Source organism: Lepus europaeus, chromosome 6 (genome assembly GCF_033115175.1).
Source record: "Lepus europaeus isolate LE1 chromosome 6, mLepTim1.pri, whole genome shotgun sequence".
In the NCBI taxonomy this organism is placed as follows: domain Eukaryota; kingdom Metazoa; phylum Chordata; class Mammalia; order Lagomorpha; family Leporidae; genus Lepus; species Lepus europaeus.
In genome coordinates, this window is record NC_084832.1 from 85677970 (window position 1) to 85821136 (window position 143167).

The 143167-nt window shown below is 43.6% G+C and overlaps 3 protein-coding genes and 1 pseudogene across 16 annotated transcripts; 3 read left to right on the forward strand and 1 right to left on the reverse strand.

The window, feature by feature from the left end:
- Positions 1–11040: 11040 nt before the first annotated feature.
- On the forward strand, positions 11041–66224 carry PEX26 (peroxisomal biogenesis factor 26). Of its 3 annotated transcripts, XM_062194474.1 has the most exons (7): positions 11041–11177; positions 11352–11663; positions 12923–13063; positions 13817–14112; positions 16261–16407; positions 49244–49324; positions 66151–66224. In XM_062194474.1, the coding sequence occupies exons 2-6, from the start codon at positions 11434–11436 to the stop codon at positions 49282–49284; spliced, it is 855 nt and encodes a 284-aa protein (XP_062050458.1). In that variant the 5' UTR covers positions 11041–11177; positions 11352–11433; the 3' UTR covers positions 49285–49324; positions 66151–66224. The 3 variants fall into 3 exon arrangements, with proteins under 3 accessions (XP_062050458.1, XP_062050457.1, XP_062050456.1); XM_062194473.1 differs by lacking the exons at positions 49244–49324; positions 66151–66224 and adding an exon at positions 19761–22683 and having other exon boundaries at positions 11295–11663; XM_062194472.1 differs by lacking the exons at positions 49244–49324; positions 66151–66224 and adding an exon at positions 19761–22683.
- Positions 53451–72809, forward strand: TUBA8 (tubulin alpha 8). The gene is made up of 5 exons (XM_062194471.1): positions 53451–53544; positions 66151–66373; positions 67810–67958; positions 69210–69890; positions 72497–72809. Exons 1-5 carry the CDS (start codon positions 53542–53544, stop codon positions 72788–72790), a joined length of 1350 nt encoding a protein of 449 aa, XP_062050455.1. The 5' UTR covers positions 53451–53541; the 3' UTR covers positions 72791–72809.
- A 16659-nt stretch (positions 72810–89468) lies between these two features.
- Positions 89469–138256, forward strand: USP18 (ubiquitin specific peptidase 18). 12 transcript variants are annotated; one of them, XM_062194475.1, is made up of 14 exons: positions 90277–90548; positions 94634–94694; positions 94810–94866; positions 115076–115340; positions 117196–117292; positions 118905–119050; positions 121906–121985; positions 122954–123100; positions 123496–123591; positions 124048–124215; positions 127462–127593; positions 129012–129061; positions 135286–135335; positions 137325–138256. In XM_062194475.1, the coding sequence occupies exons 4-14, from the start codon at positions 115181–115183 to the stop codon at positions 137354–137356; spliced, it is 1158 nt and encodes a 385-aa protein (XP_062050459.1). In that variant the 5' UTR covers positions 90277–90548; positions 94634–94694; positions 94810–94866; positions 115076–115180; the 3' UTR covers positions 137357–138256. The 12 variants fall into 12 exon arrangements, with proteins under 12 accessions (XP_062050469.1, XP_062050471.1, XP_062050464.1 ...); XM_062194478.1 differs by having other exon boundaries at positions 90277–90426; XM_062194483.1 differs by lacking the exon at positions 115076–115340.
- A 1385-nt stretch (positions 138257–139641) lies between these two features.
- On the reverse strand, positions 139642–139713 carry LOC133762592 (U2 spliceosomal RNA; annotated as a pseudogene).
- Between the last annotated feature and the right edge of the window lie 3454 nt (positions 139714–143167).

Genomic DNA, 143167 nt, shown 5'->3' on the forward strand with positions numbered 1-143167 from the left:
AGGCAGAAGCTTTTCCTTTTGTTGCGTTCATTGTTGTGTTCCAAGTGGCTTAGAGAAGTGCCTGGCACATGGTGGGTGATCAGTAGGTGAATATTGAATAAGAAGTAAAAACAGTGCACTGTTTTCCCTTGCGTTGCACCATCTTTCCTTTTGCATCCTCTCCCGCAGTGGGAAGCCTCCTGAAGGTAAGATCAGGTCTTGCGGTTTGCCTCTCCCTCAGCATCTAGCCCAGCGCTTTCAGCAGGTGCTGTAAGCAATGCTTGTGGACAACAATAAAGATAGAACTGGTGGAAGGAGTCCTTGCATGCCTTTGCCACCAGGAGGGCTCAGCAGCTCCAGGAAGGAGAAGAGCAACCCCTGTGCTTGCAGAACTGCTGGTCCCCTGGTTGGGCTGGCCACAGCCCCCGCCTCTGGAATGTGTGCTGCTCCTGCCACAGAGCAGTTCTTCACGGGGATTCCTTTCCCAGCATGGCCACCATCGCATTCTAGGCTGCTCAGATTCACACGCAGGGTCTCTGACTTCCTGGAATTGCAGCTGCCAGACTGCTTTTGCCTGGGTCTGCTGAACTAAGTGCTGGACTTAAAAGAGTGAGATATTCTAGAAAGATTTATGAAAAGATTGTCACTTTGGCTGCTACATTTCAGACTTGGGTGGACGTTCTGGTGATAGAGTTAAATATCCCGAACTTACCTCATCCTCTCCCTCCCTCTGTGTGTGTGTCTCTCTCTCAAGGGTAAGGCATTCTGTTCCTTTTCCAAAACCCAGTCCTTCTCCATATTTGGGAATCTGGAATGGGCACTTGAGGCGCAGCTTAGTATTCTCTCGCTGTCTGCTGGGAGCTGTAGTTCCCAGCTGCTTTTTTCTGGCCATAAGTGAGCTGTCCTTTCTCAGGAGAGCATCTGAAAATAGGAAGCTTGTACACAGTGAGCTGGAGGGTGCTATTAGGAAGGCTTGCCTTCTATTTTCAGATCCGTGAGAGCTGGTTTTGGGCAAGGCACCACTCTTCCAAGGCTCAGCTTCCCAACCTGTAAAATGGGAATAATTATATCTCTCTTTTCCTACCTGGCACATTGTTTGTTGGGTGGGGTAATTAGCAAGCACACATTAAGTGCTTTGAGCTCATTCCAGCAAGGTGTAGTTTATAAATAAAAATTGTTATCTTTAAAGGGGAAAATACCAATTTTGATTACCTAATTGCCTCCTTAAACCAACTCTGCCTATATGTCAAAAGATGATATTTAATTCCTTGTGTATACCTTCCACCCACTCTGTTTAAATGGTTTTCTTGCACCCCATTCTATTCTGTTTCATCATCTCTAGTTTCGTATCCTCAAGAATAATTAAGCTCTGAAAAAATAGAAATGAGACAGACCAACTTTGCTCTGTGCCAGAAGTGCAAGAGAGGGATGATTTAGAGCTTCACAAACTGCACCTTCTCACCTCGTGCATGATAGGACAAAGAGCTCAGGCTCCATGGAAGGGGCTGGCCTTGGTTCCTGCTGAAGAAGGAACAGAGATTTCACTACAGCAGGAGGATTTTTGAAAGAACCTAATGAGAACTCCTCTTTCTGTGGACTTGAAAGAAGTGGTTTTGGTGCCCAGCACCTTTAGTTAGAGAAATGAGACTGATGCAATGTAGTGAAAACAGCAACAGAGGTAGAATCAAAATGGACTTAAATCCTGACTCTGAGACTTGAGGCAAATCACTGAATCTCTCTTGCCTTGATTTCCTCTTCTATAAAATGGAGCTAACAATGCATGTTAGAGTGCTTTGTAAAGCGCCTCACAAAGACTAGTTGTGATAAGAGGCAGCATAACGCAGTAGTTAATGTAGGGACTTTAAAGTGGTTAGAATTCCACTTGGATCAGCCCTGGAAATTTGATCAGATTACTTAAACTGTATGCCTCAGTAATATTCTCTCTCTCTCTCTCCCCCTCAAAGATTTATTTAAGCCAGAAACCTTCCACGGCAGCAGCCAAGAGGGGAGCTCCAAGAGAGACAGACTCTGTAATATTATCTTTAAGCTGACAGTCATGAAGATTAAGTGAGACAGCGCATGTCATGGCTCTAACACAGAGCCTGGCACACAGGAATTTCTCAATACAAGTAGTGATGACTATTTTTACTGTTATCATTGCAGTTTACTAGTATGTATCTCAGCCCTGATCGTCTTACTCTGTGATGATCAAATAAAAAGTGTAAATGTGCTTTTTCCATTGTAAAGCACCATGCTTTGCTTTTGGGTGATTAGAATTAAAGGCACAATGAGGTCCCAGAGTTTTGCCAGCTGTGGAATAAGATAGGGACAGAGATGTAAAGTGGCTTTTTGGTTACAAAGAACTGTGAATATGTGAACTGTTAGTAACAGTAGGATTTTTATTTCTTGTTTAGGCAAGTAGTGGGTAATACCAACAGTAAGAAAGATTTTGTTTGTTTGTTTGTTTCTTGTTTAGGTAGTGGGTAATAACAAAAGAATAAACAAGATTCCTGCTGCACACTGTGAGTGAGAAGTGACAGGGCCACACAGTCTTAACTGATAACACATACATGCTACGAAGGATATTCATCAACATGTGAAAAGTCGCCCTTTATGGATGGTGGGACTTCAGATGATTCCTTTTTTTTTTTTTTAGTACTTTTTTTGTCTTTATATTATTTTTCCTTTGAGAATGTATTTTTTTTTTTTTTGACAGGCAGAGTGGACAGTGAGAGAGACAGAAAGAAAGGTCTTCCTTTTACTGTTGGTTCATCCTCCAATGGCCGCTGTGGCCAGTGCACCGCACTGATCCGAAGCCAGGAGCCAGGTGTTTCTCCTGGTCGCCCATGAGGGTGCAGGGCTCAAGGACTTGGGCCATCCTCCACTGCACTCCTGGGCCACAGCAGAGAGCTGGCCTGGAAGAGGGGCAACCGGGGCAGAATCCGGCGCCCCAACCGGGACTAGCACCTGGTGTGCTGGCGCCGCAGGTGGAGGATTAGCCTATTGAGCCGCGGCACCGGCTGAGAATGTATCATTTTTTAAAAAAACTTTTATTTAATGAATATAAATTTCAAAAGTACAGCTTATGGATTACTATGGCTTCCCCCCCATAACTTCCCTCCCACCCGCAACCCTCCCCTTTCTCGCTCCTTCTCCCCTTCCATTCACATTGAGATTCATTTTCATTTCTCTTATATACAGAAGATCAGTTTAGTATATATTAAGTAAAGATTTCAACAGTTTGCACCCACATAGAAACACAAAGTGAAAAATACTGTTTGGGTACTAGTTATAGCATTAAATCACAATGTATAGCACATTAAGGACCGAGATCCTACATGAGGAGTAAGTGCACAGTGACTCCTGTTGTTGACTTAACAATTTGACACTCTTGTTTATGGCCTCTGAAATTTCCCTAGGCTCCAGTCATGAGTTGCCAAGGCTATGGAAGTCTTTTGAGTTCACCGACTCTTATCATTTAGACAAGGTCATAGTCAAAGTGGAAGTTCTCTCCTCCCTTCAGAGAAAGGTACCTCCTTCTTTGATGACCCGTTCTTTCCACTGGGATCTCACTCGTGGAGATCTTTCGTTTAGGTCATTTTTTTTTTTTTTTTTTTTTTTTGGCCAGAGTGTCTTGGCTTTCCATGCCTGAAATACTCTCATGGGCTTTTCATCCGGATCCGAATGCCCTAAGGGCTGATTCTGAGGCCAGAGTGCTGGAGAATGTATCATTTTAACAAAAGCAAAAAAAAAAAAAAAAAAAAAAAAAGACTGCAGATACTGAGCAATCAGATCTTAAGTTGTAAAACACTGGGAAAATTTATGAGACTTTAACTCCATGGAATGTTTCTTAGATATGGGAAATGGGATTTCTGGAATAAATAAGAAGCAGTTTGTGAAAATCATGATATATGCCTGTGAGGAGAAGTCAGAGGGCAACATGGGGTCCACGGTGGCTCTGGAAAGGGACGAGGGGCTACCTTTTCATCTGTGTTTTGTATACTAAAGTCACAGGCTCTGTGCACACAGTTTTCTTTGTTTGCTATGGTAACATGTGATTCCTGTTTTTCCGCCTCTATTCTTTCTGATCCCTCAGACTCTGGCTGTCAGAGAAGAGGACTGTGAACTCGCCCAGTCATTCATGCGACCCAGGTAACCACCTTTTGTCCTGAGGGATTAGGGGAAGGGTGAGGTCACCTTACTGTAATAGACTTCCACTATCCCACTGCGTTTCAGACCCAGATGCACAAAGGATAAACATACTTCCCAGCAACACACAAAATGGCAAAGACGGTGGCAGGATGCCTTATCATTCATGATAATCTTCCCAAACAATTCCCACAGGCAGGTCTGCACATGCAGCCCATCCCCAATGACGACAAGAGACAAGGCTGGGGGAATGGGCGGGCTCTTTGCTGCTGGCACCACCACCAACAGAGACTGTCCCCAGAAAGTCCTGGTGGTATTTGAACTTCAGCATCAAAGGCTGTGTTATGGGACAGCTTGGGATGTCCGTATCCTATTTCAGAGTGCCATCAAAGGCTGTGTTATGTGGCAGCTTGGGATGTCTATCCAATTTCAGAGTGCCTATTTGAGTCCCAGCTCCTCTACTTCCAGCACAGCTTCTTGCTAATGTGTTCTGGGAGGCAACATGAGATGGCTGGAGTTCTTAGGCCCTGCCACTCAGATGGAAGGCCTGGACGCTGTTCCTGGCTCCATGTGGGAAGTGAACCACCTGGAGATTTCTATCTCTCTTTCTCTCTGTTTCTTGCCTTTCAAGTAGATGAAAAATAAATAAACATTTAAAAAAAAAAAAGCCTGTGTTACTGTGGAGCAAGAACAAATAGGGCCTGACACAACAGGCCTACGTGAGTTGTAAAACCACACGACTCCAGGGCCTCCATTCACACAGCCTCGATGTGGTTGCCACTTCCGAGAGTTGTGCTGTGTGAGTCTCAGGAAAGGTAATTTTTCCTGAGCATATTGATTTGCAGAGAAGGAAGTCTTTATCAAACCAAGTAGATTGGAGCTTGGCTGACTAGCCTTTACTTTCAAAATGAACTCAATGTCATTGGTTACAAAATATGCTCAGACACCTCTTTCCTTACTCTACTGATTTTTTTTAGTGTTCCTTCTGGTGTCATTCTTACTCCAATGTCTTATTTTCCTTGACCATAGTATGATAAGACTTCTTCCAATTCTAAAATTCGATGTCTCAGGATGATTGAGTTTATTAGATTATTTCCTAGGATATAAGAAAGAAAACTCTAGAAAGGACATTGCAAATTACACATGGGCAAGAAGGCAGGCTGGAGCTCCCAGTGTCTGAGGATACCTGTAAGTGTCTCTTTTTCCAGGGGCAAAGCACATGTCTTCTCAGCTTCCAATCCCGATCTTTTTACACAATGCTCATCAGCAAGGGTGCCTTAACATGAAGACTGACTCAGAACAGCTCAGCAGGTGGGCGAGTCTGGAACATTGCTTGGCCGTTGCTTTACACTGTGCTAGACAGTATAGGGGTCCTAAAATGATTAACTGCTCATCCGTGTCCTCAAGAAGGGCACAGCTGAATAGGAGCACAACACAAATAACTGTAAGAAAAGATGGAAATTGGAAGGACCCACAAGAGAGGCATTAAAAAAACCTAAGCACAGTTGGGAGTTTGAAGGAAAGAGAGATTAGCTTCAGTTAGGTGGGATCAGGAAAGACTCTAGGGAGGGGAGAGCAGCTTTACCCCTTCCACAACAGACGCAGAAATGAATCATCCCCAGTGGGTATCCAGTACTGGTCTGGCATCATGAAGATTTGTTCAGCCCTCTCTGAATGGATCTTCTGACTCCTGGAATGGGTGAGAAAGGTCTCCCCATCTGGCCTACAAGATAAATGAAGGAGAGCTATTGATAGCACTTTGAAGAATGGCTCCTGAACAGGGGATCTCATGTAAAACTTCCAGTTATTGCCCCAGCTTTGCCATGGAAACCACATGTTTCAAACTTGGGCACTTGGGCAGAGTTTTTGAGCTTTTTCTATAAATAAGGATAATGCTAATAGTAACAGTAATGGCACCCTGTTCACAGGTGTACTGTCAAGTTCAGATAATACAAGTCAAATTATAGTCTGTGTTATGTACTCGTTATAAAGACAGACTCTGGAGCCCAAGTGCCTGGGTTTAACTCCTTCCTTGTTGTGCACAGGTTGTGTGACCTTGAGCAAGCTACTTCACCTCTCTGTACCTTGGCTTCTTCTTTTACAAAATAAGGATGAAACTAGGACCTTTGTCATAGAGCTGTTGGGAATTGAACTGAGTTAACAGGAAAGCACTCAGGAGAGTACTTAGCACACACTTGACACTGTACCATGTAAACTGACCCATTGTTACTATTTCTGCAAAGAACTCCTTAGGACTATGATTATGACAGTTACTTCTTAGCTGCAGAAGCAGAGTTCTGCTGTGTCTATATGGAGAGAAGCAGTCAGGAAACATTGAGTTCTCCCCTGAATTTCAAGTATAGGCTTTCTAATAATAGCCATAAAAATGCCATCTAACTGACCAAAGTCTGGAGCAAGGGAGGCCCTCCCTTTGACCATCCTCTCCACCTGGCCAGTGCTTACTTCTTTAGCTTGCTTCTGGACAAAGTTCCACAGAGAGTGTGCTCCTGCTGTACGCAGAGCTTTGCCACACACATTCCTGGACTGAGAGGCTCCAGCCGTATGGTATGTGTTTGAGAAGGCAGTCATGGATGCTGTTTATTGGTCCAAAATGTGGACCCAGCATGGAGAGGGCAAGACAGTCCAGACTGAATGCAGACTTGAGCATCTCTGGCCTTTACCTGGAAGAGTCAAGGCTTGGATTCCTTTGAGAAAAAGCAAGATTACAGACTTTTGGGGTGAAATAAGAATCTGACTGGGGCACAGAGAAGTTTGGTGACTACCTAGAGACCACCTGGCTTCCTCTTTGAAGGAACCGGGATTCCAACCAATGTCTCTTGACCTCTAGCTGAGTGTTCTTTCTGCACTGAAACATCGACTTTGAGTGAACGTTTGATCTGGTGGTTAAGACATTGCTTGGGATGCCCACATCCCATAATTGGAGTGCCTGGATTTGATTCTAATCTCTGCTTCTGATTCCAGCCTCCTGTGAATGCACGCTCTGGGAGGCAGCAGATGATGGCTCAAGAAGTTGAGTCCCTGCCACCAATGTAGGAGATCCAGATTGAGCTTCTGGCTCCTGGCATTGGCCTGCCTCAGACCTGGAATTTGTGAGGATTTGGGAAGTGAACCAGTGGATGGGAGCGTGCTTTTTCTCTCTCCCTCTTTCTCTATCTCTCAAATAAGTAAATACAAATATAAATTTTAAAAAATTAGAAACTTCAACTCCTCAGTGGCTAAAGCAGGCTGAGCAAATCTGCATCCTTAGATTAAAAAACTTCTCCAGGCTGGAGCCGTGGCTCACTTGGCTAATCCTCTGTCTGCAGCGCCGGCACCCCGGGTTCTAGTCCCAGTTGGGGTGCCGGATTCTGTCCCGGTTGCTCATCTTAAAGTCCAGCTCTCTGCTGTGGCCCGGGAGTGCAGTGGAGGATGGCCCAAGTGCTTGGGCCCTGCACCTGCATGGGAGACTAGGAGGAAGCTCCTGGCTGCTGGCTTCGGATTGGCGCAGCACGCCGGCTGTAGCAGCCATTTGGGGGGTGAACCAACGGCAAAGGAAGACCTTTCTCTCTGTCTCTCTCTCTCTAACTCTGGCTGTCAAAAACAAACAAACAAAAAAACTTCTCCAAATACTCTGCCAAACAGAATGAAGAAAATCAAGTTCCAGAGCTTGAGTCGGGACTTGAGGGTAGTCATAGTGGGGTTCCTGGCGTCTCATGTACTTGGTTAGTTTTCCCAAATGGAATAGTTACAAAAACACACTATCAGCCTGGGCTAGGTTTCACAGGTCCAGGAGAATGGTCATTGTTTCCCCTCCTTGTTTATCTCCAAGATGAAGAAAGGAGAGGAGGGTAGGTGGTTTTAGGTGTTTATATAACACCTGGTTTCACTTCCTCAGGTATAATGAATCTGCCTCTTCTCAGGATTTTGCTGTCTTCGCTTGAGAAATCCTGGGTAGTCAGGCATGAGGAGGTGGTGTTACATCACAGCAGCCACGCGTTCAGGAATCAAGGATAACCTGTGCTAAAGGCTAGCTGGTTACATACAGACCGCTGTGAAGCCCTGGGTAGTTAAGTGAGGTGAAATGTACAAATGGAACACAATCATATCTTTATATAATTTCTAGCACCTCCTGCCTGAATTGTCTGTACCTCAGTTTGGCTACCCTCATCACTAGACAAATTTGTTTTCCTCAGGGTTGCATATTTTAAGGCTATGCTGCCATCTCCTGGAAGAATTTGAAATAGCAAGAAATTGGCTTAGGGAAGTTGGATGTGGTGCTTCTGTGGGTTAAGAAGCCACGTGCAAGGCCCGTGCTGTGGTGTAGCTGGTAAGACCGCCGCCTGCAATGCTGGCATCCATATGGGCACCAGTTCAAATCTTGGTTGCTCCAGTTCTGGTTCAGCCCTCTGCTATGGCCTGGGAAAGCAGTGGAAGATGGCCCAAATCCTTGGGCCCCTGCACCTGCATGGGAGACCTGGAAGAAGCTCCTGGCTCCTTACTTCGCATTGGTGAGGCTCAGGCTGTTGTGACTATCTGGAGAGTGAACCAGCAGTTAGAGACCTATCTCCCTCTTGGCTTCTGGCTCTCTGTAACTCTGCCATTTCAAATGGATAAATAAATCTAAAAAAAAAAAAAAAAAGAAAAAGAAAAAGAAAAGAAATCACATGCAATGCTGGTATCCCATATTGGAGCACTGGTTCAAGTCCTGGCTACTATGTTTCCCATCTAGCTTCCTGCTATTTGCCTGGAGAGGCAAGGGATGATGGCCCAAGTACCTGGGCTCCTGCCACTCATTTGGGAGACCCAGATGGAGTTTCTGGTTCCTGGTCCAGTCCTGGCTGTTGCAGCCATTTGGGGTGAGAACCAGCAGATGGAAGATCTCTGTATCTCTCCCTCTCTCCCCATAGCTCTGCTGTTCAAATAACTCTTTTAAAAAATTCTTAAATAAATCTTAAAAAGGGGGGGGGGGGGCGGCGCTGTGGCACAGGGGTTAATGCCCTGGCCTGAAGCACTGGCATCCCATGTGGGTGCCGGTTCGGGACCCGGTTGCTCCACTTCTGGTCCAGCTCTCTGCTATGGCCTGGGAAAGCAGTAGAAGATGGCCCAAGTCCTTGGGCCCCTGCACCCCTGTGGGAGACCTGGAGGAAGTTCCTGGCTCCTGGCTCCTGGATTGGTGCAGCTCCGGCTGTTGTGGCCAATTGGGGAGTGAAGCATCAGATGGAAGACCTTTCTCTTTCTCTGCCTCTCCTCTCTGTGTAACTCTGACTTTCAAATAAATAAATCTTTATTAAAAAAAGATCTCTCCCTCTCTGTAACTCTTTCAAATAAATAAAATAAATCTTAAAAAAAATTCTTCAGGATTGAGGAGGGGCCTTTTGCAGGAGCAGACACTTTTAAGTGAGGTGGTTGTGTTGGTCTCATCTTGCAAAGACCCACTTGGGCCTATTTTGGGCACTTCTTCTACCTCTCCAGTTTTTCAGGAGAGACTTCTGAAATCATTTCTGAGAAACGGAGGTAGTTTTCTCTTTTGCAAGTCCAGTAATCATTTTATTATTAATGATCTTCATCATCTGATGTCAAATCTGAGTAAGAGCTGATCAAAAGGTTGGCAATCTCAGCATCAGACTCGACACTTTCTAGGAATCTCGCCTGCTCTGGAGTTTGCTGCAGATGAGTGAATATTGCCTGGTGAGATAGAAGGGCTTAGCGGGGAGCTCTTCACATGAAGAGTGAACCCCACTGACAGAGGCCAGGCCTGAGCACGTGATCACAGCTTCTCTCGGCTTTGACCCAGCTCTGGGCTTGCTGTTAGAAAACAAAGTCAAATGCAGATGCTGTTGTTGGAATACATTCCCTGATTGCTGTATTCCACATTCTTGCCCCTGTGTGAAATAAGAATTCAAAGCAGAAGCAAGGGTCAAGTTCAAGAATAACAGCTGAATTTATGTTAAAAGAGTGCATGTTCAGATGCCGGCGACCCCGTGATGAGAGACATCAACCATAAGAAACTGCCTTTGTAAGCAAAAGGTAGAAAGAGCCATGTGCCTGTGAGAAGAGGGAGCCCCCAGTGGAGCGGACCCTTTCTTTGTGTAGGGGGTGGTGCCCTAATTGCATGTACAAATGGGGTGGGGCTCAGTGTGTGTGATATTCTCTGGAAAGGATTTCATGTTGGAACTCAATGTACAGTTGCTCATCATCTCTTCTTATTTTATATGAGACAACAAAGGCTCAAGGAGTTAAACTTACAATTGCTTGTACCATGATTGTGCATCCTCTCTGAATGGAAAGTATTGACCTTGTTCTGTCCCTGAAGAAATAATGACTTAAAACACATACCTGTGTTTTTGGTTACTTCCTACGGCAACTAGATAAGCCTCAATTGCCTCATCTGTAAAATGAGGTAACAGTTGTCCTTAATTCACAGACTCAAGAATTAAATGGCACGCAAAGTGCTTAACACAGCATCACAACCTTCAAGAACTAAGTGTGAATCGTGCTGAAGACAGTTCGGAAAAGCAGCCAGCTGCAACCTTGAGTTTTCGTGCCTTTCCTGGTCTCCCCTCCCGACGTCCTGCCTGCCATCCTGACACAAGCTCAGAATTAGAAGCTCCACCTCAATCAGTGGACTTCTTTCTGTCCAGCTTGTTCTTGCACTCGGTTACTGAGCGGCCTTCTTCATTTCCCAATATAATTCCGGTTTTGTTAACTGCTCGACTGCCCCTCTTTCCCGTTCCCAAAGCCGGCAGGCAGGTAGGTTTTCTCCTAGGACCGTGGCCGTTTCTGCGGCGTGGCATTCTGGGAGCTGTAGTCCAAATCCTCCCATCTGCTTTTAGAGAGCGACTGAGCCGAGAGGCGGAAACTACAAATCCCAGCGTCCTCCGCGCATCCGGAGCCGCAATGCTATCGCGGGCTGCGAGAGCCGGAAGATGGCCGCGCCCTGTGCTCGGTACCCGCAGTGAGGCAGTCTTGGCACAAAGAAGCACGGAATGCCACTCTTCGGAGCTCAGGTGCTCGGGCACATGTCGTGAGGCCGGAGCAGCTAGGGCCAGGTATTCCGAGAACGTAGTAATTCTGTAAACCTGAGGTGAAAACTGGTTCCCGAGGTGCCAGGTGCTTTTGAGCCCAGCCTTTGCCTCACAAATGGCCCCTTCCTTTTCGTTCTGTAGGAATCGACCCAGGAGAGGGTGGTGGGTAAGGATATGAGGACTCCCCTTTTCTCCCAGGCCGCCTCGGGACATCCTGGAGCCTTTGGAAAGGCGGGTTACTCTGGCGTCTGAGGAGACAGCCCCCGAGCCCAGGCAGGCTATGAAGAGCGACTCTTCGGCCTCTGCAGCCCCCCTCAAAGGACTCGGGGGGCTCCTGCGGAGCAGCGAGCCCGTGCCCTCCGGCCCGGCCTGTTCTCTCGCCGTGGATCTGCTGGAGGAGGCAGCAGACTTCCTAGTGGTGCACCTGGACTTTCGGGCGGCGCTGGCGACCTGCGAACGCGCGTGGCTGAGCCTGGCCAGCGAAAGTCTGGCTGAGGAGCCCGCCCGCACGTACGTGCTATGTTCCGTCCGTTTCCGGGCCGTTTTGTGGAGGGACTTAACAAGGTCGCGGCATAGCTTTCCTTTCCAGATTGCTCACGAGGAGCCTCATAGCTCGCTTTTGTGAGTGGCCGCTTTCAGAGAACCTGGGTATTTATATTGTGTCCATTCTATAGAGGAGGAAGCTGAGGCACTGCACAATGAAGAAGCGATCAAGCGTGTTACAGTTTAGTGGGAACCCACGACCAGTTCTTGTCACCTTGTTGCAGTGTAGACTGGCGTGATAGGAAGGTTGAATGAGTGTTAACGTCTCCCAGCTGCCCCTTTTGCTCTTGACCTTGGGGAATGGGGGTCAGGGAAGGAGTAGTTATGGTTTGAACTATGAATCTGGAGAAAGCCTTGGTACTGCATTGCTCCTCCTAATACCTCCATCCTTACCTGGCAGTTCAGGGCACCATTTCTCATGGATTTTAATGGTGCAGTAGGCCATACCAGGGAGGTATGATGGGTAGAATAGTCAAAGCTGACCCCAAAGAATGAACTAGGGAGGCCTGGCTGTGTTTTTAGGTGGCGATCGGGTGCTTATTGCAGTAAATGCAAAAGGCTTTGCTTCTGGGTGTCTGGAGGCAATACTGAAAGGCCAGTTTTAGAGTTCCTGTACTTACAGTTAGCCAGAAATCTTGTTCGAAACTCTTTTATTCACTAAACATTTAGTTCCACCTTTTTCTTTAAAAATCTTTTTAAATTGAAATATAGTATACATACCAAGAAATGCACATAAGTGTACAGATGAGTTTTTGTCTTCTGAGCATACTCATATTCAACATTCAAACAAAAAACAAAGTATTACTAATACCCTGTGAGTCCTCACTATCCCCCCAACATTTCTCCTTTTTTAAATGTGGAAAGCAGGAGTATATTGTTATTTACTTGGTGCTCTACCTACTTACATCCACATACCTGTGCTGAAGTTTCTCCCCCCACCTCCCAGCCCCTCTTATCCTTCCCATTCATTTATTCCTGATTTTACCTGGATACCAGGATATGTATTTGCCAACAGCTGATTTACGCCAAAAGTTTACAGGAACTTTCAGCTCCCAGGTGAAAGGGCAGCCCATGAGACTGAATGTAGGGCCCAGTAGAATACTGATGGGGAGGTTAGAGGTTGATAACTGTTGAGGTAGAAAGTAGAGAAGAGCAGTCCTGGGGTGTAGGCGGGCATGGAAATGGAGGGGAATCCCTTCTAAACAAATGGGTCTTTCTGCTGACAGCTCCTTGGAGGTGAAATGCTCCCTGTGTGTTGTGGGGATCCAGGCGCTGGCAGAAATGGACCGGTGGCAGGAAGTCCTCTCCTGGGTCCTTCAGTACTACAAGGTCCCTGAAAAGCTACCTCCCAAAGTCCTGGAGCTGTGGTATGTTCCTCTTGATTGTATAGTCTCAGTCCTGAAGATTTCATGTCCTCTCCTGAATTAGGATCTAGTATCTCCTTTTTCCCCTTCCCTACCACTTTCCTACAAATCTAATCATTTCTTCTCTTCCCCCCGACCCCCTTTTTTCAGACCCCAAAACAGCAGTAAGGGATGAGGGAGGAGGAGTTTAGGAGTGGGGTAGAGAACAGGGGACACAGGATGGGAGAGAAGTGGGAGGAAAGAAATGGACAAAGCTGAGAACCTGCCTGCTACTTTCTAGGAATTCTTGCTTATTTTTTTAAATTATTTTATTTTATTTATTTGAAAGGCAGACCGAGAAAGGTAGAGATGCAGAGATATCTCCCATCTTTACTTCCCAAATGCTCACAGGAGTGTGAATTGGGCCTGGCCAAAACTAGAAGCTGGGAATTCAATCTAGCTCTCCCATGAGGATGGCAAGGATTCAAGTATTTGAATGCACCTTCCAGGGTGTGCATTAGTTGGAATCAGGAGCAGAGGTGGGATTTGAACCCAGGTTCTCTGATAGAGGATACAGGTATCCCAAAGTGGTGTCTTAACCACTGTGCCCAACATACCTGCCCGCCCAATTCTAGTAGTGCCGGCATTCTGTAGGAAAGGGCTGGAGGACATGGAAAGATTGGGTAGGATCAGCATAATAGTTATGAGAAATGAAGCAACTGTGGAGAACTGACTCTTTTCTTTGTGGGGGGTGGGTTGGATTATTTGGGGTTGCAGCATTCTTTTATACAGCAAAATGCAAGAGCCTGGAGCCATGCTGGATGTGGTCCGTGCCTGGCTCCAAGACCCTGGTAATCAGGACCTTCCAGAATATGGAGCCTTGGCAGAACTTCACCTGCAGCGAGTGCTGCTGCCTCTGGGCCACTTGTCAGAGGCTGAGGAGCTAGTGACGGGCTCTACAGCCTTTGATGAGGAGCAGCGGCTGGGTGGACTCCACGTCATTCATGCAGCGAGGCTGCAGCAGACACAGGAACACTCAGGCTCTCAGCAGACCCAGGAGCTAAACCAGGAAGGTAGGACATTATTCCTGTGTGTTGTCTTTAAAGTGGAGTTGTGGGCTCTGTCTGCACCTGTGTCCAACATGGCTCTCCTGGGAGCTTGGGAGCAATTCTTTGTATGAATAACTTCTGAATCACAGGAAAAGACCTTACAGACCCTCTGAAGTTGGCAATGGAAGGAGAATCTTCATGTGGAGAATATTGCTGGGTCTTTTTTTTTTTTTTTTAAAGATTTATTTATTTCTTTGAAAGGCAGAGTTACAGAGAGGCATAGAGAGAGAGAGAGAAAGGCCTTCCCTTGTTTCACTCCCCAGTTGGCAGCAATGGCTAGGGCTATGTTGATCTGAAGCCAGGGGCCAGGAGCTTCCTCTGGTTTCCCCATGAGGGTGCAGGGGCCCAAGGGCTTGGGTCATCCTTTACTGCTTTCCCAGGCCATAGCAGAGAGCTGGATCAGAAATGGAGCAGCCGGACTCGAATCAAACTGGCGCCCATATGGGATGCAAGCACTGCAGACTGGGACTTTAATTTGCTGCACCACAGCGCTGCTCCCTGGGTCTTATTTTTCAGAAGTCACATTCCCATTGGGGTTTGATCAGTTACCTTTCTAGGGTCCTCTCTTTAGACTTTACTAGCTTTCTTGCTTCCATGATGCTGGCCTGGGTGGGATATTATTCTTCCTTTAAATGCTGACACGCTTGGGAGTAGCCAAAGGAAAATAAGAAACAGATAAAATAATTTGGTTACTTGACTTAGAAGATAAGAATTATCTTTAACTTTGGGTCTTCCTGCCCAATATCCTGCCTGCCTTCACATACAAGAGCTTTTTAGGGTTTTCTCTAGTGGTTGATGTCCAACCCTGATCATTTGAGTTTTACACAATGGATTCTGTAGGGAAACCACTATGTAGACCTGATACTAACTGCCTAGCTAATGTTATACAAGGCATCCTTAAACTAGTAGGAGTGGGGGTTCTTTTGTTACCAGGGTTAGGGACTTTAAAGATCCTCTACCTAGACCCTTCCCCTGGTCCTTGAGTCCTTTTAGCTATTTTCCTTGAGTGCTTATTAGCCTGTGTGACTTCCAAGGGCAGAAAATTCACTCTCCTGTGTCAATGGACAGTTTTGTGGGGAGTTTCTATGCTGAGTTGAAGTTTTTCTTCTGGGAGTTTTTGCTCACTGATCACTTTTTTTTTTTTAATCTCTTGGTAGCCTATAATAACTTCTTTTATTTAAAAAATATGAGAACTCTTAGCTTAATTAGGAGACTGACCCTGTTTTCTGAAATATTTTTTCTCTTAAAATTTTTCTCTTTTAAACTTGTCATTTTATTTATTGTTTATTTGAAAAGCAGAACAGCCTTGTGAGAGAGACAAAGGCAGAGACAGACATAGATAGATGTAGACATAGACCTTGCATCCATTGGCTCCCAAATGTCTGCAGTAGCTAAGGCTGGGCAAGGCTGAAGCCAGGAGCCTGGGACTCCATCCTGCTCTCCCACAAGGGTGGGTGGCAGGGACCCACGTACTTGAGCCATCACCTGCTGCCTCCTAGGGTGCACATTAGCAGAAAGCTGGAATTAGGAGTAGAGCTGGGACTTGAACTCAGGCACTCCTGATGGGATGATAATGAGATGTTGGCATCTCAAGAGATGTCTCTGTCTCTCTACCTGTCAAATAAAATGAGCATACAAATGGTGACTATAACTATACTTTGAACATGGAGTGGAGTCTTAAACCCAGGCTCTTTGATATAGAACATGGAAATCTTGACCACTGAACCAAATGTTCACTCCCAGAGTATTTTGCTTTGTGTGCTGAAGAGGTGAACTTGCTGAGATAACATCATTGCTATGCAGGCAGGTTGTGGGCTTCAAGGCTGACCAGTGGCTGCCTCTACTGCACCTCTTGGAGAGGAGGGTATGGGATGCCAAAATGCCAGGTTTGCCCAGCTGAGTAGTAGTTGTCTAAGTTCTCTCCCAAAGTGGTGGTAGTGTAGAGTTGTAGACTATCCTGGAAACATTTTTTTGAGTTTCCTTTAGAACCACTTTATGACTTATGCAAGAAAATCATTGTCATTACAGCTCTTACTGTAAAGCTCAAAGCTCCGAATCAGGGAAGCTGATTTTCCTGACTTACTCTGAAGTTTTGCTTTGTCCCCTGAGCAGGCTCTCTCTCCCACAAGTTCCAGTCACTACTGATGTTGCTTCACCAGCTTTGGGACTCTGCAATGAGTTACTTCTTTTGTCTGCCCTTCAAAAAGAGCCTCCTGGTTGCCTTGATCCTCTGTCTCTTGGTGGTGAGGTTTGATCCAGGTGAGTGATGGAACTTGTCTCCCCTCCCACCCTTCCTGGGGAGGGGTGCTTGATGGGCTGGGTGAATGGGTGCAGGTGCTTGCCAGCACTCCATTCCAGGAGCCACATCCCTCCCTGAGTCTCTACAAGGAGGAATTGCTGGATATAAGCAAGAGTCAGTTCCCCTGAAAGAGAGAGCAGTCTGGACGATATCCACCCTGCCCTAATGGCCTTGAGCACTGGATAAGTCATTTAAAGGTCTGATTTCTCTGGGGGGGAACTCTGACTAGAACCTCAGAGTTAAAATAGAAATATTACTCATAATAATGCCTAGAAAAGTTGTTGGTTCGGTCAAATATTAATGTCCAATTAAGTGCTAATTCAAGGGGCAGGCATTGTGACAGGATGGGATATAGCTGCAGCTTGGGACGGTTGCATCTCACTATCTGCCTGGGATCTGGGTCCGCCTTTGTGGGTCGAGTCCTGCCTCTGATTCTGATCAAGTTTCCTGCTAATGTGCATCCTGGGAGGCAGCAGGTGGTAGCTCAGATACTTCCGTTCTTGCTAGCCACATGAGAAACCTTGATGGAGTTTCTGGCTCTTGGTTTCCACCTGGCCCAGCCCCAGCTATTGTAATTTGGGAAGTGAATCAGAGGATGGAAGATCTCTCTCATGCTCTCTTATTCTCTCCACCTTTAAAATACATTTTTAAAAATACCTACTTACAAAAACACAAGTATTAATTCAAAACATATTAAATTGTAAATAAAGTACTCATACATTTTTGAAAATGTGGACAATATAGAAAAGTATAAAGAAGAAAACTGAAATCACTTACAAGTCTGCTGCTGTGATGGTTATACTTTCAGTCTTTTTCGATGGCTGTAGATAGTATTGACAGTTTTGCACATCATAAGTACTCTTTCAAGCATGGCTTCACATAGCTAAGTAATATTCCAGTTTAAAAAAACTAAGATAAGTAACTCAGTAGCCTCTGTTGTTAAACATTTTTTTTTTTTTTTTGGACAGGCAGAGTGGACAGTAGAGGGAGACAGAGAGAAAGGTCTTCCTTTTTGCCGTCGGTTCACCCTCCAATGGCCGCCACGGTAGGCGCGCTGCGGCCGGCGCACCGCGCTGTTCCGATGGCAGGAGCCAGGTGCTTCTCCTGGTCTCCCATGGGGTGCAGGGCCCAAGCACTTGGGCCATCCTCCACTGCACTCCCTGGCCACAGCAGAGAGCTGGCCTGGAAGAGGGGCAACCGGGACAGGATCGGTGCCCCGACCGGGACTAGAACCCGGTGTGCCGGCACTGTTGTTAAACATTTTGATTGTTGCTGTCATTTCTCCTTCCCTGTGAAGTAGAGATGAGCTCCATAAGTGATGTTTGGGAACATCCTTTGCTATTCCTGAGGATTAAGCCCTCTGCAGTGTGGCACTGGGCCAAGGTTAACTACTCACTCTTAGGTATTTTTGTGTGTGACTCTATGTAAGTTATGACCTTATCTCTGTTCCCATGGATTTAGACATAGAATGGGATTATACAACTTTCAAAATTGAAGGAAAAACTAGACACCCTTATTCTAGTTCCTTCATTTTCTTTCTTTTTTGGTTGAGAAACTTAAGAACCAGAAAGGTAAAATGACTAGGCCAGTGTCACACGATTGTCACATTTTAAAACTCTCAGTTCTTAGTCTTTAGATCTTCTCCATTTCCCCCTCTCATTCAACTAACTTTTTTTTTTAAACATAGCTGAGAATTGTCCTTTTAACCATTTTGTTGTTGAACACATTAAATAGGAATTCCCTCTGAATATCTCTGTTTTACAAAAATGTCACTAGTTAGCTCTCAGAAATGCTAAGGGCAGTTTGTTTTCATTCTGGTTCACCCTCGGATTTCCTACTTTGTTCCAGAAACTTGATAAATACTTAGAAATTCTTTATGGTTCCTTTCAGCCTTTTAGTCTCATAAACTCTGATTTTCAGGATGGGGCAGCATGAAGCCATTTGAGCTCGCGGCTTTCAAGGCTGCTCAGAGCTGCTTCAGAAGTGCCCTGGACCAGTGGTCCCAAATTCCAATTGCAAGCTTGACTCCATGCACTGTGATGCTGTGGGAGAGAGCAACCTACCAGTGGCTGTGATCTGAACCTGGTGGAAAGCATAGCACAAGGGTGGGCTGTCAGTAGCTTTCTAAAAAATAGTATTTGTTTCTTATTTAAGAAAGAAATATAAATTCCCTTTTATTAAAAAATCAAAAGTTTGGGCCGGCGCCGCGGCTCACTAGGCTAATCCTCCGCCTTGCGGCGCCGGCACACCGGGTTGTAGTCTCGGTCGGGGCACCGATCCTGTCCCGGTTGCCCCTCTTCTAGGCCAGCTATCTGCTGTGGCCAGGGAGTGCAGTGGAGGATGGCCCAAGTGCTTGGGCCCTGCACCCCATGGGAGACCAGGAGAAGCACCTGGCTCCTGCCATCGGATCAGCACGGTGTGCCGGACGCAGCGTGCTACTGCGGCGGCCATTGGAGGGTGAACCAACGGCAAAAGGAAGACCTTTCTCTCTGTCTCTCTCTCACTGTCCACTCTGCCTGTCAAAAAAAAAAAAAAAAAAAAAAAATCAAAAGTTCACCTAAGGAAAACAAACCAATCCAGTACATTTTACTTAATTTTTAATATGTTAAGTATGACAAAATTAGGTAATACTGTCAAATGGCATCAACTTTAAAAGGTATAAGAAAACACAAAATGTAGTGAAAAGTCACTCCCAAAATTCATCTCCCTGGAGACAGCTATTGATGCTTTTTTATCACAAGCTAGATTATAATATTATACTTCGAACCTTTTTCGCAGTAAGTTTAAGATTATTGAATTTAAGTGAAGAAAATATATCCCAGCAGAAAGTGAAATTATTTAAAAGAGAAAGTGAAATTATTTAATTTATTTGAAAGATGGAGAAAAAACTCAGAGAGAGAGAGAGTGATCTATCATCTCCTGGTTTACTCCCCAAATGCCTGTAACACCTGGGACTGGGACAGTCTGAAGCTGGGAACCAGGAATTCAATCCTGATCTTGCGTGTGGGTGGCAGGAACCTAACTACTTGAGCCATCACCTGCTGCCTCCCATGGCATGCATTAGCAGGAAGCCGGAATTGAGTGGAGCCTGGCCTCCACTCAGGTACTCTGACATGGGATGCAGATGTCTTAACTGCTAGGCCAAATACCTGTCCATGAAATTCTTTGTTATTGAGGAAGATACAAATAACATTGGCACCAAAATAGGCTTTAAAATAGTCATGCATAATCCCAAGGTGGGATGGGAGTTGGGTTTGGGGCAGAGGAGGGAAAAAGGGGGAGAATTCACAGCAGTCTTCCCTTTTCCCTGCAGCTTCTCCTTCTTCCCTGCCCTTCCTCTACAAGCTGGCTCAATTCTTCCATTGGATCCGGAAGGCCAGGTTTTCTCGCCTCTACCAGCTCCCCATCCACGACTGAATGGTCTTCCCCATTCACCTCCACCCCTCTGTTCCACATCTGCCACAACCAAAGCAGAGTTAGCAGTCCTTGATGGCCTGTTCCCTGTTGCCAGCTGAGTACCACCTAATTCTAGAAAAAGCTGAGCTAGGTGACTGTCTTGGTGTCTGAGAGCCCTCCCGTTTGTACCCAACCCTGGCTGGCCTTGGTCCTGACCACTGAGAACAGAGGGAACACAACTCCTCAGGAATAGCATCTCCTGTGACCCAAAAGCCCTTCATAAAGGAGGTGTTTGGGAACAGGAAGAGTGCCCATGAAACAGTCCATCCTGGCAAATGCAGGATGCTATTCAGAGCGTTAATGGGGCTGGAAGTTCAGAAAAACCCTAATGGAATGACCTTAGTTGTTTTTTTTTTTTTTTTACTTCCTAGAAAGACTTACTGTTGAAATTGCCCCAATGGGCAGAATCTTATAATCCAGAGTGAGATCTGAGAGACCCTCTTTCTTCTCGCCTATGTTCCTGTCCACAGATAGGGCATAATTGTGTATCAGTACACAGTTCGATGTTCCTGCAGTAAGTTTGAAGCTGCTTGAGCCCTCTTACTGTTCCGACAGGGCATGGCTTTTAGAGTCACCCAGGTGACTATTAAAAGCAAAGTGAGCCTGCTCAGCGCTTATCACTGGGTAAAGTCATCTTGCTTGGTCCCTTTTGGTCTTCATCTCGGTTTTCCAGATTGTCAGTGGCCAAGTCCTGCTCCATTACACTCAGTGTCTCTGCACACTCTTTCCCTATTGCCAGCCCCTTCCTTCTCCCCTGTAAATGTTGTCCCATGACTGTTTCACCAGGTTCTGCCTGTATCCCTGCTTCCATGGTACACACCATGGCAGGTTCCCCCTTTCTATGTCCTATTATACTAGTTATGCTCTATTATTTGTATAATGTCCAAGTTTTTCTGCTCATGTGGCCTTGAAAAGTAGGCCAGTCCTCAGAATGATGAGCTGAAAATGGAACTGGGTAATCAGGTGATCTGGAAGGGATGGTTGGAGTTGGGCAGAGAAGACTCATGGGTTTTAAAAGCAGTGAGCAACAAAACCTTAAGGGAGGAGGCATGGGAGCCTTAGCACTTGAGGAGTTGAAATGGTTAGTGTTTTTCTCACAGAATCTTACATGTTTCTGTGTAAGTAAATGCAGTGCACTGCTGTGCTGTCAGGATGGGAAAAGGCTTCCAGCAGGGCCAGGCCTTTCTGTAGTTGAAGGCCAACCAAGTTCCCCCATGCTGGGATCCTAGTCAGTGCTGATGCCAAAAATATAGGAGGTGTTTAGTAGCTTTTCTGAAAAGTTGGTTGATTATCTGGATTTGTAAGCCAACATATTTTCTTTAGAAAAAGTAAAGTCCACAGACCCTTAGGATTAAATATAAATCCCTGGGGTGTGGCCCACTCTGTAAGAAACAAGTTTATACTTTTTTATGTGGGCTTATAAATAGAGTTTAGAAGACTGTGAGAGAGAAAGGGAGCTGAGTAAGGTTTGAGATCCCTCTTTTGCAAGGCATCTTAAAATGAAAATCTGGTCTCTTTTACTACCCTAGTTAAAACTCTAATGGTATCCCATGGCCATTCAGCTTCTTCATGGAATTTAAGGTCCCCGCCACTGGTTTTGGTTAACACCTACTATTGGATGTGAGACCTCTGTTCCTATATACACCACCCGCTGACTCCCCAGCCAGTCAGTTTTCTGAGCATGTAGTAACATGCTCCCTCAGGCCTCTGTACCTTTAGCTCATGTTATTCCTTCCTGCTGGTATTCCCAGAACTCGTTATTTGCCTGGGTAGCTCCTTAGCCTTCCAGACTTACTCAAGGATTACTTCTGGGAATACTTCCTGGACCTCCTTGCTTCTAGGCCCCTATTTCTTACCTTTCTGTGATAGTGACCTTATGATCATGGAATCCTTTGTTGCTTCTAGTAACTGAACTCCTTGAGGCTAAGGAGTGTAGCTTGTGGTAGTATTTGGGAGTCAGGCTCAGGTCTCTGCTCTACCTCCTGTGTGAGTGTTGGAAAATGATTTAACCTTTTTCAGTCTCAGGTTCTCATCTGTTCATTCTTCTTGTAGGGATTTCTGGATGAGAAAATGAGATGTATTTGTAAAGTGCTTAGAATCTTACCCTGACGCAAATAAGAGTTCCTGAGAGTGACTGTTGTCACCAATACCAGCTATATCCCAGTGCCTGCTGAGTGCTGGGAGTTAGGAGGTGCTCAGAAGTATTTAGAAGGGTAGATTGATAGAACTGGCATGACAAGAAGTCTGTGTGCTTTTGGTGAGCTGATGGGGTTTGTGCTGTGAAAACCCTGCTTGTAAAGAAGACTTGATTATGCCCACCTCATTTTTTACCCTCCCCTGAACATTGTCAGCCATTGTTCTGCTTCCAGGCTTTAGGCTCTAGGTCTTTTGTTTGTCCTGAGCTTTGCAGCACTGTTTGGTGACCAGCCCCAGCTCCCTACTTAGTCAGGTAAAGAACTTAGAACCAAAACTGTTCCTATGACTTTGACCTTTTCTAAGGCTGTGGGCTGGTACTCATATCAGTCTTCAACTCTGAGCTTAATGAAGTCAAAAGTGAAGAGATGACTTCTTTGTTAAACTTAAAGCTGCACTGTCCAATCAAGTGGCCATTAGCTAAATGTTGCTTTACAGCATTTGAAATGTGGCAAGTCCATACTGAGATGTTCTATAATTATAAAATACTGTAATTATACTGCTTTTCAAAGATCTAGTACTGAAAAAAATGGAAACTCAATAATTTTTTATAATGATTGCATGTTGAAATGGTAATATTTTGGATATATTGGGTTAAATAAAATCAATTAAAAATAATTTCTGTTTCTTTTAACTTTTTTTTAGTGATGCTCCTAGAGTGTTTAGAATTACATATATGGTTCACATTATATTTCTATTGGACAGTGCCTGTTCAAAACATATAACACACATCAGCAAGTTCAGGGGGGTGGGACAATCAGCATGCATGGTGGGATTTAGATGGAGGTTAGACCTGGAAAGATTCTCTATTGCAGATAATATATTAAACCTCTTTGTTTTTCAGTTAAGGAGATTGAGACCTGGATGGGTAAAGTGATTTGCTCAAGGCTGGCGCCGCAACTCAATAGGCTAATCCTCTGCCTTAAGGCGCCGGTACACCGGGTTCTAGTCCCAGTCAGGGTGACGGATTCTGTCCCAGTTGCTCCTCTTCCAGGCCAGCTCTCTGCTGTGGCCTGGGAGTGCAGTGGAGGATGGCCCAAGTGTTTGGGCCCTGCACCCACATGGGAGACCAGGAGAAGCACCTGGCTTCAGATCAGCGTGGTGCGCCAGCCACAGCATGCCGGCCGCAGTGGCCATTGGAGGGTGAACCAATGGCAAAGGAAGACCTTTCTCTCTGTCCACTCTGCCTGTCAAACAAACAAACAAACAAAACAAAAAAACAAAACAAAACAAAAAACAAAAGTGATTTGCTCAAGTCACACAACCTGAAAAAGACTAAGGTTTTTTGATCTTCAGATCTAGTGTTCCTTTCTCTATGCCAGGATTTTGCCTTACTTGTCCTAAAAACTCTTAATTTCTGTCACTCCCTGGCTGAAGTTCACTATTAATATGTAGCTATATCCAGGAGGGGTAACTTTAGCTGGAGTTAATTGGTTCTGTAGGGTTCTAAAAGAAGGAAACATAGAACAAAATTTTTAAAAATTTTTTAAAATTTATTTGAAAGTCAGCTATGGAGAGAGGGAAACAGAGAGAGAGAGAGATTCCATTTGCTGGTTCATTCCCCAAATGACTGCAATAGCCGGGGCTGGGCCAAGCCGAAGCCAGGAGCCAGAAACTTCATCCAGTCTTTCAGTGTGGGTCCCAGTGGCCCAAACAATTCGGCCATCCTCTGCTGTTTGTCCCAGGATGTTAGCAGGGATCTGAATTGGAAGTGGAGCATCTGGAACATGAGCCTGTGCCCATATGGGATGCTGACATCAGAGGTGGTAGCTTTACCCACTAAATCACAATACTGGCCCTAGAACAGGTATTTTTAAATTTATGGGTGTTAAGGAGAGCAGAAATGGGTACGCTTGCTCTGGTCATATGGGAGGCTGGAGGGAAGAGGTGAAGTAGAGAGGAAAAATTAGGCTGCTATAGGTGATTACAGGGGTGTAGGTGAGTGGGCAACAGAACAGACAGTGCCTGGGGGAAGACTTAGGATTCTGCTTCTGGAAAGGTCAGAAAGTATGAGGAAATACCTCGAAGTTTCATGGAGATGATTCTATTCTTTTGCATGTGTGTATTCCTGTGTATATGTAGACTGAAAATATTAGAGTTTTATGTATATCATAAGGAATTCAGCAGTTCAACAGTTACAAAAGAGTGTTCATGGAAAGAAAAGTCTGTTTTTTGCTCCATTTGCCATCCCCCATTTTCCTGTCCAGAAGTAGCTACTATTGCAAGACTGTTTGTCTTTCCAGAAATATTCTCTGATGTTAAGTTTTTCTTTCTCTTACGCAAATGATAGTATTGTACTACATCTTTCATGCACACTGAGCTATACTTTTCTTAATGAATTTGGAATATTTGTCCATACCAGTATATCTAGAGCTGCCTCATTTGTAACAACTGTGTGTTACTCCAATGTCTGGTGAGATCACAGAGTATATACCTTTCCCTTTTTATTTATTTATTTTTTAAAATTTTATTTAAGGTATAAAAATTTTAAGTATTTCACATATACAGATTTAGGAACATAGTGATACTTCCCATCCTAGCCTCCCTCCCACCCTGCTTCCACCCTTCTTCCTCCTCCCTCTCCTGTCGCCACTCTTAATTTTTACAAAGACTTATTTTCAGTTTACTTTATATTCATAAGATTAACCTTACACTAAGTAAAAATTTCAAGAAATAGTATGAAGAAAAAAACCACTGTTACTCAACAGTAGAGAAAAGGATTTAAAAATCATCTAATCTCAGAATGTTCATTTCACTCCAGTACATTACATTTTAGGTACTCTATTAGGTACTGCAGATCAGGGAAAATATATGGTATCTGTCTTTTTGGGACTGGCTTATTTCACTAAGTATAATAGTTACCAGTTGTATCTATTTTGTTGCAAAAGACAGGATTTCATTTTTTTTTTTTTTAAATTCCTGAGTGGTAGTACATAGTGTGTATATGCCATAATTTCTTTATCCAGTAATCATCTGATGGACATCTAGGTTGATTCCATATCATAGCTATTGTGAATTAAGCTGTGAAAAGCATGAGGGTACAGATAACTCTTTGATATGCTGATTTCATTTTCATTTTTCATCCTTGATTAAATTTAATCCATGGTATTCTTTTTTGTAGATAACTATGAATGGGATTGATCTTAAAAGTTCTTTCTCAGCCATTGCATTGTCTATAGTGTACAAAGATTACTGATTTTCTTGTGTAGATTTTATCTTGCCACTTTACTAAAGTCTTTCATGAGTCCCAATAGTCTCAGTGAAGTCTTTTGGTTCCCCTATATATAGAATCATATCATCTGCAAATAGGGATAGTTTGACTTCCTCCTTTCCAATTTGTATCCTTTGATTTCTTTTTCTTGCCTAATGGCTCTGGCTAAAACTTCTAAGACTATATATTTTTTAAATGATTTTTTTTCTTTTTTTCTTTTTTTTAATTTTTGACAGGCAGAGTGGACAGTGAGAGAGAGACAGAGAGAAAGGTCTTCCTTTGCCGTTGGTTCACCCTCCAATGGCCGCCGCGGTAGGCATGCTGCGGCCGGCGCACTGCGCTGATCCGATGGCAGGAGCCAAGGGCTTATCCTGGTCTCCCATGGGGTGCAGGGCCCAAGCACTTGGGCCATCCTCCACTGCACTCCCTGGCCACAGCAGAGAGCTGGCCTGGAAGAGGGGCAACCGGGACAGGATCGGTGCCCCGGTGAACCCGGTGTGCCAGCGCCGCAAGGGATTAGCCTAGTGAGCCGTGGCACCGGCCCATTTTAAATGATTTTTAAATTTATTTTATTTGAAAGGCAGTTACAGAGAGGCAGAGGCAGAGAAAGAGAGAGGTCTTCCATCTGCTGATTTACTCCCCAGATGGCTGCAACGGCTGGAGCTGTGCTGATCTGAAGCCAGGAGCCAGGAACTTCTTCTAGGTCTCCCACATGGGTGCAGGGTCATCTTCTACTGTTTTCCCAGGCCATAGCAGAGAGCTGGTTCCAAAGTGGAACAGCCAGGACTTGAACCAGCCCCATATGGGATTCTGGCACTGTAGGTGGCAGCTTTACCCACTACACCACAGTGCTGGCCCCCCAGGACTAAATTAAATAGCAGTGTTGAGAGTGGGTATCCTTGTCTGGTTCTGAATCTTAGTGGGGATGCTTCTAGTTTTCCCCATTCAATAAGATGCTGGCTGAGGGTTTGTCATAAATTGCCTTGATTGTGTTGAGGAATGTTCTTTCTATACCCAATTTGCTTAAGGTTTTCATCATGAAAGGATGTTGTATTTTATCAAATGCTTTCTCTGCATCTGTTGAGATAGGCATATGATTTTTGTTTTTCAGTTTGTTAATGTGATGTATCACATTTATTGATTTGCAAATGTTGAACCATCCCTGCATGCCAGGGATAAGTCCCACTTGGTTGGGGTAAATGATCTTCCTGATGTATTGTTGGATTGGAATAGCTAATATTTTGTTGGTGACTTTTGCAACTGTGTTCATCAGGGAATTTGGTCTGTAGTTCTCTTCTCTGTTGTATCTTTTTCTGGTTTAGGAATTAGGGTGATGCAGGCTTCATAGAAGGAGTTTGGGAGGATTCCGTCCCTTTCAATCATTTTAATAGCTTGAGAAGAATTGGAATTAGTTTTGTTAAATGTCTGGTAGTATTCAGCAGTGAAGCTATCTGGTCCTGGTATTTTTTTTTTGTTGGGAATCTTTATTACTGATTCAATCTCTGTCTTTATATCTCCTTTAGACGCATTAACATTTGTTTTAAATAGCCAGGTGCTCTGTATTTGGGTGCATATACATTTATTATAGTCACATCTTCCTGTTGAATTCATCCCTTAATTATTACATAGTGCCTCTCTTTGTTTTAACAGTTTTTGTGATAAAGTCTATTTTGTCTGATGCTAGGATGGCTGTACCTGCTTGTTTCTGCTTTTTGTTAGCATGGAATATCTTTTACCATCCTTTCATTTTCATTCTGTGTGTATCTTTGTTGGTGAGGTGTGTTTTCTTAGGCAACAAATAGATGGGTCTTGTTTTTTAATCCATTCAACCAGCCTGTGTCTTTTAATTTGAGAGTTAGGCCATTTACATTCAAGGTTACTATTGTTAAGTAATGACTTGTCCCTGCCATTTTTCTCTAAGTATTCGTATCATTTACTTTGCATTTCCTTTGTACTTTTCCTGGGAGATGTTTTTGCCTTCACATTCTTTCATAATGATGACTATCTTTCCTTGCTTCTGTGTGTAGCACATCCTTAAGCATCACTTGTAAGGCTGGATGAGTGGTGACAAGTTCTTTTAATTTCTGTTATGGATGGTTTTTATTTCACCTTCATTCATAAATGAGAACTTTGCAGGGTACAGTATTCTGCATTGACAGAGTTTTTCTCTTACGACTTGAACTATATCTCTGTTCTCTCTTAGCTTGTGGGGTTTCTGATGAAAAGTCAGCTGTGAGTCTAATTGGAGATCCTCTGAAAGTAATGTGGTGTTTCTCTCATGCACATTTTAGAATTTTTTTTTTTTATGTTTTACTGTGGAAAGCTTGATTACAATGTGTCATGGTGAAGATATTTTCTTATCATTTGTATAAGATGTTCTATGTGCTTGTGTAGTTGGATACCCCTTTCTTTCTTCAAATTAGGGAACTTTCTGTAATTATTACACTGAGATGGCCTTCTCTGCCATTCTCTCATTTTATACCTTCAGGAACTCCCACGACCTGTATGATTGGTCATTTGAAAGTATCCTATAAATTTCCAGCACTGTTTTTAATCTTTCTACTTTCTTCTTCTTTAAGTCTGATTAAAATATTTCCAAAAAATTATCTTCTAGCTTGGATATTCTTCTGGTTTACCAAGTCTATTATTAAGGCTTTCCACTGTGTTTTTTATTTGACATATTGAATTCTTCATTTCTTTTTTCTTTTCTTTTTTTTTTTTTTTTGGCAGGCAGAGTTAGAGAGAGAGAGACAGAGAGAAAGGTCTTCCTTCCGTTGGTTCACCCCCTAAATGGCCACTACAACTGGTGCGCTGCGCCAATCTGAAGCCAGGAGCCAGGTGCTTCCTCCTGGTCTCCCATGTGGGTGCAGGGCCCAAGCACTTGGGCCATCCTCCACTGCACTCCCGGGGCACAGCAGAGAGCTGGCCTGGAAAAGGAGCAACCGGGACAGAATCCGGCGCCCCAACTGGGACTAGAACCTGGGGTACTGGTGCCGCAGGCAGAGGATTAGCCAGGTGAGCTGCGGCACCGGCTGAATTCTTCATTCCTAATATTTCATTTTGGTTTCTCTTCAAAATTCAGTTCCATGGGAGAATTTTTCATTGATGTTGTATATGGATTTAATTTGTGAATTTGTTTCTCATTGCTTCTGAGTGATCCTAGTCTTCACATTTGAATATTGAAGTGTTTTTGTGTTCCTTTGTGGGGGTGGGGGAGGGATCATGTTGTCTTCTTATTGTTATTTCTTGAATTTCTGCATTTACTTTCAGGCACTTATGGAAACACGTGTGGGTTTTTTTTTCCTTTGATGGCTTTTATCTTGAGCTATGCCTCTGTGGCTTAGTGTGGTGTCTGCTCTGTCAGTGAGTACCCAGTGGTGTGTGCTGGGTGTTTTGGGAACTGTGGTCAGTGCTCCAGGGTGAGGCCAGTATCTTGGGTGACACCCAAGTTGGGCGCGGTAGATCTCTTGTTAATAGATGGGAGAGTATGGTAACCTCTGTTGGTGTCATCACACCATCACCTCCTCTCCAATGCCTGGGTTTTAGCCTATAGTGGATGCAGTACTCATCTGCTCTGCCTTGAACTGCAGAAAGGATCTGTGCGGTCATCCCTGTGAACATGGATCCCATTGCAATCACCCATCCCAGGCAATCCAGGAGCTCTGAACAGCATGTGGTGCAGCTGACTTTGATTGCCCAGAGACCCAGCTATACCCTGCGCTCTCTCATGCAGTCACAGAGTTCCCACAGTCTCAGCACTTGAGGCTGCCACTGTAACGGGGTACAGAGGATCTGCTCCAACCCACTAGTCTGTCCCATCCGCAGAGAGGCAGAGACGTTCCCAGAGCCAGCTGCCTGCGGGTGTGCTGCCTAGGTGGTTTGAGCCCGGGAGCCTGTGATACGTTGAGAGGCTGGGGACACCTCATAGTCTTCTGTGGATGCCCAACCCCCTGTCAATCCTTCTAGCCAGCTCAAAATTGGTGGGAAATGTGAATTTTTCCCTCTGCTAAAATTCCTGGGTCACACATATGCGGAAGAGCTGCTGGCTGAATGTTGTCTTCTCTTTGCCAGTTGCTGGTGCTTGTACCTGAACTGCTGACCCTGGTACTGCTGAAAAGATGGTGTCTTACCTCAGCACATTAAGAGCACACACAGAAGAGTTTCCATGGCTGACACTTATGCCAAAATGGTGTCCACCCTTTCTCAGCTGGTTGCTGAGTACTGTTGTGGGAGGGCTGCAGGCCAGACTCACGCCATGCTCTCCCTCTGCCTATATCACCAGTGGCACAGTTTGCTGCAGTCTAACCTCACCTCAGTCTCTAAAGTTGGTGCTTTTTCTGGCTCTCTGCTGGGGTCAGGTGTTGTGTCCATTTTGGTGCTGTGCATCTGCACCTTCCACACTAATCCATGGCATTTCTCTTCTGGAGAATTTCTACTGCAGTTTTCTCTGTAACTCTCCCCTGAGAATGTACTTCTTACACTTTTATTTCTTCGTTGTTTTACTATTTACCTCTAGCCTAGTGTAGTACGTGCTTCCCTTTTCTGTCATCTTGGAGTCTTCTCTCCTTTTAACTATGTTGAAATCTCCACCCTTTCTACATCCTAGAAGCACAGCAAAAACACATTTATGGTTCAGAGGTAATGGTTCTATCTTTTTACTGTCCTGGGCAACCATAAAGCAAGGTATTCAGCCTCTATAACTCCCACAGCCACCCATGGGGAGATAAGAGCAGGCTTTTTGTCACACTCTGGACACTGTTTTTTTTTTTTTTTTTTTTTTTTCTTTTTCTAAATCTGGAATGGACACAAACAGCCCCTGCATCTGATCAGAAGAGCCAGAGAAAATGGGAGAAAGAGAAAGGCTTGACAAGAACTGCAAATAGGAATCCTGCCTGTCTGCTGCCCACCCTTATCTCCATGCCAGGAAGACCTCAGGGTTAACAGACTCTGCCACTTTGCTCTCTGGTTTAGTTAAGCAGACTGGCTGGTCCTGGCTGAGGTCTCCCTTGCCACTCTGCTGTGGAACCTCCTTGGAGCTCAAGCAGAGAGTGTTTCCCAGAAAAATGGAGGACCCATTTTGTTCTGTCTTGGAAACCTTAGTATTTTAGACTGGTAAGAAACTAAATTAAAGGCAATGGATACAATACCTTTAGTGGACTAATCAACCCTTCCCTGTGCCATTTACTTAGTGATGAAGTAGGGACCCAGATACTGTTTGCCAGACTCTAATCCTCTTGTGAAAACAACAAATATTTTTCTTAAAGCATTACATTCAATAATCCCTCCTTATCCACGATTTCCCCTGTGTCAGTTACCTGTGGTTAACTGTGCATTCTAGTGAACTCTGCATATACAACAAAACAAGAAATTTGAGGGGCCTGTGCTGTGGTGTAGTAAGTTAAGCATTGCCTGTGGTGCCAGCATCCCATATGGGCGTCAGTTTGAGTCCTGGCTGCTCTACTTCCTACCCAGTTCCCTGCTGATGGCCTGGGAAACAGTGGATGATTGTCCAAGTGCTTGGCCCCCTGCACCAGTGTGGGAGACTTAGAGGAAGCTTCTGGCTTCAGTTCGGTACAGCTCTGGCCATTGTGGCCATTTAGGGAGTGAACCAGTGGATGGAAGATCTCTCTCTCTCTGTCTCTCCCTCTCTCTGTAACTCTGCCTTTCAAGTATATAAATAAATCTTTCTTAAAAAAAAGAAACGATATTTTGAGAGACAGATCATCCATATAACTTCCATTACAGTATAATTGTTCTATATTATTTTTGTTAATTTCTTACTGTACCTAATTTAGAAATTAGCATAGATTTGTGTATATAGGTATATACTACATGAAGGTACTTCAAAAAGTTTGTGGAAAATTGAATTTAAGGTGCAAAACATCTTGAAATCTGCCTTTTGAGGGTTTTTAAAAAGTTCATGGGAAAAAGATGCTTATGAAAAAAAACTGCATGGATTTCATAATGTTTGCACCAAAGTAAATTTCCATGAACTTTTAAAAATGTATTTATTTCAAAGGCAGAGTTAGAGAGAGGAGAGAAAGAGAGATCTTCCATCTGCTGGTTTACTCCTCAAATGACTGCAATTGTTGGAGCTGGGCCAATCTGAAGCTAGGAGTCAGGAGCTTCTTCCGGGTCTCCCACGTGGGTGCAGGGGCCAAAGCACTTGGGCCATCCTCCACTGCTATCCCATACACATTAGCAGGGAGCTGGAACAGAAGTGGAGCAGCTGAGACTTGAACTGGTGCCCATATGGGATGCCGACAATGCAGGCAGCGGCTTAATCTGCTACACCACAGCACCGACCCTTCCATGAACTTTTTGACTTGTATTTGTATATAGGGTTTGACACTATCTGTGATTTCAGGCATGCACTGGAGATCTTGGAGTATCCCCCAAGGATAAGGGTTGTAAGGAAGACTACCGTATGTATATTCTAGAAAATGTTACAAATTCAATAGAAGAAAATACAGGATTTATGATGCCACCACTGAGATAATCTTTTATAATATTGGTAGATTTTCTTTCAATTAAAAATTTAATATAAATTTTTAACTGTGGCAGCCTGAGTACTTGAGAACTGTAGAAAAATGTGGCAGTTTGGGGCTGGTGCTGTGGCGTAGCGGGTAAAGCCACTGCCCACAGTGCTGGCATCCCATGTAGGCGCTGGTTTGTTTGAGTCCCAGCTGCTCTACTTCTGATCCAGCTCTTTGCTATGGCCTGGGAAAGCAATGGAAGATGGCCCAAGTCCTTGGGCCCCTATACCCGCATGGGAGACCCAGAAGAAGCTCCTGGCTTCTGGCTTTGGATCGGCACAGCTCCAGCCATTGTGGCCAATTGGGGAGTGAACCAGCAGATGGAAGACCTCTCTCTCTTTCTCTCTGGCTCTCTTTCTCTCTCTCTGTAACTCTGACTTTCAAATAAATAAATAAAATCTTTAAAAAAATGTGGCAGTTTGCAGGACACAGTAGTTTGTGATGAAAGGTACTGGACATGCAGCTGGGCATTCTCTGCTTGAGAATGAAGTGATCTGGGAAAGGGCAGGCTAGGGGAGAAGTAGGTAAGCAGCATCTGTTCCAGTCTATAACGATGAACTGAACAGCTTGGGGTGTTATAGAATCATGCAGTGTTCAACCAGTGCCCACTCTCATCAGCTGGGCAGTTCCAAATAGGTGGGGTGGGGTTTTTATAGCCTTTTTCTAATTTTAATAGTACTGACCCAAACTCATATTTTCCAATAGCCTCTGAAACTTTTTTATTTATTTATTTATTTTTTTGACAGGCAGAGTGGATAGTGAGAGAGAGAGACAGAGAGAAAGGTCTTCCTTTTTGCCGTTGGTTCATCCAATGGCCACTGCGGCCAGTGCATCGTGCTGATCCGAAGCCAGGAGCCAGGTGCTTCTCCTGGTCTCCTGTGCAGGTGCAGGGCCCAAGCACTTGGGCTATCCTCCACTGCCTTCCCAGGCCTTAGCAGAGAGCTGGCCTGGAAGAGGGGCAACCGGGATAGAATCCGGCGCCCCAACCGGGACTAGAACCCGGTGTGCCGGTGCCGCAAGGTGGAGGATTAGCCTGTTAAGCCATGGCGCCGGCCTTAGCCTCTGAAACTTTTAACATCTTTTTGTGACTTTTGTGCCATCTGAAGTGGGGGTATCATGTATTAGATGGGGACGACAAACATAAGATGATATTCAAGAACTTGGTTGAAAAACAAAAGGACTTTTGCTAGAATTGTGTCATTTCAGAAAAGGCCACTTTAATAAGCACATCAACATTTTTTATATGGAGTGATTTCTTAGGGAGAAAATTGATGTTTATGGTACTTAGAATGTAGCCAATGGTTGTGCATGTGACACAGTGGTTGGGACTCAGCTTGGCGCACCGGGGTCCTATGTCAGAGTACCTGGTTCAAGTCCCACCTCTTGCAATCCAGTTACCTGTTAATATGCACTCTGGGAGATGTCAGTGATGGGTCAAGTACTTGGGTCCCTGCCACCCACCTGGGAGACCCCGATTGAGTTCTAGGTTCCTGGCTTCAGCCTGGCCTAGCCCTGGCTACTGGCAGGCATTTGGGGACTCTATCTTGTTGCTCTGTGTTTTAAATAAAAATAAACAAAATTGAAGAAAAAAAGATTTTCATCTTCAGAAAGTATAAGTTCTGGAAAAAAACATACATACTTGGGGCGGGTGCTGTGGCGTAGTGGGTAAAGCTGCTGCCTGCAATGCCAGCATCCTATATGGGCGTTGGTTTGAGTCCTGGCTGCTCTGCTTCTGATCTGGCCCTCTGCTATGCCTGGGAAAGCAGTAGAGGATGGCCCAAGTCCTTGGGCCCCTGCACCTGCATGGGAGACCTGGAGAAAGCTCCTGGCTTTGGATTGGCAGAGGCCCGGCCATTGCAGCCATCTGGGAAGTGAACCAGTGAATGGATGACCTCTCTTTCTCTCTGCGTCTACCTCTGTAACTCTGCCTTTCAAATAAATAAATAAATCTTAAAAAATGCATGCTTCATATAAAAGGTATATTTCCCAAATGCAGTAGAGCATCAGCCCTTCCTTGCCTCTTTGCTTCACCCCTTGTCTCACTGACCCATCTTTTTCTGTTTCCATAGCTTATTTTTCTGTTTCTTCTGGCCTCAGGACTCTGACTACTGCTTTTCTCTGTCTGCATTTCTCTAACTGGGTGAGTTTTTATACTTTGGTGGAGTCAATTCTCACTTTTATCTAAATGACTCCTAATCTCCAACGATATTCGGCCACTCAGGATTTGCCTAATTGTATTTTCAACTGCAGAGGAAACTTCGACTTCCCAGCCATATCCCCCATTCAGACTCTTGGTCTTTGTTAGTATTACTGGTTAGCTTCAACCTCAAACCCATTCATGCCTGATGCTCTTTCCTGTATTTCATTTTTCCTAGTCTGGTTGTCCTTCAGATATGAACTTAGCCAAATTTCTCCTTCTCTGAACCTTTTACTGGCAACTCTCACTGCAAGGGTACTTCAAAAAGTCATGGAGGAGAATTAAAAGAAGTTTATTTTGGTGTGAAAAAATTTTAAATCCATGAAAAAATGCATATTGTTGATACACTATACATGGATTTCAAATTTTTTTACACTAAAAGAAACTTATCTTTTAATTCCATTTTCCAAAGTTACCAGGTACTTTTCTAAGGACTTTACTAACTGAATTTTTTTTTTAAAAGATTTATTTGAAAGTTACAGAGGGATAGAGATCTCCCATCTGCTAATTCACTCTCCAAGAGGCTGCAATGGCTGGAGGTGGACCAATCCAAAGCCAGGAGTCAGGAGCTTCTTCCTGGTCTTTCACATGGGTGCAGGTGCCCAAGGACATGGGCCATACTCCGCTGCTTTCCCAGGCACATTAGCAGGGAGCTGGATCGGAAATGAAGCAGCCAGGTTTCGAAACTGGCACTCATATGGGATGTATTGCAGGCAGGATCTTTAACCCACTGTGCCACAGCACTGGCCCCTAATTGAATCTTACAACAAGTTAAGAGGAAGGTATTATTACCCCTATTTTAGAGATGACAGAACAGACGCACAAGTGCTAAGAAACTTGCCCAGTCTTCCACAGCTCTTAAGTGGTAGAACAGGGATTTGAACCTAGGCAGACCAGCATCAGGGTTCATGTTCTTATCTCCCCTTGTATCATCTAGAATGAGGCCATGTGTGTAAGAGACCATATAATAAGATTTTGTTGAATGAAGTTCATTAATTTGTTGAATGAAATTTTAGAGGGCCAAGGAATTAGAAGCAGTGGAAGCTGGTGAGCAATAAAGGTAAGCCTTAGGGCTGGGGGAAGGAGGAAGCATATGGAGCCTTGGCACCTGTTTTAACAGTCTCATGCTCTACCCTCAGCAGAGGGAGAGAGCAGGAGGTGTTCCTTTTCAAATGTGCCAGCAATGACAAAGAGCTTGGTAGGCGACCTTCTGTGTAGATATAAATACAAGCTGGTGGTTCCATCAGATGACTCATATGGATAAGCAAGCTTTTGGTTACCCAGGGCCTTAGCTGTAGCCCAAGGAACAGGCTGCTTTTTCTGAAAGGAGGCCACTTCAAACTGTTTTAAGAATTTCTGACTTTCCCTAGTCCATTGCTAAGCAGAGAAGCTGGTGAAATTGTTCCTTTACAAGAGCCACCTGGTAAAATTCCCTACCACCCTATCAGAGACAGCTTACTTACTCCCAGCTTCTCCAAGCTTTTGGACTTTGGCAGTGAGTGGCAGTCTCCTAGCAGGCATCCACTGCTGTGGAATATTCTGGAGATTATGCCTCCTTCCTTCTTAGTACTCACTAGGGTTCTGTCTTATTCTTGGATTTCCTGGTCTCCTAGGTTCAGAAGAGCTGAAGATAATGGTTAAAACAGGGATTATTGGCCGGCGCCGCGGCTCACTAGGCTAATCCTCCGCCTTGTGGCGCCGGCACACCGGGTTCTAGTCCTGGTCAGGGCACCGATCCTGTCCCGGTTGCCCCTCTTCCAGGCCAGCCCTCTGCTGTGGCCAGGGAGTGCAGTGGAGGATGGCCCAAGTGCTTGGGCCCTGCACCCCATGGGAGACCAGGAGAAGCACCTGGCTCCTGCCATCGGATCGGCGCGGTGTGCCGGCTGCAGTGCGCCTACCACAGCGGCCATTGGAGGGTGAACCAACGGCAAAAAGGAAGACCTTTCTCTCTGTCTCTCTCTCACTGTCCACTCTGCCTGTCAAAAAAAAAAAAAAAAAAAAAAAAAAACAAAAAAAAAACAACAACAGGGATTATTAATCTCAGGAGACATTAATTAAAAAAAATTTATGGAATAAATTTTTATTATTTGACATGCAGAGTGGACAGTGAGAGACAGAGAGACAGAAAAGTCTTCCTTTACCTTAGTTTACCCTCCAATGGCTGCAGCTGGTGTACCGAGCTGATCTGAAGGCAGGAGCCAAGAGCCAAGTGCTTCTCCTGGTTTCCCATGCGGGTGCAGGGCCCAAGGACTTGGGCCACCCTCCACTGCACTCCCGGGCCACAGCAGAGAGCTGGTCTGGAAGCGTGGCAACTGGGACAGAATCCGGCATCCCAACCGGGACTAGAACCTGGTGTGCTGGTGCCGCAGGCAGACGATTAGCCTATTGAGCCATGGCGCCGGCCAGAATAAATCTTAAAAAAAAAGGGGGGGGTGGTGGTGCTGTAGCGCAGCAGGTTAACACCCTGGCCTGAAGTGCTGGTATTCCATATGGGTCCCGGTTCTAGTCCCGGCTGCTCCACTTCTGATCCAGCTCTCCGTTATGGCCTGGGGTAGCAGTAGAAGACAGCTCAAGTCCTTGGGCCCCTGCACCCACGTGGGGGACCCGGAAAAAGCTCCTGGCTCCTGGCTTTGGATCAGCGCAGCTCCAGCCATTGCGGCTATCTGGGGAGTGGATGGAAGACCTTTCTCTCTGTCTCTACCTCTCTCTGTGTAACTCTGTCTTTCAAAAAAATAAAATAAATCTTTAAAAAAAATTATGTGAAAGTGACAGAGAAACAAGAAAGAAATTTTCCATCTGCTGGTTTACTCCCCAAATGACCATAAAGGTCAGGGCTGGGCCAGGCTGAAGCCAGGATCCTGGAACTCCCATCTGGGTCTCCCATGTGATTGGTAGGAGTCCAGTCACTTAGGCCATCTTCTGCTGCTGTCCCAGGTGCATAGGCAGGGAGCTAGATTGGAGGTGGAGCAGCTGAGACTCAAACTGACACTCATGGGATGCTGGCATCACAGGAGGTGGCTTAACACAGTGGCAACTAAGCTGGCCCTGAAATAGATGAACTTTTACAAGGATTTTTTTTTTTTTTTTTTTTTTTTTAGAAATAAGGCCTAAACCGATTGGAATAATTTTGCTATGTAGTGAGGGGTAGTGTGGAAGGTGTTAAAGAGTATGAACCCTTAGACCATGATGTCCAAGTGCATACCTTGACTCCCCTACATTGACCTTGAGAAAATCATCTTTCTAGTTCCTCGATTTCTTTACCTATAAAATAAAAATATTAGTAGTATGAGTATTCATAGGTTTGTTTTGAGGGTTAATGGTGCTAATATACATGTAACACTTAAGAAGTACAAGGTGTATAGTGAGCAGGTGCTAGTTATTGTTGCTGTTAATTAAGTGGGGTAGAAGATGGGAGGGGAGAGTCAGGAATGAGAGAACCCAGTGTCCCATACATATATATCATATATATACCAGGAAAACGGTAGCTGTCTCGACTCCTGGTGCTTAGCATAGGAACTAAACTACAGAGGTGGCTTTAGTTACTTAAAGAAATACTAGGCCTTTTTTATATGTTCATTGAAGAACATTATTTAATTTTCTTAATATGAAATACAAGACACTTCAAAAAGTTAATGAAAATGGAATTAAAAAGTAAGTTAATTTTGGTGCAAAAATTTTTGAAATAAATGTATATATAGGGTTCTCAAAAAATTCATAGGAAACATATTATTTAAAAAGCTATGCATGGATTTTAGAGTATTTTTGCTCTAAAATAAACTTAACTTTTAATTCAGTTTTTCCTCAAACATTTTGAAGTAACCTCCTACATTCATATGACTTTTTTTTTTTTTTTTTGACAGGCAGAGTGGACAGTGAGAGAGAGAGACAGAGAGAAAGGTCTTCCTTTTCCGCTGGTTCACCCCCCAGTGGCCGCTGTGGCCAGCGTGCTGCAGCTGGCGCACCGCACTGATCTGAAGCCAGGAGCCAGGTGCTTCTCTTGGTCTCCCATGCGGGTGCAGGGCCCAAGGACTTGGGCCATCTTCCACTGCACTCCCGGGCCACAGCAGAGAGCTGGACAGGAAGTGGAGCAACCGGGACAGAATCCGGCGCCCCGACCGGGACCAGAACCCGGTGTGCCGGCGCCGTTAGGCAGAGGATTAGCCTATTGAGCCGCGGCACTGGCCTCATATGACTTTTTAAAAAATACAAAAAGGTCTAGTATGAAAAGCCTCCCATTCTTTCATCTAGCAAGTTCTCACATTGATTCCCTGTCTCCCAGAGACGGCCATTGCTGTTTTCAATGTATTCTTCCAGAGTTTGTACAAAAACAAATTTGGATATGTATATATCCTATTTTCTCTCTTTCTCATATAATTGTAATATATTATGCCCACTTCTTTGCTTTTCTATTTTTCAAATAAATGGCATGACTTTTTTTTTTTTTAAAGATTTATTTATTTGAAAGTCTCAGGCCATCTTCCACTGCTTTCCCAGATGTATTAGCAGGGAGTTGGATCAGAAGCAGAGCAGCCAGGATATGAACCAGCACCTAGATGGGATACTGGCATCGCAGATGATGGCTTAACCCACTACACCACAACACCGGCCCCAGTGGCACAATTTTTGATGATAATAAAGCAAAATATGTAATTGTACTGTGGCCTTCTGTCCACAGGATTGAGTGGGTATGGGCACATTTCATTGTATCACATTAGATTTAAAAGGTCTATTAAAGACTTGCATGCAGAGTTACATAGGCAACTGCAAATCAGCACTTTCTTTGGGCTGTTTAAAATTATCATGCGCTAGGCCAAAAAAATGATATGCTCTCTGCCTTATCTTTTAGTTAAAGTTTATAGGAAGAGGAGGATGGGTGCTGGTGAGTGGGAAATAATGGAGTTTGTGAGGGACTATTTTGTTTGGCTAGAGACAAATGCTGGAGAGACATGGACCAGCAGGTATAAATCTGTGAAAAAGTGGCAAGAGGCCATTATAGGGAAACTGCAGGTGGGTACGATTTTGGGCATGCAAATTTCTAAAATGGACTTATGAAGCAGTATTGCTGTACTTAAAACCAAAAAATTTTAATTGACCAGAGTGAAAAATGGCCTGGTTCCCAGCCTGGCTCTGCTGCCACATGGAATGACTGGACTTAAGAAAGGAAATGCTTTCTATTCGATAAAAGGGCAAGCATTGTGTAGCAGGTTAAGCTGCCTCTTGCAACAATGGCATCTTATATTAAAGTGCTATTTTGAGTCCTAGCTACTCTGCTTCTGATCTAGCTTCCTGCTAATGTGCCTGGGAAGGCAATGGGAGATGGCTCAAGTATTTCAATCCCATATGGGAGACAAAGATGGTGTTCCAGGCTCTTGGCTTTGGCCTTGCCCAGCCTTGGTCGTTGCAGCCATTTGGGGAGTGAACCAATAGATGGAAGAACTTTCTGTTTCTCCCTCTCTTTGCTGCTCTGCCTTTCAAATAAGTAAATAAATCTTTTAAAAATTGCCACAAAGGGACCATTGTTATGGTACAGTGAGTTAAATCTCTGCCTACAGTACTAGCATCCAAAATGAGCACTGGTTCAAGTCCTGGCTGCTCCACTTCCCATCCAGCTCCCTTACTGATGTGCTTGGGTAAAGCAGCAGCAGATGACTAGAGTACCTGGGCTCCTGACACCCGTATAGGAGACCTGGATGTAGTTCTAGGCTCCTGGCTTTGGGCTAGTCCAGCCCTGGCTGTTGCAGCCATTTGGGGAGTGAACCAGTGGATGGAAGACCTCTCTCTCTATGCCTTTCCCTGTAACTTTGCCTTTCAAATAAGTAAAATAATTTTTTAAAGATTTATTTACTTATTTATTTGAGAGGTAGAGTTATAGTGAGAGGGAGAGAGTGAGAGAAAAGCCTTCCTTCTGTTGTTTCACTCCCCAAATGGCTGCAATGGCTGGAGCTGCACCAATCCGAAGCCAGGAGCTAGGAGCTGCCTCTGGGTCTCCCACATGGGTGCAGGGGCCCAAGCACTTGGGCCATTTTCTACTGCTTTCCCATGCCACAGCAGAGAGCTGGATTGGAAGAGGAGCAGCCGGGACTATAACCAGTGCCCATATGGGCTGCTGGCACTGCAGATGGAGGATTAACGTACTGCACCACCGTGCCGGCCCCCAGAATAAATATTTTTTTTAAATCCCATAAAAATAAGATAGCCTGTATATTCTGTTCTACATATTCATATGTGCTTACTATTTTGAGCTCTACATTTTTTCTTTTTTTTAAACTTTTATTTAATAAATATAAATTTCCAAAGTACAACTTTTGGATTGTAGTGGTTTTTTCCCCCTATAACCTCCATCCCACCCACAACCATCCCATCTCCCACTCCCTCTCCCATCCCATTCTTCATTAAGATTCATTTTCAATTATCTTTATATACAGAAGATCAATTTAGTATATACTAAGTAAAGATTTCAACAGTTTGCACCCACACAGAAACACAAAGTATAAAGTACTGTTTGAGTACTAGTTACACCATTAATTCACATAGTACAACACATTAAGGACAGAGATCCTACATGGGGAGTAAGTGCACAGTGACTCCTGTTGTTGATTTAACAATTGGCACTCTTATTTATGATGTCAGTAATCACCCTAGGCTCTTGTCATGAGCTGCCAAGGCTATGGAAGCCACTTTTATACTTAATGCCATTGGTTGAACTCTTTAATTAACACACAATTATTCTTAGGTGTTTAAATTTAACTGAAAAGTGATCCCTGTTGAATCTAAGAGTGACAATAAGAGAGGGAGGAGATGTACAATTCGGCACATGCTCAGTCAGACTTACCCATAATGGTAGAGTTAGAAATGTGCCAAGGGATTCCAATTCAATCCCATCAAGGTGGCATGTACCAATGCCATCTCACTAGTCAAAGGGATCAGTTTCAGTTCATAATTAATCATAATGATAGGATTAAGTGTCAAAGGGATCACACAAACAAGACTAGTGTCTGCTAATACTAACTAATAGAATTAAAAAGGAGAGAACAATCCAACATGAGAAGCAGCATACACAGCAGACTCATAGAATGGTAGATGTCCTAAACAGTACTCTGGCCTCAGACTCAGCCCTTAAGGCATCCGAATCCGAATCCGGCTAAAAAGCCCATGAGAGTATTTCAGGCATGGAAAGCCAAGACACTGTGGAAAAAAAAAATGACCTAAATGAAAGATCTCTGTGAGTGAGATCCCAGTGGAAAGAACGGGCCATCAAAGAAGGAGGTACCTTTCTCTGAAGGGAGGAGAGAACTTCCACTTTGAATATGGCTGGGTTGTATGGTAGAGTTATATTCAGGTTTCTGAGGAATCTCCAAACTGACTTCTATAGTGGCTTTACCAGTTTGCATTACCACCAATAGTGGGTTAGGGTCCCTTTTTCCCCCATCCTCGCCAGCATCTGTTGTTGGTAGATTTCTGTATGTGAGCCATTCTAACCAGGGTGAGGTGAAACCTCATTGTGGTTTTGATTTGCATTTCCCTGATGGCTAGTGATCCTGAACATTTTTTCATGTGTCTGTTGGCCATTTGGATTTCCTGTCTGGTACCAGATATCAGTGGAAATGCTTCCAACTTTTCCGCATTCAATAGGATGCTGGCCGTGGGTTTTTCATAAATTGCTTTGATTGTATACCCAATTTGATTGTATACCCAATTTGCTTAGAGTTTTCATCATGAAAGGGTGTTGTATTTTATCAAATGCTTTCTCTGCATCTATTGAGATAATCATATAGTTTTTCTTCTGCAGTTTGTTAATGTGGTGTATCACATTGATTGATTTGTGAACGTTGAACCATCCCTGCATACCAGGGGTAAATCCCACTTGGTCAGACTGGATGATCTTTCTGATGTGTTATTGCATTCTATTGGCCAGAATTTTATTGAGGATTTTTGCTTCTATGCTCATCAAGGAAATTGGTCTGTAATTCTCTTTCTCTGCTGCATCTTTTTCAGGTTTAGGAATTAAGGTGATGCTGGCTTCATAGAAAGAATTTGGGAGGATTCCCTCTTTTTCGATTGTTTTGAATAGTTTGAGAAGAATTGGAGTTAGTGCTTCTTTAAATGTCTGGTAGAATTCAGCAGTGAGTCCATGCGGTCCTGGGCTTTTCTTTGTTGGGAGGGCCTTTATTATTGATTCAATTTCTGTCTCAGTTATGGGTCTGTTTAGTTTTTTTCTGTATCTTCATGGTTCAATTTTGGTAGGGTTATGTGTCCAGGAAGCTATCCATTTCTGATAGATTTCCCTGTTTGCTAGCATACAATTCTTTGTAGTAATTTCTGGTGACTCTTTTTATTTCTGTGGTGTCTATTGTTACATTCCCTTTTTCATTTCTGATTTTATTGATTTGGGTCTTTTCTTTTTCAGTTAGTTGGACCAACGGGGTGTCAATTTTGTTTATTTTTCAAAAAACCAGTTTTTTGTTTTGCTGATCTTTTGTAATTTTTTAATTCAATTCTGTTGATTTCTTCTCTAATTTTAATTATTTCTCTTCTCCTACTAGTTTTGGGTCTGGTTTGCTGCAGTTTTTCTAGATCCTTGAGATGCATTGATAGCTCATTTATTTTGGTGCCTTTCCAATTTCTTGATGTAGGCACCTATTGCTATAAACTTTCCTCTTTTTTTATTTAAAAAACTTCTTTAAAAAATTTTTTTGACAGGCAGAGTGGACAGTGAGAGAGAGAGACAGAGAGAAAGGTCTTCTTTTTGCTGTTGGTTCACCCTCCAATGGCCGCCGCGGCTGGCACGCTGCGGCCAGCGCACTGTGCTGATCGGATGGCAGGAGCCAGGTGCTTCTCCTGGTCTCCCATGGGGTGCAGGACCCAAGCACTTGGGCCATCCTCCACTGCACTCCCGGGCCACAGCAGAGAGCTGGCCTGGAAGAGGGGCAACCGGGACAGAATCCAGCACCCCGAACAGGACTAGAACCCGGTGTGCCGGCGCCGCAAGGTGGAGGATTAGCCTAGTGAGCCGCAGCGCCAGCCGTAAACTTTCCTCTTATCACTGATTTGCTGTATCCCATAAGTTTTGGTATGTTGTGCTGTTATCCTCATTTACTTCCAGAAAGTTTTTGATTTCTCTTTTGATTTCTTCTATGACCCAGTGTTCATTCAGGAGCAAGTTGTTCAATCTCCATGTGTTTGCATATGCTCTAGGGATTCCCGAGTTGCTAATTTCCAGCTTCATTTGGTGCTGGTCTGAGAAGATGCATGGTATGATTTTGATTTTTTGAATCTGTTGAGACTTCTTTATGGCCTAGTATGTGGTCAATCCTATAATAGGTTCCATGTACTGCTGAGAAGAATGTGTATTCTTTAAGTGTAGGATGAAAAGTTCTGTAGATATCTGTTAGGTCCATTTGGTCTATAGTGTTAATTAAATCTGCTGTTTCCCTGTTGATCTTCTGTCTAGTTGATCTGTCTATTGCTGAAAGTGGCATATTGAAGTCCCCCAATACTATTGTGTTGGAGTCTAAGTCTCCCTTTAAGTCCCTAACATATCTTTTAAATAAACCGGTGCCCTGTAATTAGGTGCATATACATTTATAATAGTTACATCTTCCTGTTGAATTGACCCCTTAATCATTATATAGTGCCCCTCTTTGTCTGTCTTAACAGTTTTTGTGTTAAAGTTTATTTTGTCTGATATTAAGATGGCTACGCCTGCTCTTTTTCCATTTCTATTGGCATGGTATATCTTTTTCCAGCCTTTCACTTTCAGTGTGCATGCATCTTTGTTGGAAATATGTGTTCTTGTAAGCAGCAGATAGATGGGTTTTGTTTTTTAATCCATTTAGCCAGTCTTGTGTCTTTTAACTGGAGAGTTGAGGCCATTTACATTTAATGTGACTATTGATAAGTAGTGACTTTACCCTGCCATTTTTCCAAAGATATTTCTAATACATGTTTTGAACTTCCTGTGATCTTTTACTGGGAGATTTTCTCCCTTAACCTTCTTTCATACTGATGGCTGTGTTTCTTTGTTTCTGTGTGTAACACATCTTTAAGCATCTTTTGCAGGGCTGGACGAGGGGTGATAAATTCTTTCAATTTCTGTTTGCTATGAAAGGTCTTTATTTCACCTTAATCACAAATGAGAGCTTTGCAGGATATATTATTCTGGGATGGCAGTTTTTTTCTCTTAGTGCTTGGGCTATATCTTGCCATTCCTTCCTAGCCCATAGGGTTTCTGATGAGAAGTCTGCTGTGAATGTAATTGGAGATCCTCTGAGAGTAATCTGACGTTTCTCTCTTGCACTTTTTAGAATCTTTTCTTTATGTTTCACTGTGGTGAGTTTGATTACAATGTGTCATGGTGAGGATCTCTTTTGGTCATGTTTATTGGGGGTTCTATGAGCTTCTTGTACTGGGATGTCTCTGTCCTTCTCCAAACCTGGGAAGTTTTCTGCTAGTATCTCACTAAAAAGGCCTTCTAATCCTCTCTCTCTCTCCATGCCTTCAGGAACTCCTAGAACCTGAATGTTGGGTTTTTTAATAGTATCCTGTAGATTCCCGACAATATTTTTTAGATTTATAATTTCCTCTCCTTTTCTTTGGTTTGACTGTATACTTTCCTGTGCTCTGTCTTCTAAGTCCTATATTCTCTCTTCTGCCCCACTGATTCTGTTTTTAAGACTCTCAAATATGTTTTTCATTCGTTCTGTTGAATTCTTTATTTTATTTTGGTTTCTCTTCAATGTCTCAATTTCATGTTCTACTAAATTCTCTTTTCATTTTGATTCCTCCTTAAGATTTCATTTCCTTTTTTCTTTTTTTTGACAGAGTAGACAGTGAGAGAGAGAGAGACAGAGAGAAAGGTCTTCCTTTTTTTCCATTGGTTCACCCCACAATGGCCACTGTGGCCAGCGCACCACGCTGATCCGAAGCCAGGAGCCAGGTGCTTCTCCTGGTCTCCTCTGTGGGTGCAGGGCCCAAGGACCTGGGCCATCCTCCACTGCACTCCCGGGCCATAGCAGAGAGTTGGAATGGAAGAGGAGCAACTGGGATGGAATCCGGCGCCCCAACCGGCACTAGAACCTGGGGTGCCAGCGCCGCAGGCGGAGGATTAGCCTAGTGAGCTGCGGCGCTGGCCAAGATTTCATTTTCACAAGATAGATTTTCTGTCCTGTCCTGTAAGGATTTCTGTAGTTCATTCATTTGTTTTTGTTAACTTCTAAATGTTATCATAAATTTTTTGAATTTTGTATCTTGCATTTCTTCTATCTCATCATCTTCATAATCTTTTACTGGAGCGTCATGTTCATTTGGGAGCATCATGATGTCTTCCTTGTTCTTGTTTCCTTGGTTTTTGTGTTTGTTTGGTATTGTGGAGATATTCTTTGGTTTCCTCTTCTTCTTCTTCTTTTTTTTTTTTTTTTCTCGCTGTGTTGACTTTTCTCGTTATACTATGACCCTAGATTAAGTGGACTTTCTGCTTTTGGTGAATCTCTAGAGGCATGGTAAAATCTTCTCTCCCTCTTTTTTTTTTTTTTTTTTTTTATTCAGAAGGGAAGTAATTCCGCTTAGCTGAGCTGTTCTCCTTGATGGCACTCAGTGCCTGAGCACTAGCCCCAGTGGGTGTAATATTCATCTGCTCTGTCCCAAGGACCACACAAAAGATCCGTGCAGTCCTCAGTGTAAGCTCAGATTCCCCTGCAATGTCTCTCACCGGGTAGCCAAGGCTACCGAGTTTGTGGCATCTCCCACCAAGAGTGGCGTCTCCCATCAAAACTACTCATGTCTCAGCCACACCATGAGTTCTCCCACACACCCTCAATTTTTTTTTTCACAGTTCTGGTTCATAAGCTCCACACATTCACTAGGTCTTAGTCTCCTGTTATTATTCCCAACCAGAGTCAAGTTTTTCTGTTTGGCTGAGGGCAGGCACAGCCCCGAGATGGCGCTGTTAACGTATGTCCAAAATGGTGCCTGCTCTATTGTCTCGCGTGCCTTTGTAAGGTGTGTGGAGAGAGAGAATCGTGTCCATACCATCCCTTTTGTTTTTTTCTTTCCCCTAGTTAGGCTGGTGTACTTCCTCCATGGAGCTTCATGCCTCGTTCCCTCGTTCCTGCCGCTTTTCTGCCAGTGTCTCAGGCTCCTGCGGTTTCGCCTTACCTCCCTTTCCAGCACTGGTGCAGAGGAGAAGATTCTCGGCAGCTGGGCTCCTGAGCCATGGGCACAGTGTCCTCCAGTAGATCCACCGAGTCCCTCTAATTCTGGAAGAGTTCCCTCTGCAGTTTTTTCCCTAACTCTTCCCTGAGACTTCACTATCTCCACTTTTATTAAACTATGTTTTCCTGGACTATCAGTGAGCTCCCTCCCTATTGCGCCACCTTGGAGCCCCCCCATAGCTACATTTTTTTTTTTTTAAAGATTTATTCATCCATTTGAAAGGCAGAGTTACACACACACACAGAGAAAGAGAGGTAGAGAGAGATAGAGGTCTTCCATCTGCTGGTTCACTCCCCAATTGGTCGCAACGGCCAGAGCTGCACCAATCTGAAGCCAGGAGCCAAGAGCCTCCTCCAGGCCTCCCACGTGGGTACTGGGGCCCCAGGACTTGGGCCATCCTCCACTGCCTTCCCAGGCAATAGCAGAGAGCTGGATCGGAAGTGGTGCAGCCTGGTCATGAACTGTCTCCCATATGGGATGCTGGCATTGCAGGCAGCGGCATTACCTGCTATGCCACAGCGCCAGCCCTGAGCTCTACATTTTTAATATCATCATTTATTCAGCTTCCAACATTATCTATTTCTTTACTGTATATAATTGTTTCTTAGGGTTGCTGTAACAAATTGGCCCAAACTAATGGCTTAAAACAACTGATATTTATTCTGTCACAGCTCTGAAATACTGGAAGTCCAAAGTCAAGGTGCCTCCTTCTGAAGGCTCTAAGGGAGTCCCTCCTTTCTTCTTCCAACTTCTGGTGGCTCTCGGTGTTCCTTGGCTTGTGAAGACACAATTTTAATCTGTGCTTCCATTTGCACTTGGCCTTCTTCTGTGTCTCTGTGTCTTCTCCTTTTCTTTCTTATAAAGACACTTGTCACTGAACTTAGGACCCACCCTAATTCAGGATAATCTAATTTTGCAATCCATAATTATATCCACAATGATCTTTATTCCAAATATCATCATATTCTGAGATTTTGAATGGACACATCTTTGGAGGGGGTCACACTGCAAGTCATAATCTATATTGGCAGTCATGCAGTATTCCTTCCTATTAATATTCTGGTTATTTCAGTTCTTTCCAACTTTCTGCTAAAACGATTAACAACTCTAAATGTTGCATGTGAAAACCATGTGAAATCACTTAACTCCCGAGTAAACCAATTAAAATTATAATCAAATGGAATAGGTAGGCAGCTAACTATATCTGCTGAGCTGGAAGTCTCAAGCCCCCATGTTTTGTTATGCTCCTTGTTAATCTAAATACTGCCTTCCCTGGGATGCATCTGCTTCATCTAAGACTCAAGGGAAGTGCCATGCAAACATGGATATCAAGCTCCATGTGGAATCTTTAGAGGTGCCATATAACTTGCAGGTAGCACCATCTTCCATCCCCAACCTCATAAAAGAGAACCAACAACTGGAGGGCTCTCCCCTGAGCCCAGCAGACCATGCTTGGAGGTGCTGCCAGAAGCCCTCTGTCTTCCCTTCCCACCCTTTTGGGCAGTCTTCTGGCCCACTGTCCACTCATGACACGTATTTCTGTATATGGGAGAACCCATGCTGTGTGTGTGTATGTGTGTTTGCTTTCGCACTTTTTGAATAAATTTTATCAGTTTGTGCACCTTATACATGTCAGCACCTAGAATGCTTATCTTTGTGCATGACAAGAGCCTGGAGTGAAATTAATACCCTCCTTGTCCACATCAATAGTAAATTTTGTTGTTATTTTCTTGGGATAGTTTTGAAAAGTGTATTTATAATATCAATAGTAAGAACAATTTTCCTACTCTTGAAACATATTGCCAGGATATAATCCAGAAAGATTGGATCATATTGTATTAACCATAGCAATAGGGGAAATAAGAAAATGAGACAATTCAACCCGTTGTTTTAATTTCTTGTAGGGAAGTATCAAGAAAGGTGAAAATTATATTCAGAATACCAAGGCCTCAGAGAGAAGATAATGGCTACACTGCCTTGTCTTTCCTATAGTGCCACTTTATTGCACACAGACCTTTGGCTGCTTTTTCAAGGGCAGGCAGCTGGCAAAGTGGTTACCTGATCTGTAATAGAGCCTCAGGTACAGTGAGGGTGAGGGCTTAGGCGCTGGCTGGACTCATCTTGAGGCAATTTATGAAAAAGACACTTTTTTTCTTAGTACCCCAATCTTACTATTCTCTACACTTTGCTAGACAGTGTTTGGCTCCAGCTTCAAGTGCTCCCTACCTTGTGTTTTCACCGTCTCATGTTTCTGCTAAGTTCTGTGTGACCAACTGATATAAATTTAAAGTCCTACTCTCTCCCAGGGGAAGCAAGTTTAACAGGAATCAAAAGCTAAAGAGATGATACTCGAAAGTTGCCATTTATGACATCAACTAGTTGGGAGGAGTGGGAACAGAGGAAGAGTCAGGGCTAGTAGGAAAATACTGCTTCCCCCAACTAAGTACAAAACCATCCAGGTTTTCCAAGTTTTTGTTTTTGTTTTTTTTTTTTTTTTTTTTTTTTTGTATATTTATTTACTTGAAAGTTATAGACAGAGAGGGAGAGATCTTTTCTGCTGGTTAACTTCCCAGATGGCCACAATAGCAGGCCTGAGCCAGGCTGAAGCCAGGAGCCAGGAACCAGGAATTTCTTCCAGGTCTCCCGTGTGGGTGGCAGGGGCCCAAGTACTTGACCATCTTCTGCTGCTTTTCTCAGGCCATTAGGTTGGATCAGAAGTGGAACAGCCAGGACATGAAGTGCCACCCATATGAGATGTCAGCATTAGCTCTACATGCTATGCTATAATGCTGTCCCCCTTTCCCCACCTCCCAAGTTTGGCTTTGCAAGGAATACTGCCTGGGAAAAGGGCCATAAGAATTGGGTGGCCCCCGATTTGTCTTGAGGTAGTCTTTGGTGATCTCTTGATTATGGCTGCTATAACCATGTAGACCTAAAGGGAGCCCTTTATCCGTGCTGCTGTGATGAGAATTTCCTCCGTTCCCTTTGCTCAGTGCCCTGCAGCATACAAGATACCAGCTGGAATAGTAACTAACATTCAAATATGAGAGAACTCCAAAAAGTTTGTGGAAAAGGTAAGTTTGTTTTGGTGTGAAAGTATCTTTAGATCCTTGCAGTTTTTTTGTAATACAATTTTCCATGCACTTTTGGAAAACCCTTTGGATGCATGGATTTCAAAAATGTTTGTACTAAAATAAACTCATCTTTAGGTTCCATTTTTTTCTGTGACCTTTTTGAAGTATCTTTATGTGAATGTACATAGGTGCTAGGAAATAACCAAGGTTAAATTCACATGGCAAGAACCTGCATCTAGATAATGTAATTATCTAATGTGTTGGTCAATTCCATCTTTAACACTTACCCCTCACAGCACCAACCTAGACATTTAGAATAAGGGAACAAGCACACATCCTCTCCATCCAAGGTTTGCCTTTCCAGGACCGACTCTATAGGTCATGATTAAATGTTTGAGCTCAGCCTGTGGTGTCGGATTCCCTGAGTGTAAACCCCAGCTTAAGTTTTAAGGAATTAAGACTTCACATTCCTAAGTCTCAAATCCTTCATTTGTGAAAAGAGGATAATAAAGTTTTAATTTCAGAGGTGTGATGTGAGGAGTAAAGGAGACAGTATGCAGGACTCTCCAGTGCAGGGCATGGTATATAGAAAGTTCTCAGTGTTAGGAATATTGTATAAATAAAGACATTAATATCATGAAGACTAACTGTTTTCCTGGATGATTGATAGGAATTATCTTATCTCTTATTCAAATGGCTCAACTCTTTGGGCCATGACTATAATTTGATAGTATGACCCTATAGCACATAAATTCATACAAGATACATATTCTCACATATACTAGCAAGTGTGGTAAATATGGGGATAATTTCTTTAAAAAGGCCTAAATCACATGGTTGGGTGGTGCTTTCTCAGAAATATCCTGATTTGACTTCAGTTTCTCCATCTGCAAAAGGGAGACTGTGTTCTCCAGAGAGACAGAACAATAGGAGATACCTGCCTATTCAGCCCCGGGATCTGCAGCTGGCAAGCTGGAGACCTGGGTGAGCTGATAGTGTAAGTTCTACTTTGAAAACAGAAGACATATCTCAGCTTAAATAGGTAGGCAGAGGTTCTCTTAGCTCTTTTGTTGTATCCTGCTCTTCAGTTGATTGAATGAGGCTTGATCTACTGATTCAGATGTTAATTGCATCTAGTAACACAAACATCTAGAGTAATGTTTAATCTATTGGGTACATGTCACCCAGCACAGAGACTAAAAACCATGTTCTTTCTTATTTCCAAACTAATGTTCAGGAAGAAATGCATAGGTAGGGGTGGGATGGGGGAGTATCAATAACAGATCTGGAATCCTACAAATCAGAGAGGACTTAAAATCAAAGAAACAAAACAGAACAAAATATCCACCATTTTTAACTCCAAAGACTTGAAGGCCACCGTCTTAGTCTGCTAGGGTTGGTGTAACAAAATACTGCAGACTGGCTTAAATAATAGAAGTCAGTTTTCTTGCAGTACTAGAGGCTAGAAGTCCAAGATCAGGGTGCTGGCAGAGTTGATACTTTCTGAGGCCTCTCTCATAGATATACAGATGGCTGTCTTCTCATGTGTTCCCACATAGCCTTTCCTCTGGGTGTGCTTCCCTGGTGTCTCCTCCTCTAACCAGGAATCAGTCGTAATGGATTAGGGCCGCACCCTTATGACCTCATTTAATCTTTTTTTTTTTTTTTAAAGATTTATTTATCTATTTGAAAATCAGAGTTACAGAGAGAGGCAGAGAGAAAGAGAGAGAGTTCTTCTAGCCACTGGTTCACTCCTCAGGTAGCCACAATGGCTGGAGGTGTGTTGATCCGGAGGCAAGAGCCAGGAGCTTCTTCGGGTCTCCCACGCAGGTGCAGGGGCTCAAGGACTTGGGCCATCTTCTACTGCTTTCCCAGGCCATAGCAGAAAGCTGGATCGGAAGTGGAGCAGCCAGGACTCCATATGGGATGCCGGCGCTTCAGGCTAGGGCGTTAACCTGCTGTGCCACAGCATTGGCCCCATACTCATTTAATCTTAATCATCCTCTTTAAAGGCCCTGTCTCCAAATACAGTGAAATTGGATGTTAAAGCGCCAATATATGAATTTTGAGAATACACAATTCAGTCTATAACAGCCAATCTTCTTCTTATATCCCTGGAACCAAAAGATACCCTGTTTGGTATTTATGTAGTCATGGCTCCCTCCAGCTCCAAAATGTTTAAAGGGACAAAATGAGTGGCTTAAGAAAATCATAATAATGGAAAGCATTTCTTTATCCTGAGACATTAAGCACCTGTTCATAATGTATTTGGTATTTCACAGAGAACTCAAAAAGTCAATTTTTTCATGAGTGCTTCTAGAGTATCTCTGATGTATTTGACATGCTACTTTTGGTGGAGAGGCACTAAGATGGATAACGCGACCCCTGCCTTTGACATGTTGCAGTTTTGTAGGAGCATCTAAATGCACATACACAAACACACATAGTCCACAGTACAAAGTGATCAATAAATGTCATGGAAAAAGTAATAGGATATGTCATGGGGGTTTGGAAGAGAGGTAAATACAGGGTTAACCGTAATAATCCTTTATTGATTATTTGCCATGTTTTAGCACATGATTTCATAATTTTTTAAAGATTATTTATTTGAAAGAGTTATAGAGAGAGAAGGAGAGGGAGAGAAAGAGAGGGGTCTTCCATCTGCTGGTTCACTCCCCAGTTGGCTGCAAGGACTGGAGCTGTGCTGATCCAAAGTCAGGAGCCAGGAGCTTCTTCCGGATCTTCTATGCGGGTGCAAGGACTTGGGCCATTTTCTATTGTTTTCCCAAGCCATAGCAGAGAGCTGGATCAAAGTGGAGCAGCTGGGACTCTTACCAGCGCCCATATGGGTTGCTGGCACTGCAGGCAGTGGCCACAGCGCCAGCCCCCATCATGATTTTTAATTTTAGGATCTTCCATAATGAGATAGACCAAGTGCTGTATATATCAATGGACAAAGCATTATGTTTGGTGCCCTCTCAGATGCAAAGTTGATTAATACACGTGTTCTTTCCTCTAGAAATTAATAATACAAATAGGCAAATGTATGAGTGGATGGTCAGCAGAACAAACTTCTGTCTGTGCTTGGGAAGTTGGAGAGTCATTACATTAGGTGACAGCAGCTTTGTGCACTGTTATTTGAGGAAAAGCTATGAATTTGCAGTGCCTTGGTGGTTGGTGGTGAATTGCTGGGTTATACACCCTTCAGCATGAATTGACCGTGGGTGAGAAATTTTGCAGTGAGACCAAGGAACTGTGACTATTACAAAGTCCAGCTAGAAGTGAGGTTTGACAGTATGGCCAGGCTGTTCCTCCCACTGCCTCCCAAACTAGAGGATGACTGAGGGCATTCCCTGGCCCTTCAATATGACCGGTGGCACAAAGAGGAAGTCTTGCTACTGGGGTAGCAGGAATCTGAATATCAGTTCTGGAACACATAGGAGAGATGACAAGGGTGCTTTAGGGCTTAAAAGTAGGAAAAGGGATCGGGTAAAATGAATCAGAGAGAGAGCCTAGAAAATAATGAGGGAGAGATGAGGTACACTGATAGATTAGTGAAAAGGGGAACAGCTAGAGTATTGAGCAGGTGCAGTATGCCTCCAATAGCCAAGTAGGCCTTGGTGGAAGTGGCACAGGCTGCCAGAGCAGAGCTCCAAGACTTGCCCAAGCACACACCGGGAGTGAGCAACAGACTGGAATCTGCTGGCCCCACCTAGCCACTCCTGTCCTCTTCTGTCTTTAGCTGACTGAAGTCAGCTAAACCTTAACAGGTGCCTCTCCGGCCTGGGCTAGTCTGGGGGGAGAAATGGACTTTTGCTTTCCGGAGCTGTCTGAGTTATAATGGCTGACCTCACCCGCTTTGGTAACAAAACTGTCTCCAACCGAGCCGGCCTGCGAGGAAGCTTACTAGCGACCGCAGTTGTCAGGCGTGTGAGGCTCTTTGGCAGTCAGGGCTGGACGGAGCAGCCAGGCAGGGTGGCGCCCGGCAAACGGAGATTTGAGCCGCTGGTGGGCGGGGAACAGCCATTGTGACCTGCCGGGTCTCCCCCCCCCCCCCCCCCCCCCAGCACTGTGATGCTGCAGGGCAGCTGCCTGCCCGGCGAGTGCGTCCCCAGCCCCCCTCCCGCCTAGTGTCACAACAGCGGAGGCAGCGGTACTGGAGCACTTGGGGCGGGCAGGCCCAGCGGGGAGGCGAGCGGGCGAGGAGAGCGGCCGCTATGGTGAGCCTAATCGGGGCGGGCGCCGGGGCCCGGGGTCTGGGGGCACCTGCCTAGACCGGGGGGCAGACAGATCCTGCGTTTTGAATTCGCAGAGCTGGAAGCCTCCTGGGGGGAGTCAGCTCAGGGTCGAAGGGTCCGCGCCGTTGGGCAGAGGTCACCTGGTGCCAGTACCTTTTGTCAATGAGGAAAATAGACCAGGAAGAGAGATTTGCGCACGCAGGTGAGGGAACCCGGGCTGAGCGAGTGAGATTCTGAGTGATCCTCAGTGAGCAGCTTGCGGACCCCAGTCGGAAGAAAAGGGAAACTTCAGTGTTCCGGAAAGGTGATCTGGGCTGGGGCTGGGGCTGGGGAGTGGTAAGGTAAGGTCCCCAAATGTGACAGAGGACCCAGGACTTCACAGTCTTCTCCCAGCCTCCTTTCCGGGGTCGTTCTCTGCTTCCCCGGGACCATCTGCTTGGGTTTGCGGCCCCCACAGCTCCAGCGCGGCTAGTAGCTTCCCGGGTACCTGGCGCTGGTGCCAACTCCCCTGCTTGACACCCCCCCCCCCCCCCCGGCCCCCGAGGCCAGGGGACCTCCAACTTCTGGTTGTGTTTCTAACTCTGGCTTAAGGGTCTCTGAGAGGCTCCTCCTCCCCCCATCTCTGTTCCTAGAGCAGATCTTATTTGCCGGAGAGGCCCCTTCCCCCTAGCTTGCAGTACCACTTTACAGAGTCTCCTCCTCCTGTCCCCCGTACCACCCGGGGGAAGGGGACTAAAATACCCCTCCCAGAACGCTTGGAAACCCAGGAATCTTCCAGAGTCCTGACATTTCAGCAGTGGGGAGGGCAGTTGGAAAGGTTGGTGGAGGGTGGGGGCAGAACAGCCTATCTCAACAGCCAAGGTCAGGTTCTCTGGCACTCCTTGCTCCAGGTGTCAGTGATAGAACAGGCGGGGCAAAAGCCCTCTTCTCCCGACTACTGATATTTCAGAAAGTCCTTGGACCTCTGGCTGAGCCCTAGCTGTGCTTCTGGCTCCAGGTCTGTCCAGTACCCTCCCTCTCCAAGCATACTCTCAGGCACACCTGGGAGCTTGAAGCATTTGGGGGAGTGGCCAGAGGAACCGATTTCTGCCTGATGCTCTGGGTGTGGAAAGAGCCAAGATGAGGGTTCAGAAGTTTGGCTCCTGGCTCTGCAGCTAATTGTGTGACTTAAAAAGGGTCATGTAACCTCTCTGGACTGGTTTTTCTTATCTACTAAGTGAAGGGGGGTTGGGTTATAGTTCAACTTTCCGGGGCTCTAGATAGATTTTATTTTTTAAAACTTTTTCTTATAAAGAATTTCAAGCATGTACAGAAGGAGAGTTAGTGGCATGAAAGTCATGTATGTGTCATCCGATTTCAACAATTGCCAATTTCTGACCAGCTTCCTCTCATTTCTTCCCCACTCCATTATTTGATGCAAATCCTAGGCTGCATACTCAGGAACTGATGTTTGGTATTTATTGTATCTAGTGTGTAGCTAGTACTTTATAGTGTTCAAAGGGTCTTCTGTTGCATGTAGTAATTTTTATCTGAATGTCATACTGACTCTCAGAGTGGAGCCTAAAGGAAGCTTACAGCAGGGAAACCAAGAGTCATAATCCAGCCCTCTGAGCAAACCTCAGTGTGTTCAATAGTTAGGATTCAGAAAATATCTGGTAAATCAAACACTGAAACAGAAAAGTCTTACCTTAAATGTGCTTAAGAATTTAGAAATGTGCCTAAAAATTTCAAAAACCCATGGTTTAATATTTTGGAAAGGAAGTATCTTTTATTTATTATGAAACACTGAATTGTATGTAGTAAGTTCTACTTAGAAAACTTATTTATGTGCCCAGTACTGCCTTGAGGGGCAAACATCTTTTATTGAACATTTCCCATTCACAGAACCTTTGACTTAGTCCTAAGAGCCTAGAGTGATACAGCTATAAGCCTTGCCCTCAACAATCCATCCCTCTGAAGTGACTGTACTTCCTCCTGCAGCATGTTGTTACAGACAGTTGGCCCTTGTGTTCCGTGTTCCCCCACAGGGATTGGGGGAGGTTTCCCTGGTGTTAAGGAGAATTCGATTGGCATTTCTGAGGTCCTGGATAAGAAATACCTAACTAATCCTTATGCATATTCTAAAATGCATTCCTCTGGTTCCTAGGCAGATGAGCATTTTTCTGTATGAATTTCCCCCCCTTCTCTGCAGTCACCCACTACACCATACCACCAATTTCCTTTAGCATTTCAATCCTGGAGCCTAAAGTCAAGGCTGGTAAGAAGCTGAGTAGGAACTTGAACTGACAACCTCTTCCTTCCAAAGCCTCTGTTCTTAACTACAGGACAGTACCAGATCAGCAGGCTGATCCTATAACTGAGCATTCTTGTCTGCTCCCAATGTCCTTCTGGTAAGCAACTCTCCTGGGTACTGAGACTCAGGCACCTTTTTTGGGAAGTGATATGGAGAGCACTGGCCAAGTGCCCCAAGCCAAGCCCACGTCAGAGATACCAGGGCACAGAGAACATTTCTGGCGTTTATGGGGAGGTGAGGATATCTGTAACACAGCCTCTTTAAAATCTATTTCTTTTGGATTGGTAGCACTAGTTCAGATGGGGATTGGCATCAAATGGCACCAGAGATCCTATCTCCCTTCCTTCTGTGTGTGAAGGAAGAGTGTTCCGGGGGCAAGGATGACACTGCTGTGTCTGCAGTCCTTTGACAGTCTGCCCAGTGCAGGAGGCATGACAGCTTTGCAGGGTCAGTGCATACATTCTGATCCGAGAGCACTGTGCAGGGTCCTCAAGGGGCTAGAGGTCACTGCCACATCTTCCCTTCCCATCACTAAGTGTTGGGTTCTCAGAGGTTCCCCTCTGAGCAGGGGAACCTTGATCAACAGCGTTTCCCTTGGTTAACAGCGCAATGGCTGGGGGCAAATCTGCTGGGTAACTGAGAAAGAGCTGGTGAGTTTTGATGGGGACCTTCCTGATTCAGGTCTGGCCCTTGCAGAGCTGGGGGACTACAGTAGGGGTGTTAATGCCAGTGCTGAATGTCCTTTCTGAAGGCGCTCCTGAGTGACCATGAAAGTGAAAAATAATTTTTGAGGAGCAAAGAATAATGAATAGGGATGGGTGGGGGGATGTTCTCAGCGTGAGGAAGTGGATCAACACTGTTTTTCCACCGTGATGGCCCTGTCTGTGACCTTTGTGGCTGGCATTTTGCCTGTCTCCCTGTTAGAATTTCTTCCAGACAATGAGCTGGAGAAGAAAATGGGAGAGTGAAGATCTCATCAGATGAAAATACTTGACTTAGATGCTATAACTAGTACTGAAACAGTATTTTTACACTTTGTGTTTCTGCATGGGTACAAACTGATGAGATCTTTACTAATTATATACTGAACTGATCTTCTGTATATAAAGATAATTGGAAATGAAAAAAAAAAACCTGGTGTTAAATTGGAAATGGCATAGAAAATTAATTAATTTTAAAAAAAAATAATATGTAGGATCTCTGTCTTTAATGTGCTGTGCACTCTTATTTAATGCTATAACTAGTACTCCAACAGTATTTTTTTCACTATGTGTTGCTATATGGCGGCAAACTGTTGAAATCTTTACCTAATATATACTGAACTGATCTTCTGTATATAAAGAGAATTGAAAATAATTCTTGATGTGATTGGAAGGGGAGAGGGAGCAGGAAAGGGGAGGGTTGTGGGTGGGAGGGAAGTTTTGGGAGGAGGGAAGCCATTGTAACCCATAAGCTGTACTTTGGAAATTTATATTCATTAAATAAAAGTTTAATAATAAAAAATAAATAAATAAATTTAAAATAATTAAAAAAAAAAAAAGAAAATGGGAGAGTGGAGTGGGCACAGAGTACATTCCTCCTTTACTGTCTTTCCTGCATTTGCCCACAGTGTCGGTTAAAGCCCAAGGAACTTTTCTTTCTTTTTTTAAAGATTTATTTTATTTTACTTACTTTAGGGAAAAACACAAAAAGAGAACTTCTATTGCGGGTTCACTCCCCAAATGGCAGCATCCCCTGGCCAAAACTAGGAGCCTGGAAATCCATTGGGTCTCCCACGCGGGTAGCAGGGGCCCAAGTACTTGGACATTCTCCACTGCTTTCCCAGCTACATTAATGGGGAGGTGGATTGGAAGCAGAGCAGCCAGAACTCAAGCTCTGATAATGGGATGCTGTGTTCCAGGTGGCGACTTAACCTGCTATGTTACAATGCCCCCATGCCCCATGACCCAGGAACTTTTGACATCACAGGGTCCCTTGTGCTGATGTTACCAAACCCCCCTGCAGTTTCCTAATGTTGGTCTCATGTCAGCCTGAGCAATCTGAGCCCCTCTCCTGAGCCACCTTCACTTCACTAATGTTAATTTAGGTCAACTCTTTGCTCTTGCTGTTTCTGGCTTGCTGTCTATTCTTTGTTCTGAGATTCCAAATATGCTCTAATTGAAGGCTTCAGAGCAGTGATAATTCAATCTTTGATGAATCACATTTGTTCTTGCTTTAATTATCCCTCCCTAAGACTGGATCCATGTTCCACTTGCTATCCCTGACCTAGGTCCTAAAATATATGTGATTTATTATTCTAGCCGGACAACTAGAAATAATTCTGTGTAATAATATGCTTTCTGCAAACAACTATGTGGCATTTGGATGCATGGATGATCAGGGGAGTGTAGATGGGTCTCAGGTTTTCACATGGCATGCACTGCTGGCCTGTGTGCATTCCCTTTACAGATAATATGACAGTTTGACTGTTTTGTGATATTTAGAAATGATTCAGAGCCTTCTTGTGCTCAGAATAATAATTACCTGATCTTAGCCCTCTGAGAATAAAGCAAAAGGAAATGGCTAATATTAAAATGAAAAGAATGTGATTGAAATAAGGAAGGGTCTTGCCATGGAATCATAAAAGGAAGGGCTGAAAAGTTCTAGAATTCCAGTTACTTCTTCAGTTTCCTGACCTCCTTAATGGAGAGTGAGCTTTGGAGAGCAAGGGTCCCCTGTTTTACTAACTGAATCCCCTGTTCCTGAGCACAGTGCTTGAATGTAGCAAGTACTCAATAAAGGTAGACTTGACTAGAATGAAAAACCTCCCTGAAGGGGCTTGCGGTCCATTTAACAAGAAGAGTGGCAGTGCATACGAAGGTTACAGGAAAAGAACACCTAGCTTGGGTTCTTGAGGTGGACTTAGGAGCAGTGTGAAAGAGGCAGGAAACTTGAGGGCATCTGGAATATGGTGAGATGAATTCAATGATAGAGATGGAGGGCCCTGGGGGAGCACATCGCTGGGGCCCTGTGCTGTTATGTTTTGGACTTCCTGGAGGGAGTGACATTTCACTTGAAACCTGAAGGGATGAGTAGGAGTTCGCCCAGTGCTGTTCAGTGCCTTCTTGCACATAACCCCCACAAGAAGTATTTGTTGTAGGAATGAACAGAGTGGGTAACTTTTGTAGTCTTCTCAGTACTAGATCTGTGTGAACAGGGTATCATCCTTTTTTGAGGAAAGGAACTTCTAGGTCTCTCCATCTCCTTTAATTTCACTCTGGATTTTTGGGCAGAGGGGCTCCAGTAGCACACCAGGAAGCCTTCCTGCCTGTCAGGGACCAAGCACAATGGAATTTCTCTGAGCTGTACAAACCCAGATTCAAAATAGAAACAAGAGAGAGAGAGAGAAATAGTGTGTGAGTGAAGGAATGAGCTCCGATCAGCTGAAGAAAGGAGTCTGAAATATGAGTTTGGAGCAAACATCTGACTTAAATAGCCACAGATGACCCTTGTCCCCACCCCCAGCTGTACACACTGTCCCTGGGAAACAGACTGTTGAGTCTGTCAAGGAAGTGTGGCCCATTTTCCAAGAAGCCACCACAAACTTTCTCAATTCTCTGCTCTGGAGATTTTTTCCTTTGGAGTTTTGCTAAATAAGGGGCCATATTATTAAAAAAACCATGTGGATTTCAGAATTTTTGGGGGCACCAAAATAAATTTAAAAAAATGTTATTTATTTGAAAGGGAAAGAAAGAGATAGAGATATAGACAGATAGAGATCTTCGATCTACTTGTTTACTCCTCAAATACTCACAGCGGCTAGGGCTGGGTCGGGCAAAAGCCAAGAGCCCAGAACTCAATCAAGCCCAGAACTCCCATATGGTGGCAGGGACTCAAGTACTTTGGCCATTGCTTTCTGTCTCCAAAGTTGTCATTAGCAACAAACTACAGTCTGAAGTAGAGCTGGGACTCGAACCCAGACACTCCACTATGGGATGTGAATGTCCCAAGTTGCAGCCTGCTTCTGTTTTTCTCTGAACTTTTTGAAGTCTCCATGTGTATACCTGGTATTGCTCTCACTATCAGGCTTGCACTGATGTAGATGTAAGCTACACCCCAGTGCCTTGAATGTTCAGAGTGAAAGTGAGGCAGGAGGTTGTGTGGTGTAAAGGAAAGAACCCAAGCTGGAGTCAGAAGGCCTGGGTTCTAGTTCAGGCTCTTTTGCTGCAAAGCTGTGAAATACCGAATCTGTCCCTTTACCTCTCTGAACTTCAGCTTTTCATCTGTAAAATAATGGAGAAAGAATCATACTAGGTTATTCAAGAGGCCAGTCCAGCTCTGGTATCTTGAATGTTCTGAGCTAGTTATGACAGATGGATGGCCTTTCCTGGGCTTCAGAACTGGCCCCCAAGAGCATCAGCACTGAGTCTGCTCTGTGCTGCTTGTCTGTGTAGAGCTGGCAGGCAGAGACGGGGCTAGTGACCAAGCAGAGTGGCTGGAGTAGGTTAGCTCAGTGCCTGAGCTGGGGGAAGTCCATGGAAGAGCTTTGGATAACTTTGTGTGCCCTGAAGGAGCAGTTGTGAGAGGCCCGGCAGAGTGCTGAGAATGTATGCACATCAAAGAACTCTGAACACTCATCTACCTTCAAATTTTACCTCTGATTTTTTTTTTCATGTAACTTTAATTAGTTTGAATGGCACACACACACACACACACACAAAGGATTTTCACCCATTGGTTCACTCCCCAGATACCCACAACAGATACCCTGCTGCCTCCCAGGGTGTGTATTAGCAGGAAGCTGGAATCAGGAGTGGAGCCAGGACTTGAACCCAGACTCTGCAATATTGGAGAGTCATCTCTCATTTGTTGTTTCATTCATCCAATACCTGCAATGGCTAGAGCTGCACCATGCTGAAATCAGGAGCCAGGAACTCAGTCTGGGTCTCTCATGTGGGTGGGTAGGGGTCCAACTACTTGAGTCATCATTGCAACAGGTAGAATTGGAAGCAGAGCTGGTACTTGAAAATTACTCTGATATGGGATGCAAGTATTCTAAGTAATGTCTTGCTGGGCCAAATGACCACTCCCTTAAATTAACTTTAGTTATTTATGTTAAAAAGATTTATTTATTTATTTGAAAAGCAGAGTTATGGAGAAAGAGGGAGAGACAGAGACACACACACACACACACAGAGAAGTATCTTCTGCTGGTTCAATCCCCAAATGGCTGCAATGACTTGGGCTAGGCAGGCCAAAACCTGGAGCCCAGAACTTCTTCTAAGTCTCCCATTTGGGTGCAGGGCCCTAAGCACTTGAGCTATCTTCCACTGCTTTCCCAGGTGCATTAGCAGGGAACTGGATCAGAGGTGGAGCATTGGGGTCTTGAACCAGCCTCCATATGGGATGCTGGCATCATAGGTGGTGGCTTTACCCACTACCTCACAATGCTGGCCCCCATTCAATGAACTTTAAAATCCTGTTTTCCCTCTCAAATGATTATATGAAATGGAGCAGGGAGAACCCATACCATCTCATAATAAGGCAGCTAAGTGAATGATGACCCTACTCCTACTTTTCTGTTTCCTTTTTTAATTTTTAGTAGGATGTACTATTATACCACTAAAAGTGGTATGATGCCACCCTTATAGCTATCATCTGGACACACTAAGAATTATTTTTTCCTATTTTTACTTTACTTCCTGTCTTTGTTAAAGTATTTTAAAGTGCATACATCATGACATTTTATGCCTTAATTTTTCAGCTACAACACTAGCAAACAAGGATATTTTCATAGTTATCCACATTTTTCTTACCATGCCTAATAAAATTCATCAATTTGTCCCCCAAATATTTTGATTTGGTCAAGGCAGAATTCTAAATTCACATACTATACATGGTTGTTACACTTCTTAAATTTTCTTTTGATATGGAATAGTCTCCTTCACCACCTTTACTTTTCATGAATTAAAAAAGCTGGATGAGGCTGGCGCCGCGGCTCACTAGGCTAATCCTCCGCCTTGTGGCGCTGGCACCCAGGGTTCTAGTCCCGGTTGGGGCACCGATCCTGTCCCGGTTGCCCCTCTTCCAGGCCAGCTCTCTGCTGTGGCCAGGGAGTGCAGTGGAGGATGGCCCAAGTGCTTGGGCCCTGCACCCCATGGGAGACCAGGAGTAGCACCTGGCTCCTGCCATCGGATCAGCGTGGTGCGCCGGCTGCAGCGCGCCTACCGCGGCGGCCATTGGAGGGTGAACCAACGGCAAAAAGGAAGACCTTTCTCTCTGTCTCTCTCTCACTGTCCACTCTGCCTGTCAAAAAAAAAAAAAAAAAAAAAAAAAAAAAAAAAAAAAAAAAAAGCTGGATGAAGTTTCCCTGTAGAATGTTCCATCTTCTGGATTTATTTTGTTTCCTCATGTGACTTGACTTGTCTCTTTGATCTGTATGTTTCCTGTGACGAAGAAGCTAAATCTACAAGTTTAGTAGATTAAGGCTGATTTTTTTTTTTTTTTTTGAGAGATGGATGGAAAGAGACCCCATTTGCTGGTTTACTTTCCAAATGCCTGCAGTGATGGGTGCTGGGCTGGGACTGGGCCAGGAGCCAGGAACTAAGATCAGGTCTCTGACCTGGGTGGGAAAAACCCAACTCCTTGAGCCATCATCACTGCTGCCCTGGGTGTGCATTAGCAGGAAGCCAGAACCTGGAATCAATCTCAGATACTCCAGTGTAGGATGAAGGTGTCTAACTGCTAGGCTAAGTACCCACTCCAAGGCTGAGTATTTTTGACAAGAATTCCTTATGGGTGGTGTTCTACATGTTCTATTGCCCTTAATGTCTGGTTGGGTCACTATTAGTGGTGGTTAAGATGGATCAGTGTTAGGCTGCTGACCCTTGTCACCAGTCACCTTGTGACTGGAAGTAACAATGATTCTTTGGCTCTATGTAAATGTCTAGTTCCCCATCAGCCTTTCACCTAATGGTGTTGATATCTGTGTTCAAATCACTTTTGTGGTTGGAAACTGTATTTCATAATCTGTCATTACTTCAACATTGGTGAGCATTCTTCTGCTAAGAAAAAGGAAATTTCTGGGGCCTGTGTTGTGTGGCATAGCAGGTGCTGGCACCAGTTCTTGTCCTGGCTGCTTCACTTCTGATCCAGCTCCCTGTTAATATACCTGGGAAATCAGCAGAGGATGGCCCAAGAGATTGGGCCTCTGCACCCGTGTGGGAGACCTGGAAGAAGCTCTTGGACCCTGGCTTCAGCTTGGCCCAGCCCCAGCTACTGCAACCATGTTAGGAGTGAACCAGTGGATAGAAGATCTGTCTCTCTGTCTCTGTAATTCTGCCTTTCAAGTAAATAAGTAAGTCTTTTAAAAAAAGAAAAAGAAAAGGAAATTTTCCTAATTATCAGGGCTCTTTGGGTAGGGACAATGAGTTTTTCTCTGAGATTTTTCCTTTTTAATAACGGTAAGGAGTTGTGAATTTTTTATATACGTCCTATTTCAATTAAATACTGTCATTACTCTTTTTGGTGCTTGGATTATCTTGTCTCTGGCAGTGGCTTGGACTTTATCCCAGCCTTGGTTAGCTTCTGTGATTTCTGGTACTCTAAGATGTTCCTGGCTCATCTTGTGTTTTCTTTGTATCAGGCCTAGAAGCCCACATTTCTCCAAGGAACTTTGGCTCCTATTAGTGGGAAATGGCATTGAGAGAACTTCCTTTTATCTTGATTGGTATAGCTATTTTTGACTTTTGGGAACACCTGTGAACCTGTCAGTCATTTCTGGGTCTATGTTATACTTGTCTATTTTATACAAATTTTGTTTTATTCCTAAGAGGGGTGTATGTGTGTATGTGTGTGGGGGGTGAGAGTGGGAGAGGGAGGGAGAACTTGATTTAGTCTGTGAAGATTGACAAATTTGTTAGTATGAGACTAAAAAGGTCATCAAAAGAGGCTGAAAACATTGCCATCACTGGCAGTTTCAGGTCCCCAAGGCTCTTTGCCCTTTCTCCTATGATATTTGATTTTCCCAAAATATCACTACATCCTCTATGGAAAGAACCAGAGTGCTCCAGAAGGGGGCTCCGACGGTCAGATTGGAGACACAGCAGCACTGTAGATAGGGCTAGGGGGATAGTTGGGATATGGTGGTGATGAGGGGGCACAAGGTTCAGAAAGTTGAAGGTCAGGACCACAGAGGAGACTGTCACCTAGACGGAGAACATATAAGATCAGGCTCTTTTCAGGCCCCTTAACATCCCCTCAGTTTCAGACACATCCCTAGGAAGCCACAGTTGCTTGCTAAATTTGAGGCTGTGTCCTGGGTTGAAGATGTGCCAATGTGGGCTGGTTTCTGCGTGAACACTGCTCCTCTTAAGCTTGAATTTGGTCCTCTGATGGAGGCAGAGCAGAGACCCTATGATAAAGGACAAAGGAATGGGGGCCTGAGATCTAACCTTTCCCATACATACTTCTTTCAGGCGGAGACAAAAGTGTGCAAGGTGATGTCATAATGAAAATGATATTGGTAAAGGCAACAGGAACAATCATGGTTAACTTATGATTTTCAGATAAGAGAAGGCTGAGTAACTCAGCCAGGGTCACACACACATCCTAGCAAGTAAGAAGTAATTTGAGAAGGTGAGATTTGAACCCTGGGTAAGCAGCTTTGTGAGGGAAGCCTTTCTCTGGACACTCAGGGAGCACCCTTCCTCCCGCCCCCACCAGACTGTGCAGGCCTGTGTTACATACTGGCTGCTGTAGAGACCTGTGGTCCATCTTTCCCAAAGGTAAAAGCTGTGTGTCACTCAGACCTAGCACAGAGACAGGTGTAAGAGTAGTCCTGACAACTCTGGCTCTTAGAAATGTTGCTCAGTGAGCTGCTCTGCTCGTCATGCCCAGAAGATCCTCCAAGTTTCCAGAAATTCTGTACTTTGAGGTGGACTCTGCTTGTTTCCATGCCCAGCCATGTTCTCTGGAGGCTCTGCTGCTGGCTTGTGTTACCTGGAGATGGAAAATGCCAGGTCAGGTCATGGATAAGAATAGAAACCCACAGACCAGCACATGCTTCCCTGCTGGGCTCTGGCCAGGCATCATAGGCATGGAGCCACCTTATGTGGGTCAGTTCCCTGCTGCAGCCAGGGTGTGGGTGTGGGTGATGCGTCCATCTTCCAGCAAAACATCATGTGGGTTTCTATTCTCTCTCTCTCTCTCTTTTTCTGTCTCTCTCTCACACACACAGACACACCCTTCCCCTCATCTTAAACTCTCAATACTAGGACCAATCAGGTAATTGTGCTTCATAGAGAACACTCTAAAAGTTAGTTGTATTTAACACATGGCCTGACACAGGCAAGGGAGCAGGTTAGATTTTCCAATTTCTTAGCATTCAAGAAGGGCCTGATCCTAACCCACCAGCCATTTCCTGGATGGTGTTTCAATCCTTTCTTATTTCTACTTTGTAACGATAGCACTAATGACACCCATGATACAGACTTCCAGAACATGTTTGGCCCACAAGTGTTCATCTCTTCCATGATGTTCCGACTCTGTGTATGCGTGATGTCTTTGGAAGTCAGGGTTTAGGAACACATGTATATGCTGCCACTGCATGTGCTAGTTCAAGGATTTTCCTGCTGTTATCATTTGTTCTTCCTTTGGCTTTCTTCATCAGTACAGGAGCCTTATGGTTTGGAATTAGGCCCTTATTTCATTATGTCATCTCCACATATGCCCTCTTTTTTTTAAAGATTTATTTATTTTGACAAGGAGAGAGAGAGAGAGAAAGAGAGAGAGAACATTCCACCTCCTGGTTCACTCTGCAGATGGTTGCAATGGCCAGATCTGGGCCAGGTGGAAAGCAGGAGCTGGGAGCTTCATCCAGGGCTCCCATGTGGGTGGCAGGATCCCCAACACTTGAGCCATCTTCTGCATTGTATTGTAAATGGAGCAGCCAGGACACAAACCAGTCCATGTGGGCTGCCAGCATGGCAGGCAGTGGCTTTACCTGCAATACCACATGCTGGTCCCTGCCCTCTTTTTTTTTTTTTTTTTTTTTCATTTTCCTGTAAAAAAGATTAACCCTGGAAAGTGACCTCCAGAAAAAAAAAACACAAAACAGCTGTCTTCTTTGGAACCAAGTTTTGGTCTAGGTGTAGTGGTGCCCAGCAATTGAAACTTCAGATACCATCATGTTACAAGGACGCCTGGCTGGAGGAATGGCTTTCTTGTAAGTTGAATGCCTAGTTCTCAGATGTGGTCCTTCAGTCCATTGCCAGGGGCCTAGGGCTCTCTAACCTTGGTGCTATTCTCCTCCACAGAGGGAATGCATATCAGTCCACGTGGGCCAAGCAGGAGTTCAGATTGGTAATGCCTGCTGGGAGCTCTTCTGCCTAGAGCATGGCATCCAGGCAGATGGCACCTTTGGCACTCAGGCCAGCAAGATCAACGATGATGACTCCTTCACCACCTTTTTCAGTGAGACTGGCAATGGGAAGCATGTACCCCGGGCTGTCATGGTAGATCTGGAGCCAACTGTGGTAGGTGAGTATGGACTGAGATCTCTGCAGAAAATAACTTGGCACTGGAGGCCTTGGCCTGCAGTAACTAAGGAGGCAGCATCTTCAATGAACGATAGGGTGACTTAGCTAGAGCCCAGCAGTACGCATGAGTGCTGCCAGCTCCTTGGGTCTCCACTGTCTTGGGGAATCTTATAATAGGGAACAAGGGTCTGAACTAATCTTTGTAAAATAAAATGCCCTCTATTTAAATCCCTTATGCCTACTAAAAGACTGAAATAGAAGATTGTTAGTAAATACTAAGAAAAATAAAAACCAAATTATTTGGGAAATTGTAAGAAGCCCCCAAATAAGACAGTTTCCCAAAGCATAGGCTTCTGATTCTGTAATAATTTCAGACTGTCCTTACAGGTCTGGTATTACCTTTGAAGTATCTTATTTACAAAATTATATAACAGCAGGTGCATTCGTTCACAACCAGGGGTTGCTATAGTTCTAGAATGAACTTCGTTCAGATTTAGGGAAACAAAGAGGAGTTCCTACTTGTTGTATCTTGCTGCTCAGTAGTGCCACTTCCTCTCAGTCAGCTTCAAAGCTGGGTCCTCTAGCAGTGGGTAGACAAATTCCACAGAGATGTCTGGGCAAAAATCTGTGAGGCCTGATCACTGATTTCTAGGGGCAAAAGACCACACACAGGTATTCCACCCCCTGGATACTTTGTACAGAAGCAAAAAATTCAGGTGGCCTTCCCAGGCCACTGCACAGATGGCTGAGTTCTCTGGACAAGGGGGAGTACAGGAATCATGAAATAGAGGGAAGATGGAGATAGGGCTGATTAAATTCAGCCTTCCCTGTGTCCACTTTGTGGGGCGCTTTGGAGGTTAGAACTCCCTTGAAAACCTCTCTAGGGCTCCTGAAGACCTGAGCATAGCTATGCTTAAAAGTTATGCTGGGATTCACTCGGTGTTTGACATATATTATTGTTGCCTTGAGATGTCGGTGAAGGAAGTGACAGTTCCTGGTAGGGCCAAGGATCTGGGCAGGTCACCCTGAATCTTTCTCTGTGTCCCTAGAACATTTTAATGCAAGTAAAATTATCAATTATTGGCATAAAGTATAACTTTGTAGCATGAGAGAAAAAACAAATGGTAGCCAATGAGGGGGTCAAGGTGGAAGGAGAGACTATCATTTGTTGTTGGGTAAGCTTTGTAAACCCAAGGCATTTTAAAGTTCTAGCTAGCAGAGCAGTTGGCTTCTCATTGCCTGCTTGAATCCCAGCCTCTGTCTCTGTTGGTGGAATTTTCTTAGCCTTTTGCCAGTTTCTCATAGGGTTGTCTGGTTTCACTTCATTATAGTTTCACACTCAGGGACAACAGAGGAGTATCATGTGGTATGCTAACCAGGAGGGCTTCTCCCTGGAAACCAGGTGGTAAGATTTAAGGGTCCCTCCTCTCCTGGCAGATGAGGTTCGGGCAGGAACCTACCGTCAGCTCTTCCATCCTGAGCAGCTGATCACAGGAAAGGAGGATGCAGCTAACAACTATGCCCGGGGTCACTATACAGTGGGCAAGGAGAGCATCGATCTGGTGCTGGACCGCATACGGAAGCTGGTAAGCATTGACCAGGACACAGGCTTGGTGAACACATGTATTCATACCTCTGCTTTTAAAACATTTTTCTTTTCATTTTATTTGAAAGGCAGACAGAGAAAGATATACAGACAGAAATCTTCCATCTACTGGTTCACTCCTCAAGTGCCTGCAACAGCTGAGGCTGAGCCAGCCTGAAGCCAGGAGCTTGAAATTTAATCTGTGTTTCACCACTTGGATGGCAGGGACCCAAGTACCTCAGCCATCACCTGCTGCCTCCTAGGGTGTACATTAAGAGGAAGCTGGAATTAGGAGGGGAGCTGGGACTTGAACTCAGGTACTCCTGATGGAATGAGATGAGATGTTAGGCATCTCAAGAGGTGTCTCTGTCTCTCTATCTTTCAAATAAAATGAACATAAAAGTAAAAAATGGTAACTATAACTATACCTTGAATGCCATAAACATACATGGCTATAAAATTTCAGTAGATAATAAAAATTGTTTAGACCCTTTAGGTTTCCTGACTCCATTTTTAATTTTGAAATTGGTACCTTGGGGGCAGGCGCTGTGGCATAGTAAAGCCACTGCCTGTAGTGCCGGCATCCCATATGGGGGCCAATTTGAGTCCTGGCTGCTCCACTTCCAATCCAGCTCTCTTCTATGGCCTGGGAAAGCAGTAGATGATGGCCCAAGTCCTTGGACCCCTGTACCTGCATGGGAGACCTGGAAGAAGCTCTTGGCTCCTGGCTTTGGATCAGCACAGCTCTGACCATTATGGCCATCTTAGGGGAATGAACCCGCAGATGGAAGACCTCTCTGTCTCTTTGACTTTCAAAGAAATAAGTAAATCTTTAAAAAAAGAAAGAAAAGAAATTGGTACCACTAGTCAGCTACCAATTTTAGTATATGTGCTGCCGAAGTGAGCACTGAGTCACCTTCCAAAGTTGGGTCCAGAAGTGTAGATCAACATTTCCCACAAAATCGTATGAGAAGAGAAGGGAGGTGGGCCAGTTGGAGCTCTCAAAGGACCAAGTCACTAATCCCTGTGGTTCTGAACCTTTCATTCCTGATGTACCTGGGGGCTTGTGCATGTGTGGTTTGTCACCCTATGTTTTAGCTATTGTTCCCAACATCAAAATAACTGCTTTTGTGTTTCCTTATTCCTTCAGGTGTTAGGATTTCACTCACAAAAAGTGTTGAGGGATAGGATAGGGCTCACAGAGTGGGCTTGCCTGGCTTCATAGTTTCTTCTCATGTTCTACTCTTCCCAGACAGATGCTTGCTCTGGCTTGCAAGGCTTCCTGATCTTCCACAGTTTTGGTGGAGGCACTGGCTCTGGCTTTACCTCTCTGCTGATGGAACGTCTCTCCCTTGATTATGGCAAGAAGTCCAAGCTAGAGTTTGCTATCTACCCAGCCCCCCAGGTCTCAACTGCAGTGGTTGAGCCCTACAACTCCATCCTGACCACCCACACTACACTGGAACATTCAGATTGTGCTTTCATGGTGGATAATGAAGCCATTTATGACATCTGCCGCAGGAACCTAGACATTGAGCGCCCTACTTATACCAACCTCAACCGCCTCATCAGCCAGATTGTGTCCTCAATCACTGCCTCTCTCCGCTTTGATGGGGCCCTCAATGTGGACCTCACTGAATTCCAGACCAACTTGGTGCCCTACCCCCGCATCCACTTTCCACTGGTTACCTATGCTCCCATCATCTCTGCTGAGAAAGCATATCATGAACAGCTCTCTGTGGCTGAAATAACCAGCTCCTGCTTTGAGCCCAACAGCCAGATGGTGAAGTGCGACCCAAGACATGGCAAGTACATGGCCTGCTGCATGCTCTACCGGGGGGACGTGGTGCCCAAGGATGTGAACGTCGCTATTGCTGCCATCAAGACAAAGAGGACCATCCAGTTTGTAGACTGGTGCCCCACAGGTTTCAAGGTGAGTAGTGATGCCTTAGGGAAGAGAAGGAAAGGGAAGGGAGATTGCCAAGGATAAGAGAGAATGATATTTTGGACTAAGATACATACAATTGCATAGGAGCTTCAGATTTGTTGCAATGATATGAGGCGAGGGATTTAGGTAACATTAATTTCACTCACCTTTGGTTGAGACACAAATATTGCTGAAGCCATTTTAGAAAATGTTTGAGTTTTGTACTTTTTTTTTTTTTAGAAAACATTTATTTAATGAATACAAATTTCATAGGTATAGCTTTAGGAATATAGCAGTTCCCCCCCTCCATACCCACCCTCCCACCCCCACACCCATCCCACTGCGTACTCCCTCTCCCATGCCATTTTTCATTAAGGTTCATTTTTAATTATCTTTATATACAGAACACCGACTCTATACTAAGTAAATATTTTAATAATTTGTACCCACACACATATGCAAAGTATAGAGTACTGTTTGAGAACAAATTTTACAGTTAATTCTCATAGTACAACTCTTTAAGGACAGAGGTCTTACATGGGAAGTAAGTGCACAATGACTCCTGATGTTTTAACAATTGACACTCTGATTTATGACATCAGTGGTCACCTGAGGCCCATGACATGAGCTGCCAAGAGAGGCCTTTTGAGTCCACAAACTCTGTCAATATCTAGACAGGGCTATAAACAAAGAGGAAGTTTTCTCCTCCCTTCAGAGAAAGGTACCTCCTTCTTTGATGGCCCCTTCTTTCCACTGGGATCTCACTCACAGAGATCCTTCCTATAGATCATTTTTTGCCATGATGTCTTGGCTTCCCATGCCTGAAATGCTGTCATGGGCTTTTCAGCTTGATCCGAATGCCTTAAGGGCTTATTCTTAGGTCAGAGTGCTGTTTAGGGTGTTTGTCATTCTATGAGTCTGCTGTTGTGGACTGTTTCCCATGTTGGAACATTCTCTCCTTTTTAATTCTATCTATTGTTATTACCAGACACTGGTCCTATTTATGTGATTCCTTTGACACTTATTCCTATCTATATGATCAATTACACTTAATATGTTCACTTTAGTATATAAGATGGCTTTAGAACCACTCTACTTAATGGATTTGGAGTCCCATGATGAGTTTTTAGCTTTACCCTTAGGAGTAAGTCCATGGGAATGTGTGCCGAAGTGGAGCTTGGTACTATTTTTAATTGGTTAATCATCTTTGATTTTTTTTTTAAATTGAAGAATAAGTAAATGATTTGGTCCTGGCCTGAATCAGTGCTTTTGTGGTTTCCTTTTCAGCTCAGGCTGCCTGAGGTTGATTTTAGTGGATATTTTATACTTCAGGTACATCATCATTATGTGGTCATTTTAACCTTAGAATTGACCAAATTACTCAAGTTGTGAAAGAAGTATAATTCCCTCCTCTAACAAAATATGTATCTCCCAGTTTTTCTTGAAGAATTAAATATCCTGTAAATCTTCATTTGCAGTAACAATGAAATAATTGTATTATATGATGGGAATCACTGGTGTTTGGAAGTCCTGCCATTTTCCATTATTATTAACCAGGAGTAGGCAGAAACTGAGGAAGTCTAGTGGCCTGTCTCAGGTTGGGTGTTCACAGTCTGGAAAGTACCAGACTTTGAGGATCAGTAGTAGGGGAGATACAGAACAGCTGGGGAAGCCCCTGAGCTCCAAGAGCAGTGAATGTTGAATGTTAGAAGCCACCCTTTGAGTTGGATTGGCAGAGTATGCAGTCTGGCTCTCTGCATGTGAACTACTTGACCACTGTGTCCTGTGTTTCCAAAGCCTTTTGTTAGGTAACTGTCATATCATTCATCATAACTGCCCCCAAGTCATGTCTTTAATAATTCAAAAGTTTACTGAGCACCTGTTATATACCACGGGTGGTTGCAAAAATAGCTGGAAGTAAAGTATTGGCTCTGGTTTGGGATATATGTGTGGGGAGAAGAGAGATTTCTAGGAAAGTAGCCCTACATTAGGATAGGGCTGGGGTCGACTTGGAGACTCTGACATACTACCAGTAAGGAATCCGTTTTCCAGATACCTTTCAGGTCTTTATTGATTGCTCTGGAATATCCCTATAGCTTTCAAACAACCTTTCACCCTTTTGCAGAGAAACCTCTGTAAATTTTCTTACTAAATAGCTAAAGTGGAACTTCAGATGACAATGTAGGAAAAATAGCTTCGAGTTCAGAAACTGATTTCCTCTAAAAAGGAATATATTTCCCATTTAGAGATAAACATGTACTGGACACTACCCACTTAATCTCATTCATTGCTCTCCTTTGTCTACTTACAACTCTCCACCTATATTTTTCTTTCTCATCAGCTCTATTCTCCTATTTTTTCTCCTTTGCAGAGTCTTTAGATCCCCCAGAACTTCCTCTGAATCTTCTGTACTAAACCCCACTTGCTTTTACTTTCTTCAGCGTTCAACTTACCTCCGTGTCTCCAACTTCCCAGTTCTCTCTGTCCATGTTCCACCCAGCGGTCCCAGTCCCATACCATGACCATGTCTTGCTGCTACACCTGGTGACCAATATGCTGCTGCCATGAGTTGTTCTTTGGATGACATATATCTTCCTCTTTCTGGTTCCCAGGTGGGCATCAACTACCAGCCTCCCACAGTGGTGCCAGGAGGGGACCTGGCCAAAGTCCAGAGGGCTGTCTGCATGTTGAGTAACACCACGGCAATTGCAGAGGCTTGGGCCCGCCTTGACCATAAATTCGACCTAATGTATGCCAAGCGGGCCTTTGTACATTGGTATGTTGGAGAGGGGATGGAAGAAGGAGAATTTTCCGAGGCCAGGGAGGATCTGGCTGCCCTGGAGAAGGATTATGAAGAAGTGGGGACTGATTCATTTGAAGAAGAAAATGAAGGGGAGGAATTTTAAATATACAACCTCTCCCTTGGCTGTGTCTCTTTTATTTATGCTGCTCCGCCGAAAGCACATTTATAACTACTCAAGAGTAACACCATTCTCCTGTACCCTTCTGCGGCGAGCCTTGACCAGCAAGGCACAGAATTAAAGGCACGAAGATCCTTCTTCAATCACGGTTTATTGAGACGCCACTCGGTTGTCAATACAGATGTAGGCGGAGAGGCACTAAACACATTTCTTCCACTGCTTATATATCCATCCCCTGTCCCAGTACATAGTCATACATTATCTTAAGTCTAAACCCATCCCCTGTCCCAGTACATAGTTAAACATTATCTTAAGTCTAAACATAGCGAAAGAGCAGTACAATAAACCCATAAAAGCAGGGAGCTTCAGAATAAACAAGCCTTGCTAGAAACTGGCCTTGTTAAACATCAGTGTCTTCACACAGACACTTATCTAAGGCTCCTGGGAGATCGCATAAACAACCTTTTACTCCAGCACGTAGGCATGAAAGCAATCTTTACTTCAGCACGTAGGCACCTTGCCTTACAAGCCTCCCACAGTTCCCCCTTTTTTGTTTTTTACAGCAAATGAGGTCTTATCCCCGATCAGGCCTTCACCTCATGATGTGCTGGCCGATCAAGGGGCGCCTGTGCTCAGGGACACTCCTATTTCGGTGCAATGAGCAAAAGCTCTCGGAGTGCTAAGGCAATATCCCAGATGAAAAGAATTCCTATCAGGTGCAATGGCACTATGGCCCCTGAGTGCAAGGACATTCTTTTAAGCTTCTTTAAACATGCTGAGCCAAACCGCGGGGGAACTGCCTGCCTTAATTGCGGCCATTGCTTGCAGGAGAGCAATTTTTTCGCGCTTGCGGCTCCGTACTAATTGGAAAAGAACAAAAAGAGTACACAACAGCCCTAATAGTAATACAGCTCCGAACAATCCAACCCCCACCCATTCTTTGAACCATTGTAACCCCTGTAATATATAATTAGAAAACCCTTTCAGAGTGACAACAGATGCTCTAGTTTCATTCAGCTGCAAAATCATGATAGTAAGATTTTGCTGAAGTTCCCCAAATTCCATAGACCAGTTCCCTGATAGATAAGACCCAAGTTTTCTTGACTCATTTAGAGAGGCTGGATATGGCGTAACACACATATGGTGCAGTCTCTGAACGCAACCTAGGCTGGTGACTTCAAAAAGATCTTCCATAGCTGCTTGCAGCAAGTCCATGCGTTTAATAGTAGCACCCCTGAAGCCAGATGATCATTTATGCGTTCCTGGACAAATAGAGCATCTGATGATCTTTTTACGACGTCATTAATAGTCTGCACAGTTTGGACAGTGGAAGCCATGGCCACTCCCGCCGTAACAGCTGCTGCGGCAGAGGCGACAATTGCGGTTACAATGGCTATAATCCCAAAGTCCCGTGGCTGTCGAAACAAGACTGCTAGAGGAAATTTCTCTGGGTCAGTCACTACTGGTATAGGAACATAGGTAGGTACATGCATTACTACCATAGTTTTCTGAGTTCCATTCCAACACTGGGTTAAATAGCATGTATCATTTCCTGCACATTCTATTATCGTCCCATTATCTTGTTTATCTGTCAAAAGAAAAATAAAGGGAGGATCGACACAAACATGACTAGACAGGAGGCTCATATTATGCAAAGAATGTGATGTAAGGTTACTGAGTACGTGACTAGTTATGTTATAACTGCCACTAGCATTATAGAGGCTTATATTAATAGAATCAAGCCTTGCCAAAGGGGACAAATTTATACTAGCTCCACGTCTATTTCACAATACCCAGGAGGCTAAAGGATTGCCCGCTTTGGGTTTCTGATATAATTTGAATTTAGGAGAAAATTTATACGGTTCTTGGGTTTCTACACTTTCTGTGCAATCACCAAATCGCGGGGGATAGCTGAATTCCCGAGTGATGCACTTTGGTACAGGTCTAGATATGTTCCATGAAGCACTGGAATTGGTTCCTGTCTGTATTAAAAAAGGGACTGTTATGTTGGCTGTGATCAGGAGTGTAGTGACATTAGTCACGGTGCTATTACCTCCTCCTCCTGTTCCATTTGTGCTCCCTAGAGCAATCTTTGTAAGGGCCTCGAGCAACATTGGGATCGAGAGGTCAGGATTTAGATATTTAAAGGGATCATATATCCAACTAAGGTTATATGAAAGAATCTGTATACAGGGACTCTGCGAGTTCATAGAAAAACACAAGCTATTATAGAGGGTAACATTAGTAGCATTATATCGCATTTGTCGCATATTTTGTGGTGTTTTGCACGGTATTTCTAACTGACAGTCTCTAGTATACAATTGAGGAAACATCTTATCACTAGAGAACACTGGCTTAGGTATTGGCCATGTTCTCGCAATGGCCCACAGGGTCACATTCTTTGATATCGTCATGGGAAATGTCAACCATAGTCCCATCAGTATCCATGTCAGACGTTTCATTATCATGCCTCGTGTTCTCTTGTCGTTCCTCTTCTTTCTTATCTGTCACTCTCCTTGTCAGTCTTTCTGGAATCCAGATCGGGTCTGGTCGTTCCTGCGGAAAAACACAGATTGCTCCCCTGGATCTCTGTATCACAGGATCCGGGCCATACCATTTGTTATCTAGTACATCTTTCCACATGACCTTTTGGCTAGTTTGTACAGGATTTTTTGTATGCCTCATAGCCGCTGATTCATTCTCTGTATTAAAATGTAAGAAATTGAGAGTGTATAATGCAATAGCGAGGCGTTCTCTGGGGGTTGCATGGAGTGCAATTCCCCCTTTTTGTCTTTGCAATGTTTCTTTTAGGGAGCGATTAGCGCGCTCCACAATGCCTTGGCCTTGAGGATTATACGGTAGGCCAGTTTTATGAGCTACTTGCATTTGTGACATAAAGGTAGCGAAGCCTTTTGAAGTATAAGCGGGCCCATTGTCAGTTTTTATGAGGGCAGGCTTTCCCCAAGCTGCCCAAGCCTCCAGACAATGAAGTTTTACCTGTGCTACACGTTCCCCAGACAAGGAAGTGGCATGAATGACACCAGAATATGTGTCCACTGAGACATGTACGTATTTTTGTCTACCGAATTTTGGGATGTGTGTAACATCCATTTGCCATAAGGATAAAGGTTTTAGTCCCCTAGGATTAACACCAGAATGTGGCGGATGGAGGAATATTGCACAATCTGGACAGGCCTTTACAATTTGCCGAGCTTGTTCTCTGGAGATATGAAAGCGCAAGCGTAGCGTATTAGCTGGAACATGATAAGAGGCATGAAAGTTTTTTGCTAGGTCAACAGAAGTCAGAGATACAAAGACACTATTACGGGTTGCAATATCTACCTTGGCATTAGTTTTACTCATAGGTCCAGGGAGGCCAGAATGAGCTCTTATATGGCCAATGAAAAAGGGCATACGTCTAACCAGGATAGCTTGCTGGATTTGTCGAAATATCGGGGCTACCGTGCTATGCGACTGTATATGAGCTACAACTTCTAGTGAACGGACAGCATTTACCACATATTGGGAATCTGAGATAATATTAATGGGTTTATCTGAAAATGTGCGAAATACTGTCAATACCACTAAGTACTCTACCACTTGAGGGGCGTTAGGGCGAAAATAAAGAATCACAGGCTCCGAATCAGTTGTGGCATACGCTCCACGACCAGTCTTGGAACCATCAGTGTAAATAGTTGTCGCAGCGGGAATGGGTTTGCTCTTTGTAAGTTTAGGAAAGTAAACTAAATTTCGCTGCACAAAAGTTAATAATTTGTCCGCTGGCAAGTGATTATTAATTACACCTGAGAAGGCAGTTAGAACAATAGGCCAAACATTAGTGGTACCGGCAAGAGTCTCAATTTGTATCTGAGTATAAGGCACAATCAGCTCATCAGGATGTTTACCAAAATGCATTGTGCAAAACTTGAGACCCAGAAGAGCATAATGAGCTACTAATTTAGGATAATACCGCAACGTTCTTACACCCGCTGAATTACCATGTATCCACCATAAAGGAGCATTTTGCCACACCACTCCAGTAGGTGTAGTGGGCGTAGCAAGAATGCATAGTAGTAATTTTTTAGACGGATCGAACCTACATAGTTGGGCTTTACTAATGGCCTTTTCTACGAGTTGCAAAGCTTTAACGCCCTCAGGAGTAAGTTGACGAGGAGAGGCAATATCTGGATTGCCCTCCAGAATAGAGAACAAAGGCTGCAGGTCGTTTCGGGTCAGCGGTAAATATCCACGTAGCCAATTTATGTCCCCTAGCAGTTTTTGAAAATCATTTAGTGTGCATAGGTTTTGAGTGCTAATGCAGAGCTTCTGTGGCCGAATGGAAGTTGTAGTAATTTTTGCTCCTAAAAATTGCACCACATCAGATTGTTGTATTTTTTCTGGGGCAATAGAAAGACCATATGCGTTAAGGCAGGAGGAAAGCAATGCAAAGGCCTTATCTACTAATTGCTGTGAATGAGCTGTGATAAGAATGTCGTCCATATAATGAATGATACGGACTTGTGAAAACTGTTTTTGCACTGGTGCGATAGCCTGATTAACATATAATTGGTAAAGAGTAGGGCTATTAGCCATGCCTTGAGGCAACACTTTCCATTGATACCTTGCGTCAGGCATTTTATGATTCTCTGAAGGGAGAGTAAAAGCAAATCGCTCTCGATCTAAAGAATGCAAAGGTATGGAAAAGAAACAATCCTTAATGTCTACCACTAGCATAGGCCAGCCCTTTGGAAGGGAAGACAGAAGAGGCAGTCCTCTCTGTACTGGTCCCATCAATTGCATCTGTCTATTGACTGCTCGCAGATCATGCAAAAGCCTCCATTTGTCTGATTTTTTCTTTATGACAAAAATTGGAGTATTCCAGGGCGATACTGAGGGCTCTATATGTTCTAACATCAGCTGCTCTTGCACAAGTTCTCTAGCGGCGGCGAGTTTTTTATGACTGAGGGGCCACTGGGGCACCCACACTGCCTTATTTGTATTCCAGGGAATACGTAATAGTTTTTCCTCAGTGGCCCCTAGGAAAAACCCACGCCTTTGCGGTCTGTTTTTTGAACTAACTCCACCGGTTCTGATATACCCTGAAGATTTTTTCCTAACCCTTTATTGGGCATATATCCTTGTCTTGCCATGATATTTTTGTTAGTCTGCGAATACTCATTAGTCAATATGAGTTTCATCTGGGTTTGTATATCCCTACCCCATAAATTTATAGGTAAATCTACCACAAAGGGACGAAAGGTGCCTTGTTGTTTATCGACTGTCCAGTGGAGTTCCTTAGAACTTATTTCTGGAGCCTGTCGATATCCCAGTCCTACCAAGTCTTGAGAGGCATGCTGCAAAGGCCATCCCTTTGGCCAAAATTGTTTACTCATAACGCTACGATCTGCTCCTGTATCCACTAAGCCTGAAAAATGTTTACCCTCCACCTCTATCTGTAACATTGGTTGGTTATCTAATTCCATGCTTAGACATGCGAGATCAATTTCTGTAGATCCAAAACCAGATGCGCCGCGGGCATGTGACTGGGCGGGGTATTTTTCATGACCTGATTGCAGTATCAGAAGTTGTGCTACGAGATCACCAGGGGAAATGGAAATTATTTCAAAAGGGGAGTAGCACATTACCTTAATAACACCCTCATAGTCAGGATCAATTACTCCTGGTAAAACAATTAACCCTCGTAGCGTTGATGATGATCGTCCAATGATTAATCCTGCGGTATTCTTTTCTAATGGGCCCTGCATGTCTGTATCTATTATCTGTACTTCCATGCTCTGTGTTAATACCAAGCCGGAGGTGGCACGGAGGTCCAGCCCTGCGGAGCCCGCTGTTGCTCTGCGGACTTCGGGGGTGGCTGCATGGAAGGTTCCTGTAGTGCCCCATATGCTTTCGGGCCCTGGGGACGGGGGCCCCGATATCCGTTTTTTGACTCCTTTTCTATCGTCTCGAGGGGTTGTCCGTTAATGTCTTTTACTGACCTACATTCATTAGCCCAATGCTTCCCCTTTTTGCATCTGGGACAAGTGCCAGGTATTTGTCGCACAGGATTGTTATGCTCCTTTTGTTCTTTACAATTTTTCTTAAAATGACCAATTTTCCCACACTTAAAACATGCACCATTATTGTTATTACGTTTTGTTGCAGTTAAAATAGCAGCAGCAAGCCCAGCATTAGTTAATGGTCCCCCAATTTCCCTACATGCCTTTAACCAGGCTTCTAGCCCTTTTCCTTTCCATGGAGTTATGGCTCGTTTGTAATCTTTAGTAGCTTGCTCATATATAAGCTGCTGAATTAAGGGCATTGAACTCTCCACGTCCCCAAAAATTTTTCCCGCTGCTTCCATCATTCTACCCACAAACTCTGAAAAAGGCTCATTGGACCCTTGAATAATTTTTGTTAAATTCCCCGAGACCTCACCTCTTTTGGGTAAAGTCTTCCAAGCCCTGAGATATATGTCATTAATCTGTCTGTATACTTCAAGGGGGTAGCGAGTTTGATCAGCCGCCCATTGTCCTTGTCCTAAAAGCATATCTGTTGTCCAATGCGGCTGACCATCCCGCACATTTTGTCTAGCCTGTGTATGTGCAGCATCGACAACAATGGATCTGTAATCGAGATATTGTCCCGTGCTGAGGCTGCCTCGTGCAATCTCAAACCAATCTGAAGGTGTCATAGCATTAGTGGTTAATCGTCCTAACAAAGTTAAAGTATAGGCGGCATTGGGACCAAATTGGCGAGCGGCCTCCACTAGATCTTTTAACTGTTTATATGGTATAGGCTCATGAAATCGGCGTTGAGTCTGTTGTTCCTCAAATACCGGGAAGGCTGATGCCAATTGGGCCCATGTTTCCCTTTTAATAAAATGGCTGCCTTTACTGTGCATAACATAAGGGGGAGGGCGCACGCTAGCAGCCTGAACTTTATTATCTGTGCCCTGTTCCTTAGTCTCAGTGAAATCATCATCCAAATTTTTTTCATACTGCTCCTCTTCTGCCAATCTAAGATCCTCAAACTCACTTAAGGCGGGGTACAAAGGTGCTGAAGGTTTTTCTTTTTTTGAGCTCAAAATTTTCTTCATTTCCTTGCGAGATCTCTCATCTTTTACCTTGCCTTTTCTTTTGGTATGTTCCCTCTCCTCTGTAATACTTTGTTCCGACCAACTATCCTGCTGGTCAGCTAGTGCTCTTCTCCCTTGTTTGATAATTTCCACATTTTTACCAGTTTGTAAGCAGGAATGTACCAATTTCCAAAACGGAAGGGTTCCTGCCCTAAGCGACCCCTTTTCTTTAGCCTGCTCCAAATCCTTTCCTAATTTTTCCCAACATTTCAAATTAATATTTCCAGTGTAAACAAACCAAGGGGCTTTTCTGTCTATATCTTCTAAAATCGTCTTTATTGTTTTTGTGGAAATTTTTAATCCCCTTTCTTTTAACAATGCTTGTATGGGATCCACGAAATTTTCACTTTTATGACTATTGGTAGTACCCATATCTATAATTCTAAAAGGCACTGTTTCCTTTTACTCTGGGCCGCACACAACTTTAGAACTATAACAGCGAGTATTAAAACAATGATAAGAGAGAAGGCAAAAATGATAATAACCAGGAGAAATTCTTCTAACATACCCTTCCTCGACGTCGACCCGTCTCCCGTGTGAAGTTCTGGACCTTGCCTCTCCAGTCGTGCAATGTTACGCGTCTGGTTCGAGTTCCCGGGTTTCGGCACCACCCTTCTGATTCCTGTCTGTATAGGAGCAAGGTGTTGAAAACAACAAATATGGGGTATGGGACTGGGCCAGAAATGGATGCTGAGCTCTATCAGATCTTCTGCTAAGTGAAAGCAGCTTTGTGTCACATGGGAAAAGAGGGCTACTGTCTCTGGGTGAGGGTGAAGACAAATTACACATGTGAGGAGGCCTCATCAGGAACTAAGTTTTAGATTAAGCTGAATCTACTCCAGGACATAGCCTGCTGTCTGGAGAATGGTAAAACATATGGAGAAAGAAAAGGTCTGGACATTGGGAAGGTTCCAGAGAGAGAGTGGACAGAAGTTTATGGTTTTTCTTTTTTCTTTTCCTCTCCTTTTCTTTCTTTCTTTCTTTTTTTTTAATTAATTTATTTTAGGGGCAGAGTTACAGACAGAGAGAGGGAAACACAGAGCAAGGTCTTCTATCTACTGGTTCATTTCCCAAATGGCCACAATGGCTGGAGCTGGGCTGATCCGAAGCCAGGATCCAGGAGCTTCTTCTGGGTCTCCCACATGGGTACAGGAGCCCAAGTACTTAGGCCATCTTCTGCTGCTTTCCCAGGCCATTAGCAGGGAAGCTGGATCAGAAGTGGAGCAGCCAGGACTTGAACGGGCACCCATATGGGATGCTGGTGTCATAGGTGGAGGCTTTATGTACTGCACCATAGTGCCAGCCCCAGAAGTTCATGTTAATGTGTCTGTGCCATGGCCTTGGCATCATGACATATTACACATTACTTCAAACATTAGAGTACAGATCTATCCCAGGCTCCCCAGTAGATAACTGAAACCAAAGATAGTACTGAACACTATATGAAGGCACTTCAAAGTTTGTAGAAATTGGAATTAAAAGTTATTGTAGTGCAAAAAATTAGAAATCTACATATGTATAGGCATTTTAAAGGCAGATTTATTTTTATTTATTTGAAAAAGTGACAGAAAGAGATCTTCCATCCACTCTGTCACTCCTTAAATGGTCACAATGGCTGGGGCTTTGCCAGACCGAAGCCAGGAGCCAGGAACTCCATCTGCATCTCCCACATAGGTAGCAGGACCCAAGCACTTGGGCCATCTTCCACTGCTTTCCCAGGCACATTAGCAGAGAGCTGGATCAGAAGCTGAGAGGAGCAGCCAGGACTTGAACTGGAACTCCAATATGGGATGCCAGGGTCACAAATAACAATTTAAACTGTTGTGATGCAATACCTGGCCCCTGGGCTTTTTTATAATACTCATTTTTCATAAACTTTTTGAGGACTCCTTGTATGTACAAGTTCAAAATTTTTTTCACACAGAAAAGAATATATTTTTTTTCTTTTTGATTTATTTTATTTATTTGAAAGAGTTACAGAGAGAGGTAGAGACAGAGAGAGGTCTTCCATCTGCTGGTTCACTCCCCAGATAGCCGCAATGGCTGGAGCTGTGTTGATCCGAAGCCAGGAGCCAGGAGCTTCTTCCATGTCTCCAACGTGGGTACAGGGGCACAAGGACTTGGGCCATCCTCCACTGCTTTCCCCGGCCATAGCAGAGAGCTGAATCGGAAGAGGAGCAGCTGGGACTAGAACCGACACCCATATGGGATGCTGGCACTTCAGGCTAGGGCTTTAACCCGTTGAGTAATAGCGCTGACCCCCCCCTTTTTTTTAAATCTTATTTTTGACAGGCAGAGTGGACAGTGAGAGAGAGAGAGAGAGAGAGAGAGAGAGAGAGAGAAAGGTCTTCCTTTGCTGTTGGTTCACCTTCCAATGGCCGCCGTGGCCGGCGCACCGCACTGATCCAAAGGCAGGAGCCAGGTGCTTCCTCCTGGTCTCCCATGTGGGTGCAGGGCCCAAGCACTTGGGCCATCCTCCACTGTACTCCCGGGCCATATCAGAGAGCTGGCCTGGAAGAGGGGCAACCGGGACAGAATCCTGCACTCCGACCGGGACTAGAACCCCGTGTGCCGGCGCTGCTAGGCGGAGGATTAGCCTGTTGAGCCACGGCGCCGGTCTTAGACCCCCCTTTTGTTTTAAAAAGATTTATTTCTTTATTGAAAGGTAGAGTTACACACAGAGAGTGGGAGAGACACAGAGAAAGGTCTTCCATCTGCTGGTTCACTTCCCAAATGTGCGCAACGACTGGAGCTGGGCTGGAGCTGTGCTGATCTGAAGCCAGGAGCCAAGAGCTTCTTCCAGGTCTCCCAAGTGGATGCAGGGGCCCAAGCACTTGGGCCATCTTCTACTGCTTTCCCAGGCCACAGCAAAGAGTTGGATCAAATAGGTGCAGCTGGGACATTAACTGGCACCCATATGGGTTCCTGGTGCCACAGGCAGAGACTTAGCCCACTATGCCACAGTGCTGGTTCCCAAAAGAATATCTTCTAACTCCATTTTCCCATGAACTTTTTGGAGTACCCTCATATATAGTGTATTTTCCCCTATACATAGCCTGTGATAAAGCTTAATTTATACATTAGACACAGTAACAAATTAACAACACTAATAATAAAAACGTTTGCAATGAAATATTGAAATAAAAGTTATATGAGTGGTTTCTCTTTCAGCATATCTTCTTGTTCTCTACTCACCCTTCTTTCTGTGGGTAATTGAAACCGCAAATAATGGGAAACTACTGTGTACTAGACACTGTTCCAAGAGTTAGAGAGTTAGTGATAAGCAAGACACATTCCATGCCTTCCCAGATCCATAAATAAATGAATGAGATCATGTCCAGCAGTGTTAAGTGATATGAAGTAAAAACAGCAAGAGAAACATCTGGGGAGCTCCCCTGTGGATTGGGTGGTCAGAGGGCCTCATGGAGACCTGCAAGACATGAGGCTCTAGCATCAGAGCATGATGGGTACAGGGCAAAGCAAGTGCAAAATCCAAGAAGTGGGGACACACTTGGAGTGTCTGAAGAGTAGAAAGGAGACCAGTGTTCTGGAAGATGATGAGAGATGAAGAGATGAAAAGTTGAGACCTAAGGGTCAAGCAGGTGCCAGAATATGTGCAGCCTTGTAGACACTGTGAAGGCGACTGTAGATTTTTTCCTAAGTGGGACAGAAACATCTGGAAGGCTTACAAAGGATATTAACTTGTTACTGAGACTTACATTCATATGTGCCTCATCTCCAGTCTCAGCAACAATCTCCAAAATGGATATTCTGCTCATTTTGTACATGACAAAATGGAGATTTAAAAGAGTTTATGTGCTGGGACAGTACAAGGTGGAGCTCAGCAGGGCCCACCAGTTCTAGTCTCTTGGGTTTCCTACACTGTTGATTATTTGTTTGAAAGGTAGAGTTATGGAGGGGGGGGTGGGAGGGAGAGAGGGCGAGGGAGAGGGAGAATGAATCTTCCACTTGCCTGTATTGTTTTTATCCTCTGGTGATTGTGCCAGGTTCCAAAAGCTACCTCAAGATGACGAATGGAGAGAAACAAATCTATCATTTCCAAAGAAGAGGAGGAGTAAATGCATCTCTTCCCTAGAGTTGGCAGTTCTGGTAGGATTTTAGGATTAACCCAAAGGCTACTCTGGTTAATCTGCTAGTGAGATAACAAGGGCTGGACTCAGTGGGTCTTTCTGTGTTAAATGCACATCTCTTTATGTGCATTTCCCTAAGTATTGCTATTCTGTATTCCATGGAAGCCTGGAGAAAGACAGAAAAGGAAAGATAAGATGAGAAGTGAGTCTAATCACTTTTAGAAGGTTGGGGCGCCGGATTCTGTCTCGGTCGCTCCTCTTCCAGTCCAGCTCTCTGCTGTGGCCTGGGAGTGCAGTGGAGGATAGCCCAGGTCCTTGGGCCCTACACCCTCGTGGGAGACCAGGAGGAAGCACCTGGCTCCTGGCTTCAGATCAGCGCAGCACACCAGCTGCAACGCATTAGCTGTAGCGGCCACTTGGGGGGGGTGAACCAATGGAAAAGGAAGACCTTTCTCTCTGTCTTTCTCTCTCTCACTGTCTAACTCTGCCTTTAAAAAAAATAAATAAATAAAAAGAGAGAGAGAGAGAGAGAGAGAGAGAAAGAAACTATACTTTCTTGCTTTTCTATAAAGATCATGGTGCCAAAAAAGAAGGTGCAGATCTGTTGTCTGCTGTCACCTCTAGCAAGTTCCCCAAGTGGCTGCCCAGACTAACCTGCCAATTAGGGTCAGGAGCTGTCAGGAAGGGGGTATATTCCCCCTCGACAGAGGTGAGTACTACTCATGGGTTTCAGGTCAGAATCAAAGGACTTCAGGCCGGCGCCGCGGCTCACTAGGCTAATCCTCCGCCTTGTGGCGCCAGCACACCGGGTTCTAATCCCGGTCGGGGCACCGGATTCTGTCCCAGTTGCCCCTCTTCCAGGCCAGCTCTCTGATATGGTCCGGGAGTGCAGTGGAGGATGGCCCAAGTGCTTGGGCCCTGCACCCCATGGGAGACCAGGATAAGCACCTGGCTCCTGCCATCGGATCAGCGCGGTGTGCCGGCCGCAGCGCGCCAACCGCGGTGACCATTGGAGGGTGAACCAACGGCAAAAGGAAGACCTTTCTCTCTGTCTCTCTCTCTCTCACTGTCCACTCTGCCTGTCAAAAAAAAAAAAAAAAGAATCAAAGGACTTTCTGAGTGTTTATGACCAATTAGGAAGAATATAATGCACCCCCTGGGCCAAGGCTTAGGTCTGGGGAAATTCATGGGGGATACATTCCTTTCCTCTAGATTTATATGAGGTAGGTTAGAAATAAACACGAGGCTGGCACCGCGGCTCACTAGGCTAATCCTCCACCTGTGGCACTGGCACCCCAGGTTCTAGTCCCGGTTGGGGAGCTGGATTCTGTCTCGGTTGCTCCTCTTCCAGTCCAGCTCTCTGCTGTAGCCCGAGAGTGCAGTGGAGGATGGCCCAAGTGCTTGGGCCCTGCACCTGCATGGGAGACCAGGAAGAAGCACCTGGCTCCTGGCTTCGGATTGGCACAGCATGCCGGCCATAGCAGCCATTTGGGGGGTGAACAAACAGAAGGAAGACCTTTCTATCTCTCTCTCTCTCTCACTGTCTAACTCTGCCTGTTTAAAAAAAAAAAAAATGAATGGCAAAGTCACAAGGGTGATGTCTAAGGTATGTAAAGGGGGATGGAGCTGCTGGAAGACTTTGGGAATAATGTACCAGGGGGCTTTACACTAAAGTCAGGAAGAAGGTAAGGGTGAAGGTGCCTAATATCTCCAGTTCAGTTTAAATTCTACTGGAAGAATGGCTTTTGTAATAGCTGTTAAGATTCTGCTCGAATTGCCTGAATTTCAGTCTTAGCTCTGCTTCCAATTCCAGCTTCCTGCAAATGTGTGCTTTGGGAGGCAGTAGGTGATGGCTTAAGTATTTGAGTCCTTGCCACCTACTTGGGAAACTCAGATTGAGTTCTGAGCTCCTGACTTCAGCCTGGCCCAACTTTGGCTTTTGTGGCCATTTCGGGAGTCAACCAGCAGATGGAAGATCTCTTTCTATCTCTCTGTCTCTCTGGCTTTCAAATAAAATGAAAAATAAGCAAACAAGAATTTCTATTCTTTGAAAAACAGCCTAACAAACATTTGAAAGTATATTACTTTAAATAAGAGAAATGCAAATTAAAACTACTCTAAGATACCATATCGTGCTCACCAAATTAGAAAAAATTAAAAGCTGATAAAACACTCAGTTGGTAAACCTGTGCACAAACAGGTACTCATATACATTACCAGCAAGAATGCAAAGTGATATAATCACTATGGTGAGCTTCCTTGTGTATAACAGAAGGGGAAATAAAGCATACATGAACATAACCTCCAATAGTTTTTTGAAATTTATTTTTTATTTTTATTCCTGAATTTATTAATTTTTTAAAAATTTTATTTAAACTATATAAATTTCATATAATCAGATTCAAGGACATAGAGATATTTTCTATCCTATCCTCCCTCCCACCCACTCTCCTACCCTTTGTCTTCCTCTCCTATTTATTTTTTATAGAGATCTGTTTGTGGTTAACTTTATACACATTGAGACTTACCATGTACTAAGTCAAGAGTTCAACAAATAATATGAAGGGGAAAAAAATGCCATTCCTCAACAGTTGAGACAAGGGCTATTTAAAATCATTGCATCTCAAAGTGTCAATTTTAGTTACCACAAATCAGGGAGAACATGGACACACAAGACATCCAGAATGACTAAAGAAAACTTATACAACAAACACAAAGCTGGAGGCATCACAGATTTCAAGACATACCACAGGGCAATTATAATCAAAATAGCCTGGTACTGGCAAAAACACACATTTAGACCAATGGAACAGAACAGAGACTCCAGAAATCAATCCACGAATCTACAACTAACTTATCTTTGACAAAAGAGCTAAAATCAATCACTGGAGCAAGGACAGACTCTTCAACAAATGGTGCTGGGAAAACTGGATCTGCATGCACAAGTATGAAGCAAGACCTCTACCTTACACAAAAATCCACTCAACACGAATCAAAGACCTAAATCTATAACCTGATACCATCAAATTATTAGAGAACATTAGGAAAACTCTGAAAGACATAGGCATAGGCAAAGAGTTCTTGGAAAAGACCCCAGAAGCACAGGCCATCAAAGCCAATAGTTTCTAATGTATAGAACCTTTTGTGTTTTCTTCTGATAAATAGGAACATAGCTCTACTGCCACCTCCTGGAATATATCTGCTCTTGCTTGGTAGTTGTTCATGACGTTAGCCAAAGTTGAGCTTGCAGTTCATTTGCTACACCTGGTGAGCCTTGCAGCCTTCCCTGCTGTCCTCCATATCATTTAGGTGTTTGGGAAATAGACCTTACAGCAATTAACATGAAATGTCTTCAAAGGGTGGAGAAAAGATAGGAAACAAAATAAAGAACTTTAAGATTGTTTTCAAACCAAATGTTTCATGTAGGATACTATAATGTTGGCTTGTCATTAAAAGCATGGATATAAAAATTTTAAAAAGTATGGATGTGTAAGCATCTGTAGTTGTGCTCAGTTTGTAGTGATGGCGAGTATATTTTACTGTGATCAAATAAGCAATACTGGAATATTAAAAAAAGAATATACATGGAACTTCTCATTTTAACTGAAAGAAGCAAAGAAAGGATAAATAACTAATTAAACTGGTTATTATGGGATGTATAAGAGAGAGGTGACAGTTTATTCATACATTTTGACTTATGAAAAGATATAAATGTTTTAAAAATAATATGACAAAAAGATATACAAGTGTGGGGCCCACATTGTGGCTGGTGTAGCAAGTTAAACCACTTGTGATGCCAGCATCCCAAGTTAGAGTCTTATTTTGAGTCCCAGCTGCTCCTCTTCCTATCCATCTCCCTGCAATTGTACATGGGAAGGCAATGGAAGACAACCCAAGGACTTGGGCCTGTGTCACCTACGTAGGAGACCTGGATGGAGTTTTAGGCGCCTGGCTGTGGCCTGGCTCAGCTCCAGCTGTTGCAGCCATTTGGGGAGTAAACCAGAAGTTGGAAGATTTCTTTCTCTTTGTCACTCTGCTTTTCAATTAAATAAATGACTGATGGGTAAGACTGAATATTCTGGGGCTGGCATGGTGGTGCAGAGGGTTAAACCATATCCATCAGCCCTGGCGCATTAGAGTGTGATCCAGCTCCCTGCTAATGTGCCTGGGAAAGCAGTGAAAGATGGTGCAAGTACTTCCATCCCTGAACCCACATGGGAGACCAGGAAGAAGCTCCTGGCTTCTGCCTGGACCTGTCCTGGCCACTGCAGTCAACTGGGGAGTGAAGCAGGGTATGGAAGCTCTCTCCCTCTCTCCCCCTCTTTCTGTAACTCTGCCTTTCAAATAAGTAACTTTTTTTTTTTTTTAAGAGATGGAAGGTTCTGGAATCAGGTCCCGTTTAAATCTTGACCTCACCACTTAGAATTTTCTATCCTTTACATTTTGTTTTAAAAATAGGGTTTGTATCGAGAGGCTGTGGTGTAGATAAAAAACAGGTTTCCAGATTAACGGAGAGCCTGGCACACAGTAGGGACCCGGGAGTGACAGGTCTGTAAGACTGTCCCAGCAGGAACTCTGAGGAGAAACAACCGATCCACTGCCTTTCCCAGCCCTCCATTCCCTGCGGGGAGCCCGCGACGTTAACAAGCCCTATTTCATCAAATCTGCAAGCCTGGGATGGATACCCGATTCAAGAGAGTATATCCTAATCTTCGGAAAGAAAAAAATACTCTGCCGCGCAGGTTAGAAAATGTCAAGTGAGGCCGGCGCTGTGGCTTAACAGGCTAATCCTCCGCCTTGTGGCACCGGCACACCGGGTTCTAGTCCCGGTCGGGGCGCCGGATTCTGTCCCGGTTGCTCCTCTTCCAGGCCAGCTCTCTGCTATGGCCCGGGAAGGCAGTGGAGGATGGCCCAAGTCCTTGGGCCCTGCACCCGCATGGGAGACCAGGAGAAGCACCTGGCTCCTGGCTTCGGATCAGCACGATGCGCCGGCCGCAGCGGCCATTGGAGGGTGAACCAACGGCAAAAAGGAAGATCTTTTCTCTGTCTCTCTCTCTCTCACTATCCACTCTGCCTGTCCAAAAAAAAAAAAAAAAAAGTCAAGTGGTTGTAACACGCATCCTAGCGGCAGAGACCTTAACATGCCAAATAAAAAGAAACGTGTGCTCTTGGAATCGTCAGCAATTGGCATTTGCAAGTACTGAAACCATAGCACAAATCTTTAAACGCAAAGGCACACAGCACCGATGCGTTAGCTCACACGTGGCGGGTTGGGCTGGTCCCCACCGGCTGACCGGTAAGTAGTCCCTGCGAGCGCGCGCCGTGCCTTCCGCCTGCAGCCAAGCCGGCCTTTGAGTTTCACTTTCCATTCCGCGGGAAACGAAAGCCGAGAGGCGGGGGCGAGGCTCGCGCTCCGCCGCCTGGCGCCGCAGCGCAGAGCTACAGCTGAGCCTGGGGCTGCACGGGCGTGCCCGCCCTGTCTCCTGCCCTGGCTGCGGGCGGCTCTGCTTTCCCGGCTGCGTTCTCCGACAGAGCTGTCGCGGGGCAGGCAGCGAAGTAGCATTGGAGGCTTGACAATTGCGTGGCACTTGAGGCAAGTGTGGGCTAATTTGCGGAGTTTTCTTTAGGAAAGACATCCAGCGGAGCTCCTGGGTAGTTAAGGGATGTATTTGGGCTCCGCGAATTATAAGGATCCGTAATCATTGCATGCATATGTAAAGCCAATGATTTTTTTTCCTCAAGCGGCTAGATTTATTTGGGCTTTTTATATGCCTTTGTGTTTAAGCCTTTGCGTTTAAAAGAAAAAGTTACAAAGGTGTTGTAAGCTTGTAAAAAAATGTGTAAGGGAGAAACAGAAGTTTTCTCAATCCGTTGTGTATAATTTATCAGGAAGGCTTCTATGTGCGGGTCTTTAAAATTGAATTGTAATTAGCTTTCCCACTTAATAGTACATTATGGACATCTTTTTATGGAAGGACATATGGATGTATCAATGGTATTTTTTTAAACTGATGAACAATGTGGAAAGGATGTTATGTATTTAAACAATGCTAGGACATTTCGGTTATTTCAAGTTTCTACTGGTACAGATGATGCAGCAATGACTCTCATTTTATATGCACATTCTTACTAATGGACGAATATATTTGGAAAATTTCTCGAAGCAGAATTTCTCAGTCCGTGGACATACATGTTGAGAAATTTTAAAGATTTTGTCAAACTGTGCAAACAATGTTTTAGTTTTAATCCCTCTTTTCTCCTCTTTTTTTCCTAGGAAGAAAGCCAAAAGGATTTTTAAACATAAAATTCCATTCTAATGCCTGTGAAAATCTGTGTTCAGTGTATCTGAAAATTAACACAGTGGCTTGAATTTCGTACTTAACAGCACTGAGGTGGTATACTTTGAAACTGTTCCAGAAAACAGGGCAAATATTTTAAACCATTTAAAAACATTTCATATGAGGCTTTATTTTTGGTGTTACAACATGCAGAGTGAGGTGGAGTGTTAAGGAAGGTATGTAGATTTCCTGTGTTTGTAGAGCAAAATGGAAAGGAGAGTAACATAGGTGTCTGATTCCACCTTGAATTTCATTCTGTTAAAGAATGAAAACAAAAAGCTTTTACTGGCTTCTCTCATTTACTATTGAAAATGTTTTGTGGAGCGGTGCTGTGGTGTAGCAGGTAAAGCCGTTCGCCTGCCGGTTCGAGTCCTGACTGCTCCACTTCTGATCCAGCTCCTTGCCAATGCAAGAATATGTCCCAAGTGCTTGGGCCCCTGCACCCACGTGGGAGATGTTAGGGTTTTCAACCACACCCGAGAACGACAACCAAGACCACACTCAGCAAAGAAAAGTTTATTAGGGCAAAGAAATGCTGGGAGTGGCCTCAGAGGGAGATGAGCTTGGGGCTCATGTGTAAGGCTGGGGTTTTATAGGGAACTTGTGTCAAGGGAGGAGGGAGAGAGGTGGGAGATGAATCGGAGCAGGCGAACAAAAGGATGTGGGGTGTGGGTTGGAGCAGCTGGAGAGGATACCAGATACCGTGAGACAGGGTGTTTCTGACACAGGGGGTCTCCGGGGCTGCCTGATTTGTAACTGGGGCAGTGATAGGGACTGGGAGGCACAGGATATCTGCAAGATTTGTAGCTGGGACAAATTGTGGGAATGGTGAGGCTCTCCAGGAGCACGGTACCTCTATGTTTTTGTTTTCCTGATGCCAGGAAAGAGTGGGGGAGATGTCTTGGCCATTTAGGGAGTGAACCAGTGGATGGAAGATCTCTCTCTATCTCTGTCTCTGTCTCTCTCTCTGTAACTCTGCCTTTCCAAAAAAATAGTTTTGCAGTTTTCTTACTTTTGCACAATGTTAGGCTTATGAAGAGGATAATGTTTAATGTGAGCATACCCTCAAAGGAGATGAGTTCTACTCCTTCCATGGGGCTGTTTTTTTGGGAATGATAGGTGCAAGGATTCTTATTATTTTGGGTTTTATCTGTGTGTCCAGCATATTACTATTACTCAAGGAAGGCGGAAGTGTGAATAAATCATGAAAACTGAGATCTGAATTTGTTACTGCCATGATGAAGTGAGTACGGAAGACTTAAGTTAATAGGATTATTCCCTATGTGTACATTTTGTCCTCTTAAGGCCTTTGAAGTGGAGTCAGTTTTTCTTCAGTGAGTCTAGCTATGGGTTAAGTAGTCAGAGACCCAGACTACTCCAGGTTTTCTGTGTGACGCCCTTGGCCATCTGCTCTCTCTCTGAAGAAGCTGACTGATTCTGAGGCCTATGCCAGTTATTGCTGTCACACACATCTATCCACATTTTTCTCTCCACATTTTCTTTTTAAAGATTTGCTGAATTATTTGAAAGGCAGAGTGAGAGAGAGAGAGAGAGAGATTTTCCACTCCCCAGTGGTGGCTTAACCAGCTGGACCAATTAATTGAAGTATACAATTAATGGATTTCAACAGTAGATAGAGGGGCCGGCACTGTGGTGTAGAGGGTAAAGCCACCGCCTGCGGTGCCAGCAACCCATATGGGCACTGGTTCGAGTCCTGGCTGTTCCTCTTCTGATCCAGCTCTCTGCTATGGCCTGGGAAAGCAGTAGAAGATGGCCCAAGTCCTTTTGCCCCTGCACACACACGGGAGACTGGACGAAGCACCTGGCTCCTGGCTTCAGATTGGCACAGCTCTGGCCGTTGTGGCCATTTGGGGAGTGAACCAGCGGATGGAAGACCTCTCTCTCTCTCTCTCTCCCCCTGCCTCTCTGTGTAACTCTGATTTTCAAATAAATAACTCTTTAAAAAAGAAAAACAAAACAGTGGATAGCCCACTATGCTACGGAGCATTAGAAGCTATTCTTTCTGTTCAACTGTACTTTGTACCTATTGATTCAGTTTTCTTCATCCCTTCCTCTCGCACCCTTCTTAGACTCTGGTAAGCCCTTCCTCTGATTTTTTTTTTTTATTTGACAGATAGAGTTAAGACAGTGAGAGAGAGAGAGAGAGAGAGAGAGAGAGAGAGAGAGAGAAAGGTCTTCCCTCCATTGATTCACCCCCCAAATGGCCGCTACGGCCAGCGCTCCGCCGATCTGAAGCCAGGAGCCAGGTGCTTCCTCCTGGTCTCCCATGCGGGTGCAAGCGCCCAAGCACTTGGGCCATCCTCCACTGCCTTCCCGGGCCATAGCAGAGAGCTGGACTGGAAGAGGAGCAACAGGGACTAGAACCCGGCGCTCATGTGGGATGCTGGTGCCGCAGGCGGAGGATTAACCAAGTGAGCCACGGCGCTGGCCCCTGCTTCTTCTGATTTTAAGGATAAAAATTTCAGGAAGGTAGGGAACTAAGTGATTGTAGGACTTTGGGGACAGATTTTTTGGTGTTTTTTGGCATGGGTTGGGTTTGGAAATTCAAACACTCTCCTCCTTTCTCTGGTGGATGCCTTGTTTCATCTGCTTCCTTTTCCTGCATCTTCTCTGCCCACCGGCCTTTCTCCATCTTAGATCTTGAAGTTTCACTTAGATCTTTAAGTTTCTCCAACTTAGATCTTTAAGTTTCACTTTCCTTCCCCCTTGTTGCCCCACCTACTTACCTCCCTCTGTGATCAGCCCTACAAGTTTGCTGCATTTTTTCCCGTTGTCTCTCTGGGACCAGGCCTGCCAGCCTGTTTAAAGGATATACTCCATTGGGTTTTAGGCCATCTTTTCTGGAGTAAGAATTCACGAGATCTTGGCAGGACAATGTCTGGAAAATGTGGCTGGCTCCTTTCTGTTCTGTTTTATCAGATTTCTCTCAGTGATGATCTCCAATACTGAGTTCTAGTTGACATAAATCTGCTGTCATCATTTAACTTCCAGCTTAACTCTCCTGACTTAGCCTCATAAGGGAAATAACTATTTATAACTATCTTTTTAAATAAAAAATTAATTGATGCATAAACTGTACATTTTTACAGGGTATAATGTGATATTCAATGCATGTATATAACATGTGATATCAGATCAAGGTACTTGGTGTATCTATCACCTGAAACATTTATCATTTCATTGTGTTGGGAACATTCAAAATCTTCTCAACTATCTTGCAGTATACAATTAATTGATTTCAACAGTACAAAGCCCACTGTGCTATAGAACATTCAGCTGCACCCTGTGCCTATTAATTAGGTTCTCTTTTCCCCCTTCTGGTAGACACTATTGTACTATCTACTTCCGTGAGAATAATTTTTTTTTAGCTTCCACATATAAGTGAGGACATGCAGTATTTTTCTTTCTGTGCCTGACTTATTTCATTTAAGAAGTTTCCTCTAAGTTCATCCGTGTTGCTGCAAATGATATATTTCAGTATTTTATGGCTGAATAAGAAAGATGCTTGTGAATAAATATCACATTTTATCTATCCATTCTTCTGTTGATTCCATATGTTGGTTTTTGTGAACAAACAGTGCCACCTTAAACACTGGAGTGCAAGATGTCGCTTCTGCATACTGATTTCTTTTCCTTGGTTCCATTCCCAGAAGTGGGATTTCTGGGTCCTATGGTAGTACTATTTTTAGATTTTGAAGACCCTCCACACTGTTGTTCATAATGATATTTCTAATTTACATACCCGCCAACAGCATATAAGCATTCTCTTTTCTCTGCATCCTCACAAGCGTTGATTTTTGTTTTTTTTTTCTGTTTAAAGAGTTTTTATTAAAACAAGAATTTTATAATCCAAATTGCATTTCCTTGTTCAGTTATCAATTCCAATCCATAAAACAGAGCTGACATTCTGAGCTATTCCACAGTAAATCATTACAAAATTTAAGAAAGGCATGCTTTAAATTTGCTGAAAATTCTTTTTTTGGGGTCTAGAAAACATAAAATTGTTTTTATATTTTACTATGTTTTGTGTTTTTGTTTGTTTGAAGTCAATAAGTAATCTAGGGCTAGCATTATGCTTGCTAGACCTGGCTTTTGCTTGGTTATACGGTTCAATGTTTCCTTTCCTTTTTAAACTTTATTAAAATAAAGTTTAAATGTAAACATTTTACAGTTTTTTCATAATGTTTAACTTTTTTGATGTTTATATATTTACTTTTGTTTGTTTGTTTGTTTTTGACAGGCAGAGTGGACAGCGAGAGTACTTTTTGTTTTTTTTTTTTGATACTAACCATTCTATTGGGGTGAAGTGATACTTTATTGTGACTTTGAGTGCATTTCCTTAATGATTAGTGATGTTGAATATTTTTTCATTTGGGAGCATGTTGTTCAGTCTCCATTTGTTTGCTTATATTCCAGAGATTCTTGAGTCGTTGGTTTCCAGCTTCATTCCACTGTGATCAGAGAAGATGCATGGTATGATTTTGATTTTTTTTGAATTTTCTGAGACTTGCCTTATGGCCTAGCTCGTGATCTATCCTAGAGAAAGTTCCATGTACTGGTGAGAAGAATGTGTATTCAGCAACTGTAGGTGAAAAGTTCTGTAGATATCACTTATGTCCATTTGGTCTATAGTGTTGATTAATTCTTGTTTCCTTGCTGATTTTCTGTCTGGTTGATCTGTTCATTGCTGAAAATGGGGTATTGAAGCCCCCATTACTATTGTATGGGAGGCTATGTCTCCCTTTAGATTCATTAATATTTCTTTTAAATTACCAGGTACCCTGTAATTAGGTGCATGTACATTTATTATAGTCACACCTTCCTATCGAATTGATCCCTTAATCATTGCACAGTTGCCCTTCTTTGTCTCTTTTAACAGTTTTTGTGTTAAAGTCTGTTATGTCTTATATTAGGATGGCTACAGCAGCTCTTTGGTTTCTGTTAGCATGGAATATCTTTTTCCATTCTTTCACTTTCAGTCTGCACATATCTTTGTTGGTGAGATGTGTTTCTTCTAGGCAATAAATAGATGGGTTTTGCTTTTTAATCCATTCAGCCAGTCTGTGTCTTTTAACTGGTGAGTTGAGACCATTTACATTCAAGGTGACTATTGATAAGTAATGACTTGGCTCTGCTGTTGTTTCACAAATATTCCTATTGTTTACTTTGGATTTCCTTTGTACTTTTACATTCTTTCATGGTGATGACCATGTTTTTGTATTTCTGTGTGTAGCACATCCTTAAGCATCTTTTGTAAGGCTGTATGAGTGGTGACAAATTCTTTCAATTTCTGTTTGTTATGGAAGGTCTTTATTTCACCTTCATTCATAAATGAGAGCTTTGCAGGGTACAGTATTCTGGGTTGGCAGTTTTTTTTTTCTCTTAAGACTTGGAATATATCTCATAATTCTCTTACAGCCTGTAGGGTTTCTCATGAGAAGTCCACTGTGAGTCTAATTGGAGATCCTCTGAAAGTAATCTGGTGTTTCTCTCGTGCACATTTTAGAATCTTTTCTTTATGTTTTACTGTGGAGAGTTTGACTACAATGTGTTGTGGTGAGGCTCTTTTCTGGTCATGTCTATTAGGAGTTCTATGTGATACCTGTACTTGGATATCTGTTACTTTCTCCAAATTAGGGAAGTTTTTTGTAATTATTTCACTAAATAGGCTTTGTAATCCATTCTGTCTTTCCACGCCTTCAGGAACTCCTAAGACCCATATGTTTGATTTATCCTGTAAATCCCCAATAGTGTTTTAGTTTTATAATTTCTTGTTTTTTTTTTTTTTTGGTCTGATTAAAATTTCCAGAGATTTGTCTTCTAACTTGGATATTCTTTCTTCTGTATCACTGAGTCTGTTGTTAAGGCTTTCCATAGCATTTTTTATTTGATCTATTGAATTCTTCATTTCCAATATTTCATTTTGATTTCCCTTAAAATCTTGATTTCATGGAAAAAATGTTCATTCATGGCATGTATGGGTTTTTTTAGTTTGTGGATTTGCTCCTGATTACTTCTAAGTAATCCCATGATCAAATTTTTTTGAAGATTTATTTATTTATTTGAAAGAGTTACACACATGGAGAGAAGGAGAAGCGGGGAGAGAGAGAGAGAGAGAGAGAGAGAGAGAGAGAGAGAGAGATGTCTTCCATCCACTGGTTCACGCCCCAAATGGCTGTAACAGCTGGAGCTGCACTGATCCAAAGTCAGGAGAGAGAGAGAGAGAGAGAGAGAGAGTGAAAGAGAGAGAGAGGTCTTCCATCCACTGGTTCACGCCCCAAATGGCTGTAACAGCTGGAGCTGCACTGATCCAAAGTCAGGAGTCAGGAGCTTCCTCCAGGTCTTTCCACGTGATGCAAGGGCCCAAGGACTTGGGACATCTTCTACCGCTTTCTCAGGCCATATCAGAGAGCTAGACTGGAAGTGGAGCAGCCGGGACGCAAACCAGCGCCCATATGGGATGCCAGCACTGCAGGTTGCAGCTCCACCTGCTACACCACAGCGCCGGGCCCTTCATTCAATTTTTTGAATCTGTTTCTGGCATTTCTTCATTCTCTTCATTTTCACATTCGAATATTGAAGTGTTGTTGTGTTCCTTTGGGGGCATCGTGTTGTCTTCCTTATTCTTATTTCTCTAATTGCTGTGTTTATTTTTAGGCATTTGTGGAGATACTTTTTTTTTTTATTATTCCCTATGATGACTTTTACCTTTGGTCTGTGCCTCTATGGATTAGTGGAGTGTCTGCTGTTTCAGTGAATATGCAGAGGCATGTGCTGCGTGTAGCCAAGGAGGAGCTGTGTTCAGTGTTCCAGGGTGAGGGGAGTGTCCAAGATGACACCCAAATAGGGCTTGGTAAATCTCTCTTTTTTTAAAGATTTGTTATTTATTTGAAAGGCAGAGTTACAGAGAGGCAGAGGCAGAGAGATAGAGATAGATAGAAAGAGAGAGAGAAAGAGGTCTTCCATCCACTGGTTCATCCCTCAAATGGCTGCAGTGACTGGAGACATGCTGGTCCAAAGCCAGGAGCCTCCTCCAAGTCTTCCACACAGATGAAGGAGCCCAAGGACCTGGACCATCCTCCACTGTCTTTCTAGGCCACAGCAGAGAGCCAGATTGGAAGTGGAGCAGCCCGGACTCGAACTGGCGCCCATATGGGACACCAGCACTACAGGCGGTGGCTTCACCTGCTATGCCACAGTGCCAGCCCTTTCTTTTATTTATTTATTTATTTTTTAATCAGAGGGGAGGTTTACTCTACTCTGTTGGTGTAGTCTCACACTCACCTCTGTTTCTCCAAGGATACCAATACCTGGTTACTAGCCCAAGTGGGTATACTATTTGTTCACACTGCCACAAGAACCACACAAATGATCTGTGCAGTCTGAGCCTGCAATGACCTGCAGCAATGACCCTCTCCAGGGATCCTGCAGCAATGACCCTCACCAGGGACTCAAGGAGTCCTGAGCTCGTGGAGCTGCCCACAGTGACTCCCCAAAGACCCAACACATCCTGTGCCCTCCCACACACTCACAATGTTTTCACAGTCCTGGCACACAAGGCTCCCACAGTCACAAGCACCCAGCTCCCTGTCAGTTCTCCCAGCCAGACTCCAGCATCTCTTCTCAGCTGATTGCTGGCACCTGGATATGAGTTGATGCAGCTGTTATGTATGTCCAAAATGGCACCCACCCCCTCTTGGCTAAATATAGGATGCTGGTGCTGGGTGGTCAGGGAGAGAGAAATGTGCCCCCTTTTTATTCCCTCTAGGTTGGCAGGTTTACTGTTCCACACAGGACTCTAAGCCAGACTCATGCCAGGATATTCCTGAAGTTTTATTTTGGGATGCTGCAGTCTGGTCTCACCTCACTCTCCAAAGCTGGTGCTGAGGCTCTCAGCAGCTGGGGTCCTGAGTTCTGCGTGTCTACACCCTCCACATAGATCCACAGTGTTCCTCTAATTTGTCGGAGTTTTCTCTGCCATTTCCTCCCTAACTCTTCCCTGAGATTGTACTCTCTCCATTTTTTAAAAAACTGTATTTCCCTAGACTAGAGCAGTAAGCTCCCTCCATACTCTGCCATCTTTGTGTCTCTTTGAATATTTTTTATACACTTGTTGGTCATTTATATGTCTTCTTTTGAGAAATGTCCATTGAGTTCATGTAGCTGTTTTTAAATTGGATTATTTGTGTATTTGCTGTTAAGTTGTTTGAATTCCTTATATAATCTGGATATTAATTTATTGTCAGATGGGTATTTTATGAATATTTTTCCCATTCTGAAGGTAGTCTCTCTTTTTTAAAAAAGATTTATTTATTTATTTGAAATGCAGAGTTATAGAGAGAGGGAGAGACAGGGAGATATTCTGTTCACTAGTTTAGTCCTCAAATCACTGTAATGGCTGGAGCTGGACTGAAGCCAGGAGTCAGGAACTCTATCTGGGTTTTCTATGTGGGTGTCAGGTGTCCAAGAACTTGGCCTACCTTCCTCTGCTTTCCCAGGCTCATTAGCAGAGAGCTTCATGGGAAGTGGAGCAGATGGCACTTGAAGCAGCTTCCCCATATGTGTTGCAGGCACTGGCTTAGCCCTTTGCACCACAACACTGGCCCCTGTAGCTTGTCTCTCTCTCTTTTTAAACTTATTTAATGAATATAAATTTCCAATGTACAACTTATGGATTACAATGGCTCCCCCCATAACTTCCCTCCCACCCGCAACCCTCCCCTTTCCCGCTCCCTCTCCTCTTCCATTCACATCAAGATTCATTTTCAATTATCTTTATATACAGAAGGTCAGTTTAGCATATATTAAGTAAAGCTTTCAACAGTTTGCACCCACACAGAAACACAAAGTGTAAAATACTGTTTGAGTACTATTATAGCATTAAATCACAATGTACAGCACATTTAGGACAGAAATCCTACATGAGGAGTAAGTGCACAGTGACTCCTGTTGTTGACTTAACAAATTAACATTCTTGTTTATGGCATCAGTAGTCACCCTAGGCTCTTGTCATGAGTTGCCAAGGCTATGGAGGCCTTTTGAGTTCGCTGACTCTGGTATTTAGACAAGGTCATAGTCAAAGAGGAAGTTCTCTCCTCCCTTCAGAGAAAGGTACCTCCTTCTTTGATGACCTGTTCTTTCCACTGGGATCTCACTTGCAGTGATCTTTCATTTAGTTTTTTTTTTTTTTTTTTTTTTTTTTTTTTTTTTTTTTGCCAGAGCGTCTTGGCTTTCCATGCCTGAAATACTCTCATGGGCTTTTCAGCCGGATCCAAATGCCCTAAGGGCTGATCCTGAGGCCAGAGTGCTGTTTAGGACATCTGCCATTCTATGAGTCTTGTAGCTTGTTTCTTAACTCTTGATTATTTCTTTTGCTGTGCAGAATACATTTAGTTTAGTTTCATTTGTCAATTTTGACTTTTATTTCTTGTGCTTTTGAGATCATATCCAAAAAATCTTTGCCCAGACCAACGTGTTCAAGAATTTGCCACTTTTTCCTACTAGTTTCATAGTTTTGAGTCCTACATTTAAGACTTTGATTCATTTATCGTTGGCTTTGTACATCGTGAAAGATGAGGAGGATGAGAATCTGGCATCTGTCTTGAATATACAATTTTTCCAGCATCTTCTATTGAGAATATGGTACTTTCTCCAATGTATGTTCTTCTTTGTGGCCTTGTCAGAAATTAGTTGTTGGTCGGTATGTGGATTTATTTCTGTTCCATTGATCTTTGTGTCTGTTTTCGTGTTTGAATGTAGTTTTATATATATTTTGAAGTCAGGGATTCTGATGTCTCCAGCTTTCTACTCAGGATTGGTTTGGCTTTTCAGAGTTATTTGTGATTACATTAAGATTTTAGCAATATTTTTTCTATATCTGTGATGAAGGCTATTTGTATCCTGATAGAAATTGCATTTACTCAAAGAAAAATCCAGGACTATATGGCTTCATTGTTGAGTTATACCAAAATTTTCAAAGAAAAACTAATAACAATTCTTTTAAAATTATTGCAAAAAACTGAAAGGGAATATTTTTCCAAGATGATTCTATGAGGGCAGCAGACAGAACAAAAACATATTTGGGTAATATGGACATTTTAACAATATTAATTATGCCAATCTATGAACATGGGATGTATTTCTATTTTTTGGTATATGCTTCAGTGTCTTTCATCAATGTTTTACAGTTTTCAATGTAGAGTTCTTTCATCTCCTTGGTTAAACTGATTCATAAGTATTTGGTAAATGGAATTTCTTTCCTGATTCTTTTTTAGCTACTTCATTACTGATTTGTAGAAGCATTGCAGATTTTTGTAGTTGATCTTGTATTCTGCAAATGTACAGAATTCATTGATTCTCACAGTTTTTTTTAAGTGGAGACCAAGATTTTTCTCTGTATGAGATAATGTCTTATGTAAACAGGGTTACTTTTACTTTCTCGTTTATTATTTAGATGCCCTTTATTTCTTTCTCTTGCCTGATTGCTCTGGCTAGGACTTCCAGTTCTGTCTTAAACAACAGTGATGAAAATGGACATCGTTGTCTTATTCCAGATGTTAGGGAAAATGCTTTTAGTGTTTCGCCATTTAGCATGATGTTGACTGTAGCTTTGTCATTTGTGACCTTCATTGTGTTGAGGTATGTTGCTTCTATACCTAATTTGTTGAGAGTTTTTTTTTCCAATGGAGAAAAGGACATAGAATTAGCCAGCTGGACACAATTTAGGTGTTGTCAACAAAACTGGTATCACTTACATAGACCAGGTGTCTATGTAGGTGTTCTATTTCTTTGTGATTTAATCTTCATAGGTTATTTGTGTCTATTTCTTCTAGGTTTCCTAATCTGTTGTTGTATAGTTGTTCATAACAATCCCTAATAATCCTAAGTGTTTCTATGGCATTACTTGTAATATCTCCTTTTTGTTCTCTGATTTTATTTTGGTTTTCTTTCTTTTTTTTTCTGAGCCTATAAAAGTTTTTTGATTTTATTCTGAATAACTATTCTTTTGTTTCATTGATCTTTTGCTTTTTTTTTATCTCGATTTCATCTATTTCTTTTCTTTCTTTCTTTCTTTTTTTTTTTTTGACAGGCAGACTGGACAGTGAGAGAGAGAGACAGAGAGAAAGGTCTTCCTTTTTGCCGCTGGTTCACCCTCCAATGGCCGCTGCGGCCAGCTCATCGCGCTGATCCGAAGGCAGGAGCCAGGTGCTTCTCCTGGTCTCCCATGCGGGTACAGGGCCCAAGGACTTGGGCCATCCTCCACTGCCTTCCCGGGCCTTAGCAGAGAGCTGGCCTGGAAGAGGGGCAACTGGGTTAGAATCCAGCGCCCCGACCGGGACTAGAACCCAGTGTGCTGGCGCCGCAAGGCAGAGGATTAGCCTGTTAAGCCACGGTGCCGGCTGATTTCATCTATTTCTTTACTAATTTTGAGTTTGATTTGTTCTTACTTTTCTAGTTCATTGAGTTGTTTAGTTAGGTTGGTGATTTGAAACTTTCCTAATTTTTTTCATGTAGGCATTTGTTGCTGAAAATTATCTCTTAGTACTGCTTTGACTGTAACCAATATGTTTTGGTACAATTTGTTCCCATTTACATTTGTTTTAAGAAATCTTTAAATTTCCATTTAACTTCTTCCTTGATCCATTGGTCTTTTAGGAACATGTTGTATAACTCCATGTATTTATACAATTTCTACATTTCCTAATTTTATAAGTGTTTACTTATTTAATTAATTTATTTTAAAGGCAGAGCAACAGGGAGGAAGTGGGGAGAGAGTCTTCTGTTCAGTGGTTCACTCTCCAAATGCCTGTAACAGCCAGGGCTGTGTCAAAAGATGAAGCTAGGAACCCAGAATTCTGAGTCTCCCACATGGGTGGCAGAACTGAAGTACTCAGGCCATAATGTGTTGCTTCTCAGGATGAATTAGCAGGAAGATGATCAGAACTGGAGTAACCAGCACTCAAACTGGCACTCTAGTACAGCATTAGGCACCCTAACTGGTGGTTTAACTCACTGTGGCACAGTGCCCACTCCTACTTATTTCCTCTTTTTTGTTGATTTATGATTTAATTCCATTGTGGTCAGTGCAGACACATGATATTATTTTGATTTTTAAAAATTTGTGGGACCTATTTTGTGACCTAACACATAGCTTATCCTGGAGAATGAATGTTCCATCTGTTGATGAGAAGAATGCATATTTTGTAGCTGTTGGTTAAAATTTCTGTAAATGTCTGTTAGGCACATTTGGTGTATAGTATAGTTTGATTCCAGGGATTCTTTGTTTGTTGATTTGCTTTTTAAAAAAGATTTAGTAAAATGTTTTTAAAGATTTATTTATTTATTTGAAAGTCAGAGTTACACAGAGAGAGAAGAAGAGGCAGAGAGAGAGAGATCTTCCATCCACTGGTTCACTCCCCAGTTGGCCTCAATGGCTGGAGCTGCGCTGATCCGAGCCAGGAGCTAGGAACCTCTTCCAGGTCCCCTACGCGGGTGCAGGGGCCCAAGAACCTGGTCCATCTTCTACTACTTTCCCAGGCCATTGCAGAGAGCTGGATCAGAAGTGGAGCAGCCAGGACTCAAACCGGTGTCCCTGTGGGATGCCAGCACTGTAGGCGGTGGCTTTACCCGCTATTCCACAGTGGTGGCCCCCTTTGTTGATTTTCTGCCTACATAATCTGTCCATTGATGATAGTGGGGAATTATAGATCCAAAATATTATTGCAATGGAGTCTATTTTTCCTTTAAGACTAATACTATTTGCTTTATTTATTTAGATGATCATGTGTTGGGTGCATTTATTTATAGTTATTATATGCTCTTTCTGAGTTGACCCTTTTATCAATATATAGTGATGTTTTATCTTTTACAGTTTGTGTTAAAGTCTGTTTTATGAGAGTTTAGCTACTCCTGCTCACTTTTGGTTTCTGTTTGCATGGAATAGTTTTTGTATTCCTTTACTTTCAGTTCATGTGTATCTTTTATTGGTGAAGTGAGTTTCCTACATTGTTGGGTCTTGTTTTTTAAACCATTCAGCCAGTGTATATCTTTTAATTGGGGAATTTAACCCATTCACATTCAAGGTTATTCTTTTTTAAAATAAAGATTTATTTATTTATTTAAGTTGAAAGAGTTACATAAACATAGAAAGAGAAAGAGGGGTCCTCCATCCACTGGTTCACTCCCCAATTGGCTGCAACAGCTGGAGCTGTGCCGATCTGAAGCCAGGAGCCAGGAGCTTCCTCCAGGTCTCCCATGTGGGTGCAGGAGCCCAAGGATTTGGGCCATCTTCTACTGCTTTCCCAGGCCATAGCAGAGAGCTGGATCAGAAATGGAGCAGCCAGGACTCAAACTGGCACCCATATGGGATGCCTGCATTGCATGCGGTGGCTTTACATGCTACACCACAGCACAGGCACCATCCAGGTTATTCTTCATAAATAATAACATCCTTCTATTATTTTGTTAATTGTTTTCTGGGTTGTTTGGTATATCCTCTGCTCCTTTCTGTCTTGTTAATCTCTGTTGTTTGGTGTTTTTTTTTTTCTTTTTTTTTGTAGTGATAAGGTTTGATTCCTTTCCCCTTTTCATTTGAGCATCTACTCTCATAGTGAATGTAATTCTTTTGGATGTTTTCATGACGACAGCCATTATGACGCTTTAATTTTTAGGCATAAGTCTCCCTTAAGCATTTCTTTTTTTTTTTTTTTTAAGATTTATTTGTTTATTTGAAAGGCAGAGTTACACACAGAGAGAAGGAGAGGCAGAGAGAGAGAGAGAGAGAGAGAGAGAGAGAGAGAAAGAGAGATTCACTCCCCAGATGGCTGCAACGGCCGGAGCTGTGCTGATTTGAAGCCAGGAGCTTCTTCCCAGTCTCCCTCACAGATGTAGGGGCCCAAAGACTTGGGCCATCTTCCATGGCTTTCCTAGGCCATAGTAGAGAGCAGGATTGGAAGTGGAGCAGCCAGGACTCAAACTGGTGCCCATATGGGAGGCTGGCACTGCAGGCGGCAGCTTTACCTGCTATGCCACAGCGCTGGCCCCCTTAAGCATTTCTTATAAGGCTCATCTGGTGTTGATGAATTTCATCAGCTGTTGCTTGTCTGAGAAACTTTATTTCTCCTTCATTTCTGAAGGTTACCTTGCTGGGTATATTTTTGGTTGGCAGGGTTTCTCTTCCTGAACTATGAAAATATCATGGGCCCTTTAAGTAGCAACTTCTCAGTCCTTAACTTAAGGTTGGATAGTATTCCATTGTGTGTATGTATGTTTTCCTGATCCACTCATCCCTTGATGGACACCTAGGTTTATTCCATATTTTGGCTCTTGTGAACACTGCTGCAATGATCATGGGCATGCAGTTATCTCTTTGTCATAGTCATTTCCGTTCCTTTGAATATATTCCCAGAATTGGTATCACTAGATTATAGAGTAGTTTCATTTTTAGTTTTTCGACAAAGCTGCATCCTGTTTTTCATAATGACTGTACTAATTTCTGTTTCTACCACCAGTGTCCAAAGGTTCTCTTTTTTATAATGTCAAAAGTGCTTCTCGTTCATATTTTTCATAAAAGCCATTCTTTTTTTTTTTTTTTGACAGGCAGAGTGGACAGTGAGAGAGAGAGAGAGACAGAGAAAGGTCTTCCTTTTGCCGTTGGTTCACCCTCCAATGGCCGCCGCGGTAGGCACGCTGCGGCAGGCGCACCGCGCTATTCCGATGGCAGGAGCCAGGTGCTTATCCTGGTCTCCCATGGGGTGCAGAGCCCAAACACTTGGGCCATCCTCCACTGCACTCCCTGGCCACAGCAGAGAGCTGGCCTGGAAGAGGGGCAACCGGGACAGGATCGGTGCCCCGACCGGGGACTAGAACCCGGTGTGCCGGCGCCGCAAGGCGGAGGATTAGCCTGTTGAGCCACGGCGCCGGCCCATAAAAGCCATTCTGACACGTGTGAGGCATTAGCTCATCGTAGTTTTAATTTGTATTCTAATGATTAGTGATGCCGGGCATTCTTTCATGAGCATGCTGCCCAGTTGTATGTCTTATTTTGAGAAGTAACTGTTCTAGTCCGTGACCATTCTTTAACCAGGCTATTGTTCTTGCTATTTCATTGAATTTCTTATGTATTTTGGATCTTCATTACTTATAAGATGTATGGTTTACAAATATTTTGCGCATTTGACGAATTGCCTCTTTACTTTGCTAATTGTTACTTTTGCTGTGCAGAAACTTTTTAGTTTGATCAATCCAACTTGTCTATTTTTGCTGCTGTTGCTTGAACTTTCAGGACTAATCCATAAAATTGTTGCCCACACCAGCATTATAAATATTCCCCACACCCTACGATTTCTTCTAGTACTTTTACATTTTAGGTCATTCATCTAACACTTTAATCCTTTTGAATTTATTTGTGGAAAATGACATAAAATAAGGGTCTAGCTTCATTCTTCTGCATAGGATGATTAATTTCCCCAGTCCTTTCTGCACTGTGTATTCTTAGCACTTCCATCAAAGATCAGTTGACTATAAATTCTTGAGTTTATTTCTGGGCTTTTTAAAGATTTATTTGTTTATTTGAAAGTCGGAGTTACACAAAGAGAGGAGAGAGAGAGAGAGAGAGGCCTTATATCCACTGGTTCACTCCCCAATTGGCTGCAATGGCCAGAGCTGGGCTGATCCCAAGCCAAAGAACAGGAGCTCCTTCCGGGGTCTCCCACGTGCGTGCAGGGGCCCAAGGACTTGGGCCATTTTCTACTCCTTTCCCAGGCCATAGCAGAGAGTTGGATCAGATGCGGAGCAGCCAGGACTTGAACCAGCACCCATATGGGATGTCAGCACTGCAGGTGGAGGCTTTACCTGCTACGCCATAGTGCCGGCCCCCTATTTCTGGGCTTTTAAAAAGAGATTTATCTATTTATTTGAGGGTCAGAATTACAGATAGTGGGAGAGACACAGAGATTTTCTGTCTGCTGGTTTGCTCCCCAAATGGCTGCAATGGCTGGAGCTGGGCTGATCCAAAACCAGGAGCCAGGTGCTTCTTCTGGGTCTTCCATGCGGGTGCAGAGGCCCAAGCACTTGGGTCATCTTCCACAAGCTATAAGCAGAGGGCTGGATTGGAAGAGGAGCAGCCGGGACATGAACTGGCACCCATATGGGATGCCGGCACTGCAGGCAGAAGCTTAGCCTACTAGGCCACAGTGCCAGCCCCAATTTCTGGGCTTTTGTACCCTATTCAATTGGTTGAGTCTATTTTTATGCTCTTAGCATGTGTTTTGGTTATAACTGCCTTATAACATATTTGAAGTCAAAATCTTTTTGCTCAAGATTGTTTTGGTTATTCTTGGTCTTTGATTACATTTGAATTTAAGGCTTTTTAAAATAGTTCTGTAAGAAATGACATTTGAAAATAATCTTCATGAAACAAATGGATGGTAGCTGCTGCATTAAAACTCAAATACTTTAGAAGCCAGAGCTTCTTCAGTGCTTGCTGTTAGAGCAAAGCTTCAAACTGTAATGGTCATGTGGATCACCTAGGAATCTTGTCAAACTATGGCTTCCAATTCAGTAAGTCTGCAGTGGAGCCTAATATTCTGTCTTTAAAAAATATTTTAGGTGGGGGCCGGTGCTGTGGCACAGCCAGTTAAATCCATGGCCTGCAGCGCCGGCATCCCATATGGGCACTGGTTTGAGTCCTGGCTGCTACACTTCACATCCAGCTCTCTGCTATGGTCCAAGTCCTTGGACCCCTGCACCTGTTTAGGGAGACCTAGGAGAAGCTCCTGGATCCTGGCTTCAGATCAGCTCAGCTCAGCAGCCATTTGGGGAGTAAACCAGCAGATGGAAGACCTCTCTCTCTCTCTCTCTCTCTCTCTCTCTCCCCCTCTCTCTCTACCTCTCTCTGTAACTGTCTTTCAAATAGATAGAATGAATCTTTAAAAAACATTTTAGATATTTGAACAGGAAGAAGGGAGAAAAGAAGGGGAGAGAGAGAGAGAGAGATAAGAAGAGAAAGAGAGAGAGAGAGAGCAAAGAGAGGGAGCTCTCACCCATTGGTTCACTCTCCAGATGTCTACAACTGCTAAGCTGGTAGCATAGTCCAGGTCTCCCTCATGTGTATCAGGGACTCTTAGTTTCGGTCATCTGCTGCCCCTCACTGTCTGCATTGGCAGGAATCTGAAGTTTAGAGCCAGAAATCTAACTGAGGTGCGCCAGTGTGGATGTCTTCACTGCTAGGCTAAACACTGGCTCCCTCTGCTGTTTTAATAAACTCCCAAGTGATGGCTGTAGTGCTGGTCCAAGGCTTTGCTTTTCTAGTAGAAAAATGTTAGACTGGTGGTTCCCAAAGCAAAATAAAAAATTCAGGACTTTGCCCTCCTCAAGATAATAATTGTACTTTTAGTTTCCATTGAGAAAGCACACTGAAAATTACCATGTTTTCAGAAGCATGGTAAGCTTCTTGATGCTTACCATGGTAAGCTTTTTGATGTAAGCTTGTGCTTTTACAGTCAGACAGCATCTGCCTATATGTTAACCCCTTTTGACAGAACTCTGAGGGACTGAGAGTTAGAGTCAATATTTAGTCACAGTTGGCCGGCGCTGCGGCTCACTAGGCTAATCCTCCGCCTGCGGTGCTGGCACCCCGGGGTTCTAGTCCTGGGTGGGTCACCGGATTCTGTCCCGGTTGCTCCTCTTCCAGTCCAGCTCTCTGCTGTGGCCCAGGAAGGCAGTGGAGGATGGCCCAAGTCTTTGGGCCCTGCACCCGCGTGGGAGGCCAGGAGGAAACACCTGGTTCCTGCCTTTGGATCGGCGCAGCGCACTGGCCATAGCGGCCATTTTGGGGGTTGAACCAACGGAAGGAAGACCTTTCTCTCTGTCCCTCTCTCTCTAACTTTGCCTGTCAAAAAAATATTTAGTCACAGTTGAGGTTATCTGGCTCTCACTGCTCCCCCTTTTTGAAAATCAGAGCTACAGAGAGAGAGGGAGAGATGGACAGGAGAGAGAGAGAGAGAGAGAGAGAGAGAGAGAGAGAGAGAATGAATCGATCTTCCACTCCCCAAATGGCCGCAATGGCCAGGGCTGAGCCAGGCCAAAGCCAGGAGCCAGGAGCTTCCTCTGGGTCTCCTACATGGATGCAGGGGTCCAAGCACTTGTCCATCCTCCGCTGTCCCTCGCAGGCCATTAGCAGGGAGCTGGACCAGAGCAGAGCAGCCTAGACATGAAATGACACCCATGTGGGATACCAGCATCACAGTGGTGGCTTTACCCACTAGGCCACCTCTCTGGCCTCCTCTCATATCCCCTTTAAAAGCACACCAATTTCAACCTCTTCTCTAAAACTGAAGGGCAGGAAGATCCTACAGCAGGTAATGCATGAGAAACCTTGGGGTTTTCAAATGACTTTTAATTTTGTTATTCCTTCTATAGGTTTCAGTGAAGAAATTGCAGGCATTAGTTTTTGTAAAGTACAGCATTCTTGCTTTTGCAGTTGTTAACTGTTTGAGTAGTTTTTTGAAGCACCTGGTGCCTGTGAACAACTTGTACAAAATTACAAAATATTTGGTGTCACGTAGTGTGCCGTGGACTGATTGACCATCTTTATCCTTTGGCCAGGAATTCTGTTATGTTCTGCTGTGCTATTATTACTTTCTGAACACATGCCTAAGAAATGTGAACAGAACACTGTACAGGACAGGCTACATAATTTATTGGCCCTGTGGCAAAAAAAAAAAAAAAAAGAAAAGAACATGAGACTCCCTGTTAAAAAAGTTGGGAAGGGGAAAGCATTAAACCAGCCAAGTAATGGCACAAGTTGCATACTTAGAATGCCAACCCTGGCTGAATGTTTGTGATTTTTTTTTTTAAAAAACTTTTTTATTTATATAAAGGGAACACATTTCATATATTGAGAACATAATGATGCTTTGCACTCTATCCTTCCTCACTGCTGCCTCCCCTCCTTTCTTATTTTTATTTTAATTTTTGCAACGACATACTTTCTTTTTTTAACTTTTATTTAATAAATATAAATGACATACTTTCAATTTAGTTCATAATTACAAACTTAACTCTCCACTAAATAAGGAATTCAACAAGAGCAAGTAGAAAAACCATTGTTCCTCAGGAGTACAGACAAGGGCTATAAATAATAATCAAATCTCAAGATGTCAACTTCACTCATATATATTAGTTCTTTTTTTGTATGCTGTATATTAGTTACCACAAATCAGGGAAAACATATGACATGTGTCTTTTTGGGACTGGCTTATTTTACTAAGCATAATGGTCTCCAGTTGCATCCATTGTGTGGCAAATGACAAGATTTCCTTCCTCTTTTTGGCTGAGTAGTATTCCATCATGTGTATATACACCACAATTTCTTTATCCAGTGATCAGCTGATGAACATCTAGATTGATTCTACATCTTAGCTATTATAAATTGAGCTGTAAAAAACACGGGTTCTTAAACCGTTCCTAGCCTTCATCTTGTTTGTTCCATTGTTGATGACAATTGTATGACTTTAACTTTTTTGAAAAAATTTATTTTATTTATTTGAAAGACGAGTTACAGAGAGAGGTAGAGAAGAGAGAGAGATCTTCCATCCACTGGTTCACTCCCCAGATGGCCGCAATGGCTGGAGCTGCTCGATCTGAAGCCAGGAGCCAGGAGCTTCTTCTGGATCTCCCATGCAGGTGCAGGGGCCCAAGGGCTTGGGCCATCTTCTACTGCTTTCCCAGGCCATAGCAGAGAGCTGGATTGGAAGAGGAGCAGCCAGGACTAGAACCGGCGCCCATATGGGATGCTGGCGCTTCAGGCCAAGGTTTAATCTGCTGCGCCACAGCATCGGCCCCAACTTTAATATTTTAAAAACTGGATTTCCAGGCTACAAATCTTTCTTCTTCAAGTTTTGCAGCATTGAATCCTTGCTAAATTCATCATCAATTCATGCTATTAGATATAAAATGAACTCTGGCTTTTTCTGCCTATTCAGATGCCTGATGCACATGATATGGAAGTATGACATTTAAAACTATCAGTATTTTTTGTGCATGGCAGAATGTAATTCAGGAATATTATCTTTAGGAACCTATTTTCCAGAAGTCATGTTGTTCCCCAGCATTTGTAGTTTGAACAACTGTCAGATCTGAGACTCCTCTCCTGAACTATTTAATTTAATGACAATCTAAAGCGGTCATGGGACAACAGTTTCTAGCCTTACACTGAGTTACATTACAAAGAGCAGTGACTTGATTGAATCTGGACTCTTCTTCCTGGAACTATTTATTTTTTTCTTTTAAAGATTTATTTATTTATTTGAAGGGCAGAGTTACAGAGAGGCATAGGCAGAGAGAAAGAGAGAGAGAGAGAGAGAAAGTGAGAGAGAGAGCGAGAGGTCTTCCATCTGCTGGTTCACTCTTCAAGTGGCTGCAGTGCTACAATGGCCGGAGCTGAGCCTATCTGAAGCTAGGAGCCAGGAGCTTCTTCCGGGTCTCCCATGTGAGTGCAGGGGCCCAAGGACTTGGGTCATCCTCCGCTGCTTTCCCAGGCCATAGCAGAGAGCTGGATCAGAAATGGGGCAGCCGGGACTCGAACTGGTGCTGAAAAGGGCTGCCAGCATTGTGGGCGGCAGCTTTACCTGCTATACCACAGTGTGGGTCCCTTGAATTATTTCTTAAGCTTAATAAATAGTTGTTAACCCCCAAAGGATATAATATTTTTCACAAACTATTAATATATGTGTCAATGTTTAATTTATTTTCTTTTAAAATTTATTTTCTTTAAAAATAATAGTTTTATATGCAAAATGATGCAATCCTCATTCATTGTTTCAATTCTTACTTTTGCCCAGAAATTGTGCTTTTATACCTCAAAATCTGAAATATATGAGAATTCACCTTAAAGTTATGTTTAGAATGTTTGCAACTGGATATTCAGATATTAAGGTTAATCCAAATGACCTTGTCCTATTGCTTAGATATGGTGCTAACACAAGTGATCACTTGGTCAGCATCAAGTGCCTAGTCATCAGAAATGACATGGACTATTTTGCCTTTTAAAGACTAAAACCAGATCTGGAGCTGGGGAGCAGATCTTGGTTCACTAATGATGTTGAAACCATGCTTTGGAAATTTCATGCTTCATTTGAAAAAATTGTCTTCGGGGTCAGTGTTGTGGAGTAGTCAGGTAAAGCCACCTCCTGCAACACCAGCATCTAATATGGGTGCCAGTTCCCATCCGGCTGCTCCACTTCCAATCCAGATCCTTGTAAATGGCTAAGGCAAAAGAGCTTCCTCCCTTCCTCCCTCCCTCCCTCCCTCCCTTCCTCCCTCCCTCCCTTCCTTCCTTCATCCCTCCCTCCCTCCCTTCCTTCCTTCATCCCTCCCTCCCTTCCTTCCTTCATCCCTCCCTCCCTTCCTTCCTTCCTGCATCCCTCCCTTCCTTTCTTCCTGCATCCCTCCCTTCCTTTCTTCCTTCCTTTCCTCCCTTCCTCCCTTCCTTCCTCCCTCCCTCCCTCCCTTCCTCCCTTCCTCCCTCCCTCCCTCACTTCCTTCCTTCCTCCCTCCCTCCCTCACTTCCTTCCTTCCTGTATCCCTCCCTCCCTTCCTCCCTCCCTTCCTCCCTCCCTCCCTCACTTCCTGCCTTCCTTCCTCCCTCCCTCCCTCCCTCCCTTCCTTCCTCCCTCCCTCCCTCCCTCCCTCTCTTCCTCCCTTCTTCCCTTCCTGCATGCCTCCCTCCCTTTCCATCCTTCCTTCCTTCCAAAATTATTTAATTTTTACATAGAGAGGTAGAGCCAGAGAGAAAGAGAGAGAGGTCTTCCATTCTGCTGGTTCACTTCCCAAATGACCACAACTGTCAGAGCTGAGCTGATCCGAAGTCGGGAGCCAGGAGCTTCCTCTGGGTCTCCCACACAGGTGCAGGGGCCGAAGGACTTGGGCCATCTTCTACTGCCTTCCAGGCCATAGCAGAGAGCTGGATTGGAAGAGAAGCAGCCGGGACATGAACCGGCACCCATATGGGATGCCAGCACTGCAGGCTGGGGCTTAACCCACTGCACCACAGCGCTGGCCCTGGCAATTTCCCTCTAAGAATCTCTCCCAAAGATCCTAAGAGAGTCCTAGTTTAATCAAAACTGTTTAGTGGGCCGGTGCCGCGGCTCAATAGGCTAGTCCTCCGCCTAGCGGCGCCGGCACACCGGGTTCTAGTCCCGGTCGGGGCGCCGGATTCTGTCCCGGTTGCCCCTCTTCCAGGCCAGCTCTCTGCTATGGCCCGGGAGTGCAGTGGAGGATGGCCCGAGTGCTTGGGCCCTGCACCCTCATGGGAGACCAGGAGAAGCACCTGGCTCCTGCCTTCGGATCAGCGCAGTGTGCTGGCCGCGGCGGCCATTGGAGGGTGAACCAACGGCAAAAAGGAAGACCTTTCTGTCTCTCTCTCTCTCTCACTATCCACTCTGCCTGTAAAAACAAAACAAAACAAAACAAAAAACTGTTTAGTGCCTAATCGCTAGGTAGGCTATAGGACCACTGGACTGTTGGCAGGGAGAAAGGCGAACCATTGAGGAAATCCTGTGTACATGCCTCTGGGCCAAGAGAAGGGAAGCAAAGAGACTACAGCATGGTTTGTGCTCCCTAGTTGTATCTGTGGGCAGGCCTGAAGGCACTGGGGAAGGTAGAAGCTTCAGGAAGAAATTGAAGTCCTTTCAAGAAGGAACTCAGTGAAATCAGAAGACATGAGGTGGTGGGGAGACCTGATGTGATACTGACCCAGAGTTCCTTGGCTCACTTGCAAATAGAAATTGACAAAGTGCTGGTGTTCAGCCCGGATGCAGTTTATTGGGGGCTTATGCTTGAACACAAGACAGATAGCATAGCAAGAAGAGGTTCTACTGACTGGCTCTGTGAGGGAGCTGAACAGGGGTTTTATTGGATGGGGAAGCTGTGGCCAGGCCCTCTCTGTCTTTGATTTGTCCTCCTCAGCACTGCAGCTTGCACCTGGCTCTGTATTCTGTGCAGGCTCAGTTGTCTCTTTTGCACATGACAAGCTCCAATTGGCTGTGTTACTTACTATTGCCTTAGCAGGAAGGTCATTATCTTGGTTGTATTGGGCTTTTCTGGGCATGTGTGCAGGTTGGGGAAGGCCTTAATGGAGTAAGAGGGGGGTCTTTTATCATTAGAGTCTGGATGCTCCTTGCTCCTGCTTGGTTTGGAGTGGGAGATGGACACATGTTGGGTTGAGAGGGGCTTGATTTTGTGGGTCTTGTTTCTATCCTGTTCAGATGTGTCTCCTTGAGCTCCCACTTGGAGAGATGGGGGCGCCTCTGCATACTGACTGCTGTGTCTGACCATGCCCCATAGCTTCCTAGAGGACAGTTTAGGGAGGTAAGTGGTAGTGTAGCATGTGAGCTGTGTTCCAAACACAGATGAGACCCCTCCTGGGATTCCATAGCATGCTTGGGGAGAACAGACCAGTGGCTGAGGTCTGTGTTGTCAGGAGGAAGTAAAGGACCGGGAGAATTTGAGTACTTTAGGCTGACATGGCTTCTTTTATAGCTGCAATTTTGCTGTGTCCCCAGACCTTTGGTTTGTACAGAGAGGGACATGGCTGCTGTCAGCCACCAACACCCCTCTCAGCCTGGGGAGTCGGTGTCTGTGCTGAGAGGTGCATCTGAGTGGCAAACCACACACTGGCAAATGGAGAAACAAATACTCATATCAGAGTAAGCCAGTGATTTGAATAGTTCTGTGTACAATGTGTATGGGCCTTCCCGAGGATTTGGGACATGTTTTCCAGATGTGGAAACATCTTATGGGGACTTGAGTGGCTGTGGGAGTATCCAGGGAAGTCGAAGGCGGGCACCAGGGAGTTTGCTTGTGAGCTGCCTTTCAGCAGTGGAGTTGTTTGCCATAGGTGCCTGGGGATGAGAGCAGAGAGTAAGGAGACACCCATGTTTCCAGCTTGACCCCTTGGTGAATGTTGTGCCAATTACCAGAGTAGAGAATCTAGGGGAGAAGAGGAATTCTGTGGTGAGAGTTGGCAGTGCCTCTAAGAACAACGGAAATGTGTGTGGCCAAGAGTAGGGGACATCTGGCCTTGCTGCTGTCCCCAAGCCCTGGAGCTTTAGGATCCATCTCTCTGAATGTGTGTTGGTAGTGGACACGAGGGGTCTGTCCACTTGGGGTGTCATCCCGAAAGATCAGCTCCAGTGGGGAGTTGCTCTAAGGGAGGCTGTGTTTACTCTTGATGAGTAAGGAGATGGGGAAAGTATTGTCCCAGGAGGAAACTGCCTCCCTGAGAAGCAATTTGCCAGGGCAAGGGTTCGGGTGGGCGGGTATCCAGGGTGTAGAAGACTGGAGGCGGTATGGTGATTGCTGCTTGCAGCGTATATCCAGGATGTACAAAAGTGGGCAAGGGGACCCTTCCTGTTCAAAGAACAAACCGCTTCTTACACTGCAGGCTTCAAACTGTAATTCGGACTGGTTTCTTGACGCTTTCCTTAGTTTACCAGTGTCCTGGCCCGCTCTGAGTACAGTGCTGCACTAAGCATTCCTGGGACATCTCTGCTATTGCCTATGCCTTGCTCTTGCTTCCACTGTCTCCTTCTGGGACACGGCTCTTGGAAATCAGAACCGATGACACAAATACACTTTATCCCTTCCCTTCCCCTTACTCACCTGCCGTGTGTTTTCACAGAGCTTTCACTGTGCCCTGCTCATGATAGCTCTTCTGAAAATGGAGTCATGTGGTTCTAAACACCAGCCAGGCAGCCTCAGCCTGGGAGTTTTGGAGTGATCCCTAATGGGCAAAGTGTTTGGGTTCCTGACGAGAACCTGCCGGTCAGTCCTGGCTGAGTCTCTACAGTTTCCAGCACAGTCTGTTGAGAAGGAGGAGGAGAACAACATGAAGAGGAAGAGAGAGAAGCTGAGAGAACGTCATGGTCCCTGGGACTACCGTCACGGTCATTACAACCCTGCCATTTCCCCCATTTTGGCTTTATAGGAATGCTTTGCTCACTCACTGTACTCTACAGCTGTAGACCATAATGATCTCCTCTGCCTCCTTTTATATATCTGTAAAATGGGGGTGTTAACAGTACTGAGCACAAGGATTGTTAGGAAAAGTAAATGGAATTAAGTCTGGGGCAGGAGTTTGGCCTAGAGGTTAAGATGCCTGTGTCCTACATCAGAGTGCCTGGGTTTGAGTCCTAGCTCTGTTCCAGTTTCCTGGCACTGCAGACCCTGGGAAGAATCAGGGCTTAAGTAACTGGGTCCCTGCCACCCATGTGGGAGACTTGGATTGCATTTACAGCTCCCAGCTTTGGCCTGTCATAGCTCTAGCCATTGTAGGCAATTGGGTTTGGGGTGGGGGGGACAGAATGAACACGTTGTCCCTGCTGAAGGCAGCAGAAATCTGTGATCACTTCTTACCCTTGGATTTTTACGTTTATTGCCTTGTTCCATAAACACCAAAGCTCTTTTCTAAGGAATTCTGAGTTCTGGGTTCTCCTTCCCTTTTAAACTGTTCAGCTGTGGGATCCATTGAGCCTAAGTTGGGTTGGGAAAGTGGAGGTGAGTTGCTAGAGTGTTAGAGAAATGTTATGTTTTGGATTTTTTATGTCCTTGTAAGTTCCTAATGGCTCTCAGCTTTTCAGATAGGTTTAGATTAGGTGGATCTTCCTCCATTTCTGTGGTAGGGAGTGGGCAGGGAACTCTCCATGGAGTGCAGCATAAACTAGCTGGGAGAGTTGCTCTTATCTCTGAGCCCCATAGATGCTGTTCTGGGTCAGCTCTGTAGAGGACAATTTGAATGGGGGGAACACATATTTCTCCCAGTTATATGCTTTTTGTAACGTTTATTTATTTCTTTTTTTTTTTTGACAGGCAGAATGGATAGTGAGAGAGAGAGACAGAGAGAAAGGTCTTCCTTTTTGCCGCTGGTTCACCCTCCAATGGCCGCTGCGGCCGGCGCACTGTGCTGATCCGAAGGCAGGAGCCAGGTGCTTCTCCTGGTCTCCCATGCGGGTGCAGGGCTCAAGGACTTGGGCCATCCTCCACTGCCTTCCCGGGCCATAGCAGAGAGCTGGACTGGAAGAGGGGCAACCGGGATAAAATCCGGCGCCCCAACCAGAACTAGAACCCGGTGTGCCGGCACCGCAGGGCAGAGGATTAGCCTGTTAAGCCACGGCGCCAGCCATATTTCTTTAAACATATATTTATTTTCATTTATTTGGAAGGAAAGAGAGGGGGAAAGACACACACACACACACACAACACACTGGTTCATTCCCCAAGTGTCTGCAAGTGGACCAATCCAATGTCAGGAGCTAGAAACTCAATTCACGTCTCTCACCTGGGTGGAAGTGACCCAACTTCTTGAGTCATCACTGCAGCCTCCCAGGGTGCACATCAACAGGAAGCTGGAATCAGGAGTGGAGCTGGGACTTGATATGGTATCCAATATGGGTGTCCCAAGTGGTGTCTAAACTACTTTGCCAAATGTCTGCCTTTGTGTATTTCTTTTCCTTTGCTTTTCCAACAATTGCTTGTACTATTGAATTGGCAATGAATAATACACCTTTTTTGGTGACACCTATCTTTTGTAATAGATCATTAAAATTTTTCCTGTTAGTTAACTTTGCAAAGCTTCATGCTTTGGTACTTCCTCTTTTATTGGTAAGGCTCTTAGTGAGGTCTTTGTGCCTGTGAGAGCACTTCACAGAATTTCATGTCCTTAGTGCAACTAGAAAAAATTTGTTTTTTGTTAAATCTTTATTTATGCCTTGTACTTGTATTTTTTTCCTCATCCCTTTATAGGCCTAGTTGGTTTATACAACCTTGGACAGACCTGTAGCCTTAATTCCCTGATTCAGGTATTCATCATGAATGTGGAATTCACCAAGATATTGAAGAGGTGAGTCTGTTATTCAGACTGATAAACATAAAGTAATTATAAAGCATTATAAACTGATCATATTAAGTATTCACTATGTCTTGGAGTTTTAAAGATCTTCTTTCAAAAATTACCAGAGAAAAGGTACTTTTCTGCATTTAGAAGCTCATAGGAAATTTTAAAGATGCATAGTGCTTGGTTCCATCCTCAGTTCTGTGGTTTCAGTTGATCTGGGGTGGGACCCAAGCATTTGTACTTTTACACTATTTATTATTTATTTTGAGGGAAGGGGAGGGGAGCAGAGTGGAGATGGGGGAAGAGAGAGAGAGAAGGAGAGAGAGAGAAAGAGAACTCCCATCAATTGGTTCACTTCCTAAATGCCCTCCAGGGCCAAGGCTGGACTGGGCCAAAGCTGGGAGCCAGGAACATAATCCAGGTCTCTTATGTGGGCAGCAGGAACCTAATCACTTGTGCCATCACCCCTTTTTCAGGGTCTACATTAACCAGAAACCAGAGTCAGGACCTGGAGCTGGGAATTGATCCCAGTCACTCCAGTGTGGGACATGGGCACCTCAACCCCTAAGCTAAATGCCCACTCTTTTGATACTTTTAAAAAAGCTCCTTGGGTGATTTTAAAATGCATCCAGAACTGATAGCTACTGATTTGATTAAAAGGGAACTAGGTCAGTGTTGGGGAAAATGCCAGGAGAAACCCCCCCAACCCCCATGCATGTACCACACAATCACTCATTCTCTTTTGCCTTGTGTTTGCTTGTTTTTCTCGTCTATTGGCATGGGCAATTGAGAGATGGCCACAATACAATGGATCATTGCTGAAAGACACTGGCACCCTTTATGTTGTCCTTCCTGGGCCTAACTCAATCTTTGCTTTCAATTTGGAGTACATCACATTGGACGTTTTGGTGCTTGGCCTGGATGTGGACCTAGCACCCAGAGTATCTGCCCTTCATTCTACTGTGATTATAGGGCAGGGTTGGGAGTGGGGGTTAAGGCAGTGGTGTTGTTGATGCCCCTCTTGAGAAGGGACTATGTACCAACCAATGCACCAGCATGGTGATTCTCAGTATTGGTTACCCATTCAAATCTTTTGGGGAACTTAAAAATTCTGTTAATTGGGCCCCACCCCCAGAATTTAGTTCCTGTGGGGAGTAGTCTGGAAATTCAAAAATGTTTCCCACATTGGCTGGCGCCGTGGCTTAACAGGCTAATCCTCTGCCTTGTGGCGCCGGCACACCGGGTTCTAGTCCCGGTCGGGGCGCCGGATTCTATCCAGGTTGCCCCTCTTCCAGTCCAGCACTCTGCTATGGCCCGGGAAGGCAGTGGAGGATGGCCCAAGTCCTTGAGCCCTGCACCCGCATAGGAGACCAGGAGAAGCACCTGGCTCCTGGCTTTGGATCAGCGCAGTGCACTGGCCGCAGCGGCCATTGGAGGGTGAACCAACGGCAAAAAGGAAGACCTTTCTCTCTGTCTCTCTCTCTCACTATCCATTCTGCCTGTCAAAAAAAAAAAAAAAAAAAAAAAAAAGAAAAATGTTTCCCACATGATTTCAATGTGTACCTCCCACTGAGAACGGTGGCTATTAAGGAGGCTCCTGGCTGTTCTTATCTGGCAGGATAACAGTGCCGAGGGGAGTGGAGGAGCAGAAGAGAAGTGTCCCTTTCCAGTTGCTTTTGCTGCTGGAGAAGATGCAGGACAGCCGGCAGAAGGCGGTGAGACCCATGGAGCTCGTCTCCTGCCTCCAGAAGTACAATGTGCCATGTAAGATCATCCTCCTAGTCCAGCTCCTACCTATGGATCTGGAGGGGACTGAAGCTTGAGAGGGGTGGGGGAGGGGGAAGAGGAAGAGGGGGGTCAAGGAGAGAGAGAGAAAGAGAGAGAGAGAGAGAGAGAGATCTCCACTCTGCTGGTTAAACACCAGATGCATGTGGCACTCTGGGCTGGGCCTGGCTGAAGCCAGGAGCCAAGAATGCAATCCCGGTCTCCCATGTGAGTGACAGGGACCCAATTACTTGAGCCATCATGGCTGCATGTCAGGGTGTGCATTTGTAGGTAATTGGATTGGAAGCACAGCCTGAACTTAAATCCTGGCACTCTGAAGTGGGATGTGGGCAACCCAAGCAGCATCCTAACCACTGCACTAAATGCAATGCCCACTTCATTTTATTTGTTTTTGAAAGGCAGAAAGATTGGGGCCACTTTGTGGCACATTGGCTTAAGCTGCATCCCATATGAGTGCTGGTTTAAGTCTCATGCTCCACTTCCAATCCAGCTCCCAGAATCTGTGCCTGGCTTCTACTTAACATCATTGTCCTCCAGTTTCATTTTGTGACAGATAGGATTTCATAATTTTTTATTATATACCTCATTGTTTTTTCTGTTTAAAAAATATTTATTGATTTGAAAATCAGAATAAGAGAGAGAAAAAGTGGGGGTGGGGGAGAGATAGAGATAGAGGGCTGGGCTGGGCTGAAGCCAGGAGCCAGGAGCCTCCTCCAGGTCTCCCACATGGGTGTAGGGGCCCAGAAAATTGGGTCATCTTCTGTTACTTTCCCAGGCCATAAGCAGAGAGCTGGATCAGAAGTGGAATTGCCAGGACACCACAACACCACCCCCTATACCTCATTTGCTTTGTTCATTCTTCTGTTGCTAGATACCTAGATTGCATTTGTGTCTTAGCTGTTGTGAATAGTGCTGAAACAAACATGGGAATGTAGTTAACTCTTTGACACACCAGTTTCCTTTCCTTTGACTATATACCCAATAGTGGAATTTCTGGATCATATGGGAATTCTATTTCTGAGTTTTCTGAGGCTACCCTGATTTGCATTTCTGCCAACGGCGTGTGTTTCCCTTTCCTTCTCTACATCCTTGCCAGCATTTATTTTTTTTGTCTTTTTGTTTATAACAATCTAGCTCAGATGAGAGATTAAAGCCACTCTTTGTGGTTTTTATTTATATTTTCCTGAATATTAGCATTGTCAAGATTTTTTATAAAAAGTATACTTGGCAATTTTTATTCATTTGAGCAATGTCTATTCTTGGTCACTTGCCCATTTAGAAACCTGATTATTATTTTTATTGCTATTGAGTTGAGTTCCTTGTATTGTCTGGATATTAATCCCTTATTGGATGAATATTTGCAAAAATTTTCCCATTACATAGGCTATCTTTTAACTGTATTGTTTTCTTTGCTGTGTGGAAAAAACTTAATTTGATATAATACCATTTACTGGGGCTGGTGTTGTGGCATAGCAGGTAAAGTTGATGTCTGTGACACTGGCATCCCATGTGGGTGCTGGTTTGAGTCCTGGCTGCTCCCTGCTAATGCAGCTGGAAGAGTAGTGGAGGTTGGCCCAAGTACTTGGGCTCCTGCACCTGCATAGGAGACCTGGAACTTCTACTGTGTTGAATGATAGTGGTGAAAGTGGGCATCCTTGACTTGTTCCAGATCACAGCTTTCAGCTTTTCCCCATTCAGTGTGATGTTGGCTGGGGGTTTGCCATATGTGACCTTTATGATGTTTTTTCCCAGCATTTTCTTTCCTGAAGGAGCAGATTTATGGAGGCCTCTACTCCACCATTCCAGCTGTATTCTCACCTCTTTTTAGTCTCCCTTAATAGTCTGTATACTTTAGGGAATTTTTCCTTTTTTAATCGTTTTAAATATATTTATTGTGTTTGGTTGAAATGGAGAGGGAGAGGGAGAGGGAGAGGGAGAGGGAGAGGGAGAGAGAGAGAGAGAGAGAGAGAGAGACAATGCTCCCTAAATGAATACAACAGCTGCAGTTGAGCCAAGCTGCAGTCTGGAGCCTGGAACATAATCCAGGTCTCTCACATGGGTAGCAGGGACTCAACTCCTTGAGCCATCACTTGCTGCCTCCCAGGGTGTGCATTACCAGGAAGCTGGAATTGAGAGCAGAGCTGAGATTTGAACCCTAGGTATTCTGATATGGAGTGCTGGTGTCCCAGGCAGCATCTTTTTTAAAAATATATTTTTTTATTTTATTTTTAAATTTAAAGTCAGAGCTATAGAGGAGAAGCAAAGGCAGAGAGAGAGAGAGAGAGAGAGAAAGAGAGAGAGAGAGGGAGAGAGAGAGAATATCTTCCACTCGCTGGTTCACTCCTGAATTGCTGTAATGGTCAGGGCTGGTCCAGGCCGAAGCCAGGAGCTGGGAGCTTCATCCAGGTCTTCCACATGGGTGCAGGGGCCCACTCTCTTGGGCCATCCTCTGCTGCTTTCCCAGGCACATTATCAGGGAGCTGGATTGGAAGTGGAGCAGCCAGGACTCAAACCAGTGCCCACATGAGATGCAGGCACTGTAGGCGGAGGCTTTACCCACTATGCCATGGGGCTGGCTCCTGAGGAGCATCTTGACTGTGCCCAATGCCTACTCCCTGGAGCTTAAGTTCTAAGAGGAGTTCTCAAAAATCAATACCAAGCTGAATTTTCTTTCATGGAACATCTAATAGGAAGTACAAATGGAGGCTTTTTTGGGAGAGAGGAAGGCTAAGACAGGATGAAGTGTCCATGTGCATCTGGGTAGCTAGGGCAGAAAGGTATGAGAGGATCCCCAGAAACCTCACTAACTGGGCTGCTGCTCTTCTCTCTTGTAGTGTTCGTCCAGCATGATGCTGCACAGCTCTACCTCACGGTTTGGAACCTGATTAAAGACCAGATCACAGATGTGGACTTGGTAGGAACCTGGAGCAGAGAGCACAGAGGCTACCCGTTTAACTTATCCACTGTTGTTTGTATATGGTGCTGAGAGGAATGAAAGGTTTTTTTTTTTTTAAGATTTTATTTATTCATTTGAGAGGTAGAGTTACAGACAGTGAGAGGGAGACAGAGAAAGATCTTCCATCCGTTGGTTCACTCCCCAAATGGCCGCAATGGCTGGAGCTGCGCCCATCTGAAGCCAGAAGCTTTTTCCATGTGTCCTACGCGGGTGCAGGGGCCCAAGCATTTGGGCCATCTTCTATTGCTTTCCCAGGCCATAGCACAACTGGAGCAGAAGAGGAGCAGTTGGGACTAGAACGGGCGCCCATTTAGGATGCTTGCACCGCAGGCAGAGGATTAACCCACTGAGCCACGGTGCCGGCCCCAGGAATGAAAGTTAATCCACATAAAATGCTTATTGCCATTCAATCATGTAATTACTGTTATTACCTTTCACTTTCACAATAAAACATAGAGTGGCTCCCATTTCTGGAGCTCTCGGCTGGTGGCTCCAACCTCTGGAAATTGGCCTGGGCTGGTTAATGGCTTTTTTTTTTTTTTTTTGGACAAGCAGAGTCAGACAGTGAGAGAGAGAGAGAGAGAGACAGACAGACAGACAGACAGAAAGGTCTTCCTTTCTGTTGGTTCACCCCCCAAATGGCCACTACAGCCGGCGTGCTGCACCAATCCGAAGCCAGGAGACAGGTGCTTCTCCTGGTCTCCCATGCGGGTGCAGGGCCCAAGCACTTGGGCCATCCTCCACTGCCTTCCTGGGCCACAGCAGAGAGCTGGACTGGAAGAGGAGCAACCAGGACAGAATCCGGCACCCCAACCTGGACTGGAACCTGGGGTGCCAGCGCTGCAGGCAGAGGATTAGCCAAGTGAGCCGCGGCACCGGCTCTTAATGGTTTTTTAATCTTATGTCTCCCCTGATCTCTCATGCAGGTAGAGAGGCTGCAGGCCCTGTATACAATTGGGATAAAGGAGTTCCTGATTTGCCTGGACTGCACCAAGGAGACTAGCAGAGACAGTAGCTTGCTGACCCTCCCTCTTAGTCTTTTTGATATGGATTTAAAGCCCCTGAGAACACTGGTAAGAGGTTTCTCTTGGTGGATTCACTGTTCCCACAGAACCTAATGTTGCCATTTCCCCTTGCTTCTTTTAGCTGCCCTTGGCTTTTAAATGTCACTTCGCATTTCATCTGTGAGGCTCTGGTCAATTTATGCTTTGATTTGGCAAAAAGTATTTTTTATTTTTTTACTCTTATTTCTTCTTCCTTCTGCTGCTCCCTTAACAGGTGTCTCTCCTGTTTTGTTCCCCCTGCAGGAAGCAGTTTCTGAGACCCACCAATTGTAACACAGTGGGCCTGACATTAAAGTGGGGGGCATGGAGTGAGCTTGCTTGGAACCCCTCAGCAGCAGGGTGGGGAGGCTGTACTCTAGGTGGGAACTAATCAACCTGCTTTGTCCTTGTTCTGGGTGGGGCAGGAGGATGCGCTGCGCCGTTTCTTGCAGCCCACGGAGTTATCAAGAAAAAGCAAGTGCTTCTGTCAGAACTGTGGAAAGAAGACCTACAGAAAGCAGGTGCTCACTCCCTAAGAGATGACACTTCCCTGGTCTGAGGTTGCCCATGCAGGATTTCCCAATGCAGTCTTTGCAGGATGGAGGGAGATAGAGTCAGGCTAGTGCCTGGCATCCCAGGGCTTCTGAGTCCCAGGGCAGTAGACACATCACTGAGAGGGACAGAGCCTCTGAGGAGAAGAGGAGAAGGTCCAAGAGCAGTAGGCTGAGGGGAAAAAAAACCAGCTCCCTGGAGAAGATGTTACAGTTCTGCTGGGTTCAGGTGCCCATGGGAGATGCACAGTGGTGCAGTAGGCAAGTGTCCTAGGCCAAGTTATTCATGGAGGAGTATGACAGAGGCAGTGAATTTCAGGATTTAACCCTGCCACCTCTTTGGGAAGAAAAACATGCCACCAACCCTGCTTCTACTCCTTGCAAGTGTCAGAGAGCTTCATTTCTGCCTTGATTTTGCTTTCTCAGGCCTTGAAGCTGACCCATTTGCCCTTGACCTTGACGATCCACCTCCAGCGATTCTCAGTCAGCAATTCACGGACACAAAAGGTCTGCCACTCCCTGTATTTCCCCCAGAGCTTGGATGTCAATCAAGTCCTTCCAAGTGAGCAAGCCCTCAGCGATGATGAGGAACAGGTGAGACACTCACCTCCCTCTCATCCTGCATCTCAGCAGGTGCCACGGTTCCTATTCTCCTAAGCTGCTGCAAACCACCCACTCATACCTTCTCCACTTACAAGTTCTTTCCCAGTCCAGATCAGTGAGTTGGCCCTTAATGGGTTCCGGACTGTGGGGTAGAGTTAAACAGCAGCATGCTGGACAAACACTGTCTATCTAGAGAAAAAAGTTACATCCCAGTTACTGAGGTCTGCATCCTCTGTTAGCCTCTCTTCTAAGAAATCATGCCCCCTGCTGGCCATGCTTGGGATACACAAGGGGACAGAAAAGAACCAGCTTGATGTGATTTCATGCAAGAAACACTTATTGTCGCCGTTAATGAACCACACGCAGCTTCTCCTATTTTTCTTTTATTCAAATTCCCTTTATCCTTACCACCCCTCCAGCCCTCTAGTAGTCATCATCCTGTGTTCACACTGAATTTTTTTAAACTCATGTACTAATATGAGATGTTAAGAATAGGGGAAGCTGGGTGAGGGGTCTATGGGAAACTGTACTACTTCACAATTTTTGTTTTGTAAATTTAAAATTATTCTGCAATAAAACGTTTATTAAAAAGATAAATATTTACTTTTCAACAATATTTTGATGATGGAAACCTATGTGTAAAAGGATAGGACAACAAGGTTTTGCAGTTTGTAGTTGCTTTTAAGGTTTTCTAAATGTTGCACTTGTTCTCATATGACTTGTATACCTCACAGTCCTGAGGGAAGGCATTCACAGTTCAGTACTTTGCTTTGGAAATAACATGTGGAATACAAACGCTTACAGAAATGTGACATTTTGGATTCCAAGTGTAGTACCAGCCGAATGTTCTTATTAAAACAGTGGATGCCCAGTTTGAAAATAATAAAGTAGCCAGTTGATGGGTCTAAATTTAATCAGAGTAAAGTCAAATTCAGTTGTCTTGAGATAATAATTTATTGGCCGGTGCCACAGCTCACTTGACTAATCCTCTGCTTGCGGCGCTGGCACTCCAGTTCTAGTCCCAGTTGGGGCTCTGGCGCGCCTGCTGTAGTGGCCATTTGGGGGGTGAACCAACAGAAAAGGAAGACCTTTCTGTCTCTCTCTCTCTCATTATCTAACTCTGCCTGTCAAAAAAAAAAAAAAAGAAAGAAAACAAAAACAAAAAAGAGATAATAATTTATTGGAAGATTTCTGAGAAAATAATGACATAAATATCTTCTCTAGAATTTTGATGTGCTACATTTAGAAAATTTTGTATTCTCTTTGCATATATGGAAATTCAATAAATCTATAGCAGATCAAATTTTTTTCTTTCTTTCTTTTTTTTTTTTTGACAGGCAGAGTGGATAGTGAGAGAGAGACAGAGAGAAAGGTCTTCCTTTTTGCCGTTGGTTCACCCTCCAATGGCCGCTGCGGCCGGCGCACTGCGCTGATCCAAAGCCAGGAGCCAGGTGCTTCTCCTGGTCTCCCATGGGGTGCAGGGCCCAAGGACTTGGGCCATCCTCCACTGCCTTCCCGGGCCTTAGCAGAGAGCTGGCCTGGAAGAGGGGCAACCGTGATAGAATCCGGCGCCCCAACCAGGACTAGAACCCGGTGTGCCAGTGCCGCAAGGCAGAGGATTAGCCTGTTAAGCCACAGCGCCGGCCCCAGGCTCATGAATTTAAATACCACCTATTTGCTAGTAATCCTCAAATGGCTGCAATGGCCAGCAGGGCTGGGCCAGGTGAAGCCAAGAGCAGGAGTTTTATCTGGGTCTCCCATTTGGGTGCAGGGTCCCAAGGACTTGGGCCATCTTCTACTGCTTTCCCAGGCCACAGCAGAGAGCTAGATCAGAAGTAGAGTGGCTGGGATTCTAACTGGTGGACATATGGGATGCTGGACTGCAGGCAGAGGCTTAACCTACTACACCACAATGCTGGGCCCAAAATCTGGTCTCTTTTTATTTGTAAGTTTTTTTTTTTTTTGATTTTTTTAAAGAAAATATTTATTTATTTGAAAGTTAGAGTTACAGAGAGAAAGGGAGAGACAGTGATCTTTCACCTGCTGGTTCATTCCCCAGATGGCTGCAATGACCAGGGCTGGGCCAGGCTGAAGCCAGGAGCTTCATTTGGGTCTCCCACTTGGGTGGCAGGGGCCCATACACTTGGGCCATCTTCTGTTGTTTTTCCAAGGCACATTATCAGGGAGCTGGATTGGAAGTGGAGCAGCTGGAACAAGAACCATTGCTCATATGGACTGCTAGTGTTGCAGGAAGTGGCTTTACCCACTATGCCACAATGCAGGCTCCTATTTATAAGTTTTTTTTCTAAAGATTTATTTTAATTTATTTGAAAGACAGAGTTACAGAGAGAGGTAGAGCCAAAGAGAGAGATCTTCTATCCACTGGTTCACTCCCCAGATGGCCTCAACAGCCAGAGTTGAGCTGATCCGAGACTAGGAGACAGGAACTTCTTCCAAGTCTGCCACAAGAGTGCAGGGACCCAAGGATTTGGGCCATCTTTTACTGCTTTCCCAGGTCATAGCAGAAAGGTGGATCAGAAGTGGAGCAGCTGGGACTTGAACTGACGTCCAAATGGGATGCCGGCACTGGTAATGGCTTTAACCTGCTGCACCACAGCGCTGGCCCCATATTTATAAGTTTTGACCTTGAGTAAGTTACCTCATCTCCCTGAGCTCAGGTTCCATCTCTGTAAAACCTCATACAGGGAGGTTGTATTAACTGAAATGATTCATGTTAAAACTTGGTCAAGTACGTACTATGTGCTAAATGTTAGGAAATCATTATTATTTTAATGATAATTATTTTAACAATAATTGTTGTTTTTAATGACTACTACTGATAGTAATTTTTCTGGTTAGTACTGTTTCTTCCTTGAGCTATTGTGGTACCCTAGTTTATGACACCTTGTTCCCATAACCTGTCTGCCAATGTAATTTATCCTAGATCAGTCCAACTGTGTCTTCTCTGTTGAGACCTCACCAGCCCTTCAGCCCCTCCTTAACTCATGGTCCTTTTCCTATTCTGGACAAAAATTTAGACTTCTCAAATTACCTCTACAGACATCTGGTGCAAAACACACTATTCTAATTGTGGTTTATACATTGTTCTTCAATTAGCTGTGAGATTCCTGAGGACTGTGTTTTGGTTCCTTTGAAGGAGCAGTGCCTGGCAGAGAGTAGGTGACAGGGGACTAGGACAGCGATAGGTTAATCATTCCACGTCTTCTCTCTTTCCAGTCTGGAGGACAGTACGAACTCTTTGCTGTGATCGCTCACATGGGATTGGCTGACTTTGGTCACTACTGTGCCTATATCCGGAATTCTGTGGATGGAAAATGGTTCTGCTTCAATGACTCCAATGTTTGTTGGGTGAGAACAGTTATCTAAAATTGTCCCTTTACTTGGCTTAGTCATATATAACAAATCCTCAGTTTAGGACTGCAAGAATCCTCCAGATCAAGACAAACTTGTGGTCCTGTTCTCTGTGTGTGGAGCTTTTGATTGGGTTGGAGCCCTTTTATTCATGAGAGTCCCATCTGGTTGACAGCTCTGTGAGTGTCTTCAAACCTTGATGTCTACGTTTTTGATACCATGGGCTCTGTGTCCTGGGAAACTTCTGTAAAGAAAGAATAGTTAGAAATATGTAAGTCAGAACTCTGGGATAGGTGCAGATTGTTAAGCCACAGCTCGCAACACACCAGCCCAAGTTGGAGTGCTCATTCAAGTCCTGGCCCTCTACTTCTGGTCCAATTCCATGCTAATGCTCTTGGGGAAGCAGTGGATGGTGTCTCTTGTACTTGAGTTCCTGCTACCTATATGAGAGACCCATATGTAGTTCCTGGCTCCTGGCTTCAGCCTGGCCCAGCCCAGCTGTTGCAGCCATTTGGAGAGTGAACCAGCAGGTGGAAGATCTCTCTCTCTCTCTCTCTCTCTCTCTCTCTCTCTCTCTCCCTCTCTCTATCTTATTTATGTTTTTTATTTATTAGAAAGGTAGAGAGATAGACTGAGGGAGAGAGCTCCCATGTGCTTGTTTACATCTCAGATGCCTGTAATGACTGTGTCTGAGCCACAGCTGAGAGTTGGGAACTCAGTCCAGGTTGTGGGGCTGGCATTTTGGCACATTGTGTTAAGCCACAACTTAGGGTGCATACATCCCTTATCAGAGTGCCTGGTTTGAGCCTCAGCTACTCTGCTCTGATCCAGCTTTCTGGGAGACAGCATGTGATGGCTGAAGTACTTGGGTCCCTCTCACCTATGTGGGAGCCCTTGGTGCACTTCTAGGCTCCTGACTTTGACCTTGCCCAACCACAGATAATGTGGGGATTTGGGGACTGAAACAGTGGATGAAATATCTCTGTCAGTTTCTCTCTGTGTCACCCTGCCTTTCAAATAAATCAATAAATAGGCAAACACTAGAAAAAAATCCTCTCAATTGGTAACAGGAACCCATTTATTGGAGCTGTTACCAGTGTGTACATTAGCATGAATCTGCAGTCAGGAGCTGGAGTTGGCATCTCAACATGGGACAGACATAGGTATCCAAAGCAACATCTTAACTGGTAGGCCAAATGCCTGTCCCAAGGGATAAAGATATTAAAAATAAATTAAAGATATTAAACAAAGGGATAAAGATATTAAAAATGCTTTAGTGTATGTGACATTGTATGGCCAGATGCTCCAGGGTTGGGAGTTACTGAGGGTGGGTTTATCTAGAGGAGAAAAAGATGGAGAATATAGTTCCATGTATTCAGGGCGATGCTTGATTCCACTCTGTTTATATACTTCAGGTGTCCTGGGAAGACATTCAGTGCACCTTTGGAAATCATAATGACCGCTGGTAAGAGGGGTGTTGGGGTGATGAAAATGTGAACTTACACAGGGTTCTTGGAACTTCCTTGCTGTTGACTCCCTGGTGACTGCTGAGCCTGATTAACACCCTCCCACTCCACCACACTTTTCTCACAGTTTAGACTCCAGCAGTGCTAAAATAGAAGTAACTTGGGGCTGGCACCATGGCGTAGTGGTAAAGCCTCCACCTGCCATGCTGGCATCCCATATGGGTGCTTGTTCAAGTCCCAGCTGCTCCACTTCCAATCCAGCTCCATGCTAATGGCCTTGGAAAGCAGTGGAGGACTGTCCCTGGTCCCTGCTATCCACATAGGAGACCCAGAAGAAGCTCCTGGCTCCTGGCTTTGGATCGGCCCAGCTCCCGCTGTTGTGGCCATTTGGGGAGTGAATCAGTAGAAGGAAGATCTCTCTCTCTCTCTTCCTCTGTCTCTCTCAAATTCTGCTCTTCAAATAAATAAATGCATCTTTAAAAAACTGTAAAAAAGAAAGTAACTTATGAAACACCATGTACTCCATCTGCCTTTTTGAGTCTTTGTATTCAGTTTCTGGCCTGTGTGGCCCTCTCCTAATTTACCATGCAGCAAAGTGCCACTTACGTTTTGCTACTCAAGACCTTTTCCTACTCTAGAGAGCCTTTATGGATTCACCCAAGCAGCAGCTCTGTAGGGGCTTCTTGGATACAGCCACTGCATTTTCATCATGCGTCTTTTACAGCAAGATTCACTCTGTGTTTAATTATTTGCTAATATAACTTTCTTTCAGATTAGATCATGAGCTAGGGGTGGGGGAAATCATTTTAATAAATCCTTTTTTTTCTTTTTTATACTTTTAAAAAAATTTTATTTAATGAACATAAATTTCCAAAGTACAGCTTATGGATTACAATAGCTCCCCCTCCCATAACTTCCCTCCCTCCCACAACACTCCCCTCTCCCACCTCCTCTCCTCTTCCATTCACATCAAGATTAATTTTCAATTATCTTTATATACAGAAGATAAATTTAGCATATATTAAGTAAAGATTTCAACAGTTTGCACCCACACAGAAACACAAAGTGTAAAATACTATTTGAGTACTAGTTATAGCATTAATTAAACACCTAAGAATAATTGTGTATTAATTACAGAGTTCAACCAATAGTTTTAAGTAGAACATAAAAAATACTGAAAGGGTAAAGTATTAAGTTCTTTTTTGTTTGTTATATAGTTATTTTTTTTATTCAATAAATGTGAATTTACAAAGTGCAACTTTTGTATTGTTGTGGCTTCCCCCCCCCAACCTCCCTCCCTCCCATGACCTTCCCCTCTCCCACTCCCTCTCCCATCCCGCCCTTCATTTTCAATTACCTTCATATACTGAAGATCAGCTTAGTATATACTAAGCAAGGATTTCAACAGGCTGCACTCACACAACCGCACAAGGTATAGGGTATTGTTCGACTAGTAGTGTTTTTAAGTTTCATAGTAAAACACATTAAGAACAGAGATCCTATGTGGGGAGCATGTACCCAGTGACTCCCGTTGTTGATTTAACAATTGGCACTCTTATTTATGACGTCAGCAATCACCCGAGACTCTTGCTATGAGCTGTCTAGGCTATGGAAGCCCCTTGAGTTCACCGACTCTGAACTTGTTTAGTCAAAGCCGTATCATAGTGGAGGTTCCTTCCTCCCTTCAGAGAAAGGCGCCTCTCTCCTTGATGGCCTGTTCCTTCTGCAGGGGTCTTGTTCACCAGGATCTTTCATTTAGATTGTTTTTTGCCACTGTGTCATGGCTTTCCATGCCTGTGAGACTCTCATGGACCTTTTAGCCAGATCTGAATGTCCCAAGGGTTGCGTTTGCCATTCTATGAGTCTGCTGTGTGTCCTGCTTCCCCCGCAGGATCATTCCCCCCCCCCCTTTTTAAAAAACTTTTATTTAATGAATATAAATTTCCAAAGTACAGCTTATGGATTACAATGGCTTCCCCCCCTCCCATAACTTCCCTCCCACCCGCAACCCTCCCCTTTCCTGCTCCCTCTCCCCTTCATTATTTGCTTACACTGGTCTTATTTGTGAAATCTCTTTGACACTTACCCTATCTTTTTGATCGGTTGTGTATTTATACTTATCACTTTACCAAGTGCGCTGGCATTGGTACCTGCCTCCTTGGTAAGATTGAGTTGAAATCCCCTGGCACATTTCTAGTTCCACCATTGGAGGTAAGTCCGAGTGAGCATGTGCCAACCTATATATCTATAATTAGATAATCTATAATTAGAGTGGAAGCTGGATAGAAAAAAGCTGGGTAAGTTAAAACAGAGAGATTCTGTTAGCTTTTCAGCTGAGTTTTTGCCTTAGGAGTGACATGTATGCCACAAATGATATTTGAAACAATTCTCAGCTGAAGAGGTATATATGATCATTTGAAAAATGTGAGAAAAATAGTGAGTTAGGTGAAATTGGAGTGTGGAATCCACTTCAAACCTTCTGCTTTTCACCTTTCTCTTCTGTTTCTTCTAAACTTCTCTCTTAGATGCCCAATATTTCTCAATTATTAGTTATTGTTCATATTCCCATGATTTTGATCACAGATTGGCAAGCTTTGTCTGTAAAGGGCCAGAGTGAAAATATTTTAGGCATTGTTTTATTGATATGTCTGTTTTTATTATTATGTTATTATAATTGTTATTACATTGTTATATATTATATATATGTTATATATTATACATTAATATAATTTTTTTGTTTTGTTTTTTTCTTTCTTTTTTTTTAAACTTTTATTTAATGAATATAAATTTCCAGTGTACAGCTTATGGATTACAATGGCTTCCCCCTCCCATAACTTCCCTCCCACCCGCAACCCTCCCCTCTCCCGCTCCCTCTCCCCTTCCATTTGCATCAAGATTCATTTTCAATTCTCTTTATATACAGAAGATCAATTTAGTATAAAGATTTCAACAGTTTGCACCCACATAGAAACACAAAGTGAAACATACTGTTTGAGTACTAGTTATAGCATTAAATCACAATGTACAGCACATTAAGGACAGAGATCCCACATGAGGAGCAAGTGCACAGTGGCTCCTGTTGTTGACCCAACAAATTGACACTCTAGTTTATGGCACCAGTAACCACCCTAGGCTGTCGTCATGAGTTGCCAAGGCTATGGAAGCCTTCCAAGTTTGCCGACTCTGCTCATATTTAGACAAGGTCATAAAAGACAGAGTGAGGATAGTAACCAATGATCCTAAGAGTGGCATTTACCAGGTTTGAACAATTATACAGCATTAAGTGGGGAAGAGGACCATCAGTACACACAGGTTGGGAGTAGAGCCATTGGTGGTAGAGTAGAGGTTATGATTACAAAGGAATGAGGCCCAAGTGCACTAGACAGGGCCTAGAACAAAGGACAGAGTCATTATTAGAGGAGCTAAGAAAGGTGCTGTCTAAGCTACAAGTAATTTTTCTGATTGAGAGGCAAATAGAACCTGATAGAAGGGGCTTGATAATAATCTGGTGGGCTTTAGGCCTTGTAAATTCAGAGGCCCAGACCTATCTATCTCTTCACATGGGGTATATTCTAAGGGAGGTGTGACCCTCCTAGGGGAAGGCACTCTGTTGACTTTCATTACTTGGCTGGCCTGGGAGGAGAGCTGGCCAGGTAAAGGCAGGTGGCATCTCTAACAAGAAATTTACAGTTCTGCCTGCAATGTTGCTGACCCTACTTGACCATACCCTCAGCTGCAGTGGTCACTTTGGAAGTTGGGCTGAGTGAAGGGCTTTTCAGCTTAGAGCCAATAAGATCTGTGGCTCTGACCTAGGCATCCTTCGACTCCAGGGCAGGTCCATTTCCAGTGATCCAACTCTTGGCAGAGCTGCCAGGGCTCTTCACAAGCTGACTTCTGCTGAAGCCCAGGCTTACCACATTGAAAGCCACTGCAGTGGACTGGCCTGTTGGGTCTCGTTGAGGGCAGATCACTGTACAGATCAGCCATTAATAGGCCTGCCACCCATTGCTTCTGATGCCTAGCTTTCTTTTCCTCCTGGTTTGTGTTAAAGCAGACCAGAGGATGCAAGTCAAGGGAGTGCCCGTGTCCCATCTCTAGTCTTCGGTGGCCTGAACTACAAGTCTATAGTCACAGGCATGTTCTGTAGTAGTTTTTCTAAGGTAGACAATGCCCATGAGGAAAATTATATTCTCACTTTAAAACTTTCTTTCCCTTTGGTCTGAAAGGGAGGTTTTTTCTACTTACTGTATACTTGGCTGATGGCGAAGTGAATCTAGCTATGAGATTATTATTTAAGTTCTTATTTTGGCTATGCTATTGCAGAAAAATGTTAGCCATCTCTTTTATAAGGTCTAAAGATTAAATTATGCATCCTACAGATTCCTTCATAATAGAATTAGTTTCCTACCTTGAAGAGAATAGAGAAATGAAAGAACAAGTTGGGCTTAGAATAGAGAAATGAGGGAGCAAGTCCTAGATCACTTGCTGACAATAGCAATATCACATGAATACTTAGCAAACAGTTTCAACCATTAGATAACAACTTAAGAAAACATTTACCAGAAGGTCCAATGCCTTCTATAAATTTTAAGAATCATGTATTTGAAAACACCTCTTAAATATCTAACATGGTGTAGTTTGTTTAGCCAGTAAACTTAAGCACAACCATATAAAATGTTTTTAGTTTCTTTATACCAACAAGTCTAAAACATAGGATACACAGATTCAGGTCCCACAAATTAAAATGTATCTTTGATTGATTTTAGCAGCTTAAATTTATGGACAATCTTATCTATAAGCCATTTAAAATAAAACTCTTAATAAAATTTCCCCATGTGGACATACAATATGTACACACATATAATATAGCATAATAGACCAATATAGCAATTTTAATAATAGCTTTTAAAATCTTTAACTCTTTTTGTCGATTGCCAATTGATTTGAATTGCTTTTTCTTTTTAGTAACCTCAGTTAACCATACTTTCTCTCAGTTGGTACTGTTAATACATTATTGGCTTCATCTGTTTACAGAGCCATTCCAAGGTATTGAATACAATAGAAGTGGCTGGAAAAAGTCCATAGGAACCTATAGGAGGACAGCTAAACACAGAACCAACAACGCTTTAGTTTTATGAGCAGCAAATCATATATGACTGTGGATGACAAAAGACTTTAAGTCGCCATGTTTAAAATTATAAACTCATCAACCAACAAGAGGCACTTGCTTACTTCACAGTATTTTTGAAAGCACCTGTAGGATTTTACAAGTATTGAACCCTTTAGGCCTCTGGGGCTTTCTCATTAAGATAACTATCATGTCTAGTCACACAAGATCATTAGACTTTTTAATTCTCAAACATTTGTATTAATAGCATTTTCCATTATAGAAACTTAAAGTCTGGTACCACATCACATCTTGACAGTCCTTCTAATATACTCCAAATAGCCTGATTAGTTGGTGTCTCTATAAGATGAGAGACATAGGTCCTTCGATTTTTTCAGTTGGGCCCAAACTGGAAAAACCAAAGTCCAGGATTTACTGGAAATTTTAGAGACCAGATTGTTTGAAACTTTGATTTTTTGAATGCCTGTCAAGAATGCCAAGAAGGCTCAAAATCCAAAATATCTGGTTGAAATAAGATTTCTTAAAATCATGACATAACATAGACCAAATTTGATCATTGTTACAAGGTGATTATTCAAATTTTTGAAAAAAGCACATATTTAAATAACCCATAGCTCTTAATAAAAATTCAGCTGTTTTTGAACAATTAGAATTTAACAGACATCAAGAGAACATAATAGATTACTTTAACACATTGCTTTAAGAGAGCATCAGAGTTTAATTCTATGTCAAAGAGAAATTGAGCTTCCTGTGATCTTTTGCTGTGAGGTTTCCTTCCTTTACCTTCTTTCCTATTGGTGACCATGTTTCTGTGTTTGTGTGTAACACATCTTTAAGCATCTTTTGCAGGGCAGGATGAGTGGTGACAAATTCTTTCAGTTTCTGTTTGCTATGAAAAGTCTTAATTTCACCTTCATTCACAAATGAGAGCTTTGCAGGATATAGTATTCTGGGCTGGCATTTTTTCTCTCTTAGTACCTGGGCTATGTCTCGCCATTCCCTTCTAGCTTGTAGGGTTTCTGATGAGAAGTCTGCTGTGAGTCTAATTGGAGATCCTCTAAGAGTAATCTGACGTTTCTCTCTTGCACATTTTAGGATCTTTTCTTTATGTTTCACTGTGGTGAGTTTGATTACAACATGTCGTGGTGAGGATCTCTTTTGGTCATGTTTATTAGGGGTTCTATAAGCTTCCTGTACTAAGATGCCTCTGTCCTTCTCCAAACCTGGGAAATTTTCTGCTAGTATCTCACTGAAAATGCCTTCTAATCCTTTCTCCTTCTCCATGCCTTCAGGAACTCCTAGAACCCGAATGTTGGGTTTTTTAATAGTATCCTGTAGATTCCCGACAATATTTTTTAGATTTCTAATTTCTTCTTCTTTTCTTTGGTTTGCCTGTTTCCTTTCCTGTTCTCTGTCTTCTAAGTCTGATATTCTCTCTTCTGCTTCACCCATTCTGTTTTTAAGGCTCTCTAATGTGTTTGTCATTTGATCTATTGAATTCTTCATTTCATTATGATTTCTCGTCACTATCAGAGTTTCTTGTTCCACTAGTTGTTTCATTTCATTTTGATTCCTCCTTAATATTTCACTTTCACGAGAGAGATTTTCTATCTTGTCCATTAAGGATTTCTGTAGTTCAAGAATTTGTTTTTGAGAACTTCTTAATATTCTTATCAATTTTTTGAGATCTGCTTCTTGCATTTCTTCGATCTCATCATCTTCATAATCTTGAATTGGGGTGTCTTTTTCATTTGGGGGCATCATAGTGTCTTCCTTGTTCTTGTTAGCTTGGTTTTTGCGTTTGTTGTTTGGCATGTTGGAGATATTTGGTTTCTTCACTGTGGTGTTTTTTCTTGTTACACAATGGCTCTATATTAAGTGGACTGTCTGCTTTCAGTGGAGCCTTAGAGGCTTGAGATGAGTGTGGACTGAGAGCTGTGTTTGGTTCCTCAGGATTGAGGGTGTGTCAAAGATGACACTCCCAGGTTAGGTGTGGTAAATCTCTCTTTCTTTTTTTGATTCAAAAGGGAAGTAATTCCGCACAGCTGAACGTAATTGGAGGTAGTTAGCAGGCAAATGATATACCCACAGGAGCCAGAGATCGGAAGCTCTTTCCCAAGGACCACACAGGGAATCTCTGCTGCCCTCAGTGTGGGCTCCAATTCTCCTGCAGTCTCCCACTGGGTTGCCAAGTTAGATGCTAATCTCCTGTTATTTCACCCCTCCCCCCAGAGTCAGGTTTTTCTGCTAGGCTCAGGGCTGGTGCAGACCTGAGGTCGCCCTGCTTATGACGTATGTCCAAAATGGCACCTGCTCTGTCTTGCTCGCCTTTGAGAGGTGAGCGGAGAGAGAGAAACTCGTGTCCGTATCGGTCACTTTTTTTATTTTTTTCCTATCTCTCTTCTAGTTAGCCTGGTGAACTTTTCCCCACGGAGTTTCAAGCCTCGTTCCCTCTAGTCTCCTCTTTCCGCTTGCCCGATGGTATCTCGGGCTATTGAGGTTCGGCTCACCTCGCGTTCCAGCGCTGGCATGTCGAGTCTGCCGCTGGTGTCCCGAACTTGGGCTCCCACGCTCTCCACGCAGGTCCACTGTGAATCACTAGTTCCGGAAGAGTTTCCTCTGCTGTTTCTTCCCCTACTCTTCCTTGACCCTGCAGTATCTCCACTTATATTAAACTTTCTCTCCCCCCGGACTAATAGTGTGCTCCCTGCCTATTCCGCCATCTTGCCGCTCTCTATACATTAATATAATTGTATTACATTTTTATTATTATATGTCTGTTGAAATGACTCATAGTCATATAACCAAAGCAGCTGTGGTTAGTACATGAAAAATGGGAATGGCTGTGTTCCAGTTAAATTTACTTGCAAAGACAGGATTGGACTTGTTTCATGGGCCCATCATTCATCAAATCACAATATAGATGTTAACTGATAACAACTTAGCGGCTATTTTCCCAGGCCACCATTTTTTCCCCCTCTGAGATGATGGATAGACAGTGAGGATAGATGAAGATCTTACATAATAACGGAGTGTTTGCCGACACTCATCTGTTCATGGATTAATAATGTGCCATTTCACTGTGGGCGGATGTTTCATTTTACTACATTGATGCATTTTTCTATTCTTTCTAGGCGTGAAACTGCCTATCTTCTGGTTTACATGAAGACTGAGTGCTAATGAATGTACCCTAAACTTTCAGAGACTGAAAAAACATCATTTCCTTTTTCTATCCCTGACACTGCTGCCAAAGAGATTGTACAATGAGAAGAAGCATCGTTTTCACACTATATAATTATATCTTATTTATAACCAGGGGTGATTATTACTGTGCTTTGGATGTGATGTGTCTCCCCAAGGTTCTTGTGCTGGAGGCTTGGTATTCAGTGTGGCACTGTTGAGTTGGTGGGCTCTTTAAGAGGTGGGGCCCAGTGAGAGGTAATTAGCTCCATGTGGTCTCCTTGTCCTGGGCACTGATGGTTCCCTTCTGTTCTACTGCGGTGTCTGATGGTTCCTTTCTGTTCTACCGTGGTGTTCTGGTGCAGCCAGAGACTCCTTGCCAGGATGCTTATACTGGTTGGGACCCTCCAGCCACCAAAATTGTGAACCAAATAATTAAATATCTTTGCTTTGTAAAATACCCAACCTTAGCTATTTTATTATAGCAATAGAATGCAATTATCAAAATAATGCAAAATAATGCAATTATCAAAATAGTTAACAACAAGACTACGTAGGTTTCGATTAGTCATAATGGATACTTTCATCAGTGGACTCTGGTCACATGGTTGAATCGAGGCATTAGCCCTTCAGTTGGGAGGTTGTGGGAGTCCAGGTACTCCTATGGGGGAAAGTACCAGTTGTGGGAGTCATTTGGGTGATAAGGAGCAATGGTAGAGAAATATTTCAAAGTTTAAAACTGATGTGAACACATTGTTGTGTACTGGATGACTATCACTCTCTATATAATTTATAATTTTTAGAACCATAATTAATTCCATAAAGGTCAAATGTTTTGTGATTATTATTCATTGGCTAGGCAAAATAATGAATAAAGTTCTTTTCCTCAAAAGAAGTTTTCAGTTTAATGGATGATATTTACACCACACATGACACTGAGTGTTTTCAGGGAAAGTAGAATCACTTCTATTGTGGGTCATGGAGGAGGACCTATAGCAAACCTCCATGCTGATCTTCATAATGGCTTTACTAACTTGTATTCAAACCAACAAGGTATATTTAAGAGCTCCCTTCTTTCTACTTTCTTACCAACATGTTTCATTTTTATTTTGTTGGTTATAGCAATTCTAACTGGTGTGAGATGATGTCTCATTGTGGTTTTTATTTGCATTTCTCTGATGACTAATGATGCTGAGCAAGTTTTCATATAGTCGTTGGCTACTTTTGCATTTTCTTTTGAGAAATGTCCATTCAGATCACTTGCTAATTTTAAAATACGATTTTTTGGTGAGTTTCTTTAGTTCATTATATATACATATTTAATTCATTATATATGTTATATGTTTATACAGTATACATACGTTATATGTATATGTATACATATGCTATATATACATACATACACTACATATATATGCTATATATTATATACTACATATGTCATATATACATACACTATGCATTTTATATATATACATGGCGTATATATATTATATATATACATACACCAGTATTATATATATATATATATTACATATTATATGTATTGTGTATATACACTATAGTTTTTTTAGGTCATAATATATACATACTTAGTTCATTATGTATGTTACACATATATATAGTATACATATATGTATACATTATATTATATACTACATACACTATATATGCATACTCTATAATGTATACATAAACAATATATTTATATATACATACACTATATATTTTATATATACACTGTGTAGACATATTCTATATTCATATTATGTATATACATCCACCAGTATCATATATATATTATATATACATATACTGTATGTATTGTATATATACATATAGATTTTTTAGTTCATTATATGTACAAATTTTTTAATTTTTAAAAAAATTTTAAAAATTTTTTGACAGGCAGAGTGGACAGTGAGAGAGAGAGAGACAGAGAGAAAGGTCTTCATTTTCCATTGGTTCACCCCCCAATGGCCGCTGCGGCTGGTGTACTATGACCAGTGCACTGCACTGATCCGAAGCCAGGAGCCAAGTCTTCTCCTGGTCTCCCATGCAGGTGCAGGGCCCAAGCACCTGGGCCATCCTCCACTGCACTCCCGGGCCACAGCAGAGAGCTGTGTTAGTTATTTTATTAAATACATTATATAGGCACACACTTTATGATATATACACATACTATATATACTTTACTTATATAAATACACTATATAACATACATGTACACCATATAATATATACAAATACTATATATATTTATATATATGCATAAACTATAATATATATGCTATAAATATACATATACTACACTTGATCTTAGCCAAAAGGCCAAGAAGCAGTTATATATACATACATATATATGACTAGTTAGATGAATAGTTTACAAATATTTTCTCCCATTCTGAGGCTGCCTCTTCATCCTTTTTATTGTTTTCTTTGCTGTACAGAGGCTTCTTATTTTGATATCCCATTTGTTTGTTTTTGTTTGTTGCTTGAGACTTTAAGGTATTATCCAAAATATCATTGCCTAAAACAATTGTCTTTAAGTGTTGTATGTTTTCTTTTAGTAGTTTTAAAGCTTTTGAGGTATTACCTTTAGGTCTTTGATCCATTTTGAATACAACTTTTTAAAAATATGGTAAGATATAGGGTTTAATTTCATTTTTCTAAATATGAATATAGTTTTCCCAGAATATTTACTGTAGGCACCTTTTTTTTTGCTTCAAAGTGCTTACTTTATTTAAAAAAAGAGAAGATCAAGAGGGTTGCAGGATTTTTTTTTTAACAACAAATCTGTGTCATGTGTCCCAGGCTCCTCCTTCCTCTTCCGTTAGTGCGTCACAGTGCAGCAGCCTCATGGCAAAGGCCTGATTCCAGAAGATTTGGCCTGATTCCTGAAACCTCACCTACAGCAGAACTCGAGGGGTTCTGTTAGGGGTGGCCCCTTTTTTCTTCTGCAGCCGACTCTGAACCTCCCGCGATTTCACCACTTTCATTCTGACCTCAAAGACTTCATGGATGGCCTTCCGGAAGCAGTGAAAATTATAGTCAATAAGACCTTTTCTTTCAAAGCTTTCCTCTCTGACAAAGCAGACGAGAGCCAGGAACTTTGTCACCTCTTTCAGATAGAGCACAGTTGTGTTATTCAGCTTTATAATAGCCGTGGATTCCTTGTCATAGGGGGTTACTGTAGGCACCTTTCAAAAGACAAGTTATCTGTGGATGTGACTTATGTATGGATATCTTTTCTCTATTGTTTTTGCATTTATTTTTATGCCAGCATTTTGCTGTCTTGTTACCATAAGCATGTTGTATGTCTTCAGATCAGGTATTGTGATAACTCCAGCTTTGCCTTTTCACTCAGTATAGCTTTGGATAGCCAGAATCTTTTTTAGCTCTATGAATTTTAGGCTTATTTTTCCCTTTCCTGTGAATAATGCATTGGTATTTTGATGGGTACTGTGTTGAACCTGTAGATTGCTTTGGGTAGTATGGATATTAAAAAAATTTTTTTTATTTGACAGAGTTAGACAGTGAGAGAGAGAGACAGAGAAAAAGATCATCCTTTGGTTGGTTCACCCTGAAAATGGCCATTATGGCCGGAGCTATGTCTAGCTGAAGCCAGGAGACAGGTGCTTCTCCTGGTCTCCCATGCGGGTGCAGGGCCCAAGCACTTGGGCCATCCTCCACTGCCTTCCTGGGCCACAGCAGAGAGCTGAACGGGAAGAGGAGCAACCTGGACTAGAACCTGGAGCCCATATGGGATGCCGGCGCTGCAGGTGGAGGATTAACCAAGTGAGCCACGGCGCCAGCCCCAGTATGGATATTTTAACAATATTAGTTCTTGCAGTTAATGAACATGAGAAGTATTTCCATTGTTTTGTGTCTTCTTCAAGTTTTTTCATCAGTGTTTCTCAGATATCATTGTAGATGTTATTTACTTCATAGATATTTTATGATCTTTGTAGCAGTGGTAAATAGAATTGCTTTCTTGATCTTATCATCTGTATGGTTATTATTGGTATAAAATGTCACTATTTTTTCATATATTTTTTGTTCCTGCACTTTTATTGGATTTGTTTTTCCATTCTAACAATCTAACAATCATCAGGTTTTTATATTTAAAATGTTAAAACATTTTACATTTAAAATTTAAAACATCAAAATATTTTCTACTTAAGAGGGATAATTTGACTTCTTGTTTTGGATGACTTTGTTTTTGTCATCTGATTTCTCTATGAGTTCCAGTATCATATTGAATAATAGTGGGAAAGAGGATATCCTTGATTTGCTCTAGATTTAAGAGAAAATGCTTGCAGCTTTTCTATACCTAATGATTTGAGAATTTTAATCTCTAAGAGATCTATAATTTTATCAAATGTTTTTCTATATTTATTTAAATAATCATATGATTTCTGTCCTTCATTCTACTTATGTGGTATATTACGCTTAATTATTTGTGTATGTTGAAACATTCTTGCATCTTGGATAAATTCTATTTGATTATAATGTATTTTTGATCTGCTGATGGACTTGGTTTACTGTTTTTTTTGTTGAGTTTTTTTTGTATCTATGTTTATCAGTAATATTGGGTTATAATTATCTTTTTCTTGTGCCCATGTCTGGTTTTGGTTCCATGGTATGTTGGTCTTGTGGTATGAGTTTGGAAGAGTTCTCTCTCTCTTTTTTTGATGGAATGTTTATATTCATGTTTTCTGCATACATGGATATTTGGCTTCCTCTTTTATAATTTTGATTCTACTTATTTCTCTTCTCTAATTGATCTTGCTAATACTTTCAATGCTGCATTGCGAAAGCAGAATCATTGTCTTGTTCCTTATCTGAGGGGAAGTGCATTCAGTCTTTCCTCATTCAATGTGACATTTTCTTTTGATTTGTGTTGTATAACCGTTATAATTTTGAATGATGTTCTTTCTATACATAGCTTGTTTGGAGCTTTTTTTTTTTTTAAATCATGAGGGGATGTTAAGTTGTAACAAGTGCTTTTCATGCATCCATTGAGATCATCATATGATTTTTGTTCTTCATTCTGTTCATTTGGTTTATTACATTTATTGACTAGTGGATATTAAATTATCCTTGTTCCCTGGGATCAATCCTACTTGGCAGTGACTTATGAACTTGTTGATAAAATGTTAAATCTTCTTACCAGTATTTTGTTGAGAATTTTTGCATCTATATTTATTGTTAATTATTTCTAGTTCTTTTTTATTGTGTGTGTATGGTCTGATTTTGATGTTAGAGTGATGCTGCCCTCATATAATGAGTTTGACAGAGTTCTACCTTTTTCAATATTTTGGAAGTTTAAGAAGCATTGGAGTTATTTCTTCTTTAAATGTTTTATAGAAATTAATTCTAAAGTCAACAGGTCTTGGACTTTTCTTTGATAAGAGACCTTTCTTAATACAATCAAGTCAGAATTTATAAATAAACAAGAGCAACCCACAACAGAGTGGAAAACAAATAATCCAACAAACAAAGGCAAAAATAAATACTGCACAGAATCAATCTCAGGAATACTGCTTAGACTTCAGGCCACCAGAACACCTGCAGGCATCCCCTCTTTCACCCAGTATAAAGACCTCTAGTAGTGTAAGCAAATCCATAGCAATGCAGAGATAAATCTAGAAATCTCATGAGTATAGAGATAAACAGATACTAATTCCATATCTGGGTCAAGAGGCTCATCATCCAGAGATGGAAGTATAGTGTAATGACTGGCACATAGGTCAGATGACATTCCTGTGACCATGCCATGAGTTTGTACTAGAGT

Excerpts from the sequence above, each read along its gene's own strand:
- PEX26 (XM_062194473.1), top strand. The coding sequence starts at position 11,434 with ATGAAGAGCGACTCTTCGGCCTCTGCAGCCCCCCTCAAAGGACTCGGG. Across the intron at positions 13,064-13,816 it reads CCCAAAGTCCTGGAGCTGTG|CATTCTTTTATACAGCAAAA; the intron begins GTATGTTCCTCT and ends TTGGGGTTGCAG. Across the intron at positions 16,408-19,760 it reads GGTGGTGAGGTTTGATCCAG|CTTCTCCTTCTTCCCTGCCC; the intron begins GTGAGTGATGGA and ends TTTTCCCTGCAG.
- TUBA8 (XM_062194471.1), top strand. Across the intron at positions 66,374-67,809 it reads TCTGGAGCCAACTGTGGTAG|ATGAGGTTCGGGCAGGAACC; the intron begins GTGAGTATGGAC and ends CTCTCCTGGCAG. Across the intron at positions 69,891-72,496 it reads GGTGCCCCACAGGTTTCAAG|GTGGGCATCAACTACCAGCC; the intron begins GTGAGTAGTGAT and ends TCTGGTTCCCAG.
- USP18 (XM_062194480.1), top strand. The coding sequence starts at position 115,181 with ATGGGCAAAGTGTTTGGGTTCCTGACGAGAACCTGCCGGTCAGTCCTG. Across the intron at positions 123,101-123,495 it reads TAAAGCCCCTGAGAACACTG|GAGGATGCGCTGCGCCGTTT; the intron begins GTAAGAGGTTTC and ends TGGGTGGGGCAG. Across the intron at positions 124,216-127,461 it reads TCAGCGATGATGAGGAACAG|TCTGGAGGACAGTACGAACT; the intron begins GTGAGACACTCA and ends CTCTCTTTCCAG.